We start from the raw sequence: 142,858 nt of genomic DNA on the forward strand, positions 1-142,858 counted from the left end.
CTGCTTGCCTAAATGCTTAGGTTAAGCAATATTTCAGTCACTTCACTTTTCTGATCTCCTCTTCTACGCTCTGCTGTTGCAGCCACATCTGGTCCTTTTGGTTTTCTGCCCTTCCTAAAGCTGTGCAAGTCTTGAGCAGCCTGTCCACAAGCCTTCCTTTCCACCCAATGCTCATTTAGGTCTTTTTTCTGTAGCCTGCCACGTGGGCAGAAACAGACAGTAAATTGTAGTGTATATTTTACTTCAATGAACTTTAATACCCTTCTGCAATCAATAAAATTAATTGTGAGTTAAATAACTGACTTCAATTCCTCAGAGCCTTCTTTTCCAATTAAGGTAATTGCAAGATTGAAAGGATCAAAATTCTTGTTCAGATTTAACAGATACAATGATGACAGTGACTTGTAGGCTAAGCCAAACAAATGTAAAGACAACTTAGGTAAGAATAACCTACCTTCCTGCTAAAATAATTGTTGTCAAAATAGTGTGACCTGGAAGTGAAAATATATTTATCTTTCTGAAAATAAGACTTAAAACATTCCAACAAGCATCACGGTGTTGTCTTCTCAACTTGTTCTCAGCCAGAAAACAGAAGAGAAAACAGAATAAAACCAACCCAAAACAGCCAGAAAACAAAAAATCTCCCTGAATGGATACTCCAAAAAAAATTTAAAATTGGGGTTTATTTATTCATTCATTTAAAGACTCTTCCTCTGACTGAAATCTTTCACTGACAGGAGAGGCTGACAGTCCATGAATTACATCTCAGAACAGTAAATGAATTCCCTCCAGGGGCACACTCTGCACACAGAACTGTACACTTGATACACCCCTCCCCCCTTTTGCTTCTCTGTATTTTAAATTTCAGATTTTTTTTTTGCTATTTTCATTTCAACAGCAGATATAATTTTCAAGATAATTTTCTGGTACACAGGGCAATGTCTCAGGAACATGTTCTGTTTTAAACCTCAAGGTTTTAATTTGCCCTTTAACTACTTTTTCCTTTACATCTGCACTTGAAAATCTAACAATTTACTATAAATTATTCTAATCACCATCTCCCAATACCTGAGGACAACCACTTAAATTCATGTTCTATTTATTAATAACAGGCATTCAGAGATTACTTTCAAATCAAGGTTCCAGTATAATATTTGTCTTTTCAGCCACTCTATCTCAATAAAATTGTGCTCATTTTTTTAGAGTTTTGTTGTGTTGAACAGACTTCTAAGAACCCAAGGGTAGCAAATGCCATTAAAATAGAAATACTGAAAGCTTTGTTAACACATAATGGGTGTTGAAGATCCCTGTAGGAATGGTCAAACTGAAACTACTCAATCAATTAAGAAAAGGCCCGTGCCTAACTTATATTTTCAAGAAACTTTAAAATAAAACAGCTATTTTAATGATTAAGACAAACTTAGTTATTTAATCCACTGATGTAACCTTCAGAAGTTCAACACATTATACATACATACTACCAAGGAAAAAAAGCTTTAATTATCTTTGCTTCATTTAACAAAAAACCAAAAACAGTATTTCAAGAATTCTCAAATTTCAGAATTCTCAAACACCCATATGAAGAAAATACTTTAAACAGTCTTAATATTTCTATGGCTTTTGATCAACTGGAGCCCTAAAACTTTATGGGCAGATGCAAAATTTACCACCTAAAAGGCAGCATGAAAAGTTTGTCCAACTCCAAGACCTTCTCTGAGACAATTAAGCAAGAAATGTTACTTTTTTTTTTGATGCTCCAATTACTTTCAGCTTCCCCCAACTCAAGGCTTTCCTACTGCTCAAAAATGCAAAAGATATTTTGACACTCATAAAATCAATAAAGGACATAAATAAGTTGAGATGCAGATGGTAGCTGATAGATAGGCAGCTAACAGGCTACATCACAAAATGGCTAAGAGCAATGCAAAGTTAGTTAAGGGAGTAACAACTAACGAGTGCCTGACTGCAGAATACCCTTTATTCTAATGTCCTTTTAATAAACAAAACAGAACTGCTTGGAACTACTGGTGATGCCTCACTGCTCTCCCTTTGTAAACTCCATTTCTCCTCCCTTCCTCCCAAGTCCCTTTTTTCCTGAGAGCTAAGTTCTTTATGACAGAACCCTACTTTTTACAGAAAGCAACTTAAACCTTCTAACTATTCCATTATGTGCATCTCCTGCAACTCTCCCTCCTTTCACAGGGAGACAATGTGCTGTTACTCCTTTATGATTCTGAGGGTGATGTTTTGGAGGGCATCTTACAGAAATCAATCTTCCCTTTGCACATCTGTTGAAGAGGCTCGATACTCCTACGAAGACTGGGTGTTAATTTGTCTCCTAAGCAAGAATGGCAGTCCCTATTTTTTTTCCTTTGCTTTTTTAGGAATGCCTCACTTCTCCTATCTCAAGATCTCAGAGTCATTGCCAGGTGGGTGGATAGAATCACTGACGTACAGCCTTAGGTGAGTCAAAAATACATACCACAAATTTGAGCAATCATTTCTCCATCCCTTCACCAACCAGTAGCAGCAAGAACTGGTACCGACCTACCAGTGCTCCACTACAAACCAGATTTTCAACAAACCTTAAGTGGTATCAATAAAGCACAGTTCAGTTGCTTTGTTGATCAAAGTGCATCAGAGTTCCTGCTTCTCTCCTCCAGCCACAGCGGAGTCCGACGCAACAGGAACTTTGCTGCTTCCAGCAAAAACAGTTTCAAAAGCAGCCTCCTGCTCCTCTGAAGTCACAGCAGCAGGGGCTCCTCTGACAGCTGTGCTGGGAAATGCTGGCCGCTGCTCTGGAATCCTTTCAAGGTCCACTGTTCTCCTTCCTCTTCTTTTGCCCAGGATTTTGATGTAATTAGCTGGCACAAGTCCTGTTGTCTGCCCATCGTAACTAGCCAGAAGCCAACCACGGATTTTGGGTTGTTGTTCTGAAGAAGAGAATGCAAATGCATCAAGTTACAGGACAATTAGACAAAACTGAACAAAACTACTCTGTAAGTTTTATTAGAACGCAAGTAAAAATCAGTGTGGATGAGGAATTTGGTCAAAGAGGGTGGTTTGGGGGCTTTTTTTGTTTCAATTTTCAGACTGTTGCACTATAACTTACTTCACATGTGATGAGAAAATAAACAGAAAATCAAAAGTTTACCTTTGGGTGCTAATCTTAGCATGTCACCAGCACGGAAAGAAATTTCTTCTTCTGAGAGAGCATTGAAATCATATTCTGCTCTTCCAACTACATGGTCATCTTCTCCACTCGCCCAGTTACTAGACACTGTTTTCAAACAAAAAATCACTATTTTATCTGCTTTGAGTTACAAAGTTTGGTGTGTTTTTCAAAGGAAAATGAAGAAAACACTTCAACTTCCTTGCTAAAACTTTTCCAATAGAGAAGTGACAGAAGTAACATGAAAAGCAAGATTTTTTGAGTAAATCCAACCAACACTTGTCCCACCCAACCCATACTGCCACATCTAATAGGAAGGAACGAGAAGTTGAGAGGAAGCATGATTCTGGAATCACAGAAAGCTTCAGCAGGAAACCATATCTTAACAACATGTTACTTAAGCAGGTTGTCACTTGCATCACATGCCTAAAATTCAGTACTGTGCCCCAGCATCTATTAATTGCTATTGCTGTAGTGTGAGATTAATCACTGTACAGGCAATAACAAAAGGAGCAATACACGCCACACTTCTCTGGTGCTGCAGGTCATCTTTACCTGTTTCTTCCTCACTGTATGTAGAAAGCAGCTTCCAAATCAGGTAGGGGCCTCCCAATATAACAGCAAAGAACAAGAAAATGGGCCAGGATTTCGCAGAGTTAGCCACCTTATCTTCAAGGCCAGCACGAGCTACTTTGCCCTCACTCTCAGCCCACAGATCCTCGTTCTCGCAGCTCTGCCGCAGACCCAGCAAGTGCTGCAGGCGCTGGTAGAGGTACCTTATAGTTCTCACTAGAGCAAAAGCTGAAAACACCTTGGTGAAGTGAATTTTGAGGCGGGAGAAGTGGTTGGCCACATCCAGCACAGCTCTGAAGCTGTTGTAGACAGCCGAGAAGGTCGCGTCCATCATCATGCTGACCGAGGCGAAGGCGTGCACGATGCTCTCGATGGACTGGAAGGCCCCTCTGCTGCTCTCCTCAGCCTGCTGCACAAACCTGCTGGGGGGAATGCCATCGGCACAGAAGCGGTTATAGCCCAGCCCTCCGTAGCCATAGCTGTAGGGACTATAGCTTCCATAGAAAGAGGTGCCATATGAGCCATAGCCTGGGGAAAAGGAGCTGCTGTAGGCCGGCCTGAAAGCGCTCAGGCTGCTGCTTGCCGTTTGCTGGGATGGTCTTGGCAAAATGGGTGGAGGGATTCGTGCCACTGTGGGCTGTCCGGGCCTGGTCAGCAGGTTGTCACCCAAGTCAGCAGACCTAAACCAATTCAGATAATCAAGATCAGCGCCCAGAGTTTAAGTTTTCCTTTCCACTAACTACTAAACACCACAGAGAGTTTCAGCAGTGCGGGGACAGGGAACCTGGGAGCTCAACACTCAGTACGCTGAAAAGCGTTTGCTGAAAGTAAAAGATCTGGACAGGAAACACAGATCCTTCAGGGGAATAAAACCCCCATAATCAGATATCCAGTGTAAACATGGAACTGGAATGTAAATATGGAAAACCTTTGTCTATTTATTCTATCATTTGTTGTGTATTTAATGTATCAGCACGTGAAATACACAACCCAGAGCCATCAAACCTACTGCTCTAACACCTACATCATTCTTCTGCACATGAAAGCCTCTCCTAGGCCCTAACACAAACTTTTATGAACTTTCCAATCTGAAAGTTTTATTTCCAACCCTTGTTACCAACTCTTCTACACAATGAGCCAATGATACAGCAGGAAGAAAGCTTGAGAACTCCTCTGAATCCACTCTTGAAGTGTGGCATGACCTAACTGGGAATCCAAGTAATTATGCAACAATATGTGCAAGGGTTGGGGGGGTCCCCAATTTCCCTCTCTCTACCCAAACTACCTGATTACCTGTGCAGATTGTCAAGGGGCTAAATCTACTACTGAGAAGTGTTGGCAGAGAGAGGTCTTAATTTAGTAATTTTTATTTTCCTTTGCATGCCCCTGAGTTTAAATAGTTTTATCAACGCCCTTCAAAATAAAACTCTGGAAGTATTTGACTGGCATTTGAATTCTGTCAAGCAGCTTTTTGTCCAACTTCTGTCAGTTCAATAAAAATATATGTATTTCATTCACACTTTATCACCATAAAAGTCAAACATTTTATTTCCCATGCTTACTGCCTCGTCTCAAGACTTTCCACTTCTGCAGCCCAGAAAAAAAAGGAAGTCAAGCTGGAATTGCTATGGAGCTGCTGCTTGCTGTACTATTTCCATACAAGGTAGGGAACAGCTTCCTCTCAGCAAAACTTACAGGTTTCCACAGCAAAGAATAATATTTGTATCTTTACGCTGCTGGTTTTTCCGTCACAGACTGTAACTCAGCAGTTGAAAACAGGAGGAAAAATAAGTTATTACCCCAGCAAACAGAGCTACTGTAGCTCAGTAAGTCACACTACAGACCTATGTCCATTAGGCAGCTTGGGACACCCCACTTCAAAGCTGCTTGTAGGCATTTAAAATGGGGTAAATAAACCCAGAATGAAAACCCAACACCACCAAACTGCTGGATTAGCACGCTGCAGGCTGCAGAGAACACAGCGAAGTCTCTGCTCAATGCTTAGCGCTGGGTCAACCTTTTGCCCAGTTTCAGCTCCCTCCAACTGCAACCACCAGCACCAAGCAAAAACAAGACGAGTATTCAGCCACCGAGCGAGCCTTCCTAGGCTCCCCATAAAAAAGAAGGGAGTTCACAAACTCTTTCTGCGCATCCTTCTCCACGAGCAGGTTGGGTTTTCCGGGAGAGCTCCCAGAAGACGGGAACATACACACGAGACTGACAACAGACAGGGATCTTTTCCAAGTCCTGGGGTTGACAGGAGCTCCCCGGCTCCTGCAGAGGCTCGGGGGCCCACAGAGCTGCACAGCCGCCAGGAAAGGACTGCGAACGCCGCCAGGAAAGGACGGGAATGCTCCCAGGAACGGACTGTGAACGCACTCTACCCCCCGGTGTCAGCACAGCTTTCCCTTCCCCACACTGCACACGCAGCTTCCCTCTACCACCAGCGGGGTTCGAGCTCGAAGCGCCGCACGCCGAGCCCAGCCCTCCCCGCCCGGCACAAGCCCCTCACGGTGCGGGGCGGCCCCGGCCGGGCCCGACCTTTGAGCCCGCCCCAGGGGAGCGGGCCCGGCCGGCCCGAGGGGGCGAACCCCAACGGCCGCCGCGGCGGGGACGCGGGGGGGAAGGTCGCACTCACTGGAAGGCGGTCGCGGTGCCCGGCAGCCGCCGGGACTCCCAGGGCTTGGGCGGCGGCATCGCCGCCATCGCGCCCCCTCGGCCTCGCTCGGCGCCGCTTCGGCCCCGCTCGGCTCGGGCTCGGCCTCGCTCGGCCCCGCCCGCTGGCAGGCACCACGCGGGAGCGCCGAGCTATTCTACCAGCCGCCCTGCGGGCGCGGCGCCCCGCCACGCCGCTCGAGCGATGCGCTCTGCCGCTCTGCTGAGCGGGTCTGTGCCGGCTCCCCGGGCCGCCGAGTGAGGGGTGAGCGGGACGGGAATGGGAGCGGGAATGGGAGCGGGAATGGGAATGGGAATGGAGCGGGAGCGGGAATGGGAGCGGGAATGGGAATGGGAATGGGAATGGAGCGGGAGCGGGAATGGGAGCGGGAACGGGAACGGGAGCGGGAACGGGAACGGGAATGGGAATGGGAATGGAGCGGGAACGGGAGCGGGAGCGGGAATGGGAGCGGGAACGGATCCGGCGCTCGTGTGCCCCCCTCCCCTCACATCTGGGGGGTCCTGAGCTCCGCCCTGAGGTGCTGGGCCGGAGCGGGGGCCGCGATTCCTCCCCTCACGTTGGCACCAAATGTCAGGAATATTGTCACATTTACCTCACGTGTCACTAGTGCCAGTATTTAAGTCGCATGGAGGTGAATTGAGGTCGCAGTTACCTAAAAGCGTATTTGTCTGTGTTTGTTCTTTCTCTTTAAAAGCAGCTTTGAAGTTTTCCATGCGCCCCTTGGTTTTTACAGCTTACCCTAAAGCATCCAAACCCAGGACTAAAGAAATTCATTGAATTAATAACTTTTCCTTGCTGTGGAGGTTTGCCATGGCTGCAGTATTCCTGTGCAGGGTAGTCCTGAGCAGGATTGCATATTGCAGGTGTAACAGTGGCTGTCATGGAGGACATGGATATATCCCATCCCTTGGGCCACAGGAACTCTCTGGGAGAGTATCAAGTGTTGCTTACAGGAGCTAAGCCCTAAGCAAAATCAGGTGGTTCATTAGTACTGTGGAATTCCTTGCTGAATTTATTCCCACTTTGACAGTGACAGTGGACTCGTTAAACCTTTGGTCTGAACAATTGTGGTTATCCTTATGTACCTTCTGAAATTTCCTTGATGTCCAGTAAGTGTGAGCACCTTACTGGGATTCTCTCTTCTTCCAAAAAATGCTGAGTCCACAATATTTTGGGGAAAAAAACCAGTCTTTTCTAAAGTTCTGGGCAGAGAGAACGATGGGAAACCAAATTAGCCATGATATTTTAGGGGTGAAAAAAAACATTGTGAGATTTCTCACAAAAATATGAGTTCTATATTGAGAAGGGAAACAAATCCTTATTTTATAAATCTTATAAATCTTATTTATCTTATAAATCTTTTCCCCCTTTGATTTTAACACACTGATTCTTTAGTCACTGCAATTTTAGGAGGAATTCCCATTTTAAATTTGCCTTAATATGTCTTAGCTCCACCCTCCTTCATTCAGTAAAGATTAGCATGTCATGTACTTTATCCAAGATGAAACTGGGCAAAAGCTCAGCATTTCCTTGTCAGAACTCGAGTTCAGGTTTTCTAGGAAAAACTTAAGAAATACAGAAGCTTTTCCTCCAGTCAGTGATCTTTTTGGGTTGGTCTTCCACTTCTCTTGTGCCTGTGATTTAAAACAAATGTGCATCCCAAGTTTTCTCTAGAGGCCAAAAAAATTCCAGTTACTTTAAATATGATGTCTCATCTGAGTCTTTTTATTGTTGAATTGCTGAACTGTATTTGTTCTAAGCTTTTCTTTTTACTCCTCTGTGCTGAATTTTAGATTTGCCCAGCATGTCTTCCCTGACAGAGAAGGACAGACCAATTGTTCAGCTCTTACTCAGCACTGGCACTTGCCCACGATGTGTTTTGAGGTTCTGCTGCGTGGGATCACAGCTGCTCTATAGACACCCACACCAGGTTTGTCCTTTGTTGTGTTCTTGGGCTCTTGGCCTGAAAGGAAAAGGAGTTATGTAGAACTGTGCTCGTGCCTTTAATGGGAAGGAAATGTATGTGAAATTGCAGGATTGGTAGGGGGATGCAACTGAAGAATTGCAGAGCAAAGGTTAAATCAGTGAAACACAGTGTTATTAGATATCCTTCTTAGCATGCTCTAACCCCCTGTCTTTATGCTTTGCGTCTGCTGGTGTCTGTCTTGATTGTTTCACCTTTGCTCAAGTTTAGACTCTCCACAATTCATTTTTCACATCTTTCTTCCCTATCCTTTTCCATTTTTTATCAATTGTTTGAGGAGTGTTCGTTCGTTGTGCCATTTTTTTATCCTTTTGCATCTCTGCCTGATTTTCCTCTGAGTTGCAACAACACAGTAACTGCTGTCTTCCTTACTGAAATCCTTTTAATGGATCCTTCTTCCTGAACTATGCCTCGTCTCTCATCCTTCCAGGAATCAGAGACATGCAGGTAATTGTAAATTTTTGAAGGCTTCTCTCCTGATACAAAGTTCTTACTCTGTGTGTTTAATTTCACCCCCACCTGTGTCTGCTCTCTTTTCATTTTATTATAGTGGCCAACTCTCTTCCTGTTGAGTTGAAGGAATTAAGGAGTTGAAGGAATTAAATTCTAACATAATCTAAATGACAAGAAAGCACTAAATGTCTCTTTTCATGGAATAGTGATGGGGCAAAGATAAATGTGTTTCTGCAAGCCAGGTCTGGAAAATGTTTTCGTTCTTGGATGATAAACAAGTCTATTCAGCAATTTCTATTTTGAGAGAAATGCAGCTTGGAGCTGTTGAATTGTGTCTTAAAGATGTTTTTGGGCATAAATTCCATTTTGTTAATTGCATACACTAAGCCTCAACTGGAACAATACTGCCCTATGGAATTATGTTTAAGAGGAGCGAACAACCAGGGTGTGTTTCCTCTGTTTGTGTCAGGATCTGATGAAGGATTTGCAGGAATTTCTGAAGAACAGCCAGGAAAAAGAAGACACAATCTGTTTGAGTGTGGCTGACCCACCCTGTAAGAGAATCAGGCTTGAACACAGCAGGGAAGAAGGTGCCGATGATCTGAGCCTCAATGGGGCTGTCCCACAGCTTCCCTTGGCTGGCAGTGGGAATACTGCCGTGGAGAGCTCTGCTGGGAAGGTTTGCAATGTGTGTTTGGGAATTCTCCAGGAGTTCTGCGAGGCTGACTTTGTTAAAAAGGTACATTTTTAGCTTTCTGTGATACTTTTTTAGAGCTTATGTATGTTGGGGCCTACAGGATAGCGCTGGTGACCCAAAACACTGCGCAGTTTTTTTGTTGTTTTTTCAAAAGAAATGTTTTCTTTTTTCTTTATTTTTTTGAACGAGAGAGGCCAGACAACAAACTAAAACGTCTGCCTATTCTGAAGATTTGAAATGTAGATGGCAGAATCCTACTCCACCCTGCTCTTGGGCAGTGTTTGCACACCTGTGCAGCTGGGAAGTTGCATCTGTGGTGGCACCAAATTTTGCTCAGGCTTTGTCATAGTGACACTTTTTTAAAAAATAGCAGTGCAGGTGCAATGGAATGACTGCAGGGAGCACACTTTCCTAAGAAAAGGACTAACAGATATGTGACTACATGAATTTAGGAGATGACCTTAGGTTCAGCTGCTTTCAAGGAAAACCTCAGTGGAACTGGCGACCTCTCTTCACTTTTTATGTGACAGGAAAATGAGGAGTCATCGAGTGCTGTTCTCTGAACCACACATTTCTAATACAGCATGAACCTGTCTTTATGAAGTGCCACAGAGGAAGAAAATGTTTTGGTGATGCAACAGATTGTGGATAATAGAGAAAATGTGAGTTAGGAGAGAATGTGGGCACAGAGCATTGCAATTGCAAATCTCTGAGCAATTGTATTGCTCATGTGGCAAACTGAAATATCAGCTAGAAAACTCACACTGGCATCTGAGATATTTAATGGAGTTTTGATAGAAAAGGATTTGATTTAATAGCAGGAATGTATCAAAAATGGGACTGGACAGAAAGTATAATACATAGTTTCTTTTTTGTTTTCATAGACAGAATATGTATCTTTTTATCGAATCCACTGCTAAGATTTGTTGCAGAGCTACTCTCTTCAGTAGCAATGGAAAATCTGGCAGCTCTGGTTAAGGCACCACAAAACCTACGTATTTGATACATAAATTTCCTTATCTGAGATGCTGATTTCACCTAAAATTTCAATATACAATTGGTCCTGGCCTTAAAATAGTGAGTTTGATTGTTTCGTAGCACCAAGGATACGTTTGATAAGTAACTTTTTTTTAACAGGACAGAAAAGCTTGTATTTCAATAAGTTGTTAAGTGATTACTCTGGTTTGTATGTTGGGCAGCTCTCTGAGTGTGTGATAACATGAATTCACAGTGATTATTCTAGAACAAAAATTATCAGCTCAGTCCCATTGCTGTGGTTTCATATTAAGCTCCTTCTCTTACAGGTGTGCCAAAAAGTTAATTCTGCTGACTACCAGTTCACCAGTTTTGTATTTTCTGTGTCACTACCCCCACAGTTGTCTGTCAGAGAGGTAAGTAACTTAAATAATAATGTAAATAATTAAATACATATTTAAGAAAGTAACTGTGGAATGTATGAGCTGGAGGTAGTTAGATTTTTAATTCTATTTCTTAAAAAACCCAAAAGTCCATGCTGGAAGTAAAGTCTGCTCTCCCTTCTGGCTGGGCACTATTGTAATTAATAAAGGGCCTGTGTCACTTCAGTTTTCAGTTGGCCCAGGAGTTACTTTCCATCTGAAGACCTAAAAGGAGTTTGTTGAAACCCTCAGTGAATTGTTCCCTTTGCTGCAGATGCCAGCCCTGCTTTGTGGATCTTTTCGGAGACAGAGCTGCACAGCTGGTCCCTTTCCAGGGATAAAGGATAATTGGTAGTGCAAAATGCAAATGAAGGAATTTGAGGATGAACTCTTGAAGTGTTCAGCATTTTAACTGATGGGAAAATACACTTAGTTGTGAGATATTTTGAATCTTCCTCTGCTTTCTGATATAAAATGATGCAAAAGTACTGTTCTAAAAGTGATGCAAAAGTGGTGTTTTAAAGGACAACACATAAATCTGTACAAGAGATGCCTGCAGTGGTTAAGATGTGGTGGAAGCTGCACTGAACACGGCAGAAAGAAGTGTCAGTGGTGTTGGATTTCTGTGTGAAGCTGTGGTGAGGTCTCTTCTGCTCCCACACAGTTTGGTAAATAATCTACTGCAGGTGTGGTGGTGATTTGTACTGTTACTTGTGGCATCTTGGGCAAGTGCCACTGTAACAGCTAGCAAATATCCTACTCCTAAATCTTCTGCAACATAAGATTCTCTGCTTCCCATCTTAAATTGAGCATAGTTGGTGTGTTTGCTTTGCCCTTTCTGGCTGGGTAAGCCGCCCTGATTCCCATTTTGGGTTTTGATGCCTCCAAAAAATGAGGTCTGTCAAAAAGCACTTTCAGGCTGGGTGAGTATTGGGATGCTCTGGCCAACCCCAAATGTAGGTCAGACTTTACCAAGTTTTAGTCCAGCTTTAAGCCTGGTGTAAGCCGAGGTGGTCCAGGATCACCTGATGTTTGCAGGAAGCCTCGGTAGAGGGTGGTGTTGCATTGCACTTCAGCTGAGGGATGTCCTCAGTGCCTGGGGCTCGTGTCCCAGCAAAGCAGCAGTGCTGGGGACTGCCAGGGGAGTCAGAGTTGTTCTGTGGGCCCACAAATCAATAGATGGAGTGAAAGGAGTGAGTAGGAAGCTCCAAAACTGGATCTGTTCCCTTTGAAGCACTTTTGGTTGGGCTAGGAGAAGGTTTGGATTAAGAAGTTCCTGCTGTCCCTTCTACTCCATCCCTCCAGTCTTGTCAAATGCTAAAGCAGCTGTTTGCTCCAGCTGCAGGGGTGAAAAGGGTTGATGGTGGAGGAAGAACTTTAAAAATCATGGGGCTTTATTTATCTCCTCTCTGTTTATCACTTAAAAAAAAGGTGAGAACCTGTATTACAGCCATAGAAAAACAGCAAGACAGTGTGTAAAAATGTCTGAAAATATCAAAATCAGATATCAGAATATCTCAACATGCTTTGTGCTGAAAAGAGGCCATTTGTTAAATTCTGCTTTTAATTATTTGACCTGCTGTGTACAAGAACATGTGGAATCCTGTCATCAAAGAGCACCCAAAGGCAGCATCTCTCCCACTGCCCTCTGGTGTGACACACAGATTTTCTCCATCATTTTTTTAACCAAAAAAAAAAAAAATCAGAAACTGCCTTTCAGTATTACCTTCATCTCATTTTATTATGATACTTGTCATCCTGCCAAGTCTAAAATGTACGAGGGGAGCTGGAGAAGAGCAGGACATAAAAATCTACATTTGCATAGTGTTTGTATCTGTGATGCAAGGAAGCAATTGCCTCCTTCCACAAGTAAGAGATTAGATTGAAAGAAATCATAAACACAGGAGTCCCAAGTTTATGTCAGGCAGCTCTGTTAGAATATGAGGTGAGTCGTGCCCTTCAGAAGGGTGGCTGCTGGCTCTGCCTGTGGTCTCAGTCGTGATCCATCATCCTGGTGCTTGCTACAAGGACATTGATGCAAATAACATCTGTAGTCATTGCTCCCTCTAGGGCTGCCTGTGCCTCATCCTGGAATTCCCCACCTCCAAGCTCTTTGCTAATGCACTGAAACAATGCTATGGCTGGGATTGCACGTGGTATTTCAGCTGTTGCCACTGTGCTCCCTCAGATAGCACCAGAATAATATCCTGCAGCTTGTAATCAATACAGTGCCTGGGCTGGTGTGTTCCAGAGATGTATTTGCTGCTGAGCATTGCCCTGCAGGCTTCAGCTCTGTAATGAGCATTTTTCATTTTCAAACCACTTCACAAACATGCAGTAATTACGAAGTAGAGGGATCTGATCCCCTGCTCCATGTTCAGCTGGGAGTGAGTTGAGGGGTTTGGCTGGCTTGGTGGTTGAATGCAATTTGGAATTTGGGGTCTTTTGGCTTCTGTGCTTTCAGTACCCTCCTCTATTGTTTCCCCTTAATTGAAGGGGAAAAGTAATTTCTTTAATTCTCTTTCAACTTGAAAGTCAAGAGAGAGAGGAGATGAAATTTGACCTGTGCTCTCATTTTAGCACAGCTACTCCTGTGCAGAAGTTTTGTCTATTTTGTAGTTTTATCCGAAGAAAACAGGGAAGAGGAGTGCAATGAGCCTCCCCCGAGTCCCAGACATCCCAAACCTGCAAGTGCTCTAAATCAAGGCATGAGAGGGGTTTCTTTGTAAATTGGCATTTGTCAAATGCAGCTTCCTAGGCCCGGTTCTGTGGTTGTCACATCCTGTAGTTCACAGCCACGTTCAAGGAATTTCAATTGAAGCTATTTTTGTGTCTGATTTTATCTGGGTTATTATGCAAACAGGATTACAATATACTTCAAGAGAAGCAGCCTTACTTATACTGTCTTCAAACGCAGGATAATGAATCACAGTGGATTTGAGCAAACAGCATTTCATCACTACAAATGCATTTGTTTTGTTCACCAATGTGTAGGTTTGTGTATCATGGATCTAACAAAGTTCGTGTCCTCTCTCCACCATCCCCCTTCCCTCTTAATTTCCAGCACTGTTTTTAGGGTTCCCTCATTCTTTTAGATGTACCAAATGAAGGATAATAGACTTATTTTGTCAGTTGAGTTCCTTATCAGCATGGAAAAGGGATCTATGATGTGGTTCCTTCTGATATCCATGCGATCCTGAAGTTTGAGACCTATTTTCAAACCTCTTCCTTAGAATTATTTCCTTGAAAATGCACAGTGATTCTTTCAGCAGTGTTTGGGGGAGGTTACTCTTTAGGTTTATGAAAAATAAAAGATGGGGAAGGGTTTTAGAAGCCTGCAGCCTACAGACTGAAAACTGTTTCATTGTGGTGGATTCAAATCAAACAACTTGATTTTTGGAGTTTGTCTTCAGTGAGGAGGGTGACACAGGCTGAATTAGTTAAGTGCTTTCCTGCCACTCCTAGTGTATTTTGTTGTTAGTAGAGGAGAACTGAAACTGTTGTTTTTCTTCATTGTATGAAGGAAGATCTGAGGGGAGTTTTTCTCTTTGTACTAATTGTTAGTGGACTTGAGCATTTGTACTAGAAGCTCCCTCTGATTTCTAGAATTATTCCTTCTGTTCCTCCTCTTTTCCATATTTAGCCTATTCACCTAAACTAAGTGGTGTGCTTTAAATAAGGGGGCAATTCTGTGATTACCAAGTAAGACCAAGTATATTTTTAATTCAATTTTTTTATAATGGAGGATAGATGAATTTGGGGTTTTATTAATTTATGTCAATCAGCTTTTGTATCCCATTCATTTAGACACTTTTTTTATTTCTATATGGAAGATAACTGATGACTTAGAGTCTTTCTGTAGTTACAGTATTAATAGCAAGTTTCAAAGTGTTCAATATTCCTCTTTTTTTTTTTTATTAAGCCAGATAGGATTTGATGTGAAGAACAAAGCTATATCTTAGAAATAAAAACTCACAGAATTTTGATCTTTCCACTTCTGAAGCAAAAGATAAATTCCTGATACTTCCTTTTTGTCACGAGTTTTAAAAACACTTCTCCCTTTGCAAAGAGTCTCTCAGATTGTTGGGAGTTCTGAGCCTTAATTTCACTTGCTTTTATTTTTCCCTCTCTTTTCCCTGGGCATGGCTGGTGACCTGCAGCGTGCAGCTTGGCTGGGGGTGAAGCAGCAGATGAGGTGAGCCATTGCTTTTGCTGTTTGTCTGTCTGACAAGAACTCTTCATACAGACACCATTTCTCTATAGTAATGTTGATTTATAGTCCCATTTATCTGATGCTTACATAGAATAAGGTGGCAGCTGGGTTTTCTGTGTTTTGTTTTTTCTTTTTTACCTGGTTTGACCTTACTTGGGGTTTCTTATCTCTTTTGCTCTCTAAGTTCCCAAACAAGTGGTTTGAAATGCATCTCTCTCTTTGTCAGCTTTTCTCTGGGCAGGCTCTGGAAAGACTCTTGTAACTTTTGATCTCCCAGAAAGCTCTGACATCATTTTCCTCAGTGCACAGAAAAAAAAAGAATCCATTTTACTTGGCAGTAGCTACTTAAGTTCCTCTTGGAATATTGTATGTCATGTATCTATTTTTGACAGACCCCTGTGCAAGTTATTATTTCTTTGTGATTCAGAAATCTGGGCCTTCCCTTGGCAAAGGATGACATCGTTCAGCTGAAAGAAGCTTATAAGTGGATTATTCATCCCCAGCTGTCAGAAGAGTTGGGTGTTCCTGCTGATGGAAAGGTCTTGTATAAATAACAGAACACTTTTTTCTTTGTTTCTTCATTCTTTTTTCATACAGGTTTGTGTGTGTATATTTATACACTTATACACATGGTGGGGAAATAAAAATGTATCCTTTTTTCCTTATTAAGAGAGAAACAAGTTCAGTGGCTCCTAAATTCACTGTAGGGATGAGCAAGGGGGAAGTTCTTTTAACCAGAGCTCTCCAAGTGAGAGTCCTGAGGGGCCCAATGTTCACTTTTGTCCATACAGATCATTGCATCCTCTGAAACCACCACAGGCTTGTGCTAAATCTCTTGTGCTGCCATCCTCATTTTGTTAATGAGACTTTTCCAGCTGTCTCCTCTTCCAGGATCCCTTTTTTGCAGAGGCTGAGGAATGCTCACACATTCCTTCCCTGCTCTGCTGTCATTGCCAACACTTGTTCAGGTTCTGTGGATAAAATATATGTCTGAAATGTACTGAAAGAGAAAAGACTGGTCCTTGTTCACTCTTATGAACACTAGAAATGGGCTTGCTGGGACCTGCAATATCCCTAAGTAGGCAGTGGAAATGTTTTTTTTTCAAACTGTTTTCAACTTGCAGATTCTGATTAATATCCTTAAAGTCTTTCTGAAAGGCATTGACTGAACATGGCAGTCAGGTGTTGCCAAATTCAGAAGCACCTTGAGTTGTCTTGACTGTAAATTTTCTGCAGTTGTGGCTGGCTGTGGGTTTTACTTGTCACCAGCCATAGCACTGACCCCAGGACTAGATTCACTTAGTCTTCATGTTGATTTGTCAGCTTCCATAATAATTACAGGCTGTGTTTTCCCAGGAGTGCTAATTGAAAGCATCCCTTTTGTCTTAGTGAAAAAACCCCACTCTAAAGACGATCCAGGAAGAAACAAATTTCTTACACACCAAGTTAGCAAAAGCTCCCCACCACTTATGCACGGAGCCACTCCAGACATCCCTGTATCACAAAAGTTGTTTTTCTAGTACCCTTTATCTACAAGGCCCTTGAATATTAGCCAATCTTTTCAATAGCCCTCCTGAGGTGTTCTGGTATCTGAGTAACAGAAGTAATGAGCGTTGTTTGCCCAAGGCCAGAGAGGGAATTGGGGGAAGAATTGAGATTACACTGGAGTTCCTGGGCTAGCTGTCAATCCACCAGGATGTGTTGCATTTCTTTGCCCCAAGGCCATGCAGGCACTGCAAAGGAAGCCCCTGACAAAATTTTACAGTGGTGACTACTGCAGCGTTTTTATCTTTATTGCACTCCTGGGAGGGCTCTGGGGTTTAGTGACCATAATAGGCTTTGAGCCTTGGCTGCCTCTGCCTCAGCCCTGCACAGGATGGGACCAGTGCAGGTCACTCATGGCCCTGAAGTGCTCTCACGTCATCTTTGGTGACTTCAGAAAGGCAAATGCTGCTGTGGCACACCTTTTAATGTCTTTAAACATAAATGAATGGGTTATCCTCTCTTTTGTCTCTGCTGTTTTCCTACAACATGGGTGCTTGAGAATATCCTCCCTGGTTGTTTAAAAAACTATTGCCTCCTCCTTGTTCTTTTTTCTTTTTTTTTTTTAATTTAGAGTTTGTTTGAAGTTAGCGTGGTCTTTGCTCACCCAGAAACAGACGAGGAGTGCCATTTCCTGTAAGTTTTTCTACATGTAACAAAAGATCTTTATCTAAATGTTGTGCAATGTTGTTGGTTTGGATTTGTTACAAAGGACAATATGCAGTGTTTATAAACTAGAACGTGGCCTGCATCTAGATTTCCTCATATCCACGTGAAGTTACAGAGCTTGAAGTTAAACCATCTCTGGTTAATTCTGCCAATAAAAAAAAAAAATCTGGAATTCTGATTTGAACTGGAAGGAGAGCATTCAGATAAGTTCTTCAATTTCAGCCCTCCTCAAAGACATTCCCTATGTAATTTTTCAAAATTTGAACCATGTAATTGCAGGTGGGGGAATCTTTTGAGGTCATACCTATGTTTTCCTGCTCCTGTAGGACACATGGACAGGAAGAAAGGCTTTGAAGTGAGTTAATCCAGCTGGTTGGTGAAAGCCAGAAATTCCCTGGCCACTGCACACAGCCTCTGGCCTGGCCCAGTAGGGCACCTGCTGTACTCAAAGAAGCAAAACAGTTCTGTGAATTTAGCTGTCATTTAATCTGATTTCTCAAAATCTAGCTGTAGTATATTCTGGAAAATTTGGGTCACTCTTCCTGTTTGTTGATGCTTCCTGGAAAACCTAAAGTTTCACTCAGTTAATTTGCACCTACTAAAAGTTAAATCTTAGCGTGGAAGGAGGCTCAGCAGAGACGTCTCTGTTGAAATGTGAATTCATTTCTTGAGACTGGAGATTTATCCTGCAGCCTTTATTTATTTCCTGATTTCTCTTCTGGCCATTTGTGATCTTTGAGTGCTCAATCCACCACCTTCTTGGTTTTCCACAACTGCATCTTTTGTTTGTCTTGAGGTGAAGATGAGGGAATGGAAGTTGGGAAGGAACCAGTATTAGGAACAATTATTACCAGTGTTTGCTGAACATCTTTCCTGTCCAGCTTCTTCAAGACTGGGCAAAAGAGGGAGAAAATTGTAGGGCCAAACTACTGTTCTAAATAATGGTTCCTTCAATCCTATAAAGAACCAAAGTGTTTCTGTGTCCTGCCCCCTTTTGTTCTAATTTATTTAATTTTACTTCCTCTGAAACTTCTTCACTGGTATTTTCTTCTCATCCTTCCGTCCTTTTTCTGTCATTTCAGGAGTATTGCTGTTGAACATGTTATGCTGCCAGTGTTAGTGCTCCAAGCAGAGCAGTTGTAGAGGTGAAAGCTGTAAATTTCCATTCCACTTTCCAATTACTCAGGTTCATTCCATGAGACCTGACAATATCCCTTTATTTGCCTCCTCTTTGTAGCACACTTAAACAGCAATTAAGGTTTGAGACACTTTCTGAAGTAGCAGCACATCACCTAATTTAATTACACAGTAGTTCCTGAGGTGCCAAGGCATTCTGCTTGTGTGAATGGCTGGCTCTGGGCACATTCTGAGGCAGTGCTTTAGTTTTCAGGGAAATATGGTAAATTTGGGAATTATCACAGCAGTTGTGACAGTCATGGTTTCTGTGGAAGCAAAGTAGGACTTTGTCTCAACCTGGAGAACTCCAGATGTGCTTTTGGATTGGATTTCCAAGCATGGCATCTGCAGTTTCTCACCTGTTCTTGCACAGTTGTGTGGAGGTGGGTGTGCTGAATGGTTTGACATGGAAGATTGAATTGGCTCTTGTCAGTTCATATTTAAGGGTAAGGTGATATTGAAATTTTGGAAGAGGGAGTTTGCATTGCTTTGCGTCGCAGACTGGCCAGGGAAGTTGTTTGTATAGAAACAGCAAAACCTGCTTCCTTAGAGTCTGAAGGAGTTACAGAGGTGTTGAAAAGCACCAGCATGACATGATAACTACGGTTGGAGGTCAGAAGTATCTCTGACTGCATAGACAGAAATCCAGAAATCATCTCTGCCTGCATACACAGAAATGCACTAATAGGAACAGCAACTTCCTCTACACTGCTCAGAAAAAGTGTTTCACTGACTTGGCTTTCACTTTCGTGAAAAAGCCAATAATTTCCTTTCAAACAGGCAAAGCACGGGTCGTGGTGAGCACCTGGGGTTACTTTTTTGGTGGGAAATTGAATTTTCCTCTCCAGAAGGGACAGTTTGAATCTCAGGTTTGTAGTGGTTGTTGTCTAAGAACAGCAAGTACAGATTTCAAGGTGTCAGTGGATCTTGCCTAGAACTTAAAATATTAATCATGACCTTTATTGAGAAGGATTGGAAAGGACTGAAAGCTAAACTTGTGTGCTTCTCCATCCCATCTCAAATCTGAGACACAGTGTTGGTCAGAACAGAAGAGCAGAGCTTTGTCCATGATTTCTGTGGATCAAGCAATGCACATCTTGCACCATTCATGGTTTAGGATAAAGGGAATTTGAAAATCTGCTCTGAGCTAAGCTGTGGAAGCGAGACCCTGGCTGTATGTGTACAAAAACCATTTACATGCTGTGCTTGTGAGTCTGTCTATTTCTTTCTCTGTAAGAGGAGCAGCTAATTTTCATTTTTGTGTTTAGAGCCACAGCCTGCCCAGACTGTTTCAAACCAGCAAAGAACAAACAGGTAAGATCATTGTATTTCTGCTCTGCCATTCAGAATTTCACAGCAGTAGCCTACAACTTACCTGGGTATTCAGTCAGTGCTCGGTGTCTGCTTTTCCTTCATCAAAAAGCTCTCTAGTTTTCAAATGTCTGAAAATAAAGTTGTCTCCTTTATTCACTTCACAATTCTCAACTTAGGAAAACCAAGAGCTTGGTGCTTTTGTTTAGGTCGTTCACTTTCCAGGCTGTCCAAAGGCCATCATTTTAGGAAGGTTCTCTGTAAATACCTCCCTTAAGATCTAGGAATTTGATTGCCGTGCATTAAAAGTAGCATAAAAGATGATCCTCAAGCTCTCTGTGGGTGAAGCAGTTCAGATAAGTCACATTGTGAAGATGAGACTCGGCAGCCAAAAGGGAGAAGATCACACTGCAGTTTTCATGTGCTCTGATCTGAATGAAAGCCAGGATACATGCAGGATGGTTTTATCCTGCCTGCCTCTGGAGGAGGGGGGAAAGAAAAGGGACCTTGCCACTTGCTGCAGACCCTGAGCACACACACAGCCATTGATGGAAAAGGGGACACGCGAGGATAAAAAACCAGTCAGAGGGAAACTGATACAAGTGGGACAGTTGGTGTGATCAGAGGGAGAACAAGTAACTCCTGTCAGAGGCCATTGCAAGGCCTTTGATTCTATCTGGTGAAGAGTCTGCCGGCGTTTGGCAGAGGCAGAGTCTGGCCCAGGAATTCTGCTGACTCTACTCCACCTGACCAATAAGCACCACTCTTCTTTTAGCAGGGTTGTATTGTTGTAACTCACTGCTTGCTGCATTGCTGCCCTTTAAAAGGGGGGAAATCCCACATAAGGAGCTAAAGCAGCAGGGCCTGGCTGTTAAATTCACACAGGCAACAAAATGTAGGGGAATCTAAAGAAAAATACCAGCTCTGAAGAGCTGTCAGAGGTTTGTCCTGACAAAGAAGCTGGGCTTCAAGGGCTGTGTTAATCAGAGAAGTGGTGTAAAAACTGGCTTCTGAGGGAAAATTTCTGTGCTGTCTGTGTAGATAGTTATTTAAACCTGCTGCTGCTTTCAGGGCTTTCCTGCTCATCTGTTCTATGAGGAAGGGAAGTGCTATTATCTTTGATTTATGCTTAGAAGGAGAAAGAGCAGCTTTCCTGAAGACACCGAGGAACTCTTTAGAGCCAAGACTTTAATTGTCCCAAACAGTGACCCAGCGGTTTTCTGTTTGTTTGTTTTCCTAAATCCCCAATCCAGTTTACAAAAAAGACACCATTAAATTGGAAATTCAGCAGACAGCCATCAGGGCAGTCCCAGGGCTGGAGCACATGCCTGGGAGGGGAGGTTGAGGAATCTGGACTTCTTCAAGGTTCTTGGTGAAGGCTTTGGGGAGGATCCAGTTGAATCTCCTCCTGGTGCCAAAAGAGATTACTGAGAGCAGGCAGCCAGGCTGGTCTGCACAGAGCGTGGTGGAGGGAGGAGGCACAGCAGGAATACGTTGAAATGAGAAGTTCAGAGGAGACACAAGAAAAAACATTTTACCTTGATGAAACTCAGAGTGGAGCAGGCTCCATCCCAGGTGGATTTCAAAACCTGACCATGCTTGGTTAGAAGGTTCATTTAGAGACCTTCTCCTGTCCTCAGCCTTCCTAAGCAGGATTTCACCTCAGCTGTTACAACCCTTGTTCCTCCTGTCCCAGGAACATAAATTCCCACTGGAGTTACCCCAGCAGCAGCTGGCTGTGCACAGAGCTTGGCAGTCTGCTCCTGCTCTACTGGCATTACTGCTTTTGCTGCAGCTTGGGAGTGGGGAGCTGCTTGCTTTCCACAGGAGGAACTGCCCAGCCCCACTGTTCAGAGCCCTTAGTTCTGAGAATCAATCCATTTTTGAACTTCAGAAACAGATTCCTACTCAACAGGCTTATTTTCAGCAGAACTACCTGTCACTTTTATGTCACTGACATAAAAGCTGGTCTTCGGTATATTTAACACCTGAAAAAGAAGCTGGTTTAGGTTCTGTTCATGGATTAGGATTCTGGTTTTAAACTGTTTTGCAAATTTGGACCTGGGCTCCCAAGTGAGCAGTGACAGAACTGCACAGTGTAAGTTTCAGTGCTTTTTTCTTCCTCAGGCATATCCTTTCCTTGCTTTTCTTAGGACTTGACTCATTCTTTTATTTCACTGTGCAGTCTGTTTTCACCAGAATGGCAGTTATAAAAGCCCTGGAGAGGATAAAAGAAGAGGATTTTCTCAAGTAAGTATATACTGAAACTATTTCTTAGTATTGTGCCTTTGTATAGAATTAGGCAGGGGAGGAAAATATCCAGTGGGTACATAGTGGTAGGGTGGCTTTAAAAGAACTTTTGATTGTTCAAATTCTGTTGGTTTTACTGCTTAAAACATGTTTTCTGTCTGGCAATAGAAAATCACTCCTGATATTTTAATTAAAAGGATGATTTTGAACTTTAGAGTTTGTAAGGCAAGCTTCCCTTTACAAGAAATATTCCCATATTTCCAAAGTGTTAGGAGTTGAGTTTTAAGAAAACACCAAGTCCTGTTAATATGGTAAAAATCACAAACAGTGGGAGGCCAAAAATAGGCACTTTTTACTGCTCTGGTGATGCTCCATCACGTTCTGGTAGTGATAATGCTTTACTCTGTTTTTACTTTTAATACAGGCATTTTCCGTGTCCCCCTAGTTCACCAAAGAACCTCTGTGATGCTCTGGAAATTCAGTGCAATAATGGCGCAGTTTTTGTGGCTGGTAAAGTGATCCATTTCTTTGGTGCTGTGTTGTCTTGAAGAGAACTTTGTAACACTGTCCTGAGACCCAGAGGATTCTTGCTGTTTGTTAATTCCTGTAATGAAGTGTAAGGAAAAAAGAAACAAATCCAGCTCTATCCAAGAGTGCTTTGAAAGGGGACAAAATTCTATTTGACCTTTGCTGAAGATATTATTTTGTCAGAAGTTAGAAATTACAGATCCCCTCAGAATAATGGTTTGAGAAAGGCAGCTCCACACCAGCAAGCTCCCAGCAGTGCTGTTCACAACCTTGGGTTTTGATTTGGATTCAGAGGTTTTCACCATCTGGATTTCTCTGCATATTATCCCATCCAAAACTGCAAGTCTTCATGGGATTTATAAAGGTTTGGGTGCGACAGGTAGTGCAGCAACACTTGGGTGTGCCTGAGTTCAGATGATTGAACTTTTTTATCATATGCCTGCCAGAGTATCTGCCATTCTTCTAGTCCTTTGTATGAACAACTTATTTAAATACATGCAAACTGATTATTACTAAAAAGAACCCAACCTTTAATTCAAATCCAACATACTCTGATGATAAAAATCCTGAATATAAAGAAATGGAAAATGAAAAAGTGTGAAAGTGAATGGCAGGATAGTTGATGTTCTACATATACCCATTCCTTATTTTTAATTACTGATTAGACAGTTAGATGTTCATTTTTGTGAATACAAGATATCCAGTTCCTTTTAGGCTTTTCCAAACACACTGCGTTATTTTAAGTTGCTTTATCGGATAGTTTTTTCAGAATTCAACAGTATGAAGAGCAAAACAGAGGGTTTGCTTTCTGCCTGTCCTTTAATACTGGTCTTATCATTTATAGTTTATATCTTGCTCCAACAAAAAAACAATCCAGGCAGGTGTTTAATTTTTGAAGAACTAAATCCAAAATAGAATTTATTGAGTACAGTGCAGATATTTTGCTTTTAATAAATGAGATCGGATTTTAATTTGTAAGCATAACATTGTCCTCTTGACCTTTAGTGTTTACACCCCATCCTTTTCTAAGGATTGTGGGGCTGTCAAACCAAGAAACACCTGTTTTTTTAAACCTACTCTTGTTCAGATCACAAGTTAAAATTATTAGAATGGGGAGCTGAGAGGAAAAAAAAAAACCAAACCTAATTATCCTTTTTCCATTTTATGGAAAGAGAATTTAGCAATGTGAGGCTGTATCTGAATGATGAGTCATCCTACTTTCATTATTTGCCCAAGTGAAACTGTGTTACTCAGTTTCCCCATTTGTTTGTGTGGCTTTTTCTGTGCTCGAACTGCAAAAAGGAAACATTGTTCGAGATAGGAAAATATGATACGAAACCCCAAACCCCTGAGATGTCAGAGGCCCAAAGTAATGCACAGAGCTACTCTGAATTCCTTTTCTATTTGCAAGGTTTCAGGTTGAAAGCAGTTTAAGCAGGGGGTTGCTCCTTGGCCTTTATTAATTATTTCCTTGCTTTGGGAATATTTTCAGTTCTTATCAAACCTGTCCATAAAAAAGCTCATATTGTTCATCCATGTCAAGCTTGTTCTTTTGTTACAGCCTGCCATGGAGGTGCCACAAAAACATCACTGGGACCATCCAAAGACGCCAGTCCCTTTACGTGGCACCTTCTCAAAACTCCTGCCATTCCTCCTGGTTTATTATGGGGACTTTTTACTCCTTGCATGGTGTTTCTTGTAGTGAGCCAAAGCATTTTAGTTTGGGTTTCTTTTCTTAAGCCTTCAGGCAATGCAGAACTGGCTTGGAACCTGGGTTATTTCATCCAGGATACCTGGAGGCAGGACTGCAGCCACAGGCTCTTCAAGTCCACCCTAAGTGGCCATCCTGGCTACTGCCACTTCCCTGGATGCAGCCACGTGTGATCCACAGTGCTGGTGTAATGCTCCTGCCATAAAGCAAGCGCAAACCTGTCAGTTTATTTGCACAAAGCTCCCATGGAAGTTAAATGTGCTGGGCAAGACTGCAGCTTTCACTCGTGGCTGTGGAATGGTTAGAAGTACCATGGTTGTCTTTTACAGGAAGATACAACAAATATTCCAGGAATTTACCTCAGACTCCCTGGATTATTGATGGGGAGCGGAAGCTGGAATCTTCAGTGGAAGAATTAATTTCAGAGCATCTGATGGCAGAATTCAAGGCAGACAGTAAGTCTTTAGGAGATCTCCTACCATACATATTTCTCATCACTACTAGAAGATTTTTTTTGTGGTAGCTACCCACTTAATATGAGAGTATAATGGAAAAAAAAAAAAGATGTTTCTTTATCCCTCTTGTTTCCTTCCAAGTTAAAGCTTGTAAACTTTATTTAGCTGTGATCTGGGAGTAATTAGATCCTTTTATCCTGCTAAAGTAGCTCCTCAGTCGATCTGATGATGCAGATATGTTGGTTTCATGTGGGAGTGTTTTTGCTTAACCAAACTTCTTAAGAGTTGGTAATTCATAAAATGACTTGTACCAAGAAGGTTTTTGACTTTCATAAGATCTGCCTGGCTTTTGGCCCTCTCATGTTTCTTACCTCGATTCATTTCTTTTCCTCGGTGCACAAAGTTCCACAAGCTAAATGCTTATCCAGGGATTGTCCAGATGAAATAATTACTGCCCATCATTTGTCATCTAACAGATGTGGATATAGAGACATAGAAAGCCCAAGTTAAAACTTGGGCTTAATTAAATATTAGTTTGGGGAAAACCCTGCTGCTTCCCCCACCCTCCTCCAAGTGGATAGGTTAGTCTGATTGTAGCAGTCTCATTCAGGCCAAGGAACTGGGAGAGCTCTTCAAGAAACTTGGGAATAAATGGAATTCCCACACTTTGTGAAGTGCAGGCTCCAGTTTATAAAGTAGATTGGAAGTAGATTTTGCAAACATGTTTAGAAAGAAAATATTTCACCTTTTAAAAGCTGTAGAGAGAATTATAAATGTAAAATAAAAGCTCACCTGCCTTGTTCAAATCTGTTATAGGCTTTAATTTTAGTTCCTCTGGAAGAGAAGATGTGGATGTAAGGACGCTAGGCAATGGTAAGACTTGGAAGACCCCTTGTGAAACGAGATGAAATGGGTGTATGGAGCTTCTCTAACAGATCCTGCTGAATGCCAAATGTGTGACCAGGCATGCTTTGGAATTTTATCTCAGAAGCATTTTAGTGAAATTTAGATATTTATTCCCAAAGACCAACAGCTTCATAAAACCAGCTTGAAACAGGAGCCCTTTTTCAGTGACCTTAGCTGCATGGGAAGGCATAGTTAGTTAAAAGTATTTTATTTTATTCACTCCCTACTTTTAAGCCATTTATGTCAGGCTGATTCCTCTCTTGTTTTCTGCTGGATCCTTCTAATTCCCTCACTGTGGAGTGGGGGAGCCTTGTTTTCTTTTTGAACTTGAGTCCCTTCTAAAGGTCAGCTGCTTTCCAACACACTGAAGCTGCTGTAGCCAAGGGAGGAGGGAAAGAAAAAGTAAAAAGTAACAATTCTGTGTTTCAGTAGCTGTCTGATGTGTAGTGTGATACTTGGCATGGCTTGTGCTGGGGATTGTCCTGGCCCTGAGCACAGAGTTACAACTCTGGCAACAGATGTTGAGCTGAGGGAGTGGGATTTAACATTGCCGTGCACCTGGGCATTGCTGTAGGTGACAGAAAATAAGCTAATTAGCTTTTTTTCTTATTTTATTTTTTAATTAGCACAGACTTGTACAAGATGTCTTCTGGGAAGTCATAATTTGCACTTATTGCTGATACTGGGGTTTAGTAGCCAAAAAACAATCCCTTGTTTCTTCCCTTGCATCTGATGCTCCATCCCTCAGCCTGCCAGTCCTCTCCCTGTTTGTGTAACAGCAGACAGTCTTCACACCTTCCAGCCTTCCTGTGCAAATACAGCATTAATTTAGAACAACATGTTTTTGTGTTTTACGCCCGTGCCCGTTGCCAGGAAGGCCCTTTGCAATGGAGCTGGTGAATCCTCACAGGATCCATTTCACTGTGGAGGAGATGAAGAGGCTGCAGCAGGTAAATCACGGGACCTGTGAAGCACGTGCTGCCTCTCCAACCCAGCAGCTCTGCTAACTGATTGCTTTTTTGAAATATCACAGGCAATTAATGACTCTTCAGACAAAATACAGGTTCGAGATTTACAGCTTGTCACCAGGTCAGTGTTTATCGTTGCTGGCGAGGGATTTCAAAGTGGCACTCGGGGAGTTGGGAAGTGTTCTTGCTCACAGCCTTGTATAATTATGCTTCTGTTAAGTGAGTAATTAATTTCTTTTGTTTAGAGAGGCAATTGGTCGTATGAAGGAAGGTGAGGAGGAGAAGACAAAGACCTACAGTGCCTTGATATGGACAGACAAAGCAATACAGAGAGAAGACATCGCGTTTCTAGATGATATCAAGGTAGCAGGAGCTCTTGTTGCTCATTTAAATAGTACCTGTCCTGGTGCCCTAGGGAACAGTTAAATACAGGCCATCCATGGGCCTGTCTCTTGCTCTGTGCTTGGTTTTTGTTTTGTTTTTGGTTTTTTTTAATCAGGGTTTCTCTTGCTATAGGGACTTCCATACCACCCTTCCTTCCTTCACCAGTCACTCCAGCAGGACAGGGGGGTTGGGCGTTAGCAGAGACAACAAATCCTTGTGTAATGTTCACCTTCCAGGAGCCCAAATCCTGGCAGAGGAGGAAATCTGGCACCTGCAGCGTTTTATTACCTTAGATAGTGTCCTGTGTAAGGGAAAGGGGCAGAAAAGCTCTTTTGTTCTGCTCTAAAGCCATTCTCCCACAGCTGCAACACTTTGGAGATGGATACGTCTATGTCAGAGTGCAAAGAGGCCTCAGGAAGGCTCAGCATGTGCAGGAACGAGAACTCTCTCCTGATGGAGAAGTAGGTTCAGTTTTTGGTGTGCTGCACCATTTCCTACAGAACTTGCCCATGAGCTCATTCTCAAAGCCATTACAGCTCAGGCAGACAACTGTTGGGAAGTTCTTCCTTTAGCTTCCCTTGCTCCTGAGAAGTTGCCTTTCACGCTGCTGCCTCTCCTTTGGGAAAGGGAGTTGGGAATGAACTTTTGAAAAGACTGTTCTGAGATCTAATCTCATTTAAGGTTTTCCCCCTCACTTTTATATCTAGGGGGTTGGCTGTAGTTTAGACAAAGCATTTTGTGGGTGGGATTTATTTTTTTTTTTCTGATTGCCCTGAGGCTCTGAGTGAGCTGCTAAATCCTGGAGTCATTCCAGCAAAGGGCTATGGAGATTTCAAGGTTATTCCTTTGTATTTGTGATTCCATTAGTTTGTGTTCTTGTGAGGCCTCCTCTGGCCTCTGAGAGGGCTGTCCTTTTTCCTTTGATAAACTTGGAAAAAAACGATCTTGCCTTGAGATTACTCCACTGTCAGAACAGAAGATAAAAGAGATGGGACTGGTTAACAACACACACAGTTCCTACAATCCACACAGCCTTTGCACATTTCCTTCCTCATGTTTTTGGTCCCTTCCTGTACCAGGAGTTAAAGCTGGACCAGAAGACCCCTCTGCGGGTGCTGCACCGACGGCCCCTGGCCGTGCGCTGCCGGCTCATCCACACCATGAAATCCGAGTACATCGACGAGCACCACTTCCGCCTGCACCTCAAGACTCAGGCAGGAACGTATCCTTGGCTGCCCTGACACCAGCCAAGCAGCCTCCTGGAGGGAGTGATTGGGATAATGGGAATTTCCCTGCTCAAGTGGCTGCGGTGTTTTGAAACCCCTGCTCTCCCGCAGTGGTGTCGCTGCACAGTATATGCTTTTAGGTCACAATTTCACATTGGAGTTTTGATTAAGTATGTGACAGATATAAAAATGTGCTGGTTAAAATACACTTCAGCTTTTTCTAATTTAACTGAAAACTTTTGGCCTCCAAAAATGACCTTTTCCACAATATTTAATGCACTTCAGTGCAGACTGGAGATCACTGCTACTTACAAGTTACAGTTTGGAATGAAACAAAATAAAGGTACAGTTTTTGGCACCAGAGTCAGAAACCAGGAATTAGGTGCTCTCCTAAAGATAGGTATGGGCTTAACAGGATATTAACAAAGAAATTATGTAGGAGTAGAAAAAGCTTTTTTTTTTTCACCCCTTTTGATTTCTTTGGTGTGGAATGCACCTCTCCTTAGCCACTGTTTTCCAGCTACATTAAAGAGTTTGTGCACGGAGACTTCGGGAGAACAAAGCCCAACATTGGGTCCCTTCTGAACAGAACTGCTGACATTCTGGAGCTGGATGTAGAAGTAAGTTGGTTGCTGTTTGTCTTTCCTGGAAATTACTAAGGGAGTTGCCCTGCTGAGATGCTTTCCATAGAATTGCTCTAAGTGGATCAACATTCCTTACCACAGGATGTATTTCCTACTGCTACTCTCCTTTGTAAATGCAGCCCAACAGAGAGTGATGCTGCCAGGTAGCAGCAAAAGGAGTTGTGATTCTTTTGGTATCTGTAAAATACCAACTCTGCTGCCTTTTCTCCTCCCTCTGCTTTTCTAGTCTGTTGATGTTGACTGGCCTCCAACCCTGGCTGATTAACTTCTGGAGCTGGAAACAGCAGCTCCTTGGCAGCAGCTGGTGACCAGACACTGCGCAGGATCTGTTACAGCCTGGGTGCCAAGGGTCTCCCTGGAACATTGGGATCATGTTGATCTGCCAGAGGATACCATTGGGCTCCACTTTAAACACTCAGGTAGTGTTGGTTCAATCTCTAGCCTTACTTTTATTTCTTCTGTACATAAAAAGATTTTGGGGAGCCAGTGTATATAACCCTCCATCAAGCCAGATTTTATTTTAAACTCTTTTTCTATTGGACACTACAGCTTTCCTTGTATGAATGCAGGTAACAATGAGTTACCTGAAACCCACTCCCAGCTTATTCTGAGCAGTTCATGCATGAAATCCCAAAAGCCAGGGAGACTGCAGCCAGAAGGACAGTGCAGGCAGCAAGATTCCCTGACACACTGACTGCTTTTTGGTCAGTAGAGATGAGCAGATTTATCTCTCAGAGTGCTTTTCAAAGGGGAAAAAAAAAGTTTTCAGAGGAAAACTTTGCACTTGAAACCAAGTTTTTCTCATTTAAAAACATTGGGGATGCTTCCTAGAAATAAGAGTTGAGGCCTCATCAGCCCTTTTGAGGAGTAGGAATTCCCCAGTGAGTCACAATATACAAAAAGACTGGCAACTCCTGGCAGTGGGCATGACTGGAATCTAAAGAAAAACAGGAATACCAAGAATGTCAACATGCAGAGAAACAGAAGGTACCACAGGGTGCTGGTATCAAGAGAGAGAGAGAAATAAAAAGCTGTGATTTATCAGCATAATACATTTTTTTCTTGTACCTCACCTTGAATGGATGCCTGGGAGAGTTGAACAGAGCCTAGGAACTTGCCTGGAATAGGGAAGATCTGAGGTTTTCTTTGGTTATTTTAAATGTTTCTTACTAAGCACCACCAATATCTTTAGGAAGTCATTTTTTATACCATATCATGTTAATCCATTAGGGAGGTGCTTCCCTGAAGTACAGAAGAGAGTTAAACTATCAACAAGAAATTAAGGTTTGGAATTTCAGAGCTCTTTGTTAACATTTTGGGTGTAAAGAGGGTAACATTTGCCAAGACAAGCCACTGTCTGGGGACAGGGAGGATGTCTTCCCTTGAATTCAGTGATGCTAGACCAGCTCCATGAGAGCTTGAGCTAGAGGCTCTAAAAGTGTTAATAAATACATTTTTAAGGAGCTCCTTTAAGGCTCTGCCTGTGCTGGGCTGTCAGAATTTGTGTCTGTAATGTAAGTAATTCAGAAGCTACTGTTTATCCAACACAAAAATTTGATTCCGACAGAAATACTATTTTTGGTTTTAATATTAAAGCTCTTATGAGCAACAGATTCCATGAGTAGTTCTCAGATAATAATCTGCAGCTAGGAAGGAAATGTCATTAATGATGGAAAACTAAAGAAACTGAATTCAGAAAACAAAAGAGAATTTCATATCATTGTGATTTCTTAAAACTCACAGTGAGCTAAAATAGATTTATAAATTCCATAATCTACAAGGGAAAGAAAAAATGTAAACAAGATTGTGCTCTCTGGACACAACAGGCACGGGAAGAGCTGTTCCAAGGGGAAATGGAGCCAGAAGGGGGAGAGGGAAAGGCCTGCTGCAGTAGTGCCAAGGACGCACAAGGCTCTTCCCTCTGCAGTTCCTGCTGCACATGGGGATCCCAGGCAGAATCCAGGATAAAGAAGGCCATAAAGATGACCCTCAGTGTGCTGGCTCTGAGCTCTTCTCTGGGCAAGGCAGAGAGCTCCTCCCAAAATTCCCAGGCTCTTTATTTTTACAGCAAATCTGAAGTATCCGAATGGAGGGGTGGAAGCTGATATGCAAATATCCCTGAGCTCTTGAGGCAATTCCTGGGCACCAATCACAGGCAAAAATGAAACTGAGAAATGTAATCTGGGGATCTGAACTTTGTTTCTAGTCCAGTTTCACAACCATCATGTACTGAATATTGCAGCAATAATATTCGTGTTGTACTTGGGCCTTCAGCTGAATTTCAGGAGTATTTTTGTGAGTGCTCAAACTGGGTGTTTTGTGAGAGCCAGATTTCATCTTATATTTCCCCAGCTGGACACCTCTAATGCCTCCCCCCTGCATTTTGGTTTTGCATCAGCTCAGCTGGGCCTGGAGAGAGCTGTACTAGCAGCACGGCTCAGCCAAAAGCATCTGTGCCCTTGTCCCCTCTGCCTAAAAACCCAACAGCTCTGCCACAAAACCTGCTGAGGCAGATCAGCCCCCACATGCCTGAGGTTTTAGAGTGGCCACCAGCAACAGGGAGCAGAAAATACCCCAAAAAAAAACCCCGGATAAGCAACCAAGAACCTACCTTGTCCCTTTTCCCTGCCTTTCCCGTGGTGAGGGATGTCACGAAGCCGAGGAGGTTGCAGAAGCTGAGCACTTGGTATAACCAGTTTTTTTTAATTACCAAACCAACTTGTTTACAAAGGAAAACAGAACTTTGAAAATATTTAATTATACAGTAAAAACAAATTGTATTACAAAGAGCCTTCTATGAAGTGAGTAAAATGTTTACATTTAATATACTTAAAACTGAGAACTTCAAAAAAAAAAGAACTGAATAAACAACATGATTCAAACTTTCTGTGTATTTCTTTCATCTTTCTATTGCTTAGGAGTGTGGAGGAGAGGTGCAGAAGTGAGGAAAAACTGCTTTAAAACAGGGAGAGTCAATTCAGTTTGTTGTGCACCTGGAGTTAGGGAAAGCAAAGTTTCCAAAGTTCACCTGACTGATGGAATTCCAGCAGCAGCACCAGAGTGCTCCCAATGCAATGGATTCCTGCAGGGAAGGCATCCCTGCTTTCTTGTAAGCCACAGAGGGGTTCTGGAGCACCTTTCCTTGTGTACAACTCCACATCTCAAGTGGCTTTTTTGATTTGGGGGGTGGGTTTTGGACATGTCATTGCTTTTTTTGTTGCTGCTCTCATCGTGCAGTTTTACATTGCCAAAAGGTAACAACGGAGACCCTTACGTGCCCTAAAGAGCAGCTGTGTCCCTTAAGAAATACTCAGACATTTCTCTGTGTTGCTTCTTAAAAAATAATAGTATAATAAAGTAGCCAAGGCCAGAGTATCTTACCCAGCCAGTTACCTCCAGCTGGAGGTGTCAGGAACAGCTCCTGCTCAGGCTAAGAGCGAAGACTAAGAGTGAAGTGGGAGGGAAGAAGTTCTGGTTCCTGATACAGAGGATAGAGGAGTGGTTTTAATTAGTACAGACTGAAATGCCTTTAAAAGTTGTTAATAGAAGTGAGGCTGCACCAAGGCAGCCTCTGGCTTTGCCCTCCTGGGAGGGGGTGGTGCTGGGGAGGCAGGATCTGAGCCTTCTTTGAAGCAGTCACTTGCATAGCAGGAAACTGCCAGGATACCTGAGGAAAGAGTAAGTGGATACTTCGGCTCCAGAGATTCCTGCCTTTCCATATCTCACTCACATGGCAGCTACACACACACACACACACAACTTGCAGAGCAATAAGAGCTTCATTCCTAAAGCAACAGGGCACGGCTTGTGAAATAGTGCACTCTGGACGAAGTGCAGACAAGTCCTCACTTTCTGTTCCTTCTCTTGTGCAGTGATTTCCTTTACAACAGAGGTGGACTATTTAAAAACTCAAACCTTCCGGTCTTTTTAAATATATCTAACAATGACATAGTCATTAAAAAAAATTTATGAGTAAATTTGCCTTCAAAGCAAACAGAGTGTGGTGACAGCGTGGAAAATCAATACACGTTCTCATTTTAGGAGAAGAATATTTATAGAAAGGGGGTTAAAAACCTAAACCTTTCAAGTAAGTTGAGCAGAACTCAGGTGTCATTCATTAGATGAGACTGAATTAGAGTGCTCACGTGCAGGGTTTTTTTCCTAATTTCTGTCCTATCAAAATTTAAATTTAATTTCTATAGCAAAAATGGCTATTTTAAAACAACTTCAACCCTGTGAAGTATTTGAAATTTTAACCCTTCTGAAGATGCCAGCTTTTACAGTCCCCAAAGGTAAGGAAGCTTTAAGTGTTAACAGTTCCTGCTTCCAACAGCGCAAAAATACGTCTACAAGGCACTTTTAAGGTACAGAAACCCCAAACCCTACTCCCACCTCCCTCTTTATGGGCACCACTGTGGACTGCAATAAATAACCTTTAAGTTATATCGTGAAACTTGCACAGCAACATTCTGAAAGAGAAAGCAGGGACTCCAGAAGGGTAAATTACTCCTCTCCACGCAGCAGCACCCGGAGAGCTCTACGTAGCCAGCGCTGGCTCACGGGTTATAGCTCTGTAAAATGTTATCGAAGGGGAAGGACTGATAGAGCTCATCGGTGTGGACACCGTCGGTGTCGTAGAACTGGCCGTCTGCCAGGCCGCCCTGGTGACCGCTGGACAGTCTGGGCTCGCTCAGCACCTCCGCGTCCATGAAGCCGTAGCCGGGGTCGGCCAGGCCGGGCTGCGAGGGGAACGCGGTGGCTCCGCTGCCCACGCTGGCCCCGGCCGGGGGCAGCTGCAGCTGCTGCTGCTGCCGGTGGCTGCCGGCGCCCAGCACGGCGCTGAACTTCTCCAGGCTGATGCTGCCGCAGCTCATGTCGTCCGTGTCCATGCCCACCATGCCAGTGCTGGAGGCGCCGCCGCCGGGGATGCTCTGCAGCTCGGGGGCCGGCACCACCATGGCTCCCAGCCCGTTGGTGCTGCCGTAGGTCCGGAAGAAGCCCGAATCCTTCTCGTCGGGCCAGGCCAGGGCGCTGTCATGGAAGGCCGGGAGGGAGCTGCTGCCCTGGGGCTCTGTGGAGAAGCTGTTGTGCGGGTGGGAGCCGAGCAGCCAGAGCTGGGACAGCAAGTCCTGCTTGCCCGGCCCCGCTGCCGGCTGCGAGCAGCTGGGGTACAGCTGGCTCGTGTTGGACAGGGCTCCCAACCCTGGTGGCATCATCAGCGTGGATGGAAACATGTTTGGTTCTACGGAGAGAATGCCACCTTTTAGGGGTTTTTTCAAATTACAGATGGTAAAAAGCAAAGGAAAGGCAGCAACATTGTACAGGTATTTCCGCCATCTACTTGCTTTACTGCTGTCCAGGATGGACCCCAGAGTTCTGGGCAGCAGCAAAAGAGCTGCCTACCTCACCCCTCTATGGCCCATACTGAGCGTGAGACAAAGAACTGATAGCTTTTAAGTTTGTACAGTCAGAAGCATCACTACCTTCCAGGAAGAAAACCTCAAGAGATTAGAATTTCAAGCAAAGAGGAGGGCACTACCTGTTTAAACCACCATGAGACTGCAGGCAAAAACCTACCTTTCTTAATCGCCTTCCCTTCAGGAGTGACAACAGGAAATGGGGCTACTTTGGGCCTCTCCATCGTGTTTGATCCTGTGATGGAACACAACGTGAGTGTGCAGCATTTAGAGGAAACAGCTCCATCTAAATATAAGTTCACTCCAATAAGAAAAAAAAGACAAATATTTTCCTTACCACAGTCCTGCATGAGCTTCTGCCAAGCCAATGTTGATCTTTGCCTTTTTGCTTTGTTGCCATATGGATCTACAGAGAAAGGAGTAGAAGGGGAAAGTGTTGCATTTCTCTTTAATGAAGGCCTAAAGGAACTCCCTAGTGGCACCAAGTTGTAGTAGGAATTATTTAAAGGAAGCCATTGTAGGCATGGCAGCACTAACAAACCATGCCAGTGTTACCCAACAGTAATTCCGGTATTTTCACTGAAACAGGGAATAAACTGACTGCTGCAAATTTCAAAACCCAAACCTCTACTTTGTCAAAGCAGTGTTGTGGATTTCTCATTAATTAAGCCACTACCACAAATCCTGCATTGACCATGGCTGTTCAGAAGCTCATCTTGTTGGAACCATACCCTTTTCATCTGGCAGGTATCTGAAATCCATGGGTTCACTGACTTCCTGGTCCGAGGGCCTCCGCAGCTGCATCTTCACCGTGACGGGCTCGGAGATGTCCCTGAGGAACGGTGGCGTCCTGAACACGATGGCAACCTGGCGGTGAACGTCGGCTTGGGAGAAGGAACCCTTGGCCTCCCAGTTGTCCAGGACAAACCTGACTTCTATGTCATCTGGGTCATGAGAAACAGAAGATGCTTATCAAGCTGGAAAACTGAGAACTTGGAGCAGAAAAGAAGGGGGGAGGAGCAAAGTGAGGAGCCTGACTCAGGATTCAGATGCAAAGTAAATGACTCAACTTTAAAGGCACAAGAGGTGCTGAGATCCCATGAACCTGGAGGCTGTTCCACCCAGCTCCAAAACCAAACCACTCTGAGGTGTGTGGGGAAGGGTTTCAGCCCCCCAGCAGGACAATGGTCATGGAATGTGTCCATTTGGGAAAAAGGGAGAGAAAAAACCTAATCCAGGTTACCTTTCTGAACTTTGTCACACAGCAGAAATATTTCGTCTCCTCCTTTGACGCTTCCACAGTTCTTGTTCACACGACAAATTCTCAATTCTGCGGTGTTGGGAGCTCCTGGAAGCAAACAGGGGGATTTAATGACTTAGAATTACTGCAGCTTTGTCACTGTTGGACAGGAGGTGCTGGGAGTTCAGGCATATGAAGGGAAGGCAACAGCTGGAGGATTGTGACACCCTGAAATCCACACAAAGCAAGTCATTCCATACGAGAAATTCAGCAGCAGGGTCTGATATTCCACAATCTTACAGCTTATCTTCAAACACAAGACACCAGCACTGCTGTGCCACCCGCTCCCTAAGTATTGTAGAGCGGTCTCAAATACTTCCCCCACTGACGTGGTTGTGCTCAGCCCCGCTGCCCTTCAAGCTGCAGAATTCAAAGCAGTTCTGCGGGTGACTGATTACCTGGTACAGACACACTTCTCTGGAAAGAGCTGGGCTAGCAAGTCAGAAGAATTCCCCTTTCTGAGGATCTGGCTGTAGTTCTATTCACAGAGCTACTTGGCCATCCAGCCTCTCCTCTGTTCCCCTCTGCAGGTGTCCAGGAGCAGCTCCATAATTTTGCACCTTCACCGAGGGCAGCAGGTTTCACCCCAAACCACTCAAGCTTCCAACTCCACACTGTGGCTGTACATGAACAGCCCTCAGGATAGCTGAGGATGGACAGCTGCCTCTCAGCTTGAATTAGCCCCCTCTGAAGGCTGCACATTGCATTCCAAACAATCTCACAGCTATGGGCAACCTCAACGGGATGGAGCCACACTCTGCCTGGTGGTATCTGGCTCTGTTGTGGACCAGCAGCTCCAAACACATTTAAAATGTCTGGAACGATCCAGCTGGTGCTGCTTTGACACCATGAAACTGATCCTCCATGAGGCTCCACCACCACAGGCTCCCCATTCCAGACACAGAGAAGAAATACAAAAATCAAAGCTCATGGTGTCAACCTCAAAAAAAAAAAAAAAAAAAAAAACAAAAAACAAAAAACAAAAAACAAAAAACAAACCAAACCAATCTGCTTTAGACTCTCAGTTTGAATCAATTCCTACCCAAGTACAGCTACAGCATAACACAGACTACACCTAGAGCAGAGTTCCTGGTAACCTCTCACCAGACCCCAATTACGTAGTTACTATCTGCAGTTATTACTGTCATTATTATAAGTGGGAGCTACAGCCTCATGTACTACATGACACACACCACTTCATTTGCTGAATGAATCAGAACCCTTAAAGGGAGGGGAAACCAAACAAACCCAGAAACAGCACAGGGCCATATGATTGACAGCGTCATGGTGCACTTTTCACAGGAAGGGTAAATTAAGAATTGTGAGGAAAAGCCTAATTTTACCAATGTTTCACTTCTGTGTGTTTGAACGGCACTCAATAACAGAGAATCACCGAGTGGTCTGGGTTGGAAGGGACCTTAAAGATCATCCATTTCCAACTTCCCTGCCATGGGCAGGGACACCTTCCACTATCCCAGGCTGCTCCAAGCCTCATCCAACCTGACCTTGGACACTTCCAGGGATGGGGCAGCCACAGCTTCTCTGGGCAACCTGTGCCAGGGCCTGCTCTCCTCACAGGGAAGAATTCCTTCCTAATATTCAATTCTAACCCTTCTCTCTGTCCATTTGAAGCCATCACCCCCTGTCCTGTCATTGCATGCCCTTTTGTGAAAAGTCCCTCTCCAGCTCTCTTGCAGTTCTCTTTAGGTCCTTGCAACAGATTTTTGGGACAGTCTCCTTCAGTGAAATCTGTTGTTTTGTCTTAGACAAGGAATTCAGAAGAGAAATCAACACACACAAATGCCAGCAGATGTGGATGCACCACTGTGCTGTCAGCAGGAGCACTGAGCCCGGCACCCGCCTCAGAGTGTCACCTCAACTCCTGCCCAATTCCTGTTCCTCACTCCCCTACACCACACCTCTGGTGACAGATCCCTTGAGAAACGAGCTCCTCACTGAAAATCATGTTGCTTTCAACAAGGGCAGGATAAGATGCATGCTAAGCTGCCTCATCTGACTCTTCCTAAGAGCTTCTGATATGCAACTTGGGAAATTTCTGTTCCAAACCAGTTAACTTAGAAGCATCTGGAAACAGAGGGTGCTGAATTTGAGACACTTGCAGCCTCTGCTAATGGAGTTGCTAATGGCATGATGTCAATATGATTCTTCAGTGTCTCACTATGCACAGCAAGTGGAGACCACAAAGGATGAGAAGGTGAAGAAAATATTGGATTTGAAGTGTCCAAGCTGGTTTTCAGAGTATCTCTTTGCTCCTAATTTGAGCAGATCTGAGGACAGAGCAGCTCTAACCAGGCTGACACTTCTAAAAGAGCTGGGATCTGAAACTGAGCAGGGCCATTCTTTATGATTTGTGGTCGGGTTTATTTACACAGCTGCTACGCTACAGGGAGGGTTTTGGGTGCCTCCAGTGCTGCCCACAGACACCCCAGCACCCGCCCCTGCTTCCCCCACCGCTCTCAGCCCCGGCCTCTCGTGGCTCCGCTGGGACTGACGTCAGCGCATGACGAATAATCATGATTTGGCACATTTCTAAATGGCATCTGAGGCAGAGCTGCAAATCTGGTACATCAGTTTTTATCTTAGCCCTGATTATTTCAGTGCAAGGGTTCTCAGTGACACAATGCTCACAGCTCCAGCTTCTAGATCATTCTGGAGGAGACTCTAAATATATCAGAGCCATCTGAGTTCATACTCAACATATTCACAATGGTTTGTGTCCACATCAACACAATCCTAACAACATCAGGAAATGCAGATCTCATTTTAATGAGTACTTTCTACTAAAATGAGGATGTCAAATATTTAGCACGGAAACACTCATGGTGCAGAAATGAAAAATGCTGCAGGAACATTTTTCAGGATTGAGAGTTCTTTTGCTACTCTGCTCCTAGAGAGGAGTCCAGCACACACTGGGGGCTAAAGTCCTCAGCTGCTGATGCCCTAGGGATGTCCAGTTTTGTGGAATGTGGAAAACAATGCCAAGAAGGAGTGTCACGTACTTCTGCACCTTCCTGGAGCATTACCAAGGACTCCTCCATTTCCCACTTGTACAGTGAAACAGCCACCAACCAGGACACAAAAGGCCATCAGACAGTTTCCCACAGACATAAATCTCTCTTGCAAGTCCCATTCCAGAGCCCTCACAAGGCAAAGGCAAGACTCCTCAAGGACACAAACAGGCTCCAGAGGACTCTCTTGGAAAGCAGATCAGCCTTGAGGCAGCCATCCATCTCACTGCTATCACTTTAATCACTTGGCACATGAGGCATGAGCCTTTCCTTGCAATCACTGCTGCTGTGTGTGAACAAGGGCTGGAAAAACACCTGCATGTGAGTCCACGAATGCCATGGACAATCATCACTCTGGTTGGCCAACATTTCACCCTGGGATCATGTTTGAATGTCTGCTCACTGTGACTTGCCATGTGACAGTCATGCACCTGGCAGTCCCGAGCCACAGAAGCAACCCAGAGCTGGCACAGACCTCAGGAAGCTGTCATTCCTCATCCCAAGCTAAAGACAAAAAGAAAAGGGAAAAGGAATAAAAAGGCATTTGGCTGAGCTGGTACTCACTGTTGTCATAGATGGGGTTGGAAATCAGAGGAGGAAGGGCTATTGTGTAGTTGCCGTGTTCGTCGGGAAGGAAGGCTTGGAAGCAGAGTCGGACGACGTTGAGGTCGTACTCGTCGATGTTGTGCAGCTGCTCCTCGGGCACTGAAGGACAGACAGAACCAAGGGTCAGTCACAGAACCAGCCTGAATTCTTTACCAAACTGGGGATGAGTCCTCACCAGTAAAAGAGATGGTGTTGCCCAGGCACATGTGCCCATAGGCCGCGGCAGCTGGACAGGGGCTGCATGAATTAATCCCTTGCTCATAACAAACGATACTGAAGCCTTTAACGCTTTCCCTGCACCCAACAAGGTTCAACTGTCTGAGCTCTCCAGCTGTTTCTTGTGCCTGGCTTCCTCACCCTGCCTGCCACAACAGTTCCATGTATCTATAGTTTAAAAGTAATTTTTTATTCTTCTTTGCACGTGATAAAATTAATGTTGTTGCCCAAAAGAAATATTTTGGTACAAAGGGATCCTAGGATCTCATTAAATATTTTCTGCAGCACTGAGGGACTTTGGGTACATGGTATCATTATTTTCCTCTAGGAACTGAGATGGAAAAAGTCAGAAGGCAATTCCTGGGGCAAGAATGAAGCTGAAACAACAGAAAACCCCTCCCCACCCCACTACCACCAGTGTCACAGCTGTACCTTTCAGAGCAGGGATTAGTGGAGCAATTAGGATACAGATCTGTACACAAGAAGGAAAGCCTTGCTGGAAAGGATCAATTTCCTTGCATATTCTTCCCAGTGTAAACCCCAGCAATGCATAACCCAAACTCAGCATTTCAATTTTGTTCACTCCTTATTTTAATTACAAGACACAGGGCCTGGGGTATCATTACTGAACGTTTCATGTATTCCCAGCTTAATGGACAATTGTGGGAAGAGCAGCCCCCTCTGAATTCAACACTTTCCTTTAAGGTGTGACACTAAACCATTATGTTGGCATTCAATGCTAGTAAAAATGAGAAACTGGCTTAATTTTACTTAAGTAGAAGTTGTGATAATTAAAATAATTGCAAGTGTTTCTGTTTCCCCAAACCCCTCCCAGCAGCAGTTCAGCTGTTTCACACTCCTCACAGTTACTCAAAGCCAACATGTGCCAAGCCAGCAGATCACCAGCTCTCCATTCTCCTCCCTTCCCTTTCAAAGTGCACTTGCAAGAACAGAAGATTAAACGTGGCTGTGACAAGCAGCCTGGGGACCACGCTGTACTGATTAGATTGCCTACTCTGACCTTTAGCATTTATCACTGGCTCAGGTCTCCACCCTGCCACAAGTGGGATTCCACAATGCCCACTTGAGTGGCTTCCTCCTTTTACCTTTTGATAAGTGTGAAATTGTGTGATGAGCTCAGAATACTTTCCACTGGGCATTTTGAGTCCTTCTGGTGCTCTGAATATCAATTTCTCCTGGTCTCTTGTGCAAAGGGAAATCAAGTCACCTTTCCCCTTTACAGGGCTGTGATCTGCAATATTCCAAGGCAAATACGACAGCAAGTACAAAACTAAGCAACAACTTTGTGAGCTTCAGAACTGCTGAGGCCCAGGGGAGTTCTGCCTGTGAGCACTTTGCAGGTTGGTGCTGACTGTGTCACCAGACACACAAAGTTTTACGCTTTAATGCACTTCATTAGTTCACCTGCTAACCTGAAAGAGGATCTTTAGGAAGCAGGTTTGGAACTGACAGCTCCTCAGCCTGACCCGGATTTGGCTGACTCCGCAGCCCAGCTGCCTCTGGCTATAGCCTGATTCAAAGAACACAGAAAGAAAAGTGCACTTCCCAAAGTGCACCTTGCAGGAGGGCTATCAGGAGATCCATGCCCTGACATCATGGCCAGCTCCCAAGGACACACTGACATCAGGGCTCACGTTCCTGTGCTGCGTTAGCCATTGGTGACCATGTGGATCCCTGCAGAGACCCAAGGGGTGCTCAAACCTCTTCACAATTAAACTAAGCACAGAGATTCAATACCTTTGCTTGAGTAAGCTATCTGTAGATGGAAGCTGAGCACAAAATCTGGATCTGGCTTCTGACCCTGAATCCAAAGTGAGGACTTTGTGGTTGTGCAACCAAAGCCCTCTCTCACACTAAAGGAGCTTCAGCCTTCCACAGGGAAATGTGTCTGCTCTTCAGAAACATGTAACAGCAGACTGAAGCCTAAGAGTACTCTATAAAAGCAAAAATACTCTCGATATGGAGAAAACTAGCAATGCTAATGTTCAAATGATGTAATTTCCTATGTTATCCAAACTTGTGCAAATTCCCAGTAAGTCTGTTTCACACCTGACACAGAAGTGGTGTGCCAAGAATGGCACGGGACAGAATCACTGTGTACAGCTCATTCTATTGCAGCAAAACCCACTACTCCTGATTTGCATGTTTTTGTAAGCGATTTCATAGACTCTTTAAAAATCTGTCATTTGAAAGAGGAAGTGTTCAGTCAAGAGTGATTCCTCTTGGGTTATTTTTAACCCAACAAGAAGAACACAACAGTGTAAAAAAAGGAGAACAAGACAGCTGCAACTCCATCTTGTGATGACACGCTTTAAAAAAGAGAGACACCAGATTCCATGTGCATAAGAAGAAGTGCACAGCTTTCACCAATTTCAAAACAAGACAATCATCCAAAAAAAACAAAATGTTATTTTTAACAAACATCTAATCCCGCTCCCTCTGAAGTCAGTTTGAGAGCAGCCACTAACTTGGAATGGATGCTGGCTTACACCTTGGGAATATTAAAAGCAAACAAAGCTGAGGGAGACAAACACCCTGAGTAACGCCTGGAGCACGGCCGGGTGGAGGATGGTCATGTCATCCCATCTTATTCCACCAACTTCTGTGCTGAAGGACAACAGAGGGGTTAAACCTGACAAACCTGAAGTCATTAAAGTTAGGAAACACTGTCGAAGATTTGGGAATGCTATGTACTGGAGAGGAGGAGCCCTCCATCAAGCAACTCCATCAAGCCCTGCAAGCTCCATACAAGCAGGATTGAAACCAGGGGCATCACACACGTGAAGTAAAAACATCACCCCATGTGGCACCTTGAGGCCACAGGTGTGGAGAAAAAAGGCTCCAACACAACACATGAACCAAAAAACCAAAAAGGGAAGAAGTTCTCTGGTTTTGGCAAGGGTTCAACTTCCTCTTCTGACTTCTGCTCGCTGTGTGGTACCACAGCTTAGAGTCTTCACATGGATCCAGCTGAAAGAGCCCAACCAAAAGCCTGGGTATGTTCCTCTGATGGCCCAGTCTAATTACAAAAAATAGCCTTAAACTGGCAGAAATCCTTTAACTTACTAATCTCTGCACACAGAAACACATGAAGAACTATTTGTAAGCTTTACAAGTTGCTTTCAGAAGTAACTCACAGAAATTAGAATAATATTTTTAAAATAACTAAAATTCTAAGGTAAATAAGGACTATGATGTCAAAAAAGTCCATAAAAACACCAGCAGCACCATGGTAAAAGAAATCCTACAATTTCATTGTAGATCTGCTTACAACTCTTCTGAACAAAATTCCGGTTCCTCGACTTTGCTAAATAATTATCTTGGAAATAATTCCCTAATCCATTGTCTGCTAAGGTGGGAAGAGACCAATACAGTCCCAGTGTGGGCAAAACACCCCACGTGAGCTGAACTGTGAACTCCTTCCAACCCAAGCTGGCTGATCCAGGCAGCTCCCAGGCACCAAGATTGGGTTGTCCCTGTCTCCAAGATTTTGTCTCGAAAATCCAGAGATACCCTGCTGGGATTCCACTGAATTCTACTGAGAACCTGCTGGGTTTGTTTCTGTAACACAAAACTGGAGACTTTTTGGGTTCAACACACCAACATGCGAGTCCAAGTTCGGACACAAAATTAAAGATGCTGGTAACGTCAGGCCTCCTGTTTATTAATTTCTAATTATAGTTTTATAGGTTTTTTAGTATTTTGACAGCTTTCAACATCCAGCAAGGCCAATAAAATATCATTGATATGATTAAATTAATGGGAGATTAATTTGTTGTTCACTCATACGGTTGTTGTTCACTCATACGGTGATGCTTCAGGGAAAGTTAAAAGTTTAGAATAAACATTGAAGAGAAATGATCAAGGGTTTGGTTTTTTAACTGATAATGTGACACCTATCAAACAGCAGATCCCTCACACAGAGCCCGTCACCCAGCGAATGATGTCAGCCTTCTGGAGTGGGCAGAGCTGGAGGCATCTCAACTTAACCTGCATGGAAACTTCCAGGGCAATGTGGTGTGACACAGTCAGAGAGGGGGCTCTGTGGAGAGCACAGCTCACCCTGCAAAGGGACATCCTGTGACCTTCCCCTGTCAGTGAGGGGCTGCAGGGGCACATGAGCCACATGAGATGTCAAAGAGAATTACCTTCCACAAGTTAAAACACCCCAGAGATCACACATCATTAATAATCATCACACATCACTCCCCACATGTGTGGGGAACACACATCATTAATAATCATCATGAGCTGTTTCTCTCTTACGCAGATGAGGGTTTTTAATTTAGGGATATGCTGGGAGCTCAGTTTCATTTAAGGGATGACACAAAGGTGGTTTGCCTCCAGGGTTTTGCTCCTGGAGTACAAAGATACCCCCTTTGGCCCTGATACCGACTGGGCAGTCTAACTCGGTCCATGCCAGAGGTTTTGCTGCAAAAGGTGGCTCTGCCCAACCTTTCCAGCACTGCTCAGGCTGGCTTAGCTCTCATGTGGTCAATCAGATCAAGGAACTGGTCTGGCTCAGAACTATCTTGCCAGAAGGGAAGAGGAAAAGGCTTATTTTCAGCCAGCTGGTTCCCACGACAAGCAGCCCTGACGCAAGGGAATTGGTGGAAGCAGAGCTTCTTCCAGAGCTGCTGCTGATTTACACCAGGCTCACCCAGGCAGGGAAATGGGCTGCAAGTCACAGGTCCCTTTTGGTGCCCAGGAGGTCCATTTCAGATCCAGCTTATCCCCCCAGCCTATGTCCCTGCTGCAGCCACAGCTGGGCTGGTGTAGCCTTTCACTAACACTTCCCGAGGGGTAGGATCATGAAATGGTCTGGGTTGGAAAGGACCTTAAAGCTCATCCAGATCCACCCCCTGCCATGGGCAGGGACACCTTCCGCTATCCCTGGCTGCTCTAAGTTCTGTCCAACCTGGCCTTGGACACTTCCAGGGATGGGCATCCACAGCTTCTCTGGGCAACCTGTGCCAGGGCCTCACCACCATTAAAGAATTTTCTTTGTATATTCAACCTGAATTTCCGCTCTTCCTGTTTGAACCCACTATTCCTTGTCCTATTACTACAGTCCCTGATGAAGAGTCCTGCTGAAGCTGGGAACAAGGGGAGGGAAGGACTGTGGCAGCACTGTGTTTCTTCTCCCAATACACCCACACCTGTTTTATTCCACTGATATCCAAAAAAAGGTAATTTTCAATCAATTCTGCAGGAAAAAGAGAAACTTTTACGTGTAACTTGAAATAGAATGTGCATCAGCAACATCTATTTTTCAAAAAGCAAAAACTCAGGGAGTTAATGGGTGCAAACAACTAAAATTCAGATGACATTCTACAGTCAGTAAATGCCCAAACTTCTAGGGACACATTTCCCCAGTTTACAAAAGAAAGAAATGCAGGGGAGGCAAATGGCCTGGTCAAGGGAAGAGCTGGAAATACAAATTAAAACTTTCAAAACTCAGCACTTGTTTTGCATAGACAATGTTTCTCGGGCTTCCTTTCCTGTTTTAAGTTCAATGTGAAAAAGGTAAAGTTGGAACAGATTTAAATGAGTGTATCCATCAGCCTTCTACATTCCTGATACCTTTCTTTAGCAGTTTCTGTTTCTATCATAAAAAAAAAAGTCAGCATTTTTCTCTTGCTACTTGGTAATTTTCCTTTTTAAACAATTTTAAAGCAGGCTGTCTTTTATATTAACACATGCATTTTGGAATAAGCAGAAAGGAGCATTTTCATGAGATCAGAGGAACAAAGGGCTTCTCAAAGCTAAGAGCTAGGGCCATGCCATGATCAGGACATGCAGCTTCCCTCGAGTGGGTTTGCTCTGTGCCCCTTCAAAGGTGATGACTCTCACTACTAGGATTTTACACTTCAGGATTTAACTGGGGGGCTGCACATTTGTTTTAGTACAGGAAAAGAAGCTTAAAGTTTCTTGTGATATCCGAGGAGATCATTACAGTGGACATCTTCAACCCATTCCCACTGCCAAGAGCCACTCATGTAATCCATGGCTCCATAAAACTCTCTATGGAGCCAGCACAGGTGGAGAGGGGCATCCTGGGGATGCCACGGGAGAGCGGCAAAGGAGAGGGGGTTTCTCATGGAAGCAGTGCTGGAGGAAGCTGCAGCACAGGTGGAGAGGGGGATCCTGGGGATGCCACGGGAGAGCGGCAAAGGAGAGGGGGTTTCTCATGGAAGCAGTGCCGGAGGAAGCTGCGGAGAGGGGACGGCGTGGGCAGGACGCGAGCGTGGCGGGGGCGTCACGGCACAGACGGTGACGAGCGCGGAGCCGCCGCGGGGTCAGCTGCTTGCGGGTGGAAAGGGGAAACGGCAAAGGAAACGCTGCAGAGGCACACGTAGACGTGTTTAGGTGTGGGCTGCAGGGGAGAGCCTAAAAATGAACTGCACGCTCCTAAGCACATGAAACTGCAAAGGAGCAGGAAGTTTAAGCCTGTGGCAAGCTCCAGGGAAAGTCAGGTTTTCCCCGCTGATAAAAACTGCCTGGAATTCGGTGATTCTCACTCCAAGACAAGTCTGGGGTTTTCATGCTGCCATGCATTTGGCTAGAAAAAGGTCAGTCCTCTGTAACACTGCACTGAGTACAGTTTTTCCATAATTTAAAGAAAACACTTAGGGCTTTTCCTCATTGACAATTAACTCCAGTTGTTATTAACTCAATTGTTGTCTCTATGTCAAGTCACACCCACTCACAAAAGCTCTTAACTGAAAACTGGCTCTTCTTTTAATTTGAGTTGGCTGTACATCAGACAGTGCATGGGAAGACAAGGATATGGCACAACTCAACAGCTCCTAAAAGAAAACAAACACCATAGAAAGCAGACATGGACCAGCTCCACTGGAGGAGTAACTCTGCTCCTTCGATGCTGTGCTATTTGTATCATCATCACCATGCCAAGGAGTACCAGTTTCATGTTAGGCTGCCACTGTGCCCCATTTCCCTGAAGTGCTTAGAGATGAGAGACAGTAGGGATTTCTAGAATTCTTGAGATTATTAGAGGAGAAAAATATATGGCACATGCTTTGGGAACACCACAGATCACGACCACAGTGTGGAAACAGCAATTCCCTCTCTCTCAAACAAAGCTAACACAAGAGGAGCAACCTGATTGCAAGTCATCCAGCCTAGTGAATGCACACAGCTCCTAGAGCCTGTGCTGAACTTCACAAATGCTGTCAGCCAGGACTGGGAATTCACAGGGAGACAGCCTTACACAGGTACACTTGCACAATGACTCCAATGCTGCACCTCCAGCTGGGGACACGGCAGTGATCCGCAAAAAAGTTCCAATCACCCAGGGATTCTGAGGTAGGCATCAATTGTTTAGGGTCAATACTGAACCTCTCTTCCCCAAAAGGAGGCTCAGGATAGGGAATGCTTGTTCCAGAAGAAAGTGAGAAAGAAAAAAGAAAAGCCTACCAACACACAAGCACCCTGAAGGCTCATTTTCCATGAAGTTTCTTTGATGATGTCATACAAGAAATGAGTAACACCAACTTGCGACCTGCTTAGAGGATGCACAGCTCTGGAATGTCTCTAAAACAGGGAAGTCAGATGCCTTTCTGAAGACAGAGGTAAAACACAATGCAGGATGGATTCAGCACAGCCTGCACAATCCTGGAAAATGTACCAACACTCCTCTGACCTTAAAAAACAAACTAAACCCCTACATAAAACTTTCAACCTTGTCAAGCAGTGAACATTTGCAGTGATTGCTGCTTGCAAAATGCTGTTCTGATCAACTAAATAAACACGTAAAAATATTCTTGTCACTAATCCTGTTTTATTAGACCTTGGTCCCAGGCCTTTCTAGGCTCTGCTCAGCATGGGACTGCCCTGGAGGCCTTTCTCAAGTGGCTCTGCTTTGTGCTGACATGTTAACATGCACCAAAGGGCAATGATGCAGCTGGGGATTGCCAGCGGCCCCTTCTCAGCAAAGCCCCTGCCCAGAGCAGGCTGCTGCCCTGTGTGTCACCCAGGCAGGCTCTCCACTGCTGCCAGGGCAGCAATGTGGCCTCCTCCACTGCTGGACTGGTGGGAAGCAGCCCAGGATCTGCCCAGATGCTACCGAGCACAACTTTCTGTAATCACCCAAAATTTATTAGTGGATGCGGAGTTAAGTGCCAGCAACTGTAAAAATCTACTTCCTTCTACAGAAAAGTTCCCCTTTTATTGTTTGAAATCAAGGTAGATCTGGCCGAGTCAAGGCAACATAATTCAAACCCTTAAAGTGTTTAAATTGTGCTGATGAACTGAACTCTTGTCAAAATACTGTGTGCAAACACTATCATGACTAGGGTATTTGTTCAGATGGGCCATCAACCTGATTCCAAACAGCTGCTCTAAAATTAAGAAAAATATCTAAGACATTTCTTATTCTGTGATAAATTCAGCATCCTTTTTTTTGTCCCAATTCAGGGACATGTATTTTTAAAGCCAGCCAGAAATCCAGCTCTCAACTCTCCATAAAGGATCTTACCTGAATATAGTAAGAATACTGTGGGTATTAGAAAACCCAGTGAAGTGTCTGGAGAATCTCCAAGCTCCTGCTTATGGAAATACATTACTACATTGACACTGCTTAGCTAATAATTTGGGGGTATTTATGCTTTTCAACTAATTCCCCCTACTTGTGCCTGCATTCTGCATGTGCTGGTCCCACTGCAATTGGCCGAAATAGTTTGCAGTGTGTTCCCCACCCCCCCTGTGCAGAGAACTTGGCAGTTAAATTGCTGTGAGGGGAGTTGGTTTAGCAAGTTGATCTGAAGGGAAACCACTCTCCTTTTTTAATTTTTTGTTTTCAAGTTGGTTTTCCACTGGAGCAACTCACTGTGGGGCCATGCAGCCCGTGTGTGATGGTGTGAGGAAAGTGGTGGGAGTGTGTGAGCAGGGATGGAGGGAAGAGCAGGATGACTCCTTCTGAGAGCAGCCCACAGATCAGTCACATCAAACAAAACCTTGTGGGCAACCCATCACAGGTGTGGTTCTGCAGCAGCAGGTCCTGCCTCTGACCTTGATGAGCCCAACCACAGCATCACAGGATGGTTTGGGGTAGAAGGGACTTGAAAGATCATCTTATTCCAACTCCTGCCATGGGCAGGGACACCTCCCACCAGACCGGGCTGCTCCAAGCCCTGTCCAAACCAGCCTTGACACTGAGATCCTGCTGTGGATTTCTGAGCTCCCATGCTGTGAAATCAAGTGAGGGGCAGTTCCTAGTGGGCTATCAGCCCTCTGACCTGGTCACAAGAGACACAGAAAGAGAAGAGACGAGAAAGTGGCAAGTGAGATTTGTATTGGCTTAAGTTGTTGCAGTTATGCTAATTCAGTCTTTTACTCTCATCACTGCCAAAACTGGGGAAATCCAACTCCCAAGATGCTTGTAGAAGTTTCCAGGAAAGGTTTCTGCTGCTATCCCATTCCTTCTGTCCAAGCAGCAACTCAGACTGCTGCTGGGAATTACAAAAACTCAATATAAAAAGAAAAAGGGCAACTATCCAAATAGATTCATCATGTGATGACTGGGAAGAAAGACTGGGAGGGACACAGAAGGGGAAGACTGCTTCTCAGAAAGAGATTTTTTGGAGGAAAAAAATAAAGCTTCAACACAAAAGCAAAGGCAGGACAGGACAAACAAAACCCCATCACCCTGCCAACAGAACCAGCTGATTTACACTCACCATTGAAAGGGTTAATTTTCTTCAAGATTCGTAAAGAAATGGATTCCTTCAGTTCTTTCTTCTTCACACACTGAATGCCCAGGTTCTGAAAACTGAAGCACATGTGGCAAGATTTCAACAACTAATAACATCTTCAGTGTAGACCATTAAATAAAATATTCATAGTAATTAGTGTGATAACATCCAGTGTAAGAAATAAAAAAGCTTCTTTTGAGAAGGGTGTACAAGACCTGAAGAGCAAAGATGCTGTTTTTCCTAAAGTAAGGGCAGACACAGAAGCAAGAAAAAACCCATAAAATAAAATTCTAAATAATTTACATTCTTAAAAGTATCTCTATATTAAAATTTATTACTCTGCAGTAAACCTACAGCGATTAAAAAGCTAGATACTCACTCTTGGGTGATTTATAATGACAATCATTTTTGTAATCAATAAACCTGGTAATTTGCATTAGTTAAAGGATTTGCTCTCCTGCTTTTATCAAGGAATGTAAATCTTAAACACTATTATAAAGGGGTTTTTTTAAAACAGGTCAAAACAGGTTTTTAAATCTCAGATAGTTATGGAAAAGTTCTGAAGAGCTGCAGCTCCTCCTGATTTGCATAAAAGTGCAGGTCACCCTGATGCAGGAGGTGGGGGGAGTCCCAGGCAGGCTGACTCTTTCCCACATGGAAAAACCATGACATCATCAAAGCTGAGTGGATGTAAAGCAGGAAGTTAAAAAAAAAAAAAAAAAAAAGAAATAATCAGTGTTTCATGGTGTTACAATAAGCTCTGAAGATGGGTTGTGCCAGCAGGCATCTTTCTCCAGAAGTTCCAGACATTTCCCTTCCCTTGAAACTCTACAAACCTTCTTTGCTTCAGCAAAAGAGCATCTTACTGCACCTAAAGACAGTCCTTGTTCCTGCCAAGAGTGCTTGTACACTTCTGAACAAGCCTATCCTAGCACGATGTTAAGTTTAATTTCCCTAAACTCCCCTGTCTGCACCCAACACGCTGTGTTCAGAGGTTCCCAAACCCTCTACCATTAGGCTACACTTCCAGAACCTCTGCTCACTAGAGGAAGGCACAGGCTTCCTTTGCAAACTGAACATGATGTGACCTAGAGGAAAATAAAACACAGCAGCATCTCACAATTCACTGAAGCACTTTGCCTTCCTATTGTGGCTACTGACATTCAGATTGGGACTGTACCTTGATGAGCAATCCCATTTCCGCCTGCTCCTGGAGGAATTACTTTCTTTAGGGCTTGATCACAGCACACATTCTTTCCCCCACCTGAGAACACTCACTGTATTCCACAGATTGTTTGAAGCACACTTCAAAGTCCACAAACAGGGGCAGTTCCTTATTATACCCCCAAACGAAGCCTCTCGTGGACAGGAGGCTTTTCAGCAGCCCGAAATTGCCAGATTATCAATGTTTTCTAAGCCTGTGCTGTCACAGTGAAAGTGCGTGTTTAGCCATGCCTAGGCAGAGGCTGGGTCAGAGGAGGAACTGCTGAGAGCCCCAGCAGGGCTGTGGGGTTTCACATCGATGGGCGCTGACAGGAAGCAAGTGAGATAACGAGAAGAGAGAGAGAGAAGTAGGAAGAGAGAGAGAAAAAAATGAAAAACATCTAAAAAACCTATGATATCATCCTTGTAGAGAGAAGAAACTAGGAAGTAAAAATTTGAGTACACTGGCAGCCCCACAAGCTCTGACTTTCCTGCTCTTCCCTTGATGTCTCGGCCAGGGAGGGCTCTGATCAAGTTTGGGCAGCGGTACAAAGATCATTATACCACAGGTAGAACAAAATGCTTGGGAACTTTAAAACATGGGGAACTTTGAACAGCAGAAAGCAGAGTAATTACTCAGAGCAGCCCAAAATCTGTGATTAATAATTCCCCTTCTACTAAGAAAAAAAAAAAAAAAGGATTTTTGCTCAATTTGGGATGCTCAGCAAGAGTAAAGAGCCAGAAACACTATTGACAGAGGACATCTGCTCACTAGTACTGGATGAGGCTTTTCTCCAACACAGACACGAAAGGAAGAATGTGAAGGTTGAGTCACCAGCCACAAAAAGGAAAATGACTTTAAACATCCAGATCCAATTATGGATCATACTGTTCTTTCATCTTAAAGCAACCAATGATTTGTTAAAAAAAATGAGTGTACCGATGCTGGAAACATTTCAAAGGGAATGTGTCAAGCCTCCTCCCATCAGGACCTCCAATGTCAAACACAAAGCTCACAGTTTCACATTATCAATAAAATGAAAGCACTTACTATTCTGTAGGATACTTACAGTACTTACTAACTTCTGTACCTACTTACTATTCTGTAGGAAACTGAGAGGTTCATATCCTAAAAATATTGAGAAGAATTCATGGATGGAGCAAACAACTACCAGTGCCTGAAGCGAAACAGAGGCATAGCATTTTGCCAAAGGACAGGATTTGATGCAAACATATAATGGAGATGAAATCACAATCTGCAAATAAATATTTGCAGAGCATCTCAGTGGTTCTTGGCATCACATCCTGCAATGGCCCCTCTAAAAAGCTCGCCTCGTGCCTCCACACTGAACCTTGTGCAACCAAATGCCAAGAGGAGAAGCAATCACCAGGGTCTTCCTGCATTCAGTGATGGGAACACAGGGCCAGAAAAGGCATTAAGCAATCAGGTTTTTCTGCTTCGGATCAGCAGGCACAGAGCTGAGGGGAGGAAGTGGGATGGGCCAGAACAGCAGACTTCCTTTGACCTTGGCTGAGGAAGCTTGATCTGAGAAGACTGAGGGGAAGCTGGTGAATGGATGGTCAGGGAAGGTGCAAGGTCCTGTTAGAGTTTAGGATATTTGCAAGCCAGCGTGCCCCGTGCCACTGGAATGCACTGCAGCACATCTGTGATCCCTTGAGCCTGGGCTGAATGTTAAAGAAGTATCTCCACTGTTTATTTCACCATCAGTGAAATAAATCACCACCTTCAAAATAGTGTCTTCAGCTCTCTCCTTTAATAGTGTCCTACTGACTAAACCCACGTAAACATGGAGTAATTTCACCAACACCAACAGAATCCCATTGGCCTGAGAGCTGTGTGTAAGAGCTACTTATACACTGAAATATTTACCTGATTTTCTTCCCCTCAGCTCAGTTATGCTTACCCCAAACCAACAGCCTACTTCCATATTTCCTACATTGCAAACTGTGAACCACAAACAGCTTGCAAAATTCGCCTCTCCAGCAATAATCACTCCATGTTTGCTGCAGCTTATTCTGCTTTTATTTTTTAACAGGAGACTGGGCAAACTTAGAGGAAACAAGATCAAATACAACTGTATTTGAGATATTCTTAATAGCACTGAGAAATGTCTTGTACCCATCCTGAGTTTTCCTCTCTGCATCCACAAGCAGATCCATCCCTGGCACACTTACTCTTCAGAGCTGGGCCTGAGCAGAATCTGTATTCTCACTCAAAAACCCCCAAGAGAAACAACAATCAACAACAGTGACAGTTGCTAACATTTCTAGATGTGTCACAACCACTGTTTTCTAGATTACATGATACTCAGCCACTACAAACTTTCTCCAGAAAGTCCAAATATAATTTCCATGGAAGGTGTGAACTTCCCTCATCACCACGAAGTACAAATTCTAATGCTGTTACCCTTTCTATTAGTCATCATTTTTACATGTAGGAAAGAGTCATGCTCAAGAGTAAGATGCATTAATGAACAAGGCTAAAAAAAGTAAGTGGGAGAAAGGAAAAAAAAAAGACATTGGGAGAATGGTTGAAGGAAAGAAAAGGGTGACAGGAAAGAAAAAGCTTATGTGTGGTATCGAAAAGAGAAGGAAATACTTCCAAGGGAAGTTCCCTGAAATGGATTAGTAAACTACAGCAAAGACAGCATTGTAATTGCTCTTTTAATCATTAATATGAGTTTTAAAACACAAGATTAGCAAATCACTTGCACAATTAATCAAACTCCCAAGCAACACTATTACTCACGACAGGACTCGCCGTTCTGGCCCGAACTCAGCTTCATAGTAGCCATCTTTGCAGTCTTTTCCAACCAGATCATGGGGGTGTGGCTTGTAGGGTTCATTCTTTGTTACCAACGTAGTTCTTATTTTGATTTTTCCAAAATAGTTCAGAATCTACAAAAAATGTGGCATATTTTCAAGGATTTAGGTATCGGTACCCTCCTGTTACAGAAAATCCATTTTATCCTGAAATGCTACGGAAGAAACACCAGAGATATGCAGGTGACCATACAGAAATGTTGCCTGAAGAAGAAGTCTGCCTCCAAAGATTCTGGGAAAAAAACTCATAAAGCCTCAGGGATAAGGATACTACCTGTGCATGGAACACTAAGTAGTGAAAGAGGATCTTAGCAGATACAGCATGACATGACACATCTGACAATCTGACACAGCATGACAATCCCCTCTGAAGTTGTTGGGTTTTTCCCAACTAATTCTCAGATGAGTACTCAATCTTACATTGAGGCTTGGCAGTAGCAAAGTCTCAAGCTCCTACCAGAGCTTTCACAGCAGTAATCAGCCAACTCAATGAGCCTTTCTCAGGTGCATGAAAGCAACCTCAAGCTGATGGCTACCAATGAAGTCACCGAGTGTGGGGGAGTGTAAAAGGAAAAAAAAAAATAAAGGAAAAATAATTTGCCTTAATTGTTTGACACATAAAAACTTGAAAGCAAATACAAGACTTACTCAGGCACACGTTTGTGCAGAGGTGAGCTTTCCTCCTCCACTTCCCCTGCCCTATAAGTAACAGTTCCTCCCCTTCCTTTCCTCCTCCTAAGACTCCAAGGATCCACCATGTATCCTTTTTAGTCAACACTTCAAATCTTTAACTCAAACTGTGCTCTTTTACCTGTCATCATCTGTTTGCATCAATCTCCTATTTGGCTCCAGTCTTCACGCAAGCCATGGTAACTTTTTACCCTTAAAATGATACTTCCACTGCTCCTTCACTTTCTTCAACCATTACATCATTTCTCCCTCATTTTACACGAGGCCCCATGAACATGAAGCCTGATCTAGCTGCTTTTGGTGCTCCAGTTCCCCCTTGATGTTCATCTTCATAACCACACCATGAAATTTAATCTCTTCCTAGTCCCTCTCTTCACATTTCCATCTCTAGAGGGGACTCCCCTGGAACCTAATCAGCACTAAAGCCTCCCACGGGCTTCAGGGAGGCAGGAATTCACCTAGAAATCACCTGCTATCAGTACAATCAGCTCTGTCATCAATAGTCACCTTTCAAAAGAACAAACCTGGCCAGGCTCGCATGGTCACATACCCATGTCCCATCTCCTTTGGGTTCTGCCTGGCCTTCATGTGTAGCACAGTCCAACAAAAGAGGAATCAAGGCTTGATTCAGCCCATTCAACTTGTGCTCTGACACCGACTTAAGCTGAGAGTCTGTGCAAGCCTCTACTCTTGCCAACAGCCCACACAGTTCCTTGTTCAATTGGCAGAGTGCTGAAAAAATGAGTCTGGCACCATGTCCATTTCCTGCATTCCCTAACCAAATCTGGCACTGTGATAGTCAAAGGGAAACCTTCTTAGTTTCTTCCCTTAGTAATTCTGGCTCCAGGGCTGAACTAGCTTCCACAGTTGCTTTATGCAATAGAGACTTGCTCTGCTGCTCAACACATGACTGCCAGCACTCTCCTCAAACCCTCCCTCTTAAAGAGCTTTTGTGCCTCAGCATAAACCATCTCATATTTGTCCCATTTCACATCTTCTCTATCTGCTAATTTCCTGCTGTGATTCCAGAGACTCCATTTTGGGCTCCCCATTTTTTTTTTATGCTGGCGCACTGCAAACATAGATACACAACCTCTGTTCCTGGGCAAGAAGATGGCAAGTGCTCTTAACTTCCCATTTGAGTTTTCTCCTCTAATCTCAGCTCTGACAGACTTCCTCCAAACTGAAAGAGATCAAGGAAACACTGGCAACTTAAACATCAGAAAGGGGATCAGAAATTATTTTCCCTTACCCTACCTGTCCAGGGTCTCCTTTGTCCAATCTATGAAAGCTATGGCCCAAGTGGTTCCTCCATTCCAGCTCTTCTGTCTCTGTCTTTGTCCCTGGTTTGATCACAGCTGTCAGGGCTCTTCTGAATCCCTCTATTCTGGCTTTCCCAACCCATCCATGGTGCAACCACCCAACTCATCACCACTGCAGACGCTCTGAGGACACAGTTCCCCTTTCTGAGCTCATCCATCACGGGTGATTGTTCGCTCGTACAAAACGCCTTCTTTCATGTTGTGCCCAGCAATGTTTCAAAGACTTTCCACATTTTGTAGGTAAATTCCTTCGACACTCTCCCAAAATTCATGCTGCAGTCCAAACCTTTAAACCAAACCCACGTCACCTAAGAAAGCAGAGCAAACCTGCATACAGAGAAAGCTACTAATGAATGGCTCCCAGACCTTGAGTTTTCACTGCATCCCCTCTAGCAGCACTTTGTAAACCACCTCTGCACTTTCTCCTCTTTCTGCAAACCAAATCTTTTTGTGACCAGGAGCAAGTAACTCTTTTCCCACTCTGCTGCAACTCCATTTGCATGCCAAGGAAAGAATCCCAGAAGGTGAGATGAAAAGCATTGTATTTACTGTGCAGAGTCCAACACATAGCTATGAGCACCACGATAATGTGGGCAATGGTAATTCCCGGATAAAAGCGGTATTTACCTGGATGGAAGGGAAAGTCTTATTGTTTTCAGTACTGTGTTCTCCTGGAATGCTGCCTGCTGATCTTCCCTCACATTTGTACCTGAAACGCATGCCCCTTTGCCTGGGTTGCTCAAATATTTCAATGTAGGGCTCAGGGCCACCTTAAAAATAAAATATTTTCAATGTTAGGACACAGTAGAGCTCAAAAAGCAGTAGAAGATGCAAGAATTAGAATTTCTAGACTTTTGATTCACTTTACCATCTTTCCACGTGGTCTACCCTATCAGGAAATCTACTCTTTATTTTCCTGTACATGCACATGTTGAAGGTGGGGTACAAGGGAAGAGAACAGATTTGAATGAAACACCCACAGTATCAATGCCATGGAAGTAATTAGCAAAAAAGACACCCTTTCCTCCATCTCATCTAGAATTCAGCTTCTTATAACCATCATAGAAGACATGTTTGATGAAAGAAGATTTTATTAAACAAAACCCAAATCATTATTAGGGATTTCTCAAATTATTATTCAACATCTTTAGGAAGAATACAGTTATAAGAATGGCTGTCCTCTCCCATCACGGGTACTGTCAACTGCTGTGTTCTCTTAAGCATCCTCTGAAAAGGAAGATGTTTGCTCAGAATTCATTGATTTAGCTCCTATCACAGTGCAGCAGAAACTATTCAAATTATGCAAAAAAACCCATGCTCCTACTGGGTGGAAGCTCACTATCACTGTGAGCTCAAAAAATACCTGATTGCTTGTATTGAATTCTACATTTTGAGCTGCCCATCTCCCATGGGGCTGGTTTCTAGTTGCAGTATCTCCCCAGACAATGAAACCTCAGAAAAGATATTGGGCAGTTGTCAGAAGGAAGGTTTTTAGGAAACACAGAGTGATAGCTGAGAATAAGAGACAGCAGAACTCTTAAATGGGGTGGTTAGAAAGATATTAACTTAGCAAGAGCCTAAGTACTTTTCAAGTGATGTTTTACTGACAGACAGTAACAAGCTATTTCATATATCTCATTGAGAACATCAAACAGGACAGTCAATCAAACAGTGACAACAGTGGGATGGCATGTGAAAAACAAACAACAGAGGCTAAGTAAATATTGTTGAAGTTGAATCATCACAGTGCTACACAATCAGAAGAACGTAGCTTATGGAAATGTCTACTGAGCTCTCTGTCATCTTCATATAATAGCATCCTCCTCAAGCAAGGCTGAGCATCACAAACAAACAGGACAGACAATATCCTGTGGCACAGCACTGAAAAAAAGTGCTTGGACTTCAACATAATAAGCAAAACAGTTATTAAATATATTGAAAGTGCTGAAAGGGTAAAAGAACCCCTACTTCCTTTTGCCCAAGGTCTGTGCTGCCTGTGAATCCACAGCACATGGGTTTTGGCAGAGGTGGATTCCAATCCTAACTCCATAATAAAGCCTTCTCTTTTTGCTGCACCTACAATGGTTTAGGCACCCCTGCCAACACAAAGTTCGAACTTTATGCCTGGGATTTGCTGATCGCAAAAGATTTCTAGTGCTGCAGCAGTTCATACCCAAAGTAGGAAAATATTATAACCTAAGAGATAAAGTAATCAAGAGCAGCAGAGAAGGGATGGATGGAGAGAACGACATCTGAGATATCACCTCAGTCTGACCCAAATGCACATTTATCTGTCACACACCTACAAGCAGGGGTGGAACTGCATCTGCCACCGTGTGAGAGCAGCTCTTATGCTGGGATGGTCTTCAACAACTGGAGCCTCTGAAAAACCTTCAAAAGCACAATGCACTTCCACTTGAGACTGTGTTTGGGGACAAAACCTTTGGGAACTGTGGCTCAGGACTCTTTATGGACCTTTATAACAGTCAGTCAAAATGCAGTTTCTAAACTGATCACGTCCCATCAGGTAGATTTTCAAGAACTTTCTGATCACCAGCCATGAGCTGTCACATTAAATACACACTAGCCACTAGTCCAGGTGCAGTTCCTCAGGAGGATTGTCCCTTTTCCCCCAGCCCTTTACCTAACTCTCCTTTAGATGAGCTATGCATATTTTCTCTTTCTGGAAAACAAGGGAAAGGGAAGGCAGGCATTGATAACAAAAAAGCCTAGAAATGATGTAAAGCTGGTTTCAGAGAGAGCAGAAGTCTGAGCCTCTCGCAAAACCATGCTCACACATCTGTGTATGGCTGTTTTAATTTTCACACTTCAACTTACCTATGCTATTGCATTGATCAGCACAAATACAGACATGTATCCATATATGATATTAAAAATCTGTTTTACAAGTTAAAATGACCACATTACAGCAAAGTGCCTGCTAATCTGGCACTAATCTGGGAGATTCTCATGCTTACATAGCTGCTAACCAGACATGCAGGATATCCACAGACCTGCACGTGGGTGCAGGTCAGAATTTTTATTTGTCAGAACTAGCCAGAGCCTCGCTGCTCAAAACTACACGAGTGCAGTCACTTGAGGTCTTTAACTCTTGGTGCTTTAACCAACAATTTCCCTTCATGATCTATCAACACTCGCTTGAGAGAGCTATTTTCTCACCTATCAAGAGCCCTTTATTTTAAGACTCTGGGCTCAGTGATCTTTACAGGGCTGTGGTCGAAACAAATGTCATTGAAGGTAAACCCACCGCTCAGCAGCAGGTGTGTTTGTGGGAAAGTAAAGCTTGGTGACGCGGCAACCTCCAGAGATTAAACATTAAACTTCATTTTGTCTTGGCTGCCTCTCTCTCTATTCAAGAATAACGTTATAATCTCTGCTGTGATTATCAGTGTCGTCATGTTTTGTGCAGAGAGGAAACACATAGAAGTGTTTGTGAGAATGAGAGGTATTACCAGCACTCTGCAGCCAAGTGTCCCGTGTTCCCTATTTCTGTAAATCAGCAATGTGCTTGTGAAGTGGCACAGCTTAACTAGGTTACAATCTGCTCTCACACACACACACACACACAGAGGTCTGTTAGCTCCCACACAGTCACTACAAACCTGCCCTCCTCAGGTCTCGCTTTATGTGTCAAACAAATGTGAGATACGCCAAAACCCAAACTCTCACTAATTCTACAAGAGAAACACACAGCTATTCCTATTTATTACCGGCCTGCCCACAACTAATCCATAAAGCATTTGAAATGGAAGAAAAAAAATCTAGCTAATCCTACATCTAAGTTCTTAAGAGTTTAATTTGTCTTTGTAATTAATTCTAATTGCCTATACACATGCTAGCAATAGAAACATTGTTCTACACATTATAACCTGCCTGTCATTCTTTTTGTTATTGAATTGCTTTTCCCCCCTCCTGCCCTGAATACAACACTGAATAATTTTAAAGAGAATATAAGAGATCGAGTGCATAATTATATATGCAAGGCAAGGAGGCAAAAGCAATGACAGCTCCGAGAGTTCAGCAAGGAAAAGAGGTAGAAGCAGTGACAGCTGTGAGAGTTCAGCCAGTTATGCTCATTCAAGAACTGAAGGGTGTTTTATTCTCACATTTTGAGCAATACAAAGAGGAACAAAAGGACAATCCCTAAAACTCGAAACAGACTTCCATCAGACCTCTTCATGACAAGAAACCTGTGATAGTTTGAAGTTTAACACAGCCAGTGTCATGGGGGAGGAAGTGTGACACGCTGCCACCAAGCAAAGTGACAACCCGATCAAGGGTTCTGTCTCATTCCTTTGCTCCAAGCAAGCAGGCTCTGGAGGAACTGCCCAATTTGTCATTTTCTTGCACGGCCAGGAGTGCCCGGTGAACAGACTTTCCATCAACATCTGTGTGTGAAAGCAAGAGCAGCTGTGGGTCTTTGTGGAAGATGTGAAAGTATCACCCGAAACCCTCCGGCCCGAGGTGACTGCAATGAGACACAGATGGGAGAAGCATGGCTCTTTAACTCTGATGTCACTGCTCTGAACTCTGTCAAATCCCCAGTGGCACGAAGCCTGTCACTTCTAAAAAGCAAGAATCTATCCACTTGTAACCTTCTGCACCACCTCAGGCAAAGCGGGAGGATGGCAAAAGCTTTGTTACAGCACACCCCAATTTAAGCAAAAGCAACTGGAAACATAACACGATTTGATTTGAAAAACCAGTAATCTACCTATGGCTCCATAAACGGCACAAATTCTAACAGAGACCAAACAACGCTCACGAACTTCCTTTTTACTATCGTGTTACATTACAAAACGGCAACCAAATGAAAAAAAAAAAAAAATAACCGACAAAAGCTAGCTAGTACCAGGAAGTTATAAAATTCCCCCGCTGAAAAAAATTCCTTATCTGGTTCCTAATTACAATGAAAATACATAAAGACACGAAGGAAAAAAAAAAACAAAAAAAACAAAAAACACAAACCCGAAAGTGTTCTCTCCTGCTTCATTGTTGCCACTTTAAAATACATCATAACATTTAAAGCACAAGCCCAGCTGTTTTCTCTCCATGTTGATAGTTAGTGCACCTATATATTTATCAGGAGTGAAAGTTCATACCTTGCTAAGTGGGAACAGAACACACACTTATGTTCTGAAAAGCAGCTTTGCCTAGAAATACTATTCTAATTAGTATAGCCAAGTTTTAAATTTAGGGGTTTTTTTTTAACCCTAAGGAAGATACCAGAGAGACACCTCCCGAAAGGATGACAAACTCGGTTTAATTTAGCCTCTAGAAACTTAATTGTGCATTTTGTTGTAATTACTCAAAGCACGATTCCTTATCTGCATTACTTTGCATTTGTGCCATCACTATTTCTCATTCAATCGCATTCTCACAGCCGAGTTCCGATGAGAAAGGGATCCTGATGAGCACGACCCAACCTTCAGCCAGTTGTCTCCATCCCAGAGACCCGCGCGCTTATTTAACACCGAAACGCTCCCACTCCACAATTTTAAGACCTAAGAAATCCATTTGAAATCGAACAGCCTCGTAAGATCCCGTCGCGACTCATCCCAACAACCCATCGCCGCTTCAGCCTCGCAGCGTAAACACCCGACGCGACCAGCGAGGGAGGGCGGAGAGTGCTCGGAGCCCCCCGGGGCCGCCGCCCGCGCCCCCCGCCCGGCCCCGCCGCTCACCGGCCATGCTGACAGCTCCGCTCCGGCCTCTGCGCCGCGGGGCTCCGGCCCGGGCCGCACACCTCGCAGAGACACACGCACGGCCGCGGCTGCCAGGCTCGCCGCCCTTTTCAGGGGGAACTTCCCGTGGGGCGGGCGGGCGGACGTGCGCGCTGAGCTGCGGGGCGGTGCGGGGCCGCCCCCCGCCCCGCCCCGGCACCGGCAGACCCCGCTCCGGGACTGCAGCTCCGCGGGGAGGGCAGGCACAAGTGTGTCCTCCAGTCCTGCCCTGCCCGGTAGCCAAAAGTACGAAGGGAAAAGTTCAGCTCCTCTGCTTTCAGAGCAGGGCAGGTACAGCGAGAGCCTGCTTCATTCCGTACCCTCGCCCTCGCAGGGCATCGCTCCGACACCCCCGCTCTGTCAGCCTCGAGAGACCAAGCGCTCTCCTTATCCGTCTTGGGTGCGTGGAGCCTGGTGCTCAGCCCAGGGAAGGGAAAGCTCCGGGGAAGACTGTACTGCAGCCTCCCAGCGCCTACCTAAGCCCCTCATGGGGTTTATAAGACGGACAAGGATAGATTTTACCAAGGCCTGTAGCAACAGGGCAAGGAGGAATGGCTTTAAACTGACAGAGGGCAGGGTTACATTAGATACTGATAAGGAATTCTTTACTGTGAGGGTGGTGAGGCAGTGGAACAAGCCTAGCCAGAGAAGCTGGGGATGCCCTATCCTTGGAAGTGTTCTGGGCCAGGCTGGATGGAGTTTGGAGCAGCCTGGCCTAGGGGAAAATATTCCTGCCCAAAGCAGGGGGTTGGAACAAGACAGGTTTGAATGCCCCTCCCAGCCCACTCTGATTCAATAACTAAGCTATACATACTAGGGATAGACCAAGATTGCAGGTAAGGTAAGAAATAATCACCTGAGCCCATTCAGTCACAATGATCAACTCTAAATCTACCAAACCTTTGGAGCATCCCAGATCCTGCACCTCACAGCTTGGCCCTGACACAGCGAGGTGAAGCCAAGGAGCTGGACACTGGGAACAGCCCCATGTTTGGATCAGGTGGAGAGGTCAGTAACAAACAAACAAATCTGGGGGCAAATTAAAAAACACCTGAAAAAAGAGGAACACAAAGGAACAGGAAGGCCACACACACCTAGCTGTGGTGTAAGACTGCTTAGCTAACAATAAAATTTAAACTTTTTTCTTAAATCTTTAATCTGGGAGTGGAATAAACTGTCCCATGTGAAAATGCAGTTAAATCAATCAGTATCCCTGAAAAACAAAGATTAATAAAATAACAAGAAAAGCCTGAAAGAACACACAAGTGAGGTACAAAACCAAAAAGTTTTTGCTTTTTTCCCCCACTATGCTATTTCTAAAGCTAAGGTTATTGGGATGTACAGAAATGAAGCACAGCTGAAAAATGCTGTTCTACAATCTGCAAATTTATACACCAATCCATGTAACTAAGCAAAAGAGGCTGCCAAATGCTTATTATTCTTTCTGCTCTGTAGTCCATCTCAACAATACTTTTCTTCACAACCTTAGTTTTGCTCAACTATCCTCACATTTCCTACAAACAAAAATTATCTTTCTCCACCCCACAAGCAAAACTTTCCTTATTAAAGATTCATGGTTTGTCACATGGTAGGATTGTTGCACCCCTGACAAACTTATAACTGAAATTGGAGTAGAAGAATCCTAGGGAGAACAAAGGATAATCAAAATGTCTGTGACATTAGCCTTAGATGATTGATGAGAAGAAAAACTACATTATTCAGATGTTATAATAAAATAATTCTATGGCTGTGGGTTAGTTTCTTGCCAGAAGAATATAATTTCTTATTTTCTTTCCCACCAAAAAGCCAAAACAAAACAACACAAAAGATATAAAACAGCAATGCCCTAAAAGCGTAAGAAATTCAGACTAGACTTTTACATCTTCAGGGATTTCTTGGATTCCCTATTTTGATAATGTACAATAAAGCAGGTCTAGTATTTTAAATCAAACTTAGACTTTACCTACACAAGCACACGTGACCACAAAGCACGAACTGACAAAGAGACCACAAATCAAATTGTGCTGCTCTACAACAAAGGTAGCAAATAGGAAAACTGCACAACCTGAATTCTCTCTGCTAAGTGCCCCATCCAAACAATCAGCTCATCAATACCTCATATTAGAGGATACTTCAGTTTTTAAATTGATCACCTGGTGGGAAAAGTTTTGTACAAGCCTTTATTCACAGGGCTGAACAGCCAGAGAAATGCTCCCAATTTGAGGGCATCCCTGCAGATCACAGGAGTGACCTGGACAGGATTTTTAAAAGGAAAATCCTTTTCAGCTATACTGTGGGATAGCTGAAGCTGTAGATGTGAGTTTTGAGTTTGGATGTAAAGGTAAACTAAATACCTTCCCTTACTTATCTTCAGGCTGGTTTTCCAAATCTCTGATAGTAAAAACTGTGACATCTCAGAAAGAATTAATTTAGTTGCTTCCCTAAATACAGTTTATATCTCTGGTTCCCACCTATTTCTCCAGCCCATGACACTACTGAGTAAATAGAGACCAGGGGACCAGGGAGACTGTGGCTCAAAACAGAAGTATCTACTGATTTCTTCAGAAGGTAAGTGTTATTGTAGGGTACACAATCTAAACCGATGTGAAATTAAGGGCAGTATTCCAGGCAATACAAATACCGTGTTATGACTAAAACATTAATAAACATTCCCTACTTTTCCCCAGCTCTTTTGAACTCTAACTCTTAGGGCTTGCAGGAACAGGCTACTCAAAGATAATCCTTAAGACTGCACGTTTGAAATTGAGGTGGTATTTCACATACACAGCAGGGTCTTTGGTACAAACTGCTCCTTGATATTATTTTAAAGAAAAAATGCTAATGGATTGCACTTCTTATACCATCCCAAAAACTTTATCTCTCTTCCTTTCAATGAAAACAACATGTGATAAACAACCAACCATGTGAAGAGTTGCACTGTGTAAAATCTATGAGCTCACATCATCAGAATACACAGACTAGATCTGGCTCAGGAAGATCCTGAACAAAGTGACTGAAGGAAGGACAGCATGAAAAGGAGATGTTTACTTGATGTTTTTTCTCTAGCAGTAGTCATAAGCCAATGGCCAGGGAAAATCACAACAGTGGGACAAAAGGAGCTTTTAGTCTAAGACCAGCATAGCTGTTTTTATAAGAGATTCGTGTCCCTAAACACTATGGAAACCAAGAAGCCTTCCCAAGAAAAAGGCAAAACCTAATCAAATGAAAGAGGCCTTACTCAAAGTTATGCAAGCATGAGGATATTCCTCTATTCCTGACTACCCTGTATGCAACTCTGCTCTGCTGCCATCAGAATCCCTGGCACAGGGATTATCCCGGGAGAGTGAGGTGAACTAGAGGATTGCAGTACAGCTTTGGCAATCACAGAAACCTTGTCAGCAACTGCCATGAAGTGTAAGAACATGTCATAGCTTTGGGTATATGCAGATCTCTGCAAAAAGCAGGACGGAATTCCCCTCCTGCAGCATTGCATAACAAAAGCCAGGTGCTTCACTATTATTTTTGTCAGCTGACTTTGGCTATAGCCAGAGGTAAGATACCAGAATTCTTAGGCCAGTCTGATCCAGTGCTTCACTTCCTGTCTTCCAGTTAAAGCAAATGTTTGAAGTTCCCATTTCTCCCCACTTATCAAGTCCAAAGACAAGTCCTACCCTCCTGCTTTTCACTGGCTGCTGTGCTAACACAGTTAACACCTACATTGCTACAAGGAGTAAGTCACGGGACAAGCAAGGCTAAAGTGGAGGGATAAAAAGCCAGCACTAAAACCTCCTACAGTAAAGGACTGAGTGTTTGACATGGTACTTGCCAAGCCTAGGACATGGCTCTTCAGTGGTGCTTAGCACAGGCATTGCCCAATGAAGCTGGCTGTGACAGGAGAGCAGCACAGGCAAACCATTAAGTCTTTATTTCCTGTTCCCAGCTATCTGACTTCGATCAAAGATAAGGCTCTTGTCACTGGCCTGGTTAAGCAGACACTAAGGTACTTTCAGCATACGGCTCTCCAAATAAGGTACATCACTTGGAGTAAGAATAGTATGAATAAAATCATTCTCTTCTCTCCTTAAGGAACAAAGTTAAGTCCTGTTTTCTTGTCCACTCTATCTCAAGCCTCACCTACTGCCAGATTAGAAATTTCCAATCCTCTATGCCTTAAGAAACTTTTTGCTGTTAGAAGTATGTTTTTTAATCTCAAAGGCGTCTTACTTAAACACAGTCAAACCTTTTGGTGGTTAAAGCTTTTGTGGTTATTGGTCCTGAGGAAGGTTCCAGTGCAGAAGCCATACTCCAAAAACTCATGGCTTCCAGATTAATGATAAACTCAAAGGTTGTTCAAGTCACTCTGCTGGAAGCGTTCCTGTACCACACTTCAAGTTTGTTTGACATAGAACAATACTACTGTGCCTCCCTCAAAACAGGGTGGAGAGAAAGGAAATGCTAATAGAGAAAGGTAGGTCTTGTGGATAAGGCACAAGGCTGTGATTCATGAGACTGGAATTTGGCTCTTGGCAAGTCAGCCTTTCTACTCTTAGGCAAGTTGTTTAATTCTCTAAGCCTCAATTTCCCCAATAAAAATCAGAGAAGATACTTCCTTGCTCCCACACTTCTGCCTTATTCACTCATGATGCAACTTCTTCAAGGGATGAACAGCTCATTACATGAAAATGCCAAGCACAAACCCATGATAGTTAAATGAACACTGGGATAGTGTCAGAAAAAGACAGTGTCCCCTCTCTGTCTCCATCCATCCAGGTAACTCACTCCCTCTGCATTCCCACCCTGTTCCAAGCGCTCCTTTGGAGACACAGAAGCATGCATAACAGTAACCTGGAGGAAACAAGATTGGTTTTTTTTCTGCTGGCTCAGTTTTTCTGCTGGAGCCAGTTCCATGTGTAATCAAAGAAATTATGCTGCCAGCAGGAAGGAATGTGGTGGCACCAAGGCTAGAACAAGTTTCTGGAAGACAAATTTGGGCAGAGGTGCCTGCTTCCTGAGAGAGTGCCAACATCATGGAGCTGTAGCATAACACTGTATTTTTAGCCTGAGAAATTGACAAACCTCCTTGAAACATCTAATTCACACTCCTTCCTTTCCAGGGTTAGTACTCAGAGCAGAACTTCTTAGGCACTTTCTCCCCCAGCCTTCTCAAGCATTTTCTATTCCCTTCTACTCATCCCAGTGCTAAAAACATATACCACAGTTTGGGGAGTTGCATTATTTAACAGAGAAAAACTTTAAATGTTTGTTGGCAGACAAAGAAAAAGATGGAGTAGTGTTTTCATTTTTCATAAAAGCATCTCATTACAGTGAGGCTGATTAGTGACCTCTGAAGTGGTCGCTACAACTGCAAACTCCTTCCTTATGCCACAGTGAGGATTCATCTGATGCAGTAGAGCAGTAGGGAGAGGACTTTAGGGAGGAGATGAGCTCAAGCTGAGCAGAAGGAGCTAAGTCAGCAGAAAACCACTTTTTTCTGCCCAGAATTATTTTTTTCAAAATAGATTGCCTCTGTAAGCCAGATCACTGTTGCTGCTTTCAAAGGGAAGCCACAAAGCATAAGGAGGCAGAAGGAAGGATAGGAATTGTCCCTTTGGCAACAGCAAGCTGTTAGAGTACCTTAGTTTATAATGAAAACTGCATAAAAACACACAGGCAATGTATGCCTAAAATACTTCTGCTGCTCCCTAAAACTCCAACACACACCAGCCAGTCATTGTGCACTGGTCCACTACAGAGGATAACAATCATTCATCCAGATTTTTATTACAGGACTTCCCTTTTTCCTCAGGGCTCACGAGGAGTTTAAGCTACTTAACATCACCTTGAGCTTCAAGAATCTCAGATGACTGTATCTACAGCCAATAATCAGAATCAATTAGGTTGGAAAAGACCTTCGATATCAGAATCCTCTCTTTGACTGAATGTTACGTTGTCAAGCAGACAACGGGAGTGAGTGCCACATGCAGTCTTTCCTTGAACACCTCAGGGTTGGTGAATCCACTACCACCACCTCCCTCAGAAGCCAAATTCAGTATCTAATCACCCTTTTAGTGAAGAAATCCTTCATAATGTCCAATACAAACACCCCCGGTGCTGCTTAACACTGTGTTCTCCTGTCCTATCACTGCCTGCCTGGGAGAAGAGCCCGACCCCCATCCGGGCACAACCTCCTTTCAGGGAGCTGCAGAGAGTGACAAGGCCACCTTAAAGAGGTGAAAAAGGTACCTTGTTTCAGTACAGCCCCACCAGATATATCTCCTCTTAATTTGAAGTCTCACACCTTAATTTTCACTCTCTAGCCCAATGACTCCTGCAGTTCTGATTTGAGCAGTTAAAGGATTACACCCAGGAATGACAGAAAGTGACACCATTCTTCAGGCCAAAGGTAAACACATAACACCTTCTGGGACAAGATTACACCTACAAATCAAATCCTCCTACACATCAAGTCCTCCTACACGTGCAAAGCAAACCTGCAGTTTGTAAATTGGCCACTACACATTTTATCTGGCCCTGCATTAGCCCTTCCTTACAGATTGCCCGAGGCTGTGTGTCACAGGTACCAGCTCAGCATGCAAAGCCTTACCGGCAGTAGCTGGCCACAATAAGCTCGGAGTAAGCCACAACCAGGCTGCTCACCCCACTGCTGTCTGCACTTCGTGCCTGTCCATCCAGCTTGCTACCATCCTGCAACAAAATAATTTAGATTTATTAACGAGGCCTACATCTTAGTAAGGCTACCATTATTAGTCCGAGCTTTCTAAATGACAGGGTTGAAAGCCCTTGATTTCTCACCCAGAACAGTGATGAATTTTGCTATTTCGTTGTCTTCTTCATTTGGCAGTTGCTACATGACTTGTCAATTTTGCTTTTAGGACATCTGGGGAAAGTTTGATGTTGCTTTTGTAATCAATGGTGTGGTTAACCTCTCATATAACAATGAGTTTGATAAATACTAATTCACATGCACAGGATTTCCACTTATGAGCCTTAATATTGTTGAAAACAGATCAAATCCAAACAACAACCTCTGGTTTTTCAATCTGAAATACTGAGCCTTAGGTATAGTAAATGTGTCAGGCACCATGAGACTCAGAACATTTTCAGATGCCTGAAAAAATACTCCACGTACCTTACTCACTGTGTGCAAATAAAGAATACACATATCAGTCTGATTTTTTTAATTAAAAAGAACAACAAGCCAAGAGGAAGACTACTTCTTCAAGAGATCTCTTGTGCAATAGAAATCCAAAAAAAAAAAAAGGAACTGAACTGATTTTTTGCTCTGTGCAGTGGAAATAACAGCTCTAGACACAGCCTGTTGAATGGAAACACAACAGACACCACAAGCTGCTTCTGGCAAGTATGTGCAGGAACCAGAGGAAGGAGAAGGCCTAACCCAAGAAAGAGCTGACAGAGAGCAGCCAGTGGCCAAAACGATTAATTAGGGCAAGGGCCAGAGTTTAATGAAGGTTAATATCATGTATAAAGTTGAATATAAAGAAAAGGCAACTGCTTCATGGAAAGGTTCCTTAACAGGCAGATGTAAAAAAGACAAATTATTAAAGTCACGGATGTCCCAGCTCCACTTCTGATCAGTCTCCAACGAGACCCTGGGGTGCAAGTCAAGTCAGCACTGCTAAAAGTCAACCTGTTCTGTTCTCTGTTTCTCAAAAGGCTGAGACAGGTACCTGCCACCTAAACCTTTCCATTGCACCAGCCCACCGGATTCTAAGATAAGCATTATAGGCTCCAGTATCAAAAGGGTAGAAAGTAAGGACTGGAGGGCCATCGGAATAAAGTCTCTGATTACAGTTCCACTGGTTTTACTCCTGCTTGTCACAGCAGCTTGTCCCTTCAGGGCCTTGATACCATTGTCTCAGTGATGGTGAATAACACTCTTGGCTTTGTGGTGTCTCAATAAAATGTCCCCTTGTGGTGAAAAACACGATTTCCTCACTGGGCACACAAATCCTGCTTCCCCCACTGCTCCTGTACTCCTGGTTACTGCTTCTCCCAGAAGAAGGAGGTCAAGATTTACATGTGCAAAGCGTAGAGCTTTAGTTTCTGTGCACTATCTTCAGATCTCATCTCCAAGAAAAGGAGCCAAAGAGAGCTGACTCTGCCTTTTCCTGAGTTCCCATTAAAAGGAAACCTGCATAAATAACTATCTGCGTAACTAAAATTCAACTGAGACCAACATTCCCACTGAATTTGAAAAGTGGTTCTGACCATATACATAATCATTTGCTTAAAAGAAAACCAGATAAAAAGCCAAATCTATAGGTCTAAATAAGTTTGTTACTTTTAAAAAATAATACAGCTATTTCAGTTTTCCTTACCACCTTCTCTTACCCTGTAAAAGCAAAATCCTGAGAGTTAACTAATCCAGATTTAATACCACTTCAAAATTTTAGAGATACCAGAGACTCATTGTTCAGTAAGAGAGAAACCAAATCTGTTCCCAAAGGCATGGATGCTGTAGAGAAGTGAATTCTGTAGCTGGCTGACTCCAGGAGAGTCAGACATGGTAACAGCAGAGACACTTGCCTAAAGTAAAACTGGCTACGTCTCTCAATTAGTATTCATTATGCTCCACACCCCCTATAAACAGCCTGCAGAGACTGCTGCAACTGTGAGATTGGAAGGGAGACCTGATTCACATCTGGATACTTTTACTGCCCCAAGTCTTTCAAACTTACCTGAGCCACCAAGTGAAACTATGGCTCCCAGGAAAAAGCTGCTGCTGCAAGGAAAGCTTTAATTCCACTTTTCCTTAACTCCTTCTTTAATTCCAGCTTTCTTTTCCTCAGAGTTAGACACTTTTGAAATTCAGCTGGAAAGGGCACTGGGCCATCTTGTCTAGATTGTGCTTTTGCCAAGAAAGGTTGAACGGGATGATCTTGAGGCTCCTTTCCAAGATAGCATTCCATTCCATGACAGATGCTACCTGGGGAATTGCTGGTGCTACCTTTTTCACCTGTTTATTTTGAAACTGCCAGGGCTTTGGGACAATTTTGGCGGGGGGGGGGGGGGGGGGGGTGGTTTTCATCCTGACTCCACAGGACAGCAAGGTGTCTAAGGCTACACCTCCTTGGCTGCATGGCAACCCAAGTCTCACATGTGATGCACTGATTTCCTTTTGGGGCTCCTGAGCTCTCTTATGCTACTGCTCCTAATTCTCTTTGCGCAAAAGTGGGCAAAGCCTGTGCTCTTGGGGTGCAAAAACCCCATTGGCAAACAGATCTGAAATAATGACATTAATTCAAAAATCCATGTTGTTTAGCTGCTGGATTTTTTTTTTTTAATAGAATTTATATTCCTTTTACATATCTTAATTACACATGGTATTGTTTCTGCCTCCTGAATATGCATCTTTAAGTTTCAATGTCAACACAAATACTGGTACAGCTATGCAATTACAGCACTTTTGCTTCTGCAAATATTCCCATGACCTACATCACAAAAAACTCTGGCAGGTGACCCAGTTACTACAGACTTGGTCAGTTCAGGACTTCACACTTGCAACACGGTTAAAACCTTATTTGCAAAACAGCGCTGCTGTAACTGGTCAAGTGGAAACCATGTGACCTGACATGTTTTTAATTGCAATGCAGACAGAACTTTTAATTTACATAGCCTAGGACTAGCATATACTTCTGTTCTGATGCCAGAGGACACCAGAAATGTAGGAAGCAAAAAAAAAAAAAAAAAAAAAGAAAGGCAGCCACTTGGATAATTTACTCAGACAATTACTGTCTCACCATTACCATCCCTGCTTAGAAGAATGTTTACCAGTGCCCCTAGAAGAAGAATGGAAAAATAAAATTAAATATATAGCTGAATGAAACCACAGAATAAATTACATTTAGCATAGCAATTACAGTTTCTCCCAGACTATATACATTATGAACAGCCTATATTTGTGTGGTCAACAACCCTCCCTCATAAACACCCCTGTAATTAATTTGAAATAACAAAAACCAGGGATAAATAAACATGGTGCTCTTTTTGCTCCCTTTACCAGTGTTTGGCTCCTTACCTACATACAGGCAGTCCATTCACTGCAGCTGATGAAGCAGAACTCTCCAGCCTGGAAACAACAGAAAGATTCAAGTGTGCTGGGGATGAGGGTAGCAGCAAGAACCTCCTAAAATGATAAAACTCCAATTGATTGTGGTTTATAAAAACAATACATAGTAAAGTAGCTACTGCTTAATTATACGTTACTAAAGGGTTATTTTTCCTCTCCTTAAAAGCCATTCTATGCTCTAGCAACCCTGTCCACTTCTCTTTTGCAATATCCTCCCCTTTACAAGCCTCTAACACACCATTCTTTCAACTTTTTCAAAAGTCACTGGTTGTCTTCCAACCCAGAGCTCCCCAACACCATATGCACAACACTGCTCTATGAACAGATGTTTGGTGTCTTCATAAACTCCTGGCCTGGGCTCAGGAAGATGGAGGGGAGCTACAATTCTCTGTGGTTCCTTTTACATGAGAAATTCCATCTTGGCTCATAACATGCTCAAGCACAGACTGCTCAGAGGCATTATTTGGAAATTTCAGAAAATTCACACTCCTAAAGCTGGAAGAGGGAAGGGGTATGTCGACTTCTCTCAACTGAGTGTTTTTCTAGCTTTATTTGGGGGGTTTTAAGAAACTCATGAAGCAATAGCACATTCTTGGTGCTGGATGCACGCTCATTGTGCATGTTCACTGCACTGGACAAGTTTGATTCCAGGAATAAGTTTATTAAATTTGGGGTCAGGCAATAACACATTCACAGCAATATAGAACAGCTAAGAGTCAAGAACCCAATCACACACCTCACTTTCAGACAATGCTTCCACTTGAATTGACTGGAATTTTGAGTGATAAAAGTCCACCATGCTAAAAACAGAATATTCATGTAAGTATTGAGGTGTTGTAAGGGAGATGGATTCAAAAACTTGCTGTAAACTCTGCCATTTTTTCACAAAGATATAGCAATATACCAGTTCATACATATAACATTAATAACATTTTTTAATAAGTACACTTAGCATCCATTCCTTTGCTGGAGATACTGCTTAGAAAATAAATCACCCTAATTTTTTTTACAGTTTTACTATCAAGAAGTATTGGGATTCCTCCTTACCACTCTCACTCACCCCCACAATATTAGGGCATAAGAACTTACCTATGAATACTTAATAAGGTGTTGATTTGCATCTGGCAATTCTGTGGCACTGTAGGTTGTGCTAAAGTTCTTAGTGAGACTTTTTTACAGAGAAACAAAAAATAAGCAGAAAACAAATTTGTGATTTTTTATTGTTGTTGTTGTTAGGAAGATAGTCTGAAAGGAAAAGTTGTTTAATTTGCAAGCTTATAAAAAAGCAACAAGAAAGAGTAGTGGGCTATCATGTAAACAGTGGGTTAAAAATCAATAGCTGGTGTCAGTAGTCTCTAGAAATACAGAACCCTTAAAACAGTCCTTAGCCAGATACAGTAACTTGTGCACTGGGAATCCCCACTGTGGGCATAGACAACCTGACTAAAGAAAAAGGGTCTCACATTCAGGGAACTTGGCTTCAGTTTCTGGTCTTAGCCACAAAATTTCTGTCTGGCCCTTCATAAATGGTCAATCTTTACACCTTAGGTTTGTCTGTTAAAGCAGAAGGAAAGCCTTGGGAAAAAATGCATGATATTTAATTCCAAAACTTAATACAAGTAATGAACTTCTGGTGGGCACTCTGTCCAATTAATTTGGGTAAGAAGTCATCTTAAACATTGGTGTTAGTAGTATCTGTTACTTAACAAATAGATCATCCCATGTATGTCAACAAAACATCTTCTTAAGAAGCAGCTGAAAACCAAAACAATCTAAGCTAAAGAAATAGTGACTGAGAATAGACTGAAGTTCTCATACAAGCAGGAGCTGATGAAATAATGTGGTGTTGCTTAGAAGTCACTGAGAACCTGTGGTTAGTTTCTATTCTGTAGCCTTAAACTTTTCTAAGTAATGGCTTTGCTTTTGTTTGACGTTTTTAGACCTTTGCATGAGGACAGACAAAAGTGCAGCAGGGTTTCCCCACTGACATCACAGCCACTGAAATCAGGAGTGACCTTTAAGGTTGAACACAAGACTTGAGTCTGAACATACAAACCTCTGCTTGAGCTCCATATCTGGGCTGCTGGACAATCCATCTCAGCTTACTTGTTACTGAAAGGTGAGCCCAAACCAATTTTAAATAACCAGAGTTTAGAGAAAATTGAGGTGTTACCTTTACTGAATTTTCCCCATCTGAAGTCACAACATGTATGAATGGGAGAGCAAATGAACATGCTGCAGATTACTCATTTCTGTAAGACAAATAGTATTTAGTAAACTGATTGATAATTTTACAGGCATGTACCAAACATTTACCCTGAATTACAGCAAAGTGAACATCTCTGTACTTTCACAATTTACCATTTGGTGCAAGGCAGGATTTATTTAGTGGGTGAACAGAGGAACAGAAACAGGGGATTCCCTGGCCTTCTCATTGCTAGTACTTCACTGCTTGCAACACGGTCATTTTCCTCAAAATACAATTCCCAGGGGCATATTTTTGTCTCATTTGGTTGTAACTAAATTACTGCAAGCAATCACTCTACAGAAGATAGTTTCCGTGATTTTCCAGTTCATGATTTGGCAAATTTGGTAAATGCTTTGAACAAAGGTTTCTTTACACATCCCCCAACATGTTATCCTGCATAGCAAATAACATCCAGTATTAACTAAAAACCTGTAAAAACATTCAAAATGAGTGGAGAAAATTATCGTATGCTGTACCATCTAGACAAAACCAAAAGTGAATGTAGTGACCAGTTACAAGTCATACAAGAAACAGAGACTTCAGTTTCAGAAATACAATTCAGAGCCAGCACCAGCTTTCAGTTTCCTGACAGCCTAATGCCTGTTTCGCTTGAGAGAGCAGAAAATGCAGAAGCGTAAAATAGCTGGCACTTCTTTAGCTTAGTTATTAGAAATCTCTGTTGGATTGCTCATTATGACAGGTTTCGGCCTTTTTGCGTAAGGCTGTACACAATAAAATGAAAATTCAGTATCAAATAAATTAATCAAATCATATAGATATCAAGAGGATAAATATCAAATAAATAAAATCAAATAAATAAAAAGAGGAAAAACAATCTAACAAAATCACAACAAACATCGTTTCAAAGCAGTGCTGAAGGCATTTAGCCAAGAATTACACGTCAAGTGATTCACAAAATCTCAGCTTTTCTTTCTTGTGTGCATGCACTCAGAGTAGGTGGCATACCTTTCTGTTCTGGCCAAGTGACCACACTGGAAAAACAGAGCAGAATTAAAACTGCAGGGATAAAAGAAATTCTAGCATGTTCTAGCTGTAGTACCTACCTGCTACAGCCTTTTATTTTTATCATATTACCATCAACACACATTGTTGGTTATGGCTAGTCAACACTTCCTATTTTAAGGCCACATTATCAGTCACTCCCAGTTTGCCAACACCTTTTCTTCACATGATCACATACACTGCCCCTTGAGATGATTTTTTAGGAAAAACAGAACAAATATGACTCAGTCATTTTTCTACGAATGACCACGAGGAACATATGCTTTAACTATGTTCAAAGAATTTTTAAACTTTTAAGAAACTTCTTTGCATTTCAGAAACAGGGACATGAAATTTAGCAAGGAGGGCGTGCTGGTGTCACTACTGGGATTTTTTGCTCTTCCTTGGAAAAGAGTGACCTTACACTTGCTTGCCAGATTTGCTTTTAGTAGCCAAAATTTTCAGCTTTCTTCTCCACTGTACAGACATGCAGAGAGTGAGGTGGATGGTGCCCACAGTAGGCAGCTGATTGCCAGGCTGCCGCAGGCTGAAACTGAAACAGGGCAGGTTATTTTTCCTCTAGTTTCAGGACTCACAGGAGTTTTACTCATCATTACTGAATCATGTATACCCAGTTCAAATTCAGAAAGAGGGACTCAGGTGCAAGAGGAAAATGGGAATCATCAGAGAGAAAAGGAAAACAGGCAAGAGTCTGAGATCAGAAGAAATGAAAAAATGATGAGGTGTGCATAAGAAATAAGGCTGGGAGAAGAGAGCAGGAGGATTCAGACAGTGTCTTCCCAGGAAAAAGGAACTACCCCAGGATGAGCAGTCCATATCAATTTCTTGAAGGTCAGACAGCTGAGAGTTTAACAGGCTGTATTTTCCAGAATAAGAGAAAAGTCAGTCCCCAGACTGACTGGGGAGGATTTGTCAAGATCCTCCCATAATAACATCCAAGGTCCAACAGCTCTGGGCCCGGCCCCCCAGGGTAGATGACGGTCGAAGAAACCCTCACTGACCAACACGATGTGGGCAGCAAGGCGTGCCCACCACCGCACCAGGCTGGACATCACCCCCGGGCACTCGGCTTAGTGCCGCAGGGCTCAGGGAAGGCAGGCACAGCAGCGGGGGCACTGGGTGTCCCCGCAGGCCGGTGGTGGCAGCAGGGCAGCGCAGGAGTGACGCTCCGCGGTGGCCACACGCGGCACTGTCACAGCACACGCCGCCCTCGGACCACGCCCGCCCCCGCCGCGGGCTCCGGGGCAGGAAACCGCTGCGGGCGTGGGACGGGCACAGCTCCCCCTGCGAACCCGGGGAAAGGGCACGCAGCCCCCGGGGCACGTGGACGGGAGGCAGAAGGCAGCAGCCGGCTGGGCTGGGTATGAGCCCTGTGCCTGCACCCTCCGACCATGGCTCTTCATTTACTGGAATAATGCACAGGATCGCGTTCTTTATAAGAAGTGTGATGAGGTAATTACAAAAATACAGCCAGGAGTTTTTGCTGGTCTTCTTAGGCTCAACAGCTTATGTCACTCAGCATTACATAAGACAGGGTTAGTAAACCCCCTCTCTCCCACAACCAAGTTTAACGAATTTCAAGATACCTTTTTTCCTCTTTGCTTTTTCCTCCTTAAGGCAAAAAGTAAGTATTCTGTTACTTCCTCTCACTTTCTACAGGTAAATCAATTGCTACAGCCAAAATGTAGGTGACTTCACATTAACTGCTTCCTTGCTTGTACCTAACAAGTAAAAGCACAGATGTTAACTCCTGCCAGGGAACTTCTTGCTCAAAGTTTCTGACCAGACACAATTTCAATGCAGAGCTGCTCCTCTTGGAAGAGATTGAGATGAGGGACCCATGCTCAAGTCAGACACCTAGCAAGCAGCTAAGAAAGCAGAGAGAAAAGAACAATGTTTGGAGGAAGTCTTCCCTCACTGAGTCCTCACAAAGGAGTAACTTCCCTTTCAATCACTTTAACAGAGGAGAACACCGAAGTTGAATAAGTTTGAACTTTATTTACAAACAGCTGAATTCTAATCTGCAGAATCCTGGGGCAGCATCGAACTTCTGCAGCATCCAGGGAAACTCCAGAACACTGACGTCACTTAACATCACACTTGACATCCTTATATGTCAAGACACATTAAGATAAGATGTGTAATTCACCAATGGATCAAATCTGAGAAACTAGTAACCTAAATTCTTCCTGAATGTTCTTCTCAAAACCCTGAACATTCTTCTTAAAACCCTAAGAGTGAGGAAGAAAATAAAAAAAAAATTTATAAAGAGCAATTAGAAGATAACCACAAGGCAAGAGCAAAATAAAATGATCAGTGTAAAGATATATCCATTAGCTAGGTTACTTTAGTTTGAGAATAGTTGCATAAGTGCATGTGCTGATGGGAAAATAATCCCTTAAACAGTCTTGGAACACTCATGTGGAAGAATTTAAAAGCCTTATGTATTACAGGACTGTAGTCTACTACAAAACACTTCCCATTTTAGTTTTGCTGTTTATCTTATCACCTACTTCATCTTCAGTTCCTTCAGATTCATGATGGATTTGTATTTACACAGGTGCTGAAGTTGTATACTTACTGTAACTGGTACACAGAAGTGACAATGTTTGAGTACCACTGTTTAAGAACAGGTCAGAGAAAGGAGGCAACCATTTTATAAACCCAAGGTCTAGTTCTGCTAAAAGCTACTTAAGTAATAGGGGTGCTGTTTATGAATTTTAACCTAAAGCAAAGCCTTGCAGTCTAAGTTTGGGGGGTTTTGGAAGGCAGAAGGAAGAACAAGGCCTCAAAACCACTAAGGTTGATTTCTGAGGGATAAATTGTACTTGAAACAAGCTGGAAACCAGAGAATAAGGGAAAACAAGAAGTAGATTGTGATAAATGCAGCCATCCTTTCTCCACGGGTTTGGGATACCAGCAGCAGAGGGAATGCTAAGGAGTTAAGACATGACAAGATAGATACCACCTCTTATTTCCTTACAGTCCTTCAGTCTCATCACTAAGGTGGATACTTAAGATGCTTAGAGCTCAGATTTACTCCTTAAGACAAGCAACTCATTTTAAAACAATTCAGGGGTATCTTTGTTCACATATCAAACTAGGACTTTGGGTGAGTCATGCAGTTTGCAAACTGCACAGTGCAGAGAGCATTAAATCAAACCCTAGATGTAGCAGAAGCAGGAAAGCAAAGCAGTGTTCCTGGTCTCCTCAGATTTACTCTAGCATGGCAGTTTAGTCGTGGACTTGGCAGTGTTAGCTTTACAGCTGGACTCTAACTTAAAGGTTTTTTCCAACCTAAATGGTTTTATGACATTAAAATTCTGTAGAACACTTTTTTCTGGCACTGCCTTCCTCCCATCCCTTTAGAATTGGTTTAGGTGTTTAGATTTTTTAAGAAGATCTCATCTGCACTAAAAAAAAAAAAGAAAAGAAAAGGAGACTAAAGATTTTAAATTTCACTTTGAAGATAGTTTTTTACAGTACATACAAAAATACTCTTGAAAAAAAACTTACAAGTTCACTTATGAAACCACCAAATGATAAAGAAATTACAATAGAGAAATAGCATATTTCTGGTTTCATACAATCAGAATTTCTCCCCACCCCCCAAAACCCCTAATACACTTAGCTGGGTAAGCAGTGTTAACAGTTTACAGAACCAGACTCAAGACTATGACAGGTTTTCAAGTAAGCATTTAGAACAGCTTTCAGGGTTTATCTGAAACCACTTTCTGCATGCAGCTTGCAGGTGGGCAGTTGTGTCAGGACAGCCTCAGCTGTTGCAATGTTTCAGTGCATCTTCGCTGTGTATTCCGAGTTGGGCTTTACTACCCAGTGACACAAAAAAACCTCTCAAGTCTCATGCTGGAGCAGCCTTGAGACAAAAAAAAACAACTGTCAGATAACACAGCATGGGACATGTCTATCTAATCTCCATACCTTGGTAGCATCCTCTGCTGCATTTCCTTCAATACTGAACTCATTTATGGGCCTCCATGGGAGGCAATACCTGTGTAGTGCATGGCTGTGCAAGGCAGTGGGAAGCTGCGAGCCAAGGAAGCTGAGCACCATTGTGAAAGAAGCACAGGAGTGCGGGTACCAAATGGGAAAATAATTGGAGAGAAGAACAATGCATGCACATGAATTAGGCAAGCACAAAGGAATACAAGCATGTTCGTACACACTTGAAAACAGAATGTGGTTGCAGCAACTAATTAGCCCTGGTGACATACACTCTGAATCCAAGGCACAGGACAGGTTGGTTTTTGTAGCTATTTCAGCTGGTGACAATGTAAAAACTCCTAAAGGTAATTGTTACAAGCACATGCAAAGAGTATTTCAAAAGGAAGCAAGCATTCAAAAGCAGTATAAAAATCAGACCATGATTTTAACTGGTCAGTTACAGTAGGGCCACAGTAACCTTCTACCTTTGTTGGTAACTACAACACACATTCAGAATATGGACTGGTAACAAGTGATTATCCTCTTCACCTGAAGATCAACCACTTACCCATTAAGGGTAAGTTTGATGGATCTTTTAATAATACGAATGCTGCTTGTTGGAACGGGAGATGAAGAATCTGGCAGTTCTTTACTGGAAAGCCTCTGTAACACACAAACAGATGCCACAGAAAAAAAAATGAAAAAAGGAATTTTTAATTAATTATTGAATTAATTTTAAATTCATTAATTCAGAAGTAGCAGCAGATAAACCCCTTCCTAGCTGAATATAACATTCTTTGTGTAAGATTGTTTATGTACCAAACCTGTATGGCCCAAACCCATTTTCAGAGAAGCCTTTGTTTTTTTTAACTACACCACTTAATTACCACCATATCCAGAGGAAGAGCATTTTCCCCTCTGCACAATTCTTTTCTTACATGAACTGAGACCAGTATATCCCTGACGGAGAGGGGGAAATTAGCTGCGAGTTGCTCAACAGCACAGTAAAGGAAGATTTTTCTCAGATCCATGGATCAGGAAAACAGAGTATCTACTGTCTGGATCACTTCCAGTCTTATAGCCCTCAATTCCACAACATTCTACATGACACAGAGCAGTTAGTCACCTATAGACTTCAAAGCTTCCAAGTCTCGTCACAGAAATCAGTATACAAGTACTGATAACAGTACAAGAAAATCAAACCAGGACACAAACCCAGTGTCTGAGGGCATGGAAATGTGGCTTTCCAAGTCCTAAACTTGGAAACTTTGGCTTTTGTGAGGGTCATTGTTCAGTTATTTAATTTGTTGGAAGCACAACAGGCAAAACCCTACTAATCTTCAAACCACCAAGTTTAATGGTACATAAATCTTTGTACATATAATGAAAATGCTAGCTCTGCTTCACCTATGAATACAAATACACAAAAATACCTGTGATCTTGATGTGATCACTGGAATCTGCATGGATTTTCCATCAAGGACACCCTAAAAAAGTCAGAAGGGATTTGTTAGGCATTATTGCCAGGTTCCTGACTGAGAGGCAGCAAGTTCTGGCAGCAAGGATACCTTGAAATCATACATCCATTAACAACCTCCACCCCATGGGATGTGGGTTTAGGTATCCTGAAGCCCTAAAACCACACAGACAGTGGTTCAGGTATTTCAACCCTCACCAATAAGATTTCATCCTGATTTGAGGGTGTGCCCTCAAGAGTTTATGCCTCAGTAATAAGCACCATGAATAGTAAAGCTCTTTATCTTCCCTTTGAGAGGCCAAAGCATTTAGTCTTTACAGCAGTTTTAATTTACATCAGTGAACCAAATTGTTTTAAAAAGAAAACTCAGTATTATTTCAAACATGGATTAGACACTAGAAAAATCAACCAATAGTAACATTTAAAAGACATAGCATACAAGTGTAATATTTGGGGAATGAGGATTGAAATAAGCTAAACTAAAAAGTGTATTTTTGCTTCCATCAGTAGACATGCAGAGAATTTATTTGAGACAGTCTAATCACTAAACTATTCAGCTTTTCAGTTAGTCTACTGAGTAAAATCATTTAAAAATTACATTTTTTGTAGCTCTCTTCCTCCTGTCGTGAGGGTATCCACTTTCTGTGAAATCGGAGTCCCACATGTTTAGCTGGAGGAACAAAATAACACAGACTCTAAATAATTGCTGTGCTAAAATTTTCTTATTTGTCAACACATTAAATGTATTAGGGGCCATTCTTAAAAGAATATTTATACAAGTCCACCATTTCCCCACAGGGATTTCAAGCCTCTGAAAAAGCCCTACTACCCAAACCTTGAAATCTGTACTTGGAATATTCAGTACTAGATTACAGTTATACAAGATGATTCTTTATAAGTGTCAAAACTGAGCATTCTTTTTCTGGTTGATTCTTTGCTTGTGCCTCAAATCAGAGGTCATGCTCCAAGAACAGCTACTTAAGGATATTTACACATAGCAATAAAACAAATGAAATATTAATCTAGAAGTTCCACAAACCAAGATTTAACAAGAAACTCCACACTATCATTTCAGAAGTAATGACCTATCAAGTAGGCTGCTGATTTCTAAAGCAGCAAAACTATCAGTAGGCACTCAAAAAGCATCTGCCAGAAACAGATTAGCTCATACTTTTACAGTCATAAGATTCATATCTTCTTTGTTTGGAGATAGTTTTTTTCTGAATTAAGAACTGCTTCCAGATGAGACAGTTCATTCAGCAATTGGTCACTGCAGTGACAGGTAAGTACAGCAGTATTTAGATACCTTGGCACCTGATGAGAAGCAGACATTAAGTGCCAGATCCTGAAAATATGTTAATAGTTATAAATCATATTCATTATGATTACATTCTAGTACAACCAGAATGTAAATTTAGATTCCCAAATCCTTTGGGGATCTATAAATGCATTCATGTTCAGTTATTTAACTTGTTCTACATCAGTAATTAATACTACTTTCAATCCTCCTTGGCCTAGCCCCCCCTTCTTGCCTTTTCTCCATCTATGGCTTTTTGGAGGCATTCTCCCGATGTAGGTGGACGAGATACTTTAGAGGTTGGTGAATAATGCTGATTAGGTGAAGTACTCTTAGGATCCGTGATTAGAGTCCCACTTAATTTATGCTGTCCTTGCACAAAACACGTTCTGAGTTGACAAACCGTGTTATATCCTGGAATGGTGCAACCAATTGGAGGTCCCGATGTTCTTAGTGCAACTGTAGCCTCCATTTCTGTAGAAGACACCTGGCTTTTAGAGTTTGGCCACAAAATTAAAAACTACATTCCACCTACCACTTCAAATACATACTTGGGTCAGTCACAGGAATGCAAAGTCCCTTAGACGTGGATGGCTCAGCTACACTGTTGGCACCACTACAACTCTGACATTCAACATTTCTATAAAAGTCAAACACTAGAGTTATAAAATGCTAGTTTGTAAGATACTGCATATGTAATTTCCAGAAAGTGCATGCAAGACAAACATCGACCTGCTTAGCTCCTTGTCAGAGCTCTATTAAACAACACAACCGCCCAGGCAATGTAGCACCAGACCATCATTTTGCTGTATTTCAGACTGCAGATTTAAACTCAAGCATTTTCTTTACTGAGTCTTTATGTGCTGATATATTTTCCCAGACTAGTCTACCCAGCACACTATGCTGCTTTGGAACACTGTTCTGTTCTACCCAGATGTCCACAATTTTTTTTTTTTTTTTTTCATGTGACTCCTACAGTATCAAACATTCTGAACAGAGCAGGTATCACACATTGGCAGGACTGGGCAATTACTCTCAAGATTACGCATTCTTCCTGTGCTTAGGAATAAACAGACTTCCCAGGAAGTGACAGACACTTTTTATTGCCTGAGTTCTCATACCACTCCACTAAGTCAGCAGCAGTTCTGGTGTTTCTGAGACTAAAATCAGTATGTCATTAGAACTTAATCTACTTGGCATTAACAGTACTTTTTGTTAGAACAGCCACTTGCACATAATGGACATACCTCAGATTCATGTTACCCACTAACCTGTGAAGATTTACATTCAAGACTAAATAATTTCCCTGGTGTCAAGTTCTCCACTCCTACATGTTCATGGATATAATCTAGGTTTTTTTCAAAGATTCCTTTAACCCCATCTCCTACCACATGCCCAATGGAGATTCCAGCTTTGTTCCTGAAGCTCTCAGAGCCCTCCATATGCTCATGATCAGCATGGATCTAAACAAGAAATCCTAGACTCATTTACAGTGTGAGTCAGTTAAAAGCAGCTTCTCCACAGTTCCAAAGTTATGGCACTAACCTTTCTGTCTCTGCTGTAGAGATGTCCAACTTAGATATCTTATTTAATGAAGAGGAATTAGAGGGTGTTCTGGAATCTCTGTCTTTGGAACCATCCAAACAGCTTTCACCTAAAGAAGACCTTTTGCACTGAAGTCCACTATTATTTTGACTATTATCTGACACCCTTTGCTGAAACGACAGTTAAAAAATGAAGTCTTCAAGTAATTATTAAAGCTTTTATTAAAAATTACCAGAAGCGCTGAATTCTTATTATACCTTCTTTCTTTTCTGTAAGGTTCCTGCTGGCAAAAAATAATGGAGTTGCTTTCTCTTCACATAAGTTGCCTCAATCTTCATACCTTCCTTTAGGATGTTGAGGGCGCTGGCCTGCCTGTAAACTGACATCAAAAACAGCACAGTAGCTTAGTAGGGATGTTTGCATTAGTGCTGGTCAGTTATATATGGTTTCTTTAGAGACATGTCTGCCCAGCCCAAGGAAGAGTTCCCAGCTTAAGTCAACACAAAATGCTGCCTGAGCACTCTCAGTCATCACAAGAAGGTGACTGTGACCTGTGATGCCCATTTCACATTCACTACAGCCCAGCCACAACAGCTGTTTGTGTTCAAATTTGCATTTTTAAATTCTATCTGTCTGAGGAAGCTGGACTAGATTTTAGGGACATCTGACTTAATAGACTCACTACAATTTAAACAGGTTTTTCTCAAGTGTCTGCAAACAGCCTTTTATGCAACTGACAAATGCTATAGCAGCACAACAGTTATTACAGAGTTAAGTCACATTTAGATAAGCTTATCTAACTGGCCTATCACTGGAGCATAACTGGAAAGTCAGCTTACTGACACACAGAGTGGGAATCAAAGCAAGGATATGCAACTCAAAGGCTTTCTACACGAGACCAGAAGTGAAATAAAAGCACAGACACGAGCACACACCACCAGTATGGACTGTTCCTTCAAATGAAATTCAATAGCTTCTATGTAAAAGGGAAATAAAGTCCACTGAACAAAAGCCTTCCAAATTGAGCCTTCTATTCTTGAGCTCCTCAACTTGAAATTAATCTTTGTCCTCTAAAATTATTCTCTCAAAGTCAAGGCACATGGTAACAGTTCTCTAGCACAGAACTACTGGTCATCCCCACACATGCCAAAGGATATCCCACCTCTCAAGGAACAGCTTTTCTGTTGAATTCTCTCTGGATTCACACCCTACATCCAGCACATACCACAGGCTGTGCTTCACTAAAGTAAGAGCATACAGCCATACTGACAATGTTGGTGCATAGAAGATTTACCATTAGTTCTGGCCTCTCAGCAGCACGTAAATCTCATTATCATAATTCACGTTTGCCATTGAAATGTAGTGCCACTGGATGTAACGTGCAAGTACAGATAACAGTGCAAGGCTGAGGAAATCACCCTGCCTGACTTGTAACTCAAATTAGAGTTTTGATACATTTTTCTGTGCTTTTCTCATATCCTAAGAGAGCTAAGAAGAAATTTGGGTTTTACTGCTTTTACTCATGTCATCTGAGCAAAACAACACAGAAGTCATGCTGGTGCTATGGATAAACGCCAACAAACATTTACAGGATTCCACTGTTTAGAACTCTTTGTCCAGAAACACTTGTCACTCAGAAGAACAGCCTGATTTCCTTATCATTCTAGCATTATCTAACAACACCTGCAATATTAATGTATTTCTACATCTATCAAAAGTATCAGGAGTTAACAGACTATGGACATGAAAATTTACTTGCAAGACTGCATGTAATTACAATGAGACAACCCAGCGACTTTCCCAGTTCTGGGATCATATTATACACAAACGGTCTTGGAAAAATACCATCAACAGCTCCTTTCAGAGCTTGACACAGTCACTTCTCACTTCCAAAGTTCAGCAGCTGACTACTGTTTGACAAGTATAGCTACCCCAGCAAATGGGCATCTCTGGGCTTCACAGCTGACTGTCCCCGACAAGGAATGCAGTTTTGTGAAGACTTATTTCACATATGGTACACGGTGTATGACTGTAACACACTTTTGTTTTAAGATGGCCTTACTTTGACAAAATGTCAACACAATGTGTTTTTGAAGCTAATCTTTTATATGTTGCTATCTAAAGGCATATCTAATAACAAAAAGAAGTACTTTGTGAAACAACCTCCCCTGGAATAAAAAGAATGACACTCTACAAATCTAGAGCAAAAATAGAGCCTTACCTGTATCTGTAAATGACTGTATCCCATGTGTTAGATCAACATTAGTCTTTACTGCACTTTCTGCTTTCTTAAACACAAGGCCAAGAAACCACATTGATACATATCCACTCCTAAAAAGAGACCGATCACAAACCTGAGTTGGGCACAGATACCAGTCATTTGAATTCTGGTACATTTTAGTTGTTCAATTTAGAGCCAGCTCACACTTAATTTCTCAGAGCACTGCTCCCTGAACTTCTCCCTTCTTTAAAAAGATCATGTGCTCAGGACCCTGCCAGAAATACACTGAACCTCTCTCACCAATGAGCTGAGGAGAAGGAAGATACAATTTGGCCAATGTGTATATCAGAAAAGTAACAAAACTCACTGCTTATAGAGAACTTCATTGCCAGGGAAAGACTGTGGCTGCACATGTGCAATAGTTATAAATTCATTCCTTTCCAAGTTTCCAACCAGCACACGGATTTTAGACTCGACGAGGCCAATCCTAATAAAAACAAGAGGTATTTATTAATTTTTAACTGTTTCCAGCTCATCAGTTAGATGCCTTTTTGTAATACAGTGTTAACCAATCAATAAGGACCAAGTTTCATACAGCTGAGCAGACACTAGATCTTTATATCACAGAGACACTAATTTGAGATGTTTCCTGTGACATTTGTGCTTTTGTTTCTAAAGACAGAGACAAGTAAATTTTACATATACTCTGCACAGTTCAGATACAACACTCCCACCTGTAATCTATGATGAAAATAACAAGGAGCAGATCCCAACACCTCTGGGGTGCAGCAAAACTCCTTTTTGCCACAAAGATCAATGAGAACAGTGGTTTTGAAAAGGCTCAAGCACAACTGTTCAGTTACACCCAAGTAAAGATGCAATGCTTCTTGCAGATTGATCAGTGAAAATGTAAAAATAGTTATTTTAATGAACAAATCATCTAGTCAACACTCCCCTCAAACTTCCCTAAGAAATGAATCATGACCACAAGGGCTTTAATTTCAATAAAGCACTGGCATTTCATCCTTCTGCCTAAAACTCTGTTAACTTTAAAAGCAGTCAGAAATCTGTATGTTCTTCAAAAGCATCTTATGTTGATGAATAACAGATGTTATCTATTTCCAAATCCACTCAAGAATTCATGAACTAAACTTTTCCTTGTAATAGACTGAAGCAAGTTTATCTTCTGCTTATCATTTTCCCAAGCTGTAAAACTGGAAAATTCACCTCTATTTCTGTCACTGAAAAAAAAAAAAAGCCATCAGCTCTTACCACAGCCAGATTTTCCCTTGTCTTTATTGTGAGCTACAATAAGCTTTGTTCACTCAAGAACATGTCACATAAAAAATTATTTGGCGCTCTGCCCATACACCTTGTTGTACACAACTGTGACTGATATCAAGCTGCAGCTGTTAAGATTTTTACGTGAATATTTTAGAAAGTTCAGATAAAAGGTATTACCTATTAAAACTATTTTTAAACATTAAGATATCTTTTTGAGATGGCACAAGAATTATTTTACTTAAGGAACAAGCCAAACTTTGAAATAAAAGTAAGGTGCCCTCAGAATGGGTGTCTGTTACAGAGAGGTGTTTTGCTTCCTTACTTGAGCAAAGCAAGCAAAGTACTAATTTCTTAACCAAGAAACCTACTGGAAAGTCAATAAACACACATTAATGCCTTAGTGCCTTAATTCCTCAGCATTTCTCCTTATTTCAAAATTGACAGTGACTCAGCACATTCTCATAGGCTAAATAAGTAATTATTGGCAAATCTCCTTTCATTGAAGAAAAATAGGCTTGGAATAGGCTGACTACACAGCAGTGCAATCTAGTCCTTAAATATTACAGTAAAACTCTTTAGGAAAACAAATGTAAGGCTCCAGAACAGTGGTCTTCAAAGCATGGAGGGAAGGGGGTGTATTCCATGCCTAGTTGCATAGTTACAGACTTTGTTAATATAATTAACAAAAATATGGTGCAACATTGAATTGAGTTTCAGTTTTGCACTGGACCCACATTTAAAGCAGCACTTACCAGTTTAAATGATGCTCTTCTGTGAAGGCACTGGCAGTCAGCACAATGTAGTGTCTAGAAGAAGAAAGGTAAATGAGTACACTAGCTCAAGATTTTATTCTACATTCTAAACATCAGATTATTTTTTTTTTCTTGGTAGGAAAAATGCTGTGAGTGGCATAAGAGAGCTTTTCCTATCTTCCCTATACTTATATACCAAAACTTAAACTGTAACACATCAATACATTTTTTTATTTAGACCTCAAGTTAAAATTCATCATGCTAACCACTAAGTAAATAACTTCAAGTTCAGACAACAGATTTCATACATACTTGTACTTCTGAAAGAAGTTCAGTGGTTCAAAGAGCTTTGACCAGTCTGATTTTCCTTTGAGAATCTCATCTGTAACTTCAAGACCTACAAATATGGTGAAAATCTTATCACTATTTTTTAAAGATTACCATGACAAATTTTAGAAGATCGTAACAGTAACCAACAAAAGGAAAAAAGAAGAAATTCCCCTTACAAAATGCAGACCCCATAACAGCTTATTGGAAAACTGGTCCCTTATTGCCTGCAATGGGCATATTTCCCAGAGAAATCTTAAACCTCAGTGAACACAACTAGTTCAGATAACATTGTTTCATAGAGTAAGAATAACACTTTAATAAGCACAGAATGTACTTTACCACGTTGGAACTCCTCTACCATGACTGCTCGTGTTGACACAGACACATTATATGTGGAGTTTTGCTGTGGATAGGCTGGGGTGATGATGGGCATCACATGGTACCGGTCTGATGGGTTCACCTATGAGGTTACAACACCTCTGTTTAGCACCAGTTTTGGTCAGAACAAGGTTTTAATGCTTCTGATTTCAATGGCTACCTACTCTAGGGTCCCAGACTGGTAAATTAAGAAAGCTCTCTTCAAGTCGTTTCAGCAATACTGGCTTTGGCCAATCCCTATAGAAGCGAAAAAAAAAAGAGTAAAGCATCCATTTTAAGCTCAGCTCTGCAATTCAGGGCTGCACAGGATGTTGACAATGAACATCTTGATGTAAAGAACTGCAAGTGTTACTTCTTTATGCAAATTAAAATAAACAGCTTTTACCATTTTGAAAAAATCAAGAAGAACTTGTTAACGAGAGTAGAAGCCAAAGCATTTGGGTAGAGTTGACATATTCTTGCTACCAGCATGGCCCAGGAGACTCCACCAAGAAATCCCATGATGTTGGAGTAAACACCACGTCCTGGAATGGATACCATGCAGTTAGTCTGTGGTCTTTCAAATCTGCAGCACCAGCTGCACAATCTATAGAAAACTTAATACGTTTCAGCCTCCATGATGTTTATTTTTGCAGTACAGCGAGGCCAAATTGCTGATCCTTACAGTGATGAGAAGAAGAATCAGTACAACACCACATCCCAAAACATTGCTATTGTGATACTTGCTTGTGCTGCTACACCTACTGCTTCACTTCAACTCCCCTTAAGAGAAAGGTTCTGCCATTGTTCTAGTACTTGCTCTAGCCATGTGGGCAAATGGGACTTATTCCTTTTACACTTAATTGGGAATTTTTATCATTTGTAGTCAGGTTCCTGATAAGCAATGCAGCAGTGTCTCATAAGCACTCCCCTCTTCTATGAACTCCATCCCACTAAAAAAAAAAACACATGGAATTTACCACATGGACAGACCATGAACCTAAACTGAAAGGCTTTTAATATAACAACTGTCAGTTAAATAGCAATTCAAAGCTGAGGTACATCCAATAGTGAGCATGAGATGCCTCTGAAATGTTTAAAGATCACAAAGCACACTGCCACTCACGTTTTGCCCACAGCTTAACTGCACGGAGTGTGAGCCTGAAGTTCTCCAGATTGGGTACCAGGCGCAGTATTTCATCTGTAACCCTGCTGCCTGCAAGACAAAAGGTGAAGCACAGGAGTTCCCAGTAACAGGCACAAGTCAGGTGCTCCTACATAGGATCAGCAGCGTACAGCTTATGGTTCAAGTCTAGGAAAACAGGTCTGGATTACCTGCTTTGTATTACATCATTGATTGCACATAACACTCAGCATCACTTTAGGTAACTGGTGCCCTCAACAGCTTTTCACAGTTTTAGACTACAACTAGCAATTTTTAGATAAAGCCTCTCCACAGGATGTTTTGGCCATAAACTACAATGCAGGAAGCTCCACCTCAGCATGAAGAACTTAACATTGCAGGGTAGCAGAGCACTGGAATGGGTTGCCATAGGAGGTCATGAAATGTCCCTGTCTGGAGGGATTCAAAACTCACCTGCATACATTCCTGGGTCAGCTGCTCCAGGTGACCATGCCTTAGCTGGGGGGGGTGGACTGGATGATCTCCAGGGGTCCCTTCCAACCCTAAATATTCTGTGATTCCAGAAGCTAGGTTTCTTTTGACAGCCAGCAACCATTAAACCAAGTGGTGCTAAACACTGAGCAAGTCAGACTTCAGGTATTTTGATTTTTTTTTTATGAACAACCTTGTTTATCCTTCATACACTCTTATCAAGCGACCTACTTAGTCATCTGAATCTGGGGCAAGCTGGAGCACTGCTCACAAACCAATCAAACAAACATGAGACATAAGTCTATATAAGCACACAACTCCTTGGAATATCTAAATTTAGGCCCACTGGTCGCCTCCTCAGAATTCAAGTACACTGGAGATCAGTTTCTGCATCTTGTACAGAAATGTGGGTTGCACAATGTGCATTCTATCCCAATTTAAATGTCTTTACAAAGGTGTGCAGAACATGCTCACCATTTAAGCTCCGTATGCATCTTATATCCAGGCTTTTGAGGCACGAGTCATCCCTGAGATCAAGATCATCAGAAACTGTTGGCAAAGACAGCTTTGCAAACACGAGATCAATCTTCAAGAGAAAAAAGGTTCAAATGTGACTTACAATGCAGCACTGTTTGCAAACAGGACACTAGTGAGAGACACTTGGTCATTCACGTGGTTAACATTTGTATTTAGAATTAGGGGACCACAGATAAATATTTATTTGCCAGAAAACAAGAAAATTGCTCTAAGTTCCCTATTTGTTTATAAAACCACCTTTTTCTTAAGCTAGGGAAGAGAAGGGTTGTTTTTTTTTTTGAAAGTCAGAAAGATTATTCTAAACTTAGAATTCCTATTGAAAGGAAATTTTAAATTAAACCATAAAATTAAGACTAATTAAAATCACCTCAACTATACTTCAACAAATGAGAAAGCATTTTCTTTATGCTGTAAGGCCTTAAGCATCTGGATTTTAGTATAACCTAAGGCAAGTAAATTATTCTGTGAATATCTGTACCAGATAAAGGCCACAAAGAGGTCCTTGAATAAGTGTCTTCATGATAGCAATACCAAGCAGTAACTTGCTTAGGTATTACAGCAAGTGATTATTTATTCTCTACATGAAATGTATTCCAGATAGAAGGATTCCTGCAGCTGACAAAGTGAGGCAGGAGCCCAGTGAGTAGTTTTACTTTTCATTTTCCACGTTGTTTGTTTTACAGGGACTTAATTTTTGATTTGCAGCAGAACATCAGGTGATTTGTGCAGGGAACCACAACAAACACCCCTTGCAGAAAGGGAGCTCTTGTCAGAGCTCAGGGGAGTCAGCAAGGACACTGCCTCTACTCCCACTCTGCACATCCTTGGGAGATAAATGCCACCCAAGCAGGCTACCCTGGTCTGCAGCACAGGTTTAAAAAAAGATGTCAGTCATGTTCCCACGCTTGCCAGGCTAAGGGCTTATTTTCCTAGAAGATCCCATTTTACATCTTCTGGGATTAAGTTGCGATGTATTAATAACCAATATACCGATAACCTCATAAAACAGCAGGATCATAAAACCCTGAAAAAGTTATCCTACTCCAAAGCAAGAAAAAAAATCTCACTTAAAGGGGAAAAAAACCCAAATAAAATTAAAATTCTTACCTCAATGCCATCAAACTCAAATTTGATAACAGGTACATACGCATCCTCAATGGCCTGTGAAGGAGAGGGTATTTCTAATAAGATATCCTTTTGCTACTTTAAAGTTTCCTATACTATGATAAGATACAGAATTTATGCTGAACTACTCAGTATGAAGACCGAGTTTCTTCCAAACACAAAAAATCCTCATAACTCTCAGGCAGGATAGCACTATTATGGTACCAACACTAGATTTTATTAAAAGATCTTATTTAGGCAAGAGATTGAGAGGCTGATTGTGTGCTGTAACAAACAGTGCACAAAAAGCCATCAGTATCAGTGGCTGTAAGCCCTTCCTACATCCAAGGTGAAAACACAGCAAGGGACAACCTTGCTTTTTGATAGAGCTGACTCATTCCCAAAACACAGGGAGGGGAGAGGGAGCACAAAAACTCTTAGGTGATGTACTCACTGGGGAAAGCATCCAAGAGCTGGACACCAACATTTTCATGCTGCATAAACCAGTATATTGGAAGGTACTCAAACTGATTTAATTCTGACTTGTAAGATATTTGCTACAAATGCATGTCTTTAACATGAATATTCTTACTGTAAAATTTACCCAATCTATCAAGCAGAGAGTTTACTCACTCTCAGGTTCTTTACTTCCTCTTGATTCTTCAGTTTTTCAAAGAATGACTGAAAAAAATCTGATCTTTCCACATGACTGGGAGCAACACAAAGGGCATCGATGTCCGAACCTGCAGAGAGATTCCATTTCTCCTCTTACTGTTGGAAGTCACTTTCCAACATCAGAACTACGACCAGGCACTGAAAGTACTACCTTTGGTGTGTACTCCAAGTCTGTAGGAGCCAAATGTAAATATTTTGCCACCAACTTGTTTTGTTATTGAAGGGGGAAGATTCTGTGGGTAGAAGAGAAAGTTTAAGATGCACATTATCCTCTGTGCAAGCTTAACTTGCATGTAAGTTGTTTAGAAAAACTGTAACAGTCTGCATAAACAATGTCTTCTCTCTCCCCTACATTTTAGTTTACTAGGTTTTGATTCTGTTTTTCTGAAATAAATTGAGCTTGCAAAAAAAGATTATAGGTGATGTACCAGTACTTTTATTAATTCATACAAATTAAGACCTATTATTAGACTTCCCTGCAGCAGAGGCACATAAATTAACACAACCTAAGAGCCATTCAAATGGCATGTCTAGAATCATAATTTCAAGCTAGACTGAGTGCTGCAGGCTGTCTGGGGCAAGATTAGTGCCAATTTTACCATCTTTCTCATCCACAATGCCTGGTTTTGGCTTTGTTAACAGCTACGAGTCAACAGATTGAGCCAATACAGGAATTTATTCAGTACCCCAAAGACTGTGAGATCTTGAGGTATCTTTTACAACTTATTTCAGTGGCAGTTACTACAGCTCTAGTTGATATTTAAGAAGTTAAAAGCTAAACTTTAGCACAGATCCCAGGAGCATAACCTTTAAATCAAATGGTTTCAGCTGTTTTGACAAAAACAAAAAAAAAATTCTTACCTTGTTTTCAGCAAGCTCTGAAATCCATTCTCTGACAAAGTTATTCAGTTTACCAAGAACAGTTGTCCTGTAAAGAAAACTCATGCTAAGTTTGCTTTAAAAAAGTAAAATAAAAAAAACCCCAACAAACAAACAAAAAAAAAAAACCCCAAGAGGTTCATAAATTTCAGTCTTGTTATACCTGTGATAGAGTTCTTCCTGATCTTCAAACACTCCAAATGGCTTCATTGCTTCAATCAGCTTCTGAGTATGGATGTGGTCTTTATCACTAGGAGGAGCCAAGCTAATTGGAGAGGTAAGTCCATAGTGCCCTTGAGGCTGGTTCTGCTGCCTGGAAGTACTGAAAGAAAATACAGGAATGAGTACTTAAAAGAAGAAAACCTTACTGGAAAACACCCTTTAGCTTACACTTCACAAATCCATTTCTGCCCTTTCACCCAATGTTGAGAGAAAGGAGGAAAAAATCTTGCTTGCCATTTTTAGAACACTTGACCTCACTTAGAAGGCACAACTACTTTAAAAAAAAAAAAAAAAAAAAAAAAAAAGCATTTATGGATGTAAGAAACCATCCAAGATGCTGCCATCTTAACACAATTTATTTGCACTGCTCCAGCCCATCAGAACTAACTTCTGGGAAATGAAAAGGTTTGAAACCCACCAAGGACAACCCTACAGACAGCAGAAATTTTGGACATTTCAGTTTCAATTTAAGGATATTCCAAACAGTTTCCTGCTAGCACCAAACAAGACAATTCAACTTCTTTCAATTAAATGTTTTTATTAGGTTTCTACTGATTCAGGAAGGGCATTATAGTTGATTGTAAAGGCATATAGGTCTGTTAAACAGAGTTGATGCAATAAATTTGGTGTATTATTATATAAACCCCTTGCATTATAAAGGGGAAAATGGTGAAAAAGCACCATATTTTGCATTACCAGCTGAAACCAGGAGAGAGAAAGGAGTGGGACAGGAGGTAAGGATGGTGCTTAATGCATCTCTACAGAAACACCAGCACCAAAAGGGGGAGACACCCCGAAAAGCCTCATCATGCTCATCAGGGTCCAGACCCTAAGGCTCAAGAGATTAATTGTGCCATTATTTAAGCAGGATATTTTCCTCCTTCGCATATGTACAGCTTCAAAGATCAGCTGGGTTAGGCAAGATATATTTATACCTATTTAAAGTACCTGACCCCTTTCTGGCTGGAACAAGATTAGGAAGTGTTCAAAGGCAAGCTTCACCACTTGATTTTTAAAAAGACAGGTTATTGCACAGCTCCTTATTTCTAATTGTTGCCTTTACTCCCCCTCTTAAAGAGATTTCCCTCTCTTCAAGTATCCTTATGCAATTACACAGAGCTTCTATTCACCTGTGGGTTTTTTTTTCCCACCCCTTTCCTCTCCCTAAGCCTGTTCAAACTTTCTTCTCTGTGCTTTCCAAACAGCTGTGGGGACAGGTATTAGGACTGTAGTGCTATCAACTAGTGTCCCCAGCCAGAAAAGCTGTTTACTTACAAGCCTAACTAGGCCTTGACCTAATTTACCTTGTTTATAGACATTGACAATTTCCACTTCATAAATAAAAATATTCATAATGAATATTTTCCCTTCTATGATATCATTTTCATAACAAATACAGGAGGAAAGCCTGTACTTAATTGCCGTGCATTACAACTAAATTAAAACACCTACAGCAGCAACTGCTTCCATGTTTTATGCATTGCTTGCATTGTACAACTTGCACTTCATAAAGTTTGCACAAAACAAGATTTAGACTATACCAGCATTTAAGACGTTTCCAAGGTACAAAAAGGCACCACCTGCCTTTCATTGCCTCATTCTGCCTATAGATAATATAACTGGAGATTGACGTAAAGCACAATATCAATTAGATAAACCTAGTATTATTTGCATCAAATATATTTACTATTAATTAAATATTATTCATACAAAATTCCTCTAGTCAACAGTAGATATTTTTTCAGTTGCTTACACATATTACTGATAATTTGACCTCACAAGAGGTGAGGGAAACAGCACCTGGAAAGTTTCACTGAAGAAAACTTTAAAGAATTTGTTGCCCTTTTGGAACAAGCAATAAATGAAGTCCTACTTTGCTCTCTCAAGCATATAAGCACACAATGAAGGGATCTTATGGATCCTAACACACATGGACACTACCTATTCACCCATCAGCCTTCTGTTTAAACAAGAATCTTGTTGCAGTTCAATATTTTGCCAAATCTTGTTACAACCTGTGCACCACAGCAAAAACCTCCAATGCGTGTCTGTTCTGGTAAACCACACTTTTACACAAACAGCCAACCTAAACGGATTTATTCCGGGGTTTGCCCCTTATTTATAGCTTCCCAAAGCTGCAAGGCGAGTCTCCCCCACACACCGAGGGTCGAGGGGTAAGTTCACACTGTGGCTCAGGGCGCTGCCTTCAGCCACCGGTGCGGGGGAGCGCGACCAGAAACCAGCTCCTGAGCCACCAAAACCAACAGCAGAACCCAGGGAAAACAAGGAAGGAGGAAAATCCCCACCACCTGGGACCTTCAGCGAAGGGAGCCCTACTCCACCCTTCACCGCTGCCGCACCAGCTCATGGTGCGCGGAGCCCGCGGGCGGCTGCTGCCGGGTCAAGTCTCCCTGTCCCCGTCCCCAAGGCTCTGGCAGTCACTCCTCTCCTCCGCAGGGCTCCGCAGGACGCGCAGCCCCAGACCAAGGCGCGGCCCCGTTACCGCCGTTCCTCGCCGGCCATTGCCGTTGCTCGGCGACGGCGTCGCCGCCACACGCGTGAGACCCGGGCGAGGCAGCCCCGCCACCCGCACTCCACCATTTATTTCAACCCAGAATTCCTCCCCACGGGCGAGGGCAGCTCCGGCCCCCGCGGCCCGCCGGGGCAGCTCCGGCGGGTGTCCACCCCGCCCGGCCCCGCTCCGGCGCTGTCCCCTCAGGGCAGGGCGGGAAGGCGCCGCCGCCTCACCCGCGCGTCTCCTTCATGGCGCGCGCGCACAGCCCGCGCCGCCGCCCGCGCTTCCCGCCCTTCTACAGCGCCGCCCCCTTCCCGGCCGCCCCCGCGCCGCCCGCGCGGCGCCCCCTGGCGACTGCGGCGGCCCGCGTCGCCTCACGGCCGGCCGCCGTCGGGGTGGCTGAGCGCTTTTGTGGGAGGGTGTTCCTTCCCCGTGGAGCATATTCCTTCCCCGTGGCGCTGACAGACCCGCCGAGGCCGGGCTAGTCCCCGGCATGAGGCGGGCCCGCAACGCGCTCTCCCTCCCTCCCACAGGACGTTCCCACTCCTGACATCCCCTTCCAGAAAGGAGGGGTAAGAAAGAACAAGAATCGTTCTCGAATTAGGCTCCTGACAGCCTCCTGACATCTCCTTCCAGAGAGGACAGGTGAAAAAAACCCCCAGGATTCGCTCTTATATTAGTTTATTCTCATCCAGTAAGTGCAAGCCCAGCATCCCTTGACTGCAGCTGGCGTCGGGAGGATTTAACACACATTGCCAATGTCAGCAAATAGTACCCACCACAACGTCAGGACCATACATAACTATCATAGAAACACGGAGTAGTTTGGTTTGGAAGGCGCCTTGAAGATCAACCATTTCCAACTCCCCTGCCATGGCAGGGACACCTTCCACTGTCCCAGGTTGCTCCAAGCCCCATCCATCCTGGCCTTGGACACTTCCAGGGATCCAGGGGCAGCCACAGCCTGTCGTGTCCCAGTGCCTTACCACCCTCACAGGGAAGATTTTTTTCCCCCCAATATTTAATCAAAACCTACCCTCTTTCACTTGGGATCCATTCCCCCTTCTGCCACTGCATGTTCTTGTAAATAGTCTTGCCTCATCTTTCCTCAAAGTCCTGTTCAGGCCACAATTATAATAATTTTGGGCCAATGCAGCGTGTTACAAACTGAGTATTAAATCAGCCAAACTACCCTGAGAATATGGCATTTAGAGGACAATTCCCCACTCACATTCAAGTCTGCAAGAAGTTAAAAAATCAAAAGCATAATGTTTCTGTAAAGTTGAATTGATCTTTGGAAAAACTTTTACTTCCTGCTGCCCCATGTCTTTTCACATCACAGCCTTTCTCTGAGATTAGCACATGATTTCTGTACTTTTCTGAGTTGTCTTTAGCATCTTTTTTGAGGTAAAATACGTATTATCTTGCAACATGCTTTGAAGATACACAAACTTAACTTTTGTCCTGAAATTTTAATAAATTAACAAAACATATGTACCTTTAGCCAGATTGTCTTACCTACCCTACTCAAATAACTCAATGGGGACTTGAACATTTTTTTGACTATTGAACATTTGCATGGTAGTGTTTGTGCTAAAATTTCAGTCTTTGATATGATTGATGCTTCTGCAAGGAATTATAGTGGTAAAGAAAAAAAAAACATATTTATTGAGATCTTTTGTTGAACCTCTAGCCGAGAACTTTTATTCTCAGAAATTCATTAGGGTATTCTTGAATATTTTATGGTCCTCACAACAATACCGTGATCCTACAACCAGGAAAACTTGTATGCTGCTTTTTTCTTTTGTTTTCTCTCAGGTTCACACCAGCTACCGAGTGTGAGGAAAACACCTGAGTTTACAAGGCCAATCACCCAAGTTTAATTTTTTTAAACCTGAAACCTCTTTCTGCTGCATGCTGTAGTACCTCAATAGGAGCTCTCTTGCCCACAGATGCAATGGGAGGTTTTTAATGGAGAAGTGATACTTTCCTTTAAATCACCTGAAACATTTAGGAAAAAATTCACAACTCATCAAGCACAAAAGTTTTTCTTCAAATGCAACTCTAATGTTAAATGGAAGTGAAGACTAATCAAGCTTAATCATCTTCAATGCTCTGCTAATAAAGAGAAAAGGCAGGAGGTGTTTGAGAAAGTGTTGAATTTGGAGCACAATAGTTGGGTGACCTCTTAGGGTGGCTTGAGCTTGGCTTCACATATAAAATTATTTTCTGGAAAAGGGATGGTGCTGAGAAAAATAATTAAATAGGGTTCTTATTGTTAAGGAGTTTATGAGTTATAATTTCTATAATTTCTAGTTTTACATGAGGTGACTGGATCAGCTCTTCTGTGAGTTGCTTGGTTTTGTTTGTTTTTTTTTTTTTTTTTTTTTTTTTTTTACAGAAAATAAGAGTCTCCCGTTGTCTGCCATTTATTTAGTCTAGTATTAGTAAGTTAATATTAATTATTGTTTTGTGATTTATTCTGTATATTCTGCCCACAAAACTTCCACAATTTTATGTGTAGTAGTGACTAAACCACATCGTGTTTCAGAGTGTATAGAGTTTGAGGACAGGTTGTTTCAAGGTAGTGCTTTCCTCTGCTAGATGTGTTAACTTTTGTGTAGAACCTGGGTTATAGAAATGGCTAAAAACAAATTAAATATTGTAGCTGGGGTTCTTTCTTGGTGAATGTCTATGTCATGCATATAGCATTATCTTGAGAGTGATGTGAAGGGGGGAATGTTTGGATTTGTTTTAGTTTCTAAATTGCTGCTGCATTGTCAAGGAGCTAATATCCTTCTCTGTAGTAAAAGTGAGGTGATATCTGAGTACTTTCAATCTTTTGGAGGCTATTACTGAATTATGGCGAGGTGCTAGGCTATGCATTTTCACATGTCGGAGTCTGTATGTATGATTTTAATCTGTGAAGTTAATGATGTTAGTGTGATGTGGTTTATAAAGCACTTGTGGGAGACCACGTGTATGATAGACTTGTGAAGTTTGACAGCCTATTTATTCTTGGATAAAAGAAGTTACCTGTATATTTCTTATAATCTTGCTGTTGTTGTTTCTTACCCCTTTTCCACTTGGGTCTATTCAGGTGCCACCCTGTATTCCATAAGGACTTTTGCTTGTAGATGCCTGTCCCTTTGCAGTAGGAAGTGGCAACTTTGTCCATTTTTCCCCCTTTAAAAACTGTTTTTCTCTATCCCAAGTGAGCTAATTATCCATTACTATTTTATTTGATAAAGTGCTTTGTGATTATCATGTTTAAATGTTATAAAATTTTAATGATTAAAGATGAATGCCTAAGCAGATTTTTTTAATGCAGCTCTGAAGGAATTTGGGGTTTATGCATGAAAAGTTATGTGCCAGCTCCTGTACCTGACTCTCTGCTTTAACATGTGAAATATGCCTGAGAGGGAGACTGCTGCAGAGAAGATATTTGTGTGGTATTAAAATATTGTCCACATCACAGAAATTTATCAGAAAAAAATAGCTTATTCAAACTTTGTATTTGTGCAGAGGATCTTATCTGTATAATGTGTTATATCTCACTAGAGATATTATTGTCAGCAATAATTTGTATATATACATTTAGGCTCTGATGAATATCAGCTAAAATATAGAATTCAATTCTGGAAAGCTGCATTTTGTAATAAATGTTGCCAGGATTCACTAATCTATCACGCGAAAGATCTATGTTGAGAGATAACACTGGAACAGCAGAAGGTGGGGTTACTGAAGACAGATCTTGGATGGATTTAAATAAGTGGCAGCTGAAGGATTTGAGTACTTGTTGTGGATTTGTTTTTTTGGTTTTTTTTGTTTTTTTTTTTTTTCCTTTATTTTTGAATTTCATCAATTTACCGAGGGGCTGTAATTCTGTAGAGTTTTAACCTTACAAGCTGCTGAGAATTGTAAATGCATAAAACATTTTCTATTTTAAGCCAGTCCTAGCTGCTGCTGAAACACCAAGCTTGCCTTGGAGGGCATCCCTTTGAGACTGTGCTGTTCCATGCTACTTGTCCTTCCAGGCTGGCTTTTCCTAATGGTTGTTAGCTCCTCATATGGGCCATTCCCGGGGATTCTTCCCTTCACTGCAGGAACTTGGTAGGATTTCCACGTGCCCCTGGCAATGAGCCGGCAAAATGGAATCTCTGCTTTGCTTTCCCAGGGAAGTTTTGAATGCTGGTGTCCTTGATGTGGAATTCCTAGCGCTCTTCCCTGGCCATCAGGAGCAGAAGGCTTCGCTGGACCTGCAGAGGCTCGCAGGGCAGGTGCAGTTGTCACCAGGAGATGGACGGGTCGCTCGTCACTCCCCGCTTTGGCTTCCAATTGAAGCAGAGATTAATGCCGGTGTTACCGCTCCTAAAACAGGTTAGTTAATGGGAACTAACTGTGAGCTCACTGAAGCAGCACTAATCTCACTGAAGTGTCTGTCTTTGATCAGCTCATTCTCTCTCAGCAGGCCGAAAAATAGCCACAGGACAGGAGTGCTCAGTTTACAATCACGGTAATTTCGCTTTAGGTTTGTCTTTAGCTGTTGGAGATTAATGAATCAAAAGGGTGTTTAAATTTACAACCAGTTCTCTTCTAATCACTTGGCAGTATTATTTCTGGCTGTTTTCTGCTTTGATTACCTGAGCCAGTCATCCAGAGGATGCTGCTGTTCTGCCATCTGATAGTGGGGTACAGCTTTAAATGTCTGGGAACTGGTAAGATGATAGCAGAGGGTGTTCAGGATTTTTTGCTTCTCCAGCTGTTTTCCAAGCTGTGTATTTGTTACAAACTAGTCCAAATCCACCATCTCTCTCTCTTCCTCACTCATTTTTGCTCCTGAAACAGTAATTTTTTTATTCTACTAGCATGCATCATTAGTGGGGACTGTGTGTTTGGGATATCCATTTATGGGGAACCCATGGATGGGACCTGTGATGCCTAAGCATGAGCAAAGGGTTTGCTTAACAAGGTCTGAGGATGATAGCATTTGGATAAGCAGCTGGCATAGGGAATTGTAGACAGTTTCTTGGGGTTTCACTCCTAGGGGAAACCTTGTGTGGTCAAGTGTTTGCATGTCCCACAGAGAATTTGGGTATTATGGTTCTGTGAAGATTTGATCTGAGCTCCAAAGCTATTATGTGCATAAAATTCCTTGCCCTTTCAGTTTTCTTTTAATGTGCTTCCATTTGGGGAGGAAAATTGGGTGCAAAGTGCACTTGTAATTTAAGATTACCCCTTTATAACAAGAATAGTGATCTCTGCTAGCTGCACCTGAAGAAGAAAAAAAAATCTTATGTGGTAGGTATAGATTCAGAAAATGTCCTGTGTCAGAAATAGTTGCCAGGAAAGTATTGTCCAAATTTAACAGCATATGGCTCTTGTAGTTTTCTCTTCAGCAAACTGCCTTCATTTTGCGGGTAATGTTTGTTTTACAGGGGTACTGAAGAGGTCTAACTTGTTATTGTTGAAAAAGTATTTTCTCTGACCTGAACAGAAGTTTCTGCAGATGAATATCTTTATGAAAAGCTTTACATGGAGAGCAGACAAGTGTATTTTTTAATTTTCTTGATCTAGGAAGAGAAAAAACCTGTTTAATCTTTGCATTTTTCTTTACTCCTCTGATGGAGACACAAGTCCTTGGACAGCTGCTGGTGTGTGACAGTGGTACTGTTCCAGTTCCATTATAGTGTGAACGTGGCTGTGAGCCTGTTTTTGAGCATTAAAGCCTGATGCTAATACCCCTGATACACCATCCCTTATCATGTTGAGGAGTCGTCTTTGTCATGAATTCATTAGTTTCATGCAGAGATCGTATATAATTCTGATTGCTGCTTGCAGGGAAACTTTAAAGATGGGAATGGATACTGATAATTACAGTAACACCTCAATTGTATGTGCAACTGGGGAGAAATTTTCATATCCATTAACCTTGCAGTAAAACTCTGCTGAAGGTTTTCCCCGCTCACCTTTTTATATGTGATGGTGTTATGTTCAACTTCATGCAGAAACAGGAAAAGAAGGCATAAGTAGGGCTCAGCTTCTTTGAGAGGATTTTGTGATTTTGGCACCTATATCCAGGCTGGTGCATTGTTCACAGGCTCTCTTTGTTGTAGTTGATGAAGTAAACCATAGATAACTGATAACAGTTTATTTTTGAACAATTGTTTAGTCAGGGAATTTATGTGCAAGGTAAGCATGGAAGTGATTCTTTCTTATAAGTCTTTAAATAAACAAAAGTTGACTGAAAAAGGAGATGAAGCAAAGGAGAGTGACAAGTAATGGGCTGAAAAAATTAGAAAGAAGCCAGAGGAACATTATAGAGCAAAGTTACTGCAATCATGTGGTTTATGTGCATATCCTTTAGGACTTCTTGCCTATCTGTGTGTACAGGTGGACATGCACATTAAATTACTTCTGCCTTGATGACTGGCAAACAAACATAGAACAAAATCAATATCAAATATATTTGATTACATACAAATATGCAAGTATTTCCTGATAAGTTCAAATTTACCAAATTTATCAAAAATAATTAACAAATTGTAAAAATTTAAAAATTTATTTTTTTAAATATATTATGTATTGTCTTAGCTACAGGTAAAGATTAAGTGAGAGAATAGAAAGCAAGAGACAAGGAAGTGAACAGTGGATTAGATGTGTATGATGTTCATGCCAATTGCTTTTAAATGAGGCAGTCCAAGGTCTGCCTCAGAAATACAGCGCTGGGATGGGCATTCCAGTGTGTGGCTGAAATTCTGAAATGTTGTTGAGCTCCTGAATGCAGAGTGCATTCTTGGGTGCATTGACTCTACTGAAATACAAAGGGTTCCTACTTGGGATAAATATAAATTACTCCTGGTTTTGGTTTTCTTTATGCTGTACGAAAAGAAGAAAATGGCGGTTGTGCAAATAAGCCCTCACACTGTCTTTATTGTACATTCATCTGCCTGGTTTCTCCTAAATAATGTATATTTGGTCCTTTTTCTATTAAGAAGTTTCATTTTAGTCTGAAAACTTTCATTTTTGTGGGTTTTTTTCTGCTTGCTGTTTGAAGCAGTGGAATAAAGGGGAGGTGCTCCCAGGGAAGATTGCTGTAAAGACTTCAGATACATGGGATTATCGTTTTCTGAGATTATTGAAAGTTGATTCACTAGAAATTTCTTGCCAGAGAAGTTTTCCATCTTTGAAACACACTGTTTTCCCTGGGGAGCCCTTATTTAATTGATGTTTACCAGGTACAGTAACTCCTTTCTGGGATGGCTGAGTTCACTCTTAAAGTTGAAGTCTCTAGGTGTTCTTTGCTATTTTGCACAGGAGTATTTCATTATTCCAGATATTTAAGAAATAATGCTAACTTGTGCAAAGTTGCTTCTAATTGTGCTCTCAAACTTTGGGACTATCTTACCACAAAGAGAAAACGGACAATTGTGATCTTGGAGTCGCATTTTAATCTTTGTAATGTGCTGGTTGTTTGCAGAGGTGCTACAGGAAAGTCAAGCCAAGAATTCATTACACAGCTAAAATCGAAACACATCTCGATAAATAAAATCATTTTAGTCACATCAACAGAGCCACAAAAATAGTGTGCTATGTTGATTGCTGAAAAATTGGCAGGGGGAAGAAATGTTCCATCACAACTTTTGGAAAAGTAGAGGGAGCATCCTTTTTGTTAAGCTGCTGGTTCCTTCCCCAACAGATGACCAGCAGGTTCTTAATATTTCTGTGTACTGTTGTGTAATGCATGTGGATAAAAGCACTGGATATGCTCTATGCCTGGATAAATACAATTAGTTGCAATGTTTCTAGAAAGCAGTGAGTTGCTGTTATAGCTGCGCTTTTTGAAATCATCATCTTAAGCAGAAAGATGATGATACTTAAGTAGAAACTTAAGGCATCTGCAGGGGTTTTTATTTGGTGTATGACCCTTCATAGTGTGTGAAGTGGACACTGCTGTGAGTGAGGAGCATGATAAGGGAAGGGCTGAGCTCTGAAGCTCAGAGCTGAGAGTGCCTAGCAATGAAATTACAGCAATCTTGCTGCGTGAGAATCATCCTCAACGTGGCATCCTCATGAGTGCAACTGTATCTGTGAGGTGTCTGGTTTTGCTTTAGGATTTCCTTCAATGGCCACAAATTCTTGAGGCAAAAATCAGGAAGTAAAATTAAGTTTTTGAGGCATAAATAAAGCATTGAGGTATTCAGGTGTTTATGAGGTATGTGTTCTCCACCCCTAGTTAGTCATGGCTATGGAAGGAGCTACTTGCCAAATACTTGATTCATAACTATGCTGTGTAAATTTTGTTATCTTGTAATAGTGTGAGGCAGAATGTAAATTCTGGGTGAAGGTCTCTGCTTAAGGCTGGGTCTAAAGTGGAAACAGATCTAGAACTGTTTCTCTGCAGCTCAGCATCTTGATTGTTATTTTTACTTATGTAGAAATCTGTGTTTTTCACTAAGCAAGCGACATGCATAGGCTGCCCTGCCTCTTTCCTGGGACTGTGACTTTATAAATTGATTTTTTTTTCTTTAAACTACACGTAGATTCATTTCATTTATCCTTTCATGTGCCCCATCAATGAAGCACGTAGGAAGATAAAAGTATTAATTACCTTCAACTACTAAGACTTAGAATAAATAGGTTTTAATATTGCTAGTTTCATACTGTACTATAATTAACAGCATCCAAGAGTGCAGAACTTGAAACAGATTAGAAAAGAAACCTCAGTGCTGTTCAGCTTTTACCTTCAGCCCTGCAGCTTTCCAAAAAGTATACAGTGGATTTTCAGTCTAGTGGATATTTCTTAGCTGGCAACAGATAAAAGCCTTTAGTTTCCTGGGAGGGAACCAGAGCGTAGCAAAAGCTGGTTGCATAGCCACTAGTGGAATTCCTTTAATACTGGCTAGGTGATCTTGAGAATTTTTAAAATAACAGTAAGGAGAATCTCATTTCAGTGAGGCAGAGTTCATTCTTGATAAAGGGCTTTCCAGAAACTAGTTCTTTGTAACTATAGAAACCCCTAAATTTTCTAATCTTTGATGGAGAATGAGAACAGACTTTGCCGAGTTCTCAGTAAATCCCAGAGCTGATAGTGAATGCTTAACGCATTGAATGTAGTAGGAAAAAGGCTCTTTGGAACTTGCTTCCAGTAAAACATTCTCTAAATCAGAGTAATATCCTTATGAGGCTGCTTAATAATGAAAAAGGTGGTCAGAGGAGTGTAGTGGTGAATGTCCTTGGAGTTGAGAGAAAAAGGCTGAAGCAATGTAAAATAATTTTCTGAATCTTCCAGAGAATTATTCCCTCTGCCCACAGCCCTGTTTTATAAAATTGGAATGTAACTCAACTGTAGTTCTTTTCCACTTAAAGGAAACAAAACTTTTGGTAACACTTAACAGCAGTGGAAACAATACTTACTGCTATGGAGACATTAAAAATCTGTATAATATGTGGAAGATGAAGGGCTATTTTAAATCTGTAACTTTGAATGTAAATGTGCAAGTCCCTAAGAAAGTGAGCATCCTACTTGGATTTGAACAGAATTTGATATGGAGCCAAATTCATGTGGAAGGTGTACATCCTGAACCTGAACTACCAGAATTCTTCCAATTCTGGTAGAAAACTTGTTGCTGTGCATTTAGCTGCTGTCAAATGGGAAGGAAAAGCAACATATGGAGCAATGAGAGACTTCCTTGATGGTGCTTTTGGCTTTTGTTGTAAGGGGATCTTTATTTTGGAACAATCCCTCCTGTAGGTAACATGCTTCAGAATGTTTATGAAGGAATCCAGGGAGCAAAACAGAGTTTAAGAACTTTAATATGTGCTAAGTTATATCACACTGAAGTAAATAGGCACAAGGTATTCAGAGTGGCTGTTACTAAATAGTACATTGAATGCCATGCTTTACAAAAAGTTTCCTATTTTCATGTTGCTGATTTTATATATTGTGTTACTGAAAAAGGATGAGCTTGAGAAAATCTGCATACATAACCAAACTTGCTTAGTTTAATTGCAGCCACCTCAAGCATTTCTGTGAAACCTGAAATTTTTAGATGGGTAAGGTCCCTGCCCTTGGTGAATGCCACTGATCCAATGCCAAACTTAGTTTGTAAGCACTATTGCTTGAGAATGATGATTCCTCTCTCCACTACTTCACCAAAGAGAGAATATAACATGAATGTAGTTTCTTAAAATTTCTCAAGGAGCTGCAGGGATAGTTAGACACACAAGGATTCTTTTATTTAAGATGATTTAACTTTAATGGGAGATATGTGGCTAAATATCCTTGCAATATGGAAATATTGGAAAATATAGTAGCTGGACTGTAACAAGCCATAGTGACCCCAGTAAGCACTTTAAACCCAGTAACTCAGTGCTGTTAGAGGAAATATAACCAATGGTGTGAAACCTGGAATTTGAAATCAGTCAAATTATTTTTCACTGATGCAGAAAGAATCATTCTTTCATGAGAGGGAGACACTTCTATTTTTCAGGAGTACAGCAGGATTTTTGATATTCTTGCATTGACAGCTGTAAGTTAACTTAGTTTTAATTTTTTTTTTAACTTCTTATTGGGTCAGGTAAAATTTTTTCTCACAGATTTGACCTCAGATTTCTCCCCATGTCATTCTATGCTGCTGGCTTAATTCTTATGTTTTTTTCAGCTGAATAAGACATCTTGCAGTTGTCATGACTGTTGTGCATTGTTAATTAAATACCATAAAAGCATCTGTGTCTGAAACAGGCTGCAGTTTGATTTAATTGTTATTGTATAGAGTGAGGATCAAGAAAAGTGTGCTCATCTCAGTTTTCCAGGATCACACAGGTGCAGGGATGTGCCTCTTGCTTGAACAAGAACAAAAAGATGTGATATCAACCAAGACTGCTAATGCAGTACCCTTGAGCCAGTGCTAACTCTCGGTGAGAGGTTGAAGCTGGCACTGCTCTCTGCAGGCGTCTGATCTCTCTCCGAGCCTCTCAGTCCCTCAGACAGTCCCTGAGGTCAGGGGAGACAGTCTCTGGTGCAAGGCAGTGCAGCTGTGCTGCTTCCAGTTCTGCTGCCTGGGATGTGACTGAGAGAAACCCAAAACTGGGATTGCCTGGTGCCTTCTACCCTGTTGTTTCTCTTGGAAATGCCTTGCTTGATACATTGTATGATTTAATTTGTGGACTTTTTCCCTTTTGTTTTTCAGGCTGATATAACAGTCCTCTGGAACAGCTGGAAAATACACAAGTAAGTTTTTAGGTTTTTTTCTTCTTCTGAGTCATCTTTTGGAAGACCACACCATTTGCCACTGTCTGTCTAGAGAGCTCAGACTGACTTCTTAACACTGGAATTTAAATTGTTTAAGATCAGGTGGTGAATTTTTCATAACCTTGGAAGAATTGCAATTCATGTTTCATGTTTCAGTGCAGACAAACTTGAAGCAAAAGTGCTTTCAGACACTCTTTGCTTTCTGTCAGCATCAGTACAAAAGCCTTGAGATTTTGGGTGGGAATCTAGAGAAACATGTATTTTGAATTTTATTAGAATTTGTATAACTAGAGGCAGAAGAATAGCAGGGTCTATTTTTAATTGACCTTAATATCGTGTTTTGGTCAGCCTCTGCTCAGTTACATGATTGCAGGTGGTCTGGATTTGTGCTGTATCTTCAGCAGGGCAAGCAAGCACAGAGCTTGCACAGATTAAGCTGTGCAGACACCTGCATAGCTTTCCATCCATCAAAGTGTAAGAGATTTAGCTTTTACAGAGTGTGTAGGTCTCATCTGCAACTTCCTTCTGGCAGGTGTTCTTCTCTCAAAGTGAATTTTGTCTGCCCCACCCACCCCCCCAATAAAATCTCTTCGTTATCTTTATAAAAATAATGAACAAAGACAAGAGATCGTTGTCTGCAGTGAACTGAATACAATACTTGGTGTCCAGTGTTGATTTACCTGAAGAAAAATACAAGCTAGTACTCCCTCTCCTGGCCTCATAGGGGAAATATATGGAATTGTCAAAAGGGGGCATTCTTGCTTTTTCAGACAAATGAAAAATAAGTAATGAAATAAGTGTATAGTTAGACCTGTCATTTAGGAAGAGTAGAAATTGCTCAAGCTGAAAGTCTTTAGCCAAAGCAAATATAAGAGATGGAATATTAAATATCAGAAGTGATTTGCAGACTAATTTAATCCCTTACTTTGTGGACAGAGGTTTTATCTATTTCACCTAAGGTTTACCCAAAGCTTTTGTTAATTGATGAAAATGCCCACTGCAGTTACACATGCACTGTCTGTGTCTATAAATACATATCCCCTCCCATTGTCATTTAACTCTCAGAGGATAATTCTCTATATCTGTGTTCTGGCATGCATAGAGTTGCCAAGTAAGAGTTGAACAAATTGTGTATTCTTCTAAAAATATCTTGAAAGGGCAAATCCTAATGTATAACCTATCTGTAAGTAGCTCTGGAATCTGAGAAGTTACTGATGCCCTGGGTAGCCCTTGCTCATGGAAACAAAAGCAAATCCAGGACTGACTGTGCAAATAGAGAATGGTTTTGGTTTTAAGCTTCTGTGTTGAGATGTTATCAAAGACATTTACTTCTAAGTTTGCCTGAGCATTTATGGATTAAACCTTTTAATAAACAGGTTCAAACTGGTGCTGATAATTCCTGTTTGTAACCAAATTTTACTCTGTTCTTAGCTATTTCTAGTGGTTTTATTTACTCTAGTGTTATGGCTCTTATGATTAGGTAGAGTCTTCATATACATGGCAATTAATATGATGTGCCTTTAATATTCTAGATCAACTAGAAGAAAGCAAATATATGACCTGCATTCAAAAAGTCATATCTGAAGATATCTTTTTTTCTCCTCTTGCCTAGGGCATAATTTTCTTTGTAATTCAGTTTATCTAGCTAATACAAATTATTTCTGCCCTAAGTTTATAGAATATTTTAGTCACCGTATTTTAAAACAATGCTACTTTTCCACCAAGATTCTGTTTTTCCCACCTCAGCATCTAATTTAAATGTAGTGGAGTGTTAGGATTGGGATAAAAATGTTTTTCATGCTAAGAGGTAGAATGAGAAAACACCAGCACAACAAGGAGGTTAAAAGTATGTAGCTGAAGAGAGAGCCATAAAATAGTTCAGTTTTAAAACAAGCATACAATTTCAATGATCTTTCTGTGCTACCCTTCACCTCCTGCAGTCATTTGTACTTGAGGGAAGAAGGGTGCAAGGCACTACCAGATACTCCTGGCTCAGGTTTATAAGCAATCGCTAAGCTGCAGAGGAGCTGGCAGTGTTTACTGACAGTTTTCTCCTGGTAATGGAAGAAAAACAGTGGCCCCAAGCACTTGATTTTGAGCTCCTCCTGTCTCTGCTTAGCAAGGGTGGGAGGTTAATTTGGAGTTAACTGCACCAAATACTCGAGTTTGTTACGCTTTAAACTGCTAATGTAGACATCCTCTTGCAGGGACCTGGGTATTTGGGAAAGATTGAGTTGAAATGAGCTGGAGGTACAGAACAAAGAGCTGACAGAAAACAGTTGTAGTGTAAGGAAGAAATCCAAGTGTTATCTGGACTTCTTATCAACTCAAAAATAAAACATGAGCAAAGAATTTCAGTTAATCCACTCGGCAAAACTATGCAATGAAAAGGTTAAAAGGTGAACAAAAAACGGGCAGGATGGTCAATCTGCTTCTTGATTAAATGACTGAATATGTTTTTTGAGATTGTGCGTGTACTGTGACCAGTTTTAGGATTGCTCTGTGTGTGTGTGTGTAACTCTTCAATTTCACCCAATTTTTTACTACTTTGCACCAAGTGCAGCTCATGAGGGTCGACTACAGCAGGATTTAAAAATGCAGATTGCCATTCTGCTTTGGCTCATGTCATGCCCCGGTGTGTGCTTTGGGCGTGGTTTTACTCCACTGCAAGTTAGTAGGTCTCCTAAGATAAATGATATATTATTACTATGATTTTTTATTAGCAATCTAATTAGTGTTCTTTTGGAAGACAATATGTTATGGTTTTGTTTATTAGTATGTTTGTGCAGGTGTGGGGGAGTGTAAGATATGTAGCTATTAAAAACCCTGAAACAACTATAAATGATCTTCGCATGCCATGAAGTAGAAATCAGATGATGGATTACTTGTAGGCTGCACCAAAAATGTGTTTGTGAGAATAAATAATACTATTCTCAAACAAAAGACTTGCAATTGCAAGTCAGACCCCATTCCAAAATGCAGAGGAGGGAAGGAGCTTGCAGTGACTGTATGGAGGTATCAAGTAAAGAAGGCCACAGGCTATGAGGGTAAAGGACCATACAAACAGCCAGAAATAATCATTTGTGGAATAACATAGAGTAAGTTCTAAATCCTGGAGTTCTGCTAGCAATGATAAATTCAAGCAATCAAATTATACTACTACTATACAATGAAATATTTATATTCTTCCTAACATTCCTCAAATTGCTGGGGAAGAAAAATCCAACCAAACAGAACCCCAGCAGAAAACTGATGATCGGGAAGCTGAAAATTAACTAAAAGTTCTGCTAGTTCACAGCACTAAGAAGGGTGTAACAGCAACAAGGTGTTGCATAAATGCAAGGGCTGAAATTCCCGAGAGGAGCAAACTTAAGTGGACGTGAAATAATCAAAAGACTTTCTAGTGCACTGGCCTGACCCACTGAAATGGTTCAATTAGAGGCCAAGCCTGCCCAAATCATGTTTAAAAAATGGATTTGTGAAAACTTGGTGTTGCACATGACCGCTCACTCTTTAAGTGACTGCAGAGTGAGGCTGTGTCAGGATGACAATTGTTCCCCATGTTAACACTGCTCTGGCTAATCCACGTGAGGGACACAATTATGATTCCTTTAATAATATTAATGGGTTCTGTGTCTCTAGTTCTAGAAGGGACTGAATACATACCACTCCAACACTTTCCTGTTTTAACTTGAGTCAGTGATGAACTGGTTAAAGCTCTTTTCAGCTTTTAAACACTTCCAAAAGAAGCATTGGATTCCTGGTTCCTATTACCTCTTAATACCTCTTTGGAATACAAGGGTTAACTTTTCTCAGCCATACAATGGACTTCAGCTTAAAGAAGAATCAGCATGGGAGGTTTCAATACTAAATTAGAACTTAATTCTGTACAGAGTTCAAATTTGGTATCAAAAGTGTCAAGATTTGCATGTTAATTTGGCTGTACATTTCCACGTGGGCTGCTGGACATCCTTCATGTGAAACCATTGTGCTGTAGACTTTGATTTCATTTAAAGTGGATGGAAAAAACCCAAAATCCTTGAGAGGATAATCCAGGGAGCCCCAAAATCAGTCTTGGAGTTTGTCCCTGCAATGAACGTAGTGCAAAGCTTTATGAAGACAACACTTTATTAGGAGAATTGAGAAATTAATTGATTTGTTTTTCAAACTCCCCCACAGAAACCACTCAATTGATTTCAGGATAAACATAAGTGAAAATTTTGTGATGAAGTGTCTACTTACAGGTAAGAGCAAAACTCCAATGCATTCTTGGGAAAATGTGAACCAAGTTCTGGGACTCTTGGCTTAGCTTTGTCTTCAAATGTTGTATTAAGAAACCAGGCAGGGAAGTGCTTTTGGAGCTAGTGCTGGGTGGGAAGCAAAGGTAAGTCAGAGCAGAATGATAAATAATGTGTTGGTCTCTGGGAGGAGAGGTGTCGTCTTGTTCCTGACACACTGTCAAGAAGATGTTTTACTGATTTGACTCTGTGTTGAAGAACACACAACAGTTACTTAGTAAGTGGTTTTATAGGGAATCTCACCCATGTTACAATAAACGCAGCTCAAAGATAACGTGTCTTTTATGCTTTTACGCTTTTTGGATGATAACTGTGAAAAATTACCTAGGGTAGGTTAGCAAGCTGTACCTGTGGCCATTTTCTCATGACCTCTGAGTGCTAAAGTTTACTATCTTGGATCGTGATGTGTTGTCAAATGACAGGTTTGCCTGTCTGGCCAACGAAAAGTAATTGAGGAGTGTTACAGTTTTACAATCCAGGTTTCACCAAATTTGTAGCTTTTTGAGCTGTTAGACCTGAACAAAATAGGTCAGTGTTGACAGAATAAGGTTGGCTCTCACTTTTCTTCAGATTTTGACTATACTTTGCGTGCATCTCGTACCTGAAAGCTTCATAAGGGAAGCATGTTGTTTTCTGGAGGTATTGCTGTTGGAATTTCACTTACTGCTTAAGTTAGAGATTTTAGAACAGCAACCAATAAAATATTGTACCATAATAGCAAAAAATCCTGTCTGGAATCCCAGATCTGCATGAATTTGAACAAGTAATTTGAGAGGCTCCTGTAAGTGGGGAATTGGGAAATCCCTACCAGCTGGAACTACTTAATAGTGGAAGCTTTGCTGACCTGAGGTAAGCTGTCCACAAGCCATTTATTTTTGTAGGTATATGGCCAAGATATAGAGCAGCAAATTTGCTTCTCTTGCTCTATTTCTCACACCCTCCCCTTCAGTAGTGGTTTTATCTGTCGCACCCACGTTGTGTCCTGATCTATAAGTAGCTAGAAAAAAAAAAAAAAAAAAAAAAAAACAAAAACCCCCCCAACCAGATGTGTGTGGTGATTTTTTTTCTTTTTTAATATTCTTTAGTCTTGGGACAGAAGTATCTGTGTAAACAGATCCTTCTGGCTGAGATTTTCTGTAGCTGTTCAATACCTGCCGACTCTGTGACTATTTTTAGCCACCATATACATCAAACATTACTATTTTTAGACAGCTTCCTCAAGTACCTTCATCTGCATGAAATGTATTATCTTGCCACTTGGCGTTTGTCCAAGTCAAATAATAAAAAAATCAAAGTATAAAACCAGGGTGCTTTACATCCATTACACTTTTCCAGGTAAGTTATGTCCAGAAAGAAACATTTAAGAAAAAAGGTTGTTTTGGGTACAAATGACTTTTTAACTCTTGTAGGAAAAGAGACTTCACATGGGTATCATTTTGGTTTTTGTGCCACTGTTGTGATGTTCTGTTTCAGGGACACAACTTGGTAAACAGATTTCACTGTAACCTCAAAAGAACAAAATCACTGGAAATCCTGAACTTCCATGTACTGGGGAAAACAGATCTGTATTTGTGCTACAGTAAAAATATAGTTCATGATCCAGATATGAAGGGTGGAAAAAAGCTTTTCTTTGAGGTGCTGGATGAACTGAAGGACCTCAAGATGAAAATGTGTTTTTCAGGTTGCATGTAGTGCAAAGGTGGTAGCACAGCTGAGATGAGACTGGTGCTCAGTATGCATAAAACAGTAGAAAAAGGTGTTAAATGAGCTGGAAAAATTAGGAATGATGGAACCAGTGTGGTGACCAAATGCTCTTCTTTTGCATGAAGTGCATGAACTCCTTGGTATGGACTCTGTGTACATATGTTAAAGGTAAATGGAGCAATTAGGATAGCATAGGAATTATGTATTTTCCAAAGTAAATGAAGTGCTTAAATATACTCAGGAAAGGAAAATACTGTTATATTAGCACTGGTCTTCAGCTGACCACATACTAGATTGAAGCAGCTTTGTAAAGGAAAACACTTGTGGGAGAAAAAGTATGTAATCAACAAAGTTTAAGCTCATACCTTGTGATTTAATGTTTTTGTGTGAAATAATTGAAAACATTTTAGAAAGATGTTTTTCTACGTTAGGGATTTTTTTTTTTCTACTTAGATTTGATATTAAGAAATGGTTTTTACAGGAGACTAAGGTACACTTTTTCCAGCCTGCAGTTATCATGGATTTTCTTAAATTAAAAAAACCTCACAACCAAACAACAAAAAAATCCCAACTTGAAGCACCTCTGAGGGATTTGCTAGCTTATTATTTTGCCCTGAGGCAGGATCAATTTTACCTGTTATTCAAGATAGAAGTTTGTCTGGCTTCAGTTTAAGACCATTATGACAAAGAGTGAGTCTTCCTGCTTTCCTCTGTTCGTGTTTGATTATCTTTACCTGGTATTTTGCCTTATCTGTGTAGAATAAGTAGTGAGATTTTGCAGCAGCCTTTTGCACAGTGAAAGGCTGTTACAGTGTCCCCTCAAATAGGCTTTGTTACACAAAACAAATTCCCTAAGGGCAGTCAAATATAGCACAAATGGAAAAATATCATGTAGGAAAGAGAAGGATGACACTCATAGCCAAACCCAAATACCAAGTGCAGAAACACTCACCCTGTTTGCTTCTCAAATCTTTGCTTCTTGATGCAAGAGTTTTTCATTCTAAATACCCTCTTGAAGGACAGAAATTGTTTTGTGGCTTTCCAGTTCTGCCTGGAGTTAAAGGGTTCCGTTTCTCAACAATGTGGGGAGTTTTTCCCAGTTTGTAGCAAGTGGCTCTTTGCTGGGGTCTGCATTGGACAGGGCACAATCCTACATGCATTCCACTTCCACCTTGTGGAGGGGAGGGATTAGATAAGTTGTTTCATGAGCTACTCTGTCAAATAGCCTGAGAGACACCTTGCCTCCCATAAGACTTCCACATCTGAATCTCATCTATCAAAGGAAAGTCTGATATTTTCTAGGATGCCACAATTTGTGGAAATGAATGAGCTTAATTAAGCTCATGGGAAGTTCTCACAAATGGCTAGAGATAAATATCAAATGGGGTCAATACACTGTCATGAGACTTTTGCCTTGTTACTGAATGTTCCCATCCCTTTGGGATGGCCTGGAGGGCAAGGACTTCTGAGAAGATTGGGGTTGGCCATGATTAAAGCTATATTTAGAAACTTTTTTAATTGCATAGACTTCAGGCACATTAGAGCTGGCTGATTTTTTTTTTTTTTTTAATGGAACAGTTTTCTCTTAGAAAATGCAGTTTAGTGGAAATTGGAGTGTTCCATGGGATTGTGTCAATCTGATTGTTGCTTTTGACAGAAAGGGAAAATTAACTCAATTTGTCAGTGCTTTAGTAATATGAGGGTGTCATTTGGACAATGTGTGCCTTATTGAACTATTTGACATGTTTCATGTTGGAACTCAAAGCAGAATTCGAGTAATTTTACTCTTACCAAGATACCACTTTCCATATATGGTAACTATTGTCTTCTACACTTCTACATTTGTTGATGCTAAATCATATGGAAGTGGAACATGTGGGTAGACACAAAACTTCTGAGTGTCACTGCCACAGAATGTCATTTATTATTTTATTCTAATAAAGTAAAAATTAGATTCTAGATTAGATTCTAATAAAAATTTAGAAATACTGGAACTTCTTGGAAAATAGAAGTTGTCGTCTGCTTGAGGAAGAATTGACAGAATAAAAAAATCAAATCTTGTTATAAATCAACTCTATTGATGATAAAGATATTTACCAATTGTGTGAGTCTGGAATGAAAGTGGTCTCCTGAAGATTTTTTTTCAGGAAACATAAAACATTGGAAAGTACTCACTGAACATATAAAGGGTCACCAACACAGTAAAAATCAGAGGTCTGGGAAAAAATACTGTAGAAGCACAGATTATATTAAATAATTTGGAAAGCCAACCTCAGGGGGAACCTGGCCTGCAGTACCTGATGGACAGCTGGAAATCCAGAGCATTGAGACACAAATGAATAACTGTAAGAAAAAGCAGCATGAGCATTCTGGAGATACCCAAACATTTTCTATGTAGATAAATGCCACCCAGAAATTGCTTTTGAGCAAATCGAACTCTCGTACTTTGCAAGGGACACGATCAGGCAAGTTGTGAAGGGACATGGGAAAAATGTTCATTGGGGTGATGGGATCAGCTCCTGGATTTCTGTTGCAACTTGCTAGCTCCTACAGTGAGTGGATTGGCAACAAATTCATTTGCACTTCTTTGCTGGGGAGAGGAAGGTGTTTGCTGCCTGTCAATTTGGAGCTCACTTTAAAGGGTAGGTGAACTGCTTAAGACTAAAAACCCAAAGACCAGTTCATGATTATAGTGTTAGAAGAGGAAAGTGGAAAAACGTGACATGAGGTCTGAGGGTATCTTGCACTAGTGTCTAGTTTTACCTTGCACTTGGCATTTCCTCTTTGGTGTTTATTTCAACCAACAAAAGATCTCCTTGCTAGGGCTGTTTCTTGAAAAAAATTCCACTTCTAGGTTTGATTCTTGGTCGAATTGGGTGCCTGCTTTAGAATTTGCAGAGTGGGTTATTATTTTGGGCATTTGTGGAGTTGCTTCTAGCAGTTTGTTGTAGGGAGTGAGCTGATATGATACACTTGGGATGGTTGGGATAACAAAAGGATTGCAGTGTCTGCACAGGTGAAGTGCAAAGATATCCACTCTACGGGCTTGTTTCTGCCTTCAGCCTTTCAGAAAATCAGCTCCAATTTAGTTCCATAATTTGTAAATTTCCTATTGGAAGTGTTATTTTTAGCACTATGGCATATTTTTGTTTCCCTTTCTCAGCAAGCGTGACTGTGTTGCATTCATGGCTTGAGCACTTGAAGTAACTTGCCAGCACTGACTAATGCCATCAAGCATAGCTTATGCCTTCAGAATCCCAACACAGTTTTCCAGTCTCTAGATGATTCAGAACCATACCCTGGACCCACAAGCTAAAATTCTTAAGTGGTACCATTGATGAAGGAAAAATTTTTTGCATTATGTGAACATACAGGAGGGATTTTTTTTCCTTGGTTTATTTTTCACATTAAAAAAAAAACAGCAAAAAATAATATAATACAACTTAATATATGCTGCTGTGTCCCATCTTGGGGGATGAGTGTGTCATTCCATATGCTGTAGCTAAACATAAATGAACTGTTATTAATGAATGCCATAATGTTTTCTAGCAGTTAGCTGCCTGTGATTCTAGGAATTTTTTTCCACTGTGTTTTGAAGGGTTAGGTTATTTAAACTTACTATCAAATAGAATCAGATCAAAGTGAGCTAATTTTTCTTAAACACTAATCATTTTAAGGCTATTGAACTAAATATAGAGTCAGTTCATTAAATCATTAAAACAGCCTGCAATAATGCTCACAAAGTCATTATAGTGCTATTCCCCAGCCAGAGAGGTGGTGTTGCCTTAAGCACAGTTTAATCAAATTAGATGGTGGGTTATGTCCTGGGGTTTCTCCTATTGATATTCATTAAAAATACATGATTTATCACTAATCTCTGTAAGGTATATCCTACTCCTCCAAATGAATTTTGTAAATGTCAGGGGGAAGAAAACAGAATAGTTTATTGTTATAAGAATGTAAGTGTGGTGTGATCACATTTACATTTGTATAATATGTAATTTAGTGATAGATGATAATTTTAATGTGCCTTTAAAATTTCTGTCCTTAGTTAAAAAGTTAGCAAAAATGGGAAACCCTCAGGAATAGCCACTTTATATTTTAGTGCTGTATAAGCATATGAATTAACTTTGGAACTAATTATTCTGTAGATCATCATATAGTTTCTCTTATAGATTGTCTATAAAAGTTCACTGTTTAATTTAATGTACTCCTTTTGGTACCATTTTCCATTTTTTCCTTTTATTTGAAACACTTCAGTGTTGTAGCTCCCCTGTCCTTTCCTCTTTACTCTTTTAATTTTAACGCTTGCCATGTTTTAAATGTCGAGGAAACATTGAAGACCACACACAAATATTCCCCTCTGTGCTGTCACCACTGCTCCTTTTAAGTTAAAATTTCTTCATTAATACAATGCTTTTTAATCTTGTAACAGTCTAAAAATGGGGTAGATTGATTATATCACCCACCACTCAAACATGCAGCTGATTAGTGGTGCTGTGAGGCTCTACCAGCCTGCAGACCAGGATGAAACACATTTCATTAGTGGTTTTTTGGAATCAGTACAATCTTAATTCCTCAAAATGGAATTTGCCTGCATTTCCCCAACTCTGAGGTGCCCTCTGAATTTCTATAATTTTTGTATTGCTGTTACTTATGAATCTTTGATACCACTTGGAAGCCCAGCTGAATATCCCCAGTTGGTACCTCTTGCTCTGAGAATTTGTTGGTGTGTTGTCACTTCTGTCCAGGGAAGAGCCGCCTACTGAACTTAGTTATGGTTCCTGCAGTGCTTTCCTTGGGTCAGAGTTTTAAAATAATAGATTGAAGATTTCTGGGAGAAATGGATCAGGTCCTCAGTGCCCTGAAATTCTTCTGTCTAAGCTCAGAGTTCACCCAGCACTGCTTAGCTTATGGCTTTGCTATGTGGACAGTAGGAAACTATTGACTTGATTGTTGGGTATTAATCATGTTACCACAGAATTGCCACTTAATTGAGATGGGCTTGAATTAAAACATAAGTTGTTGTAATTACTGAGGTGATGTTGTAATTACTGAGAAGTTCATATAACAATACTTGCAGTAGGAACTTCAGCTGTGGTTTTAAAACCCTGTCCCACTTGAATTTGTCAGTTGTGCCAAAAGCTATTGTCAATTACTCTGAGGTAGATCTGAACAGATTGCTGCTGTCATGGGCTCTGCTGTGGATTTACACTGGCACGTCTGAAAGAGGAGCTTGGTTTTACACCCCTCAGAAATTGAAAAAATTCTTTTAGGTGGGTGATTACTCTGCTGGACACTTGAACGCCAGTGACTTTGGATTTGCTGGGCTGTAGCTAAAGGCAATTGTGATTCTAGACCAGTTGAAGCCTCTCTAGTTGGTGCTGTTGAAGTTCCCCTCTGCCTCCTGTACACCGGCACAGGAGCTTGTCTCATGCTAAGGCACGCAGGTTGAGGAACCTCAACCTGCAGAAAAGCTTTCCTATTGGCAGCTGAACTCATCCTAGGACGTCTTATTGTGGGATTTGGCAAATGCCATTTCTAGGTGCAAGGAGGAGGTCAGGGGTTTACAACATGGTGAGGAGAAAGGCAGGTCAGGAGCAATACTGAGAGGGGCTGGAAATGGCACAGAGCCGAACTCGGAGTTAAAGAACAGTAGTGCTTTTGCTCATGATCTTATTTCCAGCCATGTGTGGGGTTTTTGTTTGTCTGGGTTTTTTTCATACTGAAGTTCAGTGAGTTTTCTGAAAATCAGAGATTTTGTTCTACACTTTCTAGCTCTCGTTTTGTGAAGGAAAGCTTGAAAACTGGTCCTATACATAATAAGGTTCCATTGACTAAGACTTGAAGAGTTCAAATAGAAAATATACCCTTTTTCTTAACACGCTGCCTATGTCATGGTTTATAACCAAACCCCTGACATTTCTGGAATGTGAGTTGTGGTTGTTGGATTTTTTCAACATGCTGGGCTGGTGAAGTGGAATAAAGGAAGCAGCCTCAGAGGTAGCTGAGCGGCACAGAAGCCTTGCCTGGGTGCAGGAGCTGCTGGGGCAGGGTGCAGTGTGTGAGGCACTGTCTGCACACAGCCCCAGTGGAGCTGTAGTGTAGGTCTGGCAATCAGGCCACGAGCCCTAACCCTGCAAATATACATCACATGCTCCATTTTATACTTGTGAAAAGCCCAGCATAAGTGAAATCCTATTAAATTGTGGGTCTAATGCTATTTAAACATCTGCCTTTCAGTGATTTTTTTTATTATTATTTTTGTGAGATTACATATAATGTATAGGTAAGTACACATGTATAGGATTGGTTCTATCAATTTTTTTAAAAGGCAGTATATGAAACATTAGTTGTTTTCCTGTGAGAACTCCCCACAATAAAGTGCTGATGAATGACACAATCTACTTTACCTGGTTTTACTTTTATTTCAAAACTTTTCAAAGCAAAGTGTGAGGTGCAATAGGGCAGCTGGCTATTATCCATAGGCTCTTCAACTCCAAAGCCTTTAAGGTGAGATGTGAACAAGACTGTTCCTTAATTATTGGCAGCTACTAGCTTGGCTTTTCAAAGTAATAAATGGGGGTCCTTACAAAGTCTATTCTTAAGTAGCTAAATGCATAATCCACCCGGGATATTGTTTTAAAATTCATTTCATCTTCAGTAATTTGATCAGAGAAAGAGTTGTATTGGTCATTTCTCTTGAGTAAGAACTGTGTCGCACCTAGGGGCAAGGAACATTTATTTTCATGATTAATACCTGTGAGTTTCATGGCCTAATGAGAAAGCCCTAGATGTATTTGAAATGAAACTGCCTTTTTTTTTTTTTGACCCTTTCTTCAATTCATGTAAACACTTTGACTACTGTTGTTCTCCTTGTGGGTCTGAAGATCCTGTAACACCCATGTAGCATTTGTTTATATATGTAGTTGCAATATTAAGGTAAGGGAGTTCCAAAACAAGTCATTTTAGGTGGACACCCGTATGTTTGTGTAATGTATTACATTTCTCAAAAATGAATAGCCCTGGAATTGTGAAAGTTAATGGAATATTTTGCCCTACTTTCCCTGGCACCCAATCCAATCTCACAAGAAATCTACTGCTGGGTTTTGTGTTGCTATTAAGTCTATCAGTCTCTTCACTGCAACCTCCTCTTTGTTGACATCCAGTCCAATATATATATATGTACCAGAAAGGAACTCTACTTAGTATATTCCTCCCTGCACTGTTTCCATCTCATGTAATAGTTTGGTTTGAAAGTATCTTGAAGGGATTTTAAACACCCCAGTCTTCCCTCTGCTCCAGTGTAAAAGCAGCATTAGTCCTTGATGATCTCACTGCAGTGTCATCTTTCCTTTCTCTAATGTCAACTCTGAACTATAATGTATCTGCATTCAATTGAAGATCCTTGGTGTGAAGGGTATGTCTTAATTCCCCAAATCTTTATACCCTTATGGATTTGATTGAATGCTAAAACATTCATACTTTATTTGCTGGTGTGGTTTTGCCCTTGTCTTCCTTTGCTTCTCCTGCTCCTTTAAAATCATTCACTGAAAGTGCATCTTGTTCTGTATAGACCTGAAGAAATTAAAGGAATGCCTTGGAGTGGGCTGGGAAAGGAGGACATGGAGCCCTCATGATAGGAAGGAAAATACTGAAAGGTAGGCTCACCTGTTGGAGCTCCTGGTGTCATTAAATACTTACCCACAGTGTCCAGAAACTTAAGTGGGTAGCCAGAACTCCACTGTGTAAGGCAATTAAAATGACTGATGTCTTAATAAAAAGGCAGCACGTATTTGATATTTTGGCGGTTTGGTGTTGTATTGGCATGATTTAAATGCTGCATTTTGTTTCTGTCTTGACATCCACCACCACAGAATTTAACTTCAAAAATAATAAGTGAATGTGCCAGTTGAGTAGAGGTGCCCTGAGAAAGGCAATTAGATGAGGTTTATTGGGGGTCCCACCCCCGGGAGGCAGCATGGTTTCTGAGGGAGAGGGGGGGAACGGGGAGTGAGGGGGGAAAGGGGAGGGGAGAGAGGAGAAAGGGGAGGGGGAGAGAGGGGCCGAGAGAGCACCGGCCAGGAGAGCTGGCGAAGCGAACTGTACCCCCGGCACACTTAACGGGGAGATTCAAAGTGGGCGCAGAACAGATCGGGCCAATGGGATTACAGACACAGGATACTGCAGGGGAGGATCACAGGCTTGGAATAAACTGTACATTTTCGAGGGGTGAGACAGAGCATACCATTTAACTAAAATATAACAGCACACAGCTGCTGATCTGTTTTGTGCCAGCACATGCAGGAACACAGCTCTGAGAAGAGCAAGAGCCAATTCAAAATCTGCTGGTCAGAATGCTGGTGAGCAGCCTTGGATGGGACTACATGGGCTGGTTCAGGGCCTTGTAGAAAGAGTTGAGCTAGCTTGGAGTAAGTCATATAGCCATCAGAAGGTGACCTGGGTTAGCTCCTCAGTTGACAGGCACAGGGTGAGAAGCAGCTTGTGAAAATGCAGTGCTACTTTCATCTCAGTTAGTGGCATCTTTGGACTGAGGTTGTTTGGCCAGTGCCATTAACTTCAAGATGCTGAGCTTTGTTTAACAAAGCCAATGTTACTTTAAAACATAATTGAGCTAAATCAATAGCTGTGCTGCTCTGAATGCAGTGCTGGCAGGGACAGTGCCCCTGATTTTCATTTCAGATGCTGCTGTTAAAATTAATTTCAAGGATCCATCCTCCCCTGTGCAGAAGATAAAGCACATTAAAGACTTTGGTTGTTTATACTTATCACGTCCCAAAAAAAAGATAGAGCGACTGAGAGAAGCAGAAGCTTTATTTTACCAGAGAAGAGGAAGTAGTTCTTGGAGGGTCTCTGAGGACTTTTGCCATTAGGTCAAGACCCAAGAATGGAAGCTCAGGGTGCAGGGTGGAGTTCCCCTCTTGTCTCAGCGTATGAAACCTGCTTCTTGTGGCCTGTCACGTAAGCATGGTCTGTTAGTCACTTTTTCCCCTGAAAAGAGTTCCTGCAAATAGAATAAAGCATTCTTTCTTTCATGTTGGTGCAAAAAGTATAAGTATTTAACAAATTTACATGTACTTTAGTTAACAACTTGTGTGGTAGATTTACCATCCACCCCCTAAAATAAAGACTGATGTTTCCATTAATTACATGATGATTACTTTCCAGCAGGATAAATCAGCCCCTGCTGAGCTCCAGGCTGCCACAGCTAGTCTGGTGCCTATGCCTGAATTCAATACTTTAAAGCTGACTTCAATATTTCTTTCACAAGTAGTACCTGTCTGAAGGCTCCTAGACATAACCACAGACACCTATGTCAGTAGAATCCCTGCCTTCTGGGCAAGTCTGAATCACTTCCTTTGTATTTATCAGAGATAAAAAGTAAACATGCTTATGGAGATTGTCGTGTTCCCCTCCTGCTTGTAACATCACGTGTGTGCACATCTGAATGCACAAACCCATAACATGAGCTCAACTTTGAAAGCATCTGCTTGTTTGATTGGTAAACCAGATATTTCCCTATGAATTTGACATTGTCCTGACTTTATTCTCCAGGGGATTTAAAAGTGTCCAGATGCTGTGAGCCTATTGGCTCATGTTGGTTTTCTCACTAATTTCCACTTTCATGTGTGCATATGATATGTATGGTGTGTGTGAATATTTGTGCTGTTTCAGTGAGAAAGATGTAACCATAGTCATGTTACGTAAATAAGAATTTATCTGTTCAAAGCACTACTCAGGAGTGCATGATTTGGCAATGGAAACAATTTCTTAATAAGTGGTGTCTGGTTTTAGTTCTGACTGCTGTCTTTTCAGACTAGACAGGTTTTGGCCATTGCACATTTTTGTTCTCCTCTCTTTCATCCATTGTTCTTTCTACCACTAGTCTCTCACTGCTCTCTGCCTTCCCAGATGTTCCCCAGTCTGGAATGACTCGCCTGTCATTGCTGTTCATAACTTGCCAGTTAGGTTTGACATTTTGATGTGTGGTGGAGCTGAATTCTCTTTTCTTGGTAACTGAAAATGTATTTTCTGAAGCTGCATGGTTTGGGACACTGTGTGTAGAGAAATGTTTTTATGGTGGTTATTGTGGTAATGAAAGACCTATTGAGTTTGCAGCAGTCAAAAGAGTCAGTTAGAATAATGAAGATGTTTGAATACAAAGCCAATAGTTTCGTTCCTGTTTTACTTCAGGGTCTCTTAGGAGTCTTCTCTATGTTCACAGCTACTTTTTTGTTGCTTGCACTTCCTCATGTGTCTCATCTTCACTCATCATGATGTTGATATCACTTGACATGCCTGGCCCGCATACAGCATCTGTTATTTTCCACACTCAGGCCACTACCCTGGAAGTGTAGAAAGAAGGATTCCTTCTTTCTAATGATCTGTGCCTCATGATTTGGTTGTCTTATATATGACTTCATACCTGCTCAATTCACATTCTGATTTCCTGTTTTTTTTTGAGTAGCCATCCTGAGAGAAAGATGGATCCAAACACTTATGAAACTCAGTTTGGGTGGATGCATTTTCTGATGTCAGTGCTGTGTAGCTCATTGGGATGGAACCTACATTCTGCTTCACTCAACACCCCTTTTCATGTGGCAGCACCCTGAGGTTGGTGTCCTTGTTTATCTGTTCCTTGTGAAGGCTGTGCTGCATTGAATTAAGTGTCTGTATTGCAGTTTTGTCTCTTGTCATACCAGTAGTTTGTCTGCATCTGAAGGGCTCAAACAATGGTGTCAACAAGCCCTAATAACCTCTGAGCCCAGCTGCATTTTGAGTATCTTCTGAGTTGCTTTTCAGATTCAGCTTGTAGCTTGTGCAATAAAACCAAGGATGGGCTGTGTGTAGTTTTGTAGCTGTTTCCAGCTTCAGTGTGTGTAACTTTTCCCCATATTTGTGCTTTCTAGCAAACACCTGAAGATACAGCTATGCTCTGCCACCTCTTCTGCCGTTCTGTCTCCTGTGCCCATACCCCAGGACAGTTTTGATTCTGAGTCTCAGAAATCCTGCTGATTGCTTTTGCTGAGGACATTAATATTCCTTTGTGGCAGGCTGGTTCCCACATGGCACTCCTTGGCATCTGCTGGTGCCCACTGTGCTGTGAGGTAACTGTTGTCTTTCTACAATACCTTGTGTCTTTGGCAATGAGTACTGAGGCTGCTCTGGCCCAATCAGGTGGTATTTCTTGGTAAGTGTTTTTTCAAAGGCTTTGCACAACTTCTGTGTCTATGCAGAAGTGCTGTTACCTGGCTCTAGGAAGGAATCAGGTGGGTACAGGGGCCAGGAGGACCCAAAACAATTACCTGCCTTTTCAGTAGCTTCATGCTGCTTATCCAGCTTGTGGGTTCTGTGGCTTGACCAGTGATGCCTTCAGCTTTTATTTTATTGCTCCCATAATTTTTCTTTCATGTGAGGGGTGCTTGGTGAAGCAGATGCTCTACTGGCTAGGCTATTCTACTCTTCAGGTGTAACATGCCTGGGAAGCATCAACTACTTCAGAAACATTTTGTTAATACCAGACAGATGTCAGTCCTTTGAGCTGGGGCTTTGTGTGTGTGCATGTGTACGGCTGGTGATGTCTTTGAAGATGCTTGTATTTATACTTGCATTTATACTTGCAAAAACATGGCTGATTTGCTCCCTAAACTTTTTAGGGACCCAAACTTTGATCTCTACAGGCCATTACTGTTGACCTTACTTACACAATGTGGGAAGTGGGACTCTGGAGGGGAGGCTGAGGTGTCACCTGAAGTATGGGGGAATGAAGTCTGAGTGTCTGCTCAGACTGAGCAGATGAGGAATGTGAATTTCCTAAGGGAGTACTTGAATCAGTAGGTAGCTGATTACTACAGGGACTCTCCCTCTCTACTTGTTTCCTTGCTTGAAGAAATGGATGTGAATGCTGCATTGCTCTGATGCTGGAAGGAAACTCTTGTGGATGCTACTGATTGTGGGAAGAACAGGCAGGATGCTGAAATGCCACCAATGCCTATACATTTCATGCCTGCTCAGTTCTGGGGCCTTCCCTACTGAGTAATGCCTCTGTGCCTGTGGAACAGCTTGTATCCAGACAGTTCCATACCTCAGGGTGAGCATTTCAAAATCAGAAGGCTTTGAAGAATCTATAAGAGGATAAACTTCTCCCATGGTGAGTGCGGTTGTGTTAATGACTTCAGGTAAAACAATGGCTTCTGTATTAGGAGTTTTTCATCCAGGTGTTCTTTCTCCTTAGTCTACTTGCAGATTGAATGCTATGGTTGTTGTACTGCTGGGTCATTTCAATGTTGCTTTTGTGGGTGCAGTGTTGTTTTCTTTTGTGTAATGCTGTGGAACTTCTTGTAGCTCAGTGCTGTCACTGTTGACCTACAAGCAATTTGCTGTTGCTTTTTTTTGTACATTGTTGTTATCCTTGACTCCTAAACTATTTCAGGCTTTACCAACCGCTTGACATTGGCTGATTTGCATCACACTAATATCACATATGTCCAAAAGTTAAAAGCAATTGTTTTAAGAGTATTAGGAAAATTGCAAGGTCTCCAAAGGTAGAAAAAGCTGGAGTCAAAGCTGCTCGGACAACTTAGCTGGACTTAGTTATGTAAAAGGATGAAAGAACCTGAAGTTTTGAAACCATGCTCTGCTTCCCCAGTTCACAAATAAAAGTGAAATCTGATAGTAGGGGTAGAATGGTGTGTGGGCATGGCATGAAAGACTGTTTGAGTGCCCCAAAGGGCCCAACTCAAGGAATGACTGGTAATCTTCATTTTAGGGCTTCTTAACCTTTTGAAGCCTTAAGCTGGCAAACTAAAAGATTAAACTCAGGTAGGTTTTGGTGAGTAATTCCCCGTGTTTGGGGGACAGCAGAAGACAAGCTCTTTAGGCTTGCCCTATGGATATCACTATTTGCATTAATGGAATAATGGAGAGCTGCAGCAAATTGCCTGACGGTCTGGAAATGGGGTGGGATGCTCTGCTTGCAAGAGTATTATAGCCATTTTCTAATGGTATTGAATCTAAGAATTTAAAAGCATTGAAGCCAATTCTAAAGTCCAGATGCAAAGATTGTGAATACCCATCCCCCACAAAGAAAGGGTGCTGACAAGAGGTGCAGGATACAGTGATTGTTCCCTTTGCAAGCAGAGTGATCAGTGTGTGTCAGCAGTCTCTTGCAAAACTGGGGAGTCTTCTGTTCAAGTGTTTGCCTACCAGATTTCTGTTCTCCAACAAGAATACTGAAGAGATCAGCTCTGTGGATTTTAATCTGTGCTTGGGATCTCTCAAGCCAGTGGCTAAAAGTTGAAGACAATTGGTTTGCAACTTGAATTCAATTATCTTTCTTTCATGTAGATACAGTGGATTCAGTATGTCATATCAGTATGACAAAAAAGAGAAGTGAATTATCCTGGGCCCTGAAACTATTGTTGGGGAAGGAAAAGATTTGTAGATGTTAGTTAACATACTTTGACAACTATTTGCCAAAGCCATTCATTACATCTGCCTCTGCATTAGAAAGGGCACAATATTTCATTTTCCATTTCCTTTCACAAATAGAAAATTAATTGCATAGACTTGCAGAAAGTGCAGATATAACTCGTTATGTATTGTTAAGGCTGTCTGTGATAAATTTATCAAGCTTAGACAAAAAGTACTCTGAAATCACAATGGATCTATCTTAATTAACGTTCTTTAAGTGACAGTTACACCTGTTTGGAAATGGGAGGTAAAAGACAAGTTTTCCAGAAGCCCAGTAACACAGTGGTTTCTGGTTGAGAAGAAGCTGGCAAACATGAACTATACTTTGATTTGAGCCCTGTTATACCTTTCATGAATCAAATTCAAAGTCCTGTTTTGCAAATGAGTTACTCCAGTGTATCTGTTAAAAAAAAAAAAAAAAAAAAACCAAAAAAAAAAAACCCACAAAAAACCAAAACAAACTTAGCTTATGGTTATCTTGCTGTTCCTAGTGATGTAATCAAGCAATTATGTGGGGTGAAGGTGAACCCATTAAAGTCCATCTCTATAATGCAGTTAGGACATATGCTGTTTATGGAACTCTCCAGCCATAAAACTATCCTACTGTTATCCATTCTTGGTTATATTGCTGATACAGCTTATCTCTGCTGGTGCCACTGGAGTGGTGATGTGGAGACTGTCCTTAATGACAGCAGAAACCAGAGGGTGATCAGAAATGGTGTCACAGTTTACAGAAAGAAGCAGCAAACAGGAGGAGGTTGGGGACACCAGGATGTGTTACTGCCATGTGCCAAGTTGTCTTAGCAAAGAAATACCACAAGATGGAAGATGAGGGAGAAAATGGGAAATGTTGTGCTTTTGGCTGAAGGAAGGCAGACTTGCTGATGGATGGCTGAGCACTGAGAAGAGTTTTCAACAAGCTGATATTTCACTCTGGTTTCCTCTGGATTGAGGTTATATCCTGGCTATAGATTCCATGGGGGAAGAACATGAGACTGGCAGTCAGAGGCTTACAGGGGTGAAGGGGGAGTGTGGTGAGCACCAGTGTCTTCAATATTGTCTATCTACAGAAAAACACTTGCTGTAAAGACAGCCTTAATATGCATTTTTAAGTTCTATAGTTGTTACATTGTGATTTAGGAGTTATCTTGTTATCTGCAGGTTTGGTTTCACAGATTGGCTGTTCATAGAGCTTTTGTTACAGGTCTCACTTTCAGCTGGTGGGTTATAAACAGTCTGAAACTTCTGCTTTTCGCGGGTGCTTTTCCGACACTATCCTCTGACCTCCATTTCACCTCTTCCTGTACTCCTTTCCCCCACGTCTGAATTTCTGGAGTGCTGAGATCAGCCCTTTATTTATACCAGTACTTTTTAGGTTTGAATTCTAACAACAGAAAATAGAACTAAGTTTAATGCAATGTCTTCCTATTTTTCTTGTTGTGTTTGCCAAGAAACTCAAATTTAAAAAAAATAACAGCCTGCAGAAGTCAGTATCAGCTATTTCCTTAGTTGCTTCAAACAGTTCTAGAGTTGCTTGAGTTTTTCTGCTCAGCTATGCAGATGTGAAACATTCCTCCCTCAGTCTGAGCATGTACAGACCTCTCAGTGGCAGAGCACGATGGAATTTGTGTGATGCGCATACCTCATTCCAGTCACAAGTGTCATTAACAGCAAAAGCATGTTACAATTTTCACCAAACAAGCCTCAAACTCAAGACTTGAAAATGTAGGTATTTTTGGCTTGTTTTCCTGAAGTGGTGTTTGTTTTACTTGGCTTCTGAGATTATCAAGGGTTTAGTAATGCAGGGATCTGCCTAAATAAGTGAGTTAACAGACATCTGGTAGAGAAGATCTAGTTGTGTTTTTTTGTTTTGATCTGTAGGTTTATGTGTGCAGGTCAAACAATCCTTCAGCCTGCAAGGGCACCGTTGCTGATTTTGGTGGAAGGAGTTTGCAAAGACATCTCAGTGCCCTTGCTGTTTTAGTGATGGACCCATTTCCTCTCTGTTTAGAGCCTCGTTACAGCCCCTTTCTGCGGGAAAAATTCACAGTGATGCTAAAAGGGCATATTTCCCTTCCTTTCTTCTGTTTCTTTCCTTGCTGCAGCTCCAAATGTACTCTTTGCTATTCACCACTGTCCTGTTTTATCTGTTACAATGCTGTCAGCAGAACAGCTGGTGCTGACCTCCTACGTGTCATTGTTATGCTTTAGTACCAACATCCCAAGATAGGTGACAGAGTTTTCATTTCTTGGCTCCTATTTGGAATTCTAACTTGGGTAGGTTTCACTGCCTTGGTTAAAACTCTGGGCATGAACTGAAGATTCTCTTTCACAGACAAACAAGGGGAAAAAGTTCTGATACCATAGAACTGGAATATCCTGTTCAGGCTCACAAAATATACCAAGTAGGAAGAATGGAGCTCCTGGCTTTGAATTTAATAAATCAATGGTGTGTGAACTTAGATTTATGATGTCTCAGCCTTTTGATTCTCCTGCACTTTTCAGTGGTGGTCGTCACTGCTTTTTTCATCTTACTGATAGAAGACCTTGAGGTTTAGTCACATGTGACTTTTACCTCTGCCAATGCCATTCCTAGATTGGATTAGAGATTAGGTTTGTCTTCTTTTTCTTCATCCTTCTCCTGTCTCCATATATTTGTGTCTACTGACCTCCAGTCTCTTTGAGATCAAGCTATTGTGTTCAGCAAACCTGTGTCTGATTCTGTAATCTGAAAAGTTGCTTCCTTTCAGTCAATTATTACCCAGAATTTTGGGGGATTTACAGCCCTGTCTATTCTAAGATCTCAACTCCCTGACTTTTGTAGAAGGTGGTGGAAGGGGAATGGAAAAAAGGGAGATCTGTGAGGAGTTGAATGTTTTTCATTTGCTTCCAGAACTGCTTCCATGCAGGACTTCTAAATCAATTTCCAAAGTCTTTGGCGTAAACCTTTGCATACATCCAATAATTTTCTATGTTAGTTACATTATGATAAATCTGAATACCCACTTCTGGTGTCCAGCTTTGAAAACCTTGATTCTTCTCAAATAATATTTAGAAAACAGAATAATGAGTTATATATGTGTCTGACTTTTGTTGCTTGGATTTGCAGATGAAGAATATGGGTTTGGATTGTAGGTTTAAGATGCAAGGCTAGGTGTATTTAATAGGATTGGTATGTCTCATGCAAGGTGAGCTCACAAGCCAGGGTTTGGCACGGCACACAAAATATCCAGATAACCTTAAGCAACAGACTGATTTCAATTAGATCCTTGTCAGGGTTACACCAATCAATTTAAAAAGCAACAGCATGTAACTTCTGTGACACAGATTTCACAAAGTGAATAATTCATAATTAATGTTATGAGGACTTAAAGAGGTAGAACAGTGCACAAATACTCTATGGCCTCTTCCCTGTGCATGAAATACGCAATATTTGCAGTGAACCTCTATTGAACTGGACTGTACCCCACAGAAGTTTACCTTAAACAGAAGAAGATAGAAAGAAATTGTATTTTAAGTTGTAATTTAAAAATAATAGCGAATGCTAATTGCCTACCGTGTAAAGTAGGCTGTTAAAGTAAGATTTTGTGATTTCTATTGGTTAGCTCATCTCAAAGGCTGGTGGTTGTGCATAAATGTGAGAGAGCTTAGAAGTTTAAATTATATGGATTAAAAATCATCCTGAATTTAAAGATATAATGTTGGTGGAAAAGTGCCCTTTTCAACAGTGCCCATCTTTATTCCTTCACAGGAATAGTTGATACTGCATTTAAAGATATACTGCATTTAAAGTCATACTGCATTTAAAGATATAATGTTGGTGGAAAAGTGCCCTTTTCAACAGTGCCCATCTTTATTCCTTCACAGGAATAGTTGAAAAGGATTAATGTCTGTCAGTAATGAAGGACCATGGTGAGATGCCCTCTTTGGGCTCCTCTCTGCAGGCCAAGGGTAATTATGACCCAGCTGCTGATCAACACCAACACCAACGGTCTCTCTTCTGTGTCAAGCAGAAGTACCAGCCTAGTTCAACCAGTTCAAACATCTTGTTTGAACTCACCCAGCTGATTTTGTCTGTCATGTGTTAGGAAGGGAACATCTGAGCTCCTCTGTGGGCAGAGGAGTGGATGAGAAGAGTTCACAGCAGCACTGTCCTCAGTTGGACTGTGAAGAATCTGTCAATGGCCCAGTTGTCTTCACAGGGTCTTCTGTGCTACAGTTAAGGCACTGCCTGTTGTGTGTGGACAGGGCTGAATGCAGTGGAATGGGTCTGCATAGATCAGTCATAGCCACATCAGTAGGGAAATTGCTGTGTGGGGCAGTTTCACAGTGAAGAAAAAAGGGAGAGCTCACTTCCTCTCCCTGCAAAGCCATCCCTTCCCTCCCAGCCCCTGCAATTATCTGCTCCAAGCTGTTTTTCCACTGGATTATCTGCAGAGGAGTTCTACAAAGAGTACTGAGAAACAAGACAGTACAGATGCAGTAGAAGGACTTAGGAATTTCTTTCTGATGTCCTGGTGTGTTCTAAGTCAGTTTGACATGAGATACACAGAGGTGGCCACCAGACTATGTGTCTGTACTATGAGTGAGGAGACAAGATTTCTCCAAGTCTTTTCCCTTCTCAAGACAAAGAGTGTGCAAGAAGCTCCTGGTTTTAGAGTTTACTAGCTCATCACAATCTGCTTCCCTCTGAAGATCACCAGAATGGAGGGGGAGATCGATGAAAATTTATTTATCCCAAGGGACAGCACAAGCTCCCTCAGTTTCACAACCCATCATGACTCACCCAGCCATGTTTGCTTTTTTCTGTTTGATAGAATTGATGTATTTTACACTGAGCTGTATTATGAACAGAGTTCAAAGCAACTGTGTGTGATGGGATTGATTCTTTGTAAATGAACTATTTTCTGTTCCAGGGTTCAAGCTCAGAATGTCAGAGTTACTTTTTCATTTTGGAAGGACTGCCTCTTTTCTCAGGCAGGAAACAAAAGCTTATGGTACAGAGCATTTCTTGGAACCTTGACTCTACAAATAACTGTTCTGTAGAGCACCTAAAATACACCAAAAATACCAGGTCTAGTATGAGCCATGGAGGAAGTTTATGCAGCTACTTACCAATTGGACTCTTGCATCAGTGCTCTATGCGCTGCTCCTCTCCACAGCATGTCAGTGGAGAAGCCCCACAATTGCAGGTGTGGCGTGACTGCACGTTCTAAATATTGCTGTGTTCACAGCAGGACTGGGCTTGTTCTTCTGAACCTGGATTCAGAGAGGAGTTTTAACATTTCTATGTACGTACCTCTGCTGAACCTCTAGCAAAAGGTGGAGTAAGGCCTAGTATTAGTATGCTGGACTGAGGAAAATGTTAAATATGTATCCATATCAGCATCCAGTAGCTGTCAGGATAAAGGAAGTGGTGTGCCAGTTGGTGCATGCAGCAACATCCTGTTGTGGAGAAAAATGCTGACCACACTTCACCTTTTAAGCCAGCTGTCTTCAGGGATTTTCTATCAGAATTCATCTTCAAAATGCTCCTTGTCGTCTAGCCTTCTCTAAAGTCTTCTTTGTCTTCAGGTCAGTTATTCCTCATAAGGTTCTTCTCCAAATTTCAGTAAAAACCCAGGGGATACTTGGCAATCCACTGGAACTGAGGAAAGCTGAAGTCATGATTTGGCAAACTATTTTTGATAAGCTGACTTTCAGGATTTATTCATTCCTATTGCATGTGTGTGCAACTCAATCCAGTAGGCATAAATGACATATAAGCAATGGAGTAGAGGTTGTACCTGAAGCGAATGTTTCTTTTTATTTCTTCCTCTTTTAAAAATAGTTTCTGTCACAGACCTTCAAAATCCCTTGTACCTTTGTGGGGTCATCTCAGATGTCTTTGGTATCCAGGTGTATTTTTCCTGAAAAGCTTGATGTTTCAGACCACACATACTTAGCACAGTCTTGTTTCTCAGCTCTAAAAAAATTAAGCCTTCAGAATCACCTGCCACTGTGTCCAGTTGCTGTTTGTTTCACCTGCAGTTAATAAACTTTGTAATATGGACTGATTGTACCTAAAATAGTTGATTAACATTTTCATTATCAGCTTTATCAGTTTCTCACAGATGTCACAAAAGCAGTGAGTCCTGCATTATGTTGTAGAGGAAGAATAGGGCTTTCAGGATCACTTTATGGAGGGGCAAAGATGAGGGGGGACCCTTGGGCATGTAGAGTTCCCTGTGTGTGAAGCTGATGATGGTTTAGTAGCAGGACTGGGGTTGCTGGGGCTGAACACTAGGAAATGAGGATGAATAAGCAGAGAGGAGAAGCTGGAAGCACAGAACAATGCATCTGAAGATGATGTGGTGACACAGAGGAGGATGTTAGAGGAATTCAAAGCACAACAGTAAAATGGCTGGGGCAAAAGGCCCAGGTAAAAGGAACATTACCTTCATAATCTGCACGGGGAGGAAGGGATCAAGAAGTGCCTGAAGGGAGAAGGTGGACAGAGAGAAGGGTTATTGTGATGTGTTGCTTGGAAATAGATGACGAATGTTTTATTCTCTGAAACCAATTACTTTAGAAGAGCACAAAAGGATGGGAGTCACTTGATTAAATGTAGACACCTGCATGTAGGTAATGATACCTCAGCTTAAAATTTAAATTCTGTATATTATCCAAATCTCTGTAAATGGAAGAGAAAAATATTCATAAATGGGTTGGGTTCCCGAGGGCAGGACCTTTACAGAACCCTGAATTGCTCTGCAGTGTTTCAAGTTTCTCTTCATTCTGTAGGTTCTGTCACCCAAAAGACTCTGTAAATTGCTGGTCAATTTATGCTGTCAATTTATGGTGCCAGGCTGGCTTTTTTTTCTTAGTTGTTTTTTTTTTTTTTTTGGCAGCGCATAAAGGTAAGGTGAGATCTTCTGAAAATAGGATAACAACAACAAAGGATAACCCAGCACTCTTAAATAGATGGCCATTTAGACCCAAATTCACTAGAAGCCTGCAATGTACCTGAAATTAGAAAGCTAGTGTTTCCAGCTGATAAAACCGAAACCAGAGGAACACAACGCTGTGGTGACTGTAATAATATGACTGTATTGTGTAATAACTATAATAGTGATGGTATCTGCAAATGCAACCTTTAATTACTCTGCCTGTTTCTGCAAACTCTTTAGGAAGGAAAAATAACACCTATTTGACACATGTTGTGAAAATTAAATTTCCCAATAGACAAGAATGTAGGGATGTCTCTCCAATGTCAAACCAAACTCCCTTCTAACACAATGTTTTTGTCTCTGACAGTGACCAATAGTAGATGCATAAGGGAGAAAAGATAAAATGTGACAAGTATAGCATGACACTGGCTGGGTTATAATTTCCTACTTTCAGCAGTTTGCAGATTAGGAATTTTCTGAGTCTGAGCTTGCTTTCGAAGCATCTTGTGTAATAGCCTAGCATAGTGCTCTCTCTCATTTATGTATCTATTTGCTGTCATTGTTTCTGTCCTCTGGCATTGGGTCTCCTTGTCCAGCTCAGAGTCACATGTGGTGCATTCCAGTTGATTTAGGAGCCTAATACCCATTTTCACAAGGGATATATGAAACCAGATCTTCTGAGAGTCACTGACTAGTACCCATATTGGGAGTTTTCTGGAGTAATTTTTGGAAAAATTTGTTGGAATTTGTTGGAATCTGTGTAGGGTTTGGGGAAGAAGGTGGTGAATCAGTTAAATGCTATTTTGTGTTTGAAGAAGAGAGAGGAAAAAAAGGACAATAGAAATGGGATATGTTTTAGTTGGAGTTATCCAGCATTAGAGAATTTTACATGTGACATGAGAGAAATGTCCTTGCCACTGGTGTAGATACCTGAAATACTTGTGTGTTTGAGTGCTCTAGTCCTGTAAGCAAATAGAAAACTGAATCATGTATGGCTAGTGCACAAGACCACAGTATGGTAAAAGATTTATTTATCAGCCAAAACTCTGTCTTGCTGTATCTCTGCCTCTGTTATAGGCACAAATATTAGTTTCTTTTATGCTATAGGTGGTTCTTGTCAAAGGGAACAGAGGAGGAGGGTCATCCCTGTTGTCCCCTTTTTTGTACTGACTTCTCTCCTAACACTTGCTAAAAGTAGCACTGAAATCAGTCCAGGTCCCTTAACTTCTCCCGAGGGAGAACATGGAGAGAGGTGAAAGTGTCTACTACAAATACATAATTTTCTTTTCACTTCATTGTTCCTTCTCCATCTGACTTGGCAGGTGAGTGGGAATGGTGTGCAAATCGATCCTGAGGCAATCAATGACGCAGCAGCTGGCCAGAGCTGAACACCGATGCGCTGATCGCCTCCAAATCAATTCACACGCTGCTCTTGCTCAGGTTACCTGCCACTTCAGCAGGGAGGGATGGATGGATGGATGGATGGATGGATGGATGGATGGATGGATGGATGGATGGATGGATGGGGAACTGAGGGGAAAATTGCACAAAAAGTATTCTGGGACCTTTCTAAATAGGCCACTTACGTGCAGCCCTTCTTCCCTCACACATACATTTATACTGGATGTAAGGATATGCTAAGGTCATGATGCAGTGCCTTGTTTGAAGCTTGGGCGTTGCTCAAAGGGAGCAGAGTGGGGCCCTGGAGAATGCCTGGGAAATTGTGTGGAAGAGACGGAGCAGTCCTGCGTCTTCTTTGCTGTTTTCTGCCTTGGTGTTAGGTATTTAACTAGTCAAGCATTGCTGGTCAGATGTGTGCAAGCTTAAATAATCCTGTGGAGTGTTCTGCCACAGGGAACTGTGGCTCCTAATTTCTAAACACTCCTCAAGGTGAACAGCTTTTGTTTTGCTTTAATAAGCCAGGAGTTGTGCATGTCGAAAGTGCCTATTGTACAAAGATCTCAATTTACTTGGCAAACTTCCATGCATTAAGTCTCCCTGCTTTGCTGTCAAGGGGTGAGGTATTGTTATCTCCATTAAGAGCAAGTGAGCCAGGAATAAATGCCTGGTCTCTTCGTATTGCTGCTGCTTCCTTTTATTTTGCTTTCTTCTCCTGGATAGTAGCCCTTAATTTAGAATGTAGATTGTTGAGACTAGAGATGATTCTGGCCCTTACAGAAGAGGGATGGCACCTCATCCCCATGCCAACATGAGAACATCTCTCTTTTTCTCCTGAAAGTGGCTGGCTGTGACCCAATTCAGTGCTGTCCTTAGGGATTCTCTTGTCTGTGCCACAGTTGCCATGGTCCCTAGGGAAGCAGTCAGCAAATAATTTAGGGGTAGGACCACCCAGCAGCCTCTTCTTCCCACCAGTCACTGACATGAGACCTTGGCAAAAGACTCAGTCTCGTGTGGGAACATGGATCCACATGAACAGAGAATAATCCTGCAGGGAACCCTGTCCTACACAAGAGTAGCCATGGATTGGGTCCTTTGGCTTCATACATGGAACATGTTGCTTGGGGAGGAGGAAATACATGCAGTTGGCTGAGAAAATTGCTGAAAGAAATGCTGAAAGGCAGTGGCAGACCTGTGGAAAGACTTGAATATTGTGTGCTCCAGCCCATGCTGCTTGCAGTAACACCAGTGCTGGATAACTGAACATATTCAGAGATTATTGCTCTGTGTGTCCCCTTATGGTTTAGGGTACCACAAGACCTGATGTGGCACAGGAGCTGCGTTCCCCTTGGAACGGAAGGTAGGAACAGCATGCACAGAACAGGCATAGCCGTGTCAATAAGGAAGAACTGGCATTCATTTATTTTGTTTATTGTCCATTAATTTTAAGGATTGCTGATACACTTGTCTGTTTTCACTAGTCCAATTGCTACTAATCGTAACAGAAAGTAAATATTGTCCACTGCCTTGGGAACACATTGGATCACAAGCGGTTTGTGGCAGAAGTTGTCTTTTTGCTCGGCGCCTGATGAGATGAGGCCATATTTCTGACTGGGGAACAAGAGTTCGAAGGTTGCCATCACATGTCCTCTCCTGCTCCAAGATAAAGCTGGCAGATGGAGCCAGGCAGGTGGCCCAGACCCCTATGGCAGGGCCCAAGGGCGAGCTGCTGCCATTTGTGAGGTACTCTGAGCACAACAGGGAAGTTCATGAAGAACTAAGTGTCTGAAACAACACAAGCAGGGTATTTCTTGCTGTTCTCCTGGAGAATAGGGACTTAGCACAGTTTTAATTCTTAGCTCTGATAAATCAAGCCTTCAGAATCCACCGTGTCCAATTGCTCTTTGTTTTACCAGCAGTTAATAATGTTGTTTTATGTAAATTCTAAGAGGATACAAGATAATCTGCTGTTTGCAATCCAAATTTATGGTGAGGTTTTGTTGGTGCTAGCTGGACTATGGCGTTCAAGTTGAGACAGAGTGTTTTACTCATCTGGTACTTGTGATGATGTAAAAGGCATCTCTTAATCCCTTATGGATGGATCTCATCTACTCAGCATGGATACTAGTTGGATGTGCAAGGGATTAGTGATGGGCTGTTGAGCTTCCAGAGCCATCTAGAACTATTTTGTGTTGGCTTTCTTGAGAGAATCCTGCCTGTCATGGTTACATCTCAGCATCTGGAAAGGGTTACCATGGTGATGCTTTGAGTTATATGTCCAAATTAGTGCTAACTATAGGTATGGAAAGTATACGATAACCAGATATGGCTTAAGGAGTCTCCCAGCCCTTGGAGCACTCATGTAATAGTCCTGTTTGAATTGCAAAGAGGCTGGAGAGGGATTGTTCTTACTAGGCTGAGAGTCTGAAGCCGCTAATGACCATGGAAAAGTAGGATGGCACTGCCTTTGGCACTGCCAAAGGTTCTTGCGATTAATGGTGTTATTGTTTGATTTGACACACCAGCGGTGCTTCACAACTTACTTTGTGTGATAGGGAAACAAAAACTTGAACATCTTGAGAATGGCTCTTGAGGACTCGTTTGGTGACTTACCTACATCTGGCCTTCATCCAGGTAAGTCAGGCTCTAGGGCAGGTGTCCATGTTGAAATGTAACCTGAACCATTCTCTGCTCAGCTCTGATCTCTCATAAAAGCCAAAGGAGCTTTACTGAGCAATCTAAGGATTGTCTGGAGGTGGGACAAAGCCAGAGCAAGTTGAAATCCTGTCTTCTGGCCCCCTCTGACTTGAGCTACTTTCTGAACACTGGATGTCACCTGGCAATAGTTATTTACTGTAATTCCAGCAGTCCCAGACTGCTATGGGACACCCCTTAGAACTGGAGGACTCCTGCACATGCTAAATCTGAGCTAAGGAGGTGCTGTCATGGCAGAGAAAAGCAAAGTGGACACAGTATTTTTTGCAGTAGATATACAGATGGTATTTTATCCTTTACCAGCTTTGTGAGAACTTTTTAGAATAATCTAAAATAGCTGAGGTCTCTCTTGAGCTCTAGCCCTTCAGGTTTGCTCTTGTTGAGCTTGGGAGGCCTGGTTAGTACATTTTTCCATCTCTAGAGTGTGGGGATGGAAGACAATACTGATTACTACCTTCTGATTACATGCTTAACCATTCCCATGTTTGACTGTTGTTTGGAAGTAAAAGCCTGGATTATGACGATTTTCTTATCTGGGAGAACAAGATCTAATTCTTCATTCTTGAGTGAAGTTCCCCTGCTGTCCCACTGACACATGGAGCTCTGACCCAGAGATGTGGCTACATTCATTTGTAACTCTCCTGTGGCCTGTTGGAGCTTCTCCTCCTGCAGGCCCTTGGTGAATGATGGAGGGAGGCACAGAATCCCAGAACTGGTCAGGTTGGGAGGGACCACAGTGAGGCATCTGGACCAACCATCCTTCTCAAGGAGGGTCATCCCAGAGCATGTGGCACAGGATTGTGTCCAGACAGTTGTGGAACATCTCCATTGAGGGAGACTCCACAGCCTCTTTGGGCAATCTGTTCCAAGGCTCGGTCATCCACATAGTTAAGTTTTTCCTCATGTTTAGGTGGAACTTCCTGCACATCAATTTGTGGCTGTTGTTGCTTCTTGTTCTGTTGGTTGGCACCACCAAGAAGAGTCTGGCTCCATCTTCGCAGCACCCTCCTTTTAGATAGTTATACATATTGATAACATCCCCTCAAATTGTCTCTTCTTGTGGCTGAACAGGCCCAACTCCATCAGCTTTTCCTAGTAAGAGAGATACTCCAGTCCTTTAATCATCTTTGTTCCCCTCCTCTGGACTTGCTCCGACAGCTCCATACCCATCTTAGGTCGGGCGGTTATAACTTTGGGCGCTTCTTCCCTGCACCGCTGAGCTCGGAAACCACCAGCGGCATCCCCGGGAGAAAAAAGCCCCAGCTGGATGTGCTGTTTTCGGGCAGGCGCTCCCGGGCCGGGACCCGGCGGGAGCGGGGCCGGCAGAGCCGCGCTGAGGCCGCACGGGGGCGCCGCCCGCCCGCGGACGCGGCGGTGGCGGCGGGACAAAGGCAGCGCGGAGCCCGGCCCCGCCCCGGGCTGGCACCGGCACGGCCGGGGGACATGGGAGCCCGGGCTGGAGAGGGGTACACGGGGCTCCGCCCGGGAAGGGGCGACCGGTGAAGCAGGCTGCCCGCTGATTCACGCCTGCAGTTTACATTATCGAACCTTCCCGCCTCAGGAAAACCCCGGGAGGGAGTGAATTTATAGATTTTTTTTTTTTTTTTCCCCAAGAGCTAATGAGCGCGATGCTTTTGGGCAGGATCCCATCAGTTGCTTTGTCGGGCCGGGGAGGGAAATCACTGGTGCTTTCGTTCCCCTCTTTGATCCCAGCCAGTATGTAAAAGAATTGCAATTACACTTAAGCAGCACCTTTTACCACACAGCGTCCAAATTCAAATACAAACCTGAAGATCAGCTTCTGCCTTTTTCTTTTTTCTTCCTGCTTTTTTTTTCTTTTTTTTTTTTTTTTTTTTTTTTTTTTTTGTTATGTTTTTGTTTTCTTTTTCAAGGTCCGGAGAAACTTCTCGGGTGGGCGCTCTGGCTTTTGCCTGATCTTCCTTCGGCGATCTCCCTTTTGTCGGTTACACGGGCTGAAGTCCCCTGGGTGGCAGCCCGAGCTACTCATTCATCATCATAACAACCGTTTAGTGTAAAATTAACAACAACTTAACTACTACAGCAATAAACACGGTCCTGCATTACCACAGATTGATGAGGATTACTTAGTTACAATCAGCTGGGGCACAGACAGGAGAGGAGAAAGGCTGCCAAATCGATAGCTTTCCCAAAGTTTAAAACTTAATCTCCTCCCTTTAGTGTTGCTGATGCTCGGGGGATTGTTTGTGACTGGATTGGGAGGAGGAAGAGGGAAGGAGGGGAATTTCCTTCCCCCATCCCCCCGGAAAGTTGGCACTTAGTATTTGCTTTGTGGGAAGATGAGGACAAAGTCCTCTGCGTGCATCTGTTCATACCTGATTTCTTCAGCTTTTATGTTGAAAAGGGTCCGATTGGTTGATTATCTAAATACATTTTGCCTTTAATTCCTTCACTGTTTAAATTCGCAGCTTAACCTTCTAAAAGGCAGCAGCGGACCCCTAGACGAGCTGCCAATCGATCCCAAAACAACAATGCATGAGAAACAGGGGACGCTCAAGCAAATCGGTCCTCGCTCCCACTAACACAATGTTATCTGGCTCTCGTTCCCCGTGTAAAGCGTTCATCGGAAGCGTTCATCACAAGAAACAAAAGGACAAGGCAAAACCAGCTAAGTGCACCTAGAACTGCATCCAAACAAAAGAAGAAAAAGCCTAAACAAACCCAAGGTTTTCTATTTCTTCCTGAGCCAAGTAATCCCTTTGATTACATTTAATACCTGCCAAAACCCAGATGGTATGCCCACCCATCGCACAGTGTGATAATGCCACATTGTGAAATCTACCCATTAATATTAATTGTCAGCTAGAGAATCTGTCTGAACTACTAAAGCTCGAGGTTGCCTTGAGAAAGCAGGGCCCGATTTAACAGGGATTTAAAGATAATTCTTATTCTTTCGTTCTCTATCTTGCATACATAGAATGTTAAACAACAGGCCTAGAATGCGATACCAGTTTCTGCCACTCACAAATCTGATCTTAAACCAGTGCGTACCTGGGGTCTCTGCCTAGTGACCAAAATATTACCTAAATTGCTGTGGCTGTGCAGGCTCCACATAGGTACACCCTGCTGCCCTGACGGAATCCCAACTCCTTGCTCAAGACAGACGTGTCCTAACGAGCATAATATGACTTTTCTTCTTTTTTTCCATTGCTTCCCAAATACCCTCACCATAATGGACTTGATACTCCTTGAGAATTATTAAATAAGTGTTTCGGAAACTTTTTTTTTTTTTTTGGTACCCATTATGAACTCCATGATTGAACATGGTGGGGGAAGAGAGAAAATGAGTGTAGAAAGAAGTGATGGTGCTGCAGTGGAGCTGCCCTCCTCAAATTCTGAGGAACTACAGCCGGAGTTGGGACATAACTGTCCTTGAATCCCCTGAAAAGAGAGAAAGAGAAGTGTGGATGAATGTGTATGTTCCTCATCCTGTTAGCTCTTACCAGCTCCTCTCAAGCCCTGTTTTCAGAATAATAGTAATCATTGCTTACAATGCCTGGCTCTTGTCATTCATCTGTAGGTCTCAAAACCAGTTTTAAGCTGACTGTGGCTCTGTTGACATGCAAAAAAGTAACCACAGGGTCCTGCTGTGTCCCACAGAGGCAGGTCCTGGTCTGGACAGCACCGAGCTGTCCGGGAAAGCAGTGATCAATTTTGATATGTGTTTTTCTCAAAACGGCAGCTTTGTGACAGCTCATGGCCTGTCACTAGATATGGCCAATTTTACATGGATGAGGGGTGAGCTCTAAATGTTGTGCCTGAAGACACAAACGTTTGTGTTTTAATCCCTAGTCAAGCTGTTCTGTTACTAATCTCTACCATAGATGCTCTATGTATGAGTGGCTCAAAGTTAGCTGGCACTTCTAGAATAGAGTGAAAAACCTATGCAAACGAGACCATGGCAAAGCTACCGAGGCCTGGAAATTCAGGTTCCAAGGTCTGCTATTCCATCCTTCCCTCATTCTTTTACACCTGGCTATTCTGCAGCAATTTAGGCAATAAGACTCTTTGAAATGGGAACAGTCAGGCATATAAATATATGAATATGAAAATCAGATTTGTATTATCAGAGGTTCATATCAGTACAGGCGTGCATGAAGATGTGCTGCTTTCTTTGTCGTTTTTCTTCCCACCAAAATCCTTTGTAGCTCCTTTGTCTCCTTGCAGTGGGACCTGGGTCTCTCAGGATTTTACCAGAAGAGATTTTTGGTAATTTTTTGACCTTGGAAAGGTATGAACTGTGCTTACTCAGAAGCACCCTGAAAGCACCTTGGCCTGAGCTTTAGAGAATGCCTGAAAATCTGCATGGCTTTCCCAAGCAGCTGCCGCCACCCCCTCCAGCAGCTCTTGTGTCACGGGCAGCCAGCCTGGGCCTGCTCTGGTTACTTTCGTATCCTCTCCCCGGGATCAGCTGAGAGACACCAGGAAGAGAGAGATGTGAAATAAAAAGTGGAACAAAGGACCCTTTTCGTGCCATTTCTGAAGCTGATGGCTAGTGTCCTGCTGACTTCAGCAACACTAGTGTTGATAAGAATAAGCCTGTTCTAAGCTCTTTGCAGCTTGCATAGACTTCTCTTGAGTTACAACGTGTGTGCACATGCATGGTGAGGGGAAATGTACAGTTTTTGGCAATTGAAAGTTTGATCAAAAGGCCACTTTTCCCATCTGTTATTTTTGGGCTGAGCCTCCCGAGGGTCAGCTTGATAACATTTCACGCTGCTTCTAATCAATTTTATACCAGGAAGCAGTGTGAGAGCTGACTACCCGAGAGCTGGAGTGGCATGGAGCTCAGCACTGGGAACATAGCTGGAAAAATATGTTGGGGATTTTGGGGCATAAACAAATGTTTCCTAATCTGGACTGCAACTCTGTCAGGCATGTACCGACAAGCAGATGTCGATTGGAGCTGAAAACCAGCAGGTTCTACTACAGTGTAACCTGTAAATCCACATCTTGACAGGCATGTTGTGGTACGCAGAGCTGTAGTCTCTGAGAAATAAGGTAACACAGGAATCGGATCATGGAATCAAATAGAGTGATTATCACTGCTTTTTTGGCTTTGTGTAGACAAAGCAAGTAGGTAGTAGTTTGTGCTCATTATATTGTATATGACTGTTTAGATCACACTTGATATTTTGGAGTTTGCAGCCTTGGAGGTTTAAATGATTTTGAAGACACAGGCCTTTTTTGTTGTCTGTTTCTCCTCTATGTCCATTCCATCCTGTGATTGTCTCTTCCATGACTGGACAAATACAGATAGGCATATATAACTCCTGGGGGCTCTGTTCCTTGCTCCACACACCTTGTAGGCAGCCACAAGGGAACCATGTATAAGAGGAAGAAGAACTAAGAGTACTGGGGTCAGAGCTGGAGCAAGACTTCTCAGCAGGGCTGGCAAGACTGAATTTTGCTGCCTCAGCTGTGAGAGCTTGGGATCAGGCTCGGTGACCTTGGAACTGTCAGAGTTTAGAAGGTGGGGGAAAGACTGCAGCTGACAGAAGGGAGCTCTTGGGCTGCAGCAGTGACCCTGGTTTCGGGGGACATGACAGACCCTGACTGGTTGTTGTTGTAGTCAGCTGCTGCTCCTGTCCCTTGAAATACAGGAACTTTTATTTATCTGGAAGAGCCTTAAAATATTAGGCAGAATCTGCAGCAGGACGGTTGAGCCTGGTGCTTGTGCTCTGCTGTGTGCTTTTGGCAATGTGAAACTTCCATTTTTCAGGGACTTCCAACATGTTTCTGGGCAGAAAATGCCAATAGCCCAGCTCTGTGGGCTGCACTGACCTCTGCTTTTCCAGTAGATTTTCCCTACGTGGTTCTCAGGAGCACCTGAGACTTGTGAGCCAAAG

At 42.1% G+C, this 142,858-nt stretch overlaps 4 protein-coding genes and 2 long non-coding RNA genes across 18 annotated transcripts; 3 read left to right on the top strand and 3 right to left on the bottom strand.

Annotated features, from left to right (window-relative positions):
* Positions 1–234: 234 nt before the first annotated feature.
* On the bottom strand, positions 235–6,516 carry PEX13 (peroxisomal biogenesis factor 13). The gene is made up of 4 exons (XM_068186124.1): positions 6,384–6,516; positions 3,728–4,425; positions 3,155–3,280; positions 235–2,933 (listed from the first exon to the last, which is right to left on the bottom strand). The coding sequence occupies exons 1-4, from the start codon at positions 6,449–6,451 to the stop codon at positions 2,638–2,640; spliced, it is 1,188 nt and encodes a 395-aa protein (XP_068042225.1). The 5' UTR covers positions 6,452–6,516; the 3' UTR covers positions 235–2,637.
* Positions 6,517–8,226: 1,710 nt separating this feature from the next.
* PUS10 (pseudouridine synthase 10) lies at positions 8,227–31,818 on the top strand. The gene is made up of 17 exons (XM_068186122.1): positions 8,227–8,352; positions 9,329–9,598; positions 10,861–10,947; positions 15,114–15,148; positions 15,594–15,705; positions 17,283–17,344; positions 19,822–19,867; positions 22,050–22,114; positions 22,539–22,624; positions 24,683–24,808; positions 25,625–25,681; positions 26,588–26,664; positions 26,748–26,803; positions 26,928–27,045; positions 28,146–28,288; positions 28,813–28,912; positions 29,163–31,818. Exons 1-17 carry the CDS (start codon positions 8,227–8,229, stop codon positions 29,199–29,201), a joined length of 1,605 nt encoding a protein of 534 aa, XP_068042223.1. The 3' UTR covers positions 29,202–31,818.
* REL (REL proto-oncogene, NF-kB subunit) lies at positions 31,223–61,147 on the bottom strand. Its single transcript, XM_068186121.1, has 10 exons — positions 61,003–61,147; positions 55,925–56,067; positions 53,212–53,360; positions 49,224–49,315; positions 39,247–39,387; positions 35,597–35,701; positions 35,085–35,297; positions 34,691–34,759; positions 34,514–34,588; positions 31,223–34,178 (listed from the first exon to the last, which is right to left on the bottom strand). Exons 1-10 carry the CDS (start codon positions 61,007–61,009, stop codon positions 33,493–33,495), a joined length of 1,680 nt encoding a protein of 559 aa, XP_068042222.1. The 5' UTR covers positions 61,010–61,147; the 3' UTR covers positions 31,223–33,492.
* Positions 61,148–76,401: 15,254 nt separating this feature from the next.
* Positions 76,402–95,944, bottom strand: PAPOLG (poly(A) polymerase gamma). 9 transcript variants are annotated; one of them, XM_068186132.1, is made up of 23 exons: positions 94,973–95,116; positions 92,605–92,763; positions 92,424–92,490; positions 91,714–91,795; positions 91,521–91,630; positions 90,891–90,944; positions 89,721–89,832; positions 88,758–88,847; positions 88,038–88,176; positions 87,817–87,889; positions 87,614–87,734; positions 87,257–87,341; positions 86,945–86,998; positions 85,276–85,395; positions 84,909–85,018; positions 82,945–83,066; positions 82,688–82,857; positions 81,694–81,782; positions 81,378–81,616; positions 80,444–80,515; positions 79,802–79,855; positions 78,937–79,031; positions 76,402–76,654 (listed from the first exon to the last, which is right to left on the bottom strand). In XM_068186132.1, exons 1-23 carry the CDS (start codon positions 95,029–95,031, stop codon positions 76,594–76,596), a joined length of 2,337 nt encoding a protein of 778 aa, XP_068042233.1. In that variant the 5' UTR covers positions 95,032–95,116; the 3' UTR covers positions 76,402–76,593. The 9 variants fall into 9 exon arrangements, 8 of the variants coding, with proteins under 8 accessions (XP_068042233.1, XP_068042227.1, XP_068042231.1 ...); XR_010997752.1 differs by lacking the exons at positions 80,444–80,515; positions 94,973–95,116 and adding an exon at positions 95,167–95,260 and having other exon boundaries at positions 77,644–79,031; XM_068186126.1 differs by lacking the exons at positions 80,444–80,515; positions 94,973–95,116 and adding an exon at positions 95,870–95,944.
* A 1,693-nt stretch (positions 95,945–97,637) lies between these two features.
* Positions 97,638–106,411, top strand: LOC137469978 (uncharacterized). Its single transcript, XR_010996848.1, has 3 exons — positions 97,638–97,762; positions 99,356–99,558; positions 106,371–106,411. It is a non-coding gene; the product is annotated as an uncharacterized lncRNA (long non-coding RNA).
* Positions 106,412–110,632: 4,221 nt separating this feature from the next.
* On the top strand, positions 110,633–131,995 carry LOC137471664 (uncharacterized). 5 transcript variants are annotated; one of them, XR_010997759.1, is made up of 3 exons: positions 110,633–110,676; positions 111,474–111,579; positions 130,017–131,995. It is a non-coding gene; the product is annotated as an uncharacterized lncRNA (long non-coding RNA). The 5 variants fall into 5 exon arrangements; XR_010997760.1 differs by lacking the exon at positions 130,017–131,995 and adding an exon at positions 125,282–126,345; XR_010997761.1 differs by lacking the exon at positions 130,017–131,995 and adding an exon at positions 123,366–123,683.
* The last annotated feature ends 10,863 nt before the right edge of the window (positions 131,996–142,858 follow it).

The sequence above is a fragment of the Anomalospiza imberbis genome, chromosome 3, assembly GCF_031753505.1.
Source record: "Anomalospiza imberbis isolate Cuckoo-Finch-1a 21T00152 chromosome 3, ASM3175350v1, whole genome shotgun sequence".
Taxonomy (NCBI): Eukaryota; Metazoa; Chordata; class Aves; order Passeriformes; family Viduidae; genus Anomalospiza; species Anomalospiza imberbis.

Excerpts from the sequence above, each read along its gene's own strand:
- PEX13 (XM_068186124.1), bottom strand. The coding sequence starts at position 6,451 with ATGGCGGCGATGCCGCCGCCCAAGCCCTGGGAGTCCCGGCGGCTGCCG. Across the intron at positions 4,426-6,383 it reads GGCACCGCGACCGCCTTCCA|GTCTGCTGACTTGGGTGACA; the intron begins GTGAGTGCGACC and ends GAATTGGTTTAG. Across the intron at positions 3,281-3,727 it reads ATACAGTGAGGAAGAAACAG|TGTCTAGTAACTGGGCGAGT; the intron begins GTAAAGATGACC and ends GTTTGAAAACAG.
- PUS10 (XM_068186122.1), top strand. The coding sequence starts at position 8,227 with ATGTCTTCCCTGACAGAGAAGGACAGACCAATTGTTCAGCTCTTACTC. Across the intron at positions 15,149-15,593 it reads GGGGTGAAGCAGCAGATGAG|AAATCTGGGCCTTCCCTTGG; the intron begins GTGAGCCATTGC and ends TTTGTGATTCAG. Across the intron at positions 28,913-29,162 it reads TTCTGGAGCTGGATGTAGAA|TCTGTTGATGTTGACTGGCC; the intron begins GTAAGTTGGTTG and ends CTGCTTTTCTAG.
- REL (XM_068186121.1), bottom strand. Across the intron at positions 39,388-49,223 it reads GAAAATTAACCCTTTCAATG|TGCCCGAGGAGCAGCTGCAC; the intron begins GTGAGTGTAAAT and ends TCTGTCCTTCAG. Across the intron at positions 34,179-34,513 it reads AGGGAAGGCGATTAAGAAAG|AACCAAACATGTTTCCATCC; the intron begins GTAGGTTTTTGC and ends TTCTCTCCGTAG.
- PAPOLG (XM_068186132.1), bottom strand. The coding sequence starts at position 95,031 with ATGAGCTGGTGCGGCAGCGGTGAAGGGTGGAGTAGGGCTCCCTTCGCT. Across the intron at positions 87,890-88,037 it reads TTCTTGATTTTTTCAAAATG|GGATTGGCCAAAGCCAGTAT; the intron begins GTAAAAGCTGTT and ends TCGCTTCTATAG. Across the intron at positions 79,032-79,801 it reads TGATCACATCAAGATCACAG|AGGCTTTCCAGTAAAGAACT; the intron begins GTATTTTTGTGT and ends TGTGTGTTACAG.